This window comes from Rosa chinensis, chromosome 6, assembly GCF_002994745.2.
Source record: "Rosa chinensis cultivar Old Blush chromosome 6, RchiOBHm-V2, whole genome shotgun sequence".
Taxonomy (NCBI): Eukaryota; Viridiplantae; Streptophyta; class Magnoliopsida; order Rosales; family Rosaceae; genus Rosa; species Rosa chinensis.
Window position 1 is genome coordinate 14267657 of NC_037093.1, and position 144179 is coordinate 14411835.

At 38.6% G+C, this 144179-nt stretch overlaps 12 protein-coding genes and 1 long non-coding RNA gene across 13 annotated transcripts; 3 read left to right on the plus strand and 10 right to left on the minus strand.

Moving 5' to 3' along the window:
- Positions 1–7623: 7623 nt before the first annotated feature.
- LOC112173133 (CDPK-related kinase 5) lies at positions 7624–14242 on the minus strand. Its single transcript, XM_024310696.2, has 11 exons — positions 13344–14242; positions 11617–11747; positions 11382–11423; positions 11171–11279; positions 10534–10612; positions 10143–10439; positions 9949–10061; positions 9329–9436; positions 9176–9238; positions 8905–9072; positions 7624–8124 (listed from the first exon to the last, which is right to left on the minus strand). The coding sequence occupies exons 1-11, from the start codon at positions 13887–13889 to the stop codon at positions 7987–7989; spliced, it is 1794 nt and encodes a 597-aa protein (XP_024166464.1). The 5' UTR covers positions 13890–14242; the 3' UTR covers positions 7624–7986.
- Positions 14243–29885: 15643 nt separating this feature from the next.
- Positions 29886–30902, plus strand: LOC112170862. The gene has a single exon (XM_024308148.1). It carries the CDS (start codon positions 29886–29888, stop codon positions 30900–30902), a length of 1017 nt encoding a protein of 338 aa, XP_024163916.1.
- A 1578-nt stretch (positions 30903–32480) lies between these two features.
- LOC112169382 lies at positions 32481–33489 on the minus strand. The gene is made up of 2 exons (XM_024306404.2): positions 33162–33489; positions 32481–32926 (listed from the first exon to the last, which is right to left on the minus strand). The coding sequence occupies exons 1-2, from the start codon at positions 33412–33414 to the stop codon at positions 32664–32666; spliced, it is 516 nt and encodes a 171-aa protein (XP_024162172.1). The 5' UTR covers positions 33415–33489; the 3' UTR covers positions 32481–32663.
- An 8657-nt stretch (positions 33490–42146) lies between these two features.
- LOC112170863 lies at positions 42147–42974 on the minus strand. Its single transcript, XM_024308149.1, has 2 exons — positions 42498–42974; positions 42147–42332 (listed from the first exon to the last, which is right to left on the minus strand). The coding sequence occupies exons 1-2, from the start codon at positions 42972–42974 to the stop codon at positions 42147–42149; spliced, it is 663 nt and encodes a 220-aa protein (XP_024163917.1).
- Positions 42975–43253: 279 nt separating this feature from the next.
- On the minus strand, positions 43254–44135 carry LOC112170864. Its single transcript, XM_024308150.1, has one exon. The coding sequence runs from the start codon at positions 44133–44135 to the stop codon at positions 43254–43256; it is 882 nt and encodes a 293-aa protein (XP_024163918.1).
- A 9476-nt stretch (positions 44136–53611) lies between these two features.
- LOC112174029 lies at positions 53612–54637 on the minus strand. The gene is made up of 2 exons (XM_024311723.2): positions 54293–54637; positions 53612–54149 (listed from the first exon to the last, which is right to left on the minus strand). The coding sequence occupies exons 1-2, from the start codon at positions 54543–54545 to the stop codon at positions 53887–53889; spliced, it is 516 nt and encodes a 171-aa protein (XP_024167491.1). The 5' UTR covers positions 54546–54637; the 3' UTR covers positions 53612–53886.
- A 2743-nt stretch (positions 54638–57380) lies between these two features.
- On the minus strand, positions 57381–58411 carry LOC112173739. The gene is made up of 2 exons (XM_024311422.2): positions 58075–58411; positions 57381–57860 (listed from the first exon to the last, which is right to left on the minus strand). The coding sequence occupies exons 1-2, from the start codon at positions 58325–58327 to the stop codon at positions 57598–57600; spliced, it is 516 nt and encodes a 171-aa protein (XP_024167190.1). The 5' UTR covers positions 58328–58411; the 3' UTR covers positions 57381–57597.
- A 15927-nt stretch (positions 58412–74338) lies between these two features.
- Positions 74339–75439, minus strand: LOC112173443. The gene is made up of 2 exons (XM_024311066.2): positions 75099–75439; positions 74339–74890 (listed from the first exon to the last, which is right to left on the minus strand). The coding sequence occupies exons 1-2, from the start codon at positions 75349–75351 to the stop codon at positions 74628–74630; spliced, it is 516 nt and encodes a 171-aa protein (XP_024166834.1). The 5' UTR covers positions 75352–75439; the 3' UTR covers positions 74339–74627.
- A 2241-nt stretch (positions 75440–77680) lies between these two features.
- On the plus strand, positions 77681–81363 carry LOC112170476 (armadillo repeat-containing protein 6). The gene is made up of 8 exons (XM_024307783.2): positions 77681–77984; positions 78229–78522; positions 78623–78906; positions 79081–79209; positions 79803–79925; positions 80234–80338; positions 80584–80762; positions 81084–81363. Exons 1-8 carry the CDS (start codon positions 77831–77833, stop codon positions 81205–81207), a joined length of 1392 nt encoding a protein of 463 aa, XP_024163551.1. The 5' UTR covers positions 77681–77830; the 3' UTR covers positions 81208–81363.
- A 131-nt stretch (positions 81364–81494) lies between these two features.
- Positions 81495–83254, minus strand: LOC112170477 (cysteine protease ATG4). Its single transcript, XM_024307784.2, has one exon. The coding sequence runs from the start codon at positions 82880–82882 to the stop codon at positions 81656–81658; it is 1227 nt and encodes a 408-aa protein (XP_024163552.1). The 5' UTR covers positions 82883–83254; the 3' UTR covers positions 81495–81655.
- A 3344-nt stretch (positions 83255–86598) lies between these two features.
- On the plus strand, positions 86599–87135 carry LOC112170865 (phenylalanine--tRNA ligase alpha subunit, cytoplasmic). The gene has a single exon (XM_024308151.1). It carries the CDS (start codon positions 86599–86601, stop codon positions 87133–87135), a length of 537 nt encoding a protein of 178 aa, XP_024163919.1.
- A 920-nt stretch (positions 87136–88055) lies between these two features.
- LOC112173979 (peptidyl-prolyl cis-trans isomerase CYP40) lies at positions 88056–91671 on the minus strand. The gene is made up of 9 exons (XM_024311666.2): positions 91378–91671; positions 90360–90863; positions 90118–90205; positions 89899–89951; positions 89452–89556; positions 89146–89221; positions 88970–89007; positions 88805–88879; positions 88056–88264 (listed from the first exon to the last, which is right to left on the minus strand). The coding sequence occupies exons 1-8, from the start codon at positions 91549–91551 to the stop codon at positions 88823–88825; spliced, it is 1095 nt and encodes a 364-aa protein (XP_024167434.1). The 5' UTR covers positions 91552–91671; the 3' UTR covers positions 88056–88264; positions 88805–88822.
- Positions 91672–136900: 45229 nt separating this feature from the next.
- Positions 136901–139762, minus strand: LOC112169738. The gene is made up of 3 exons (XR_002924856.2): positions 139169–139762; positions 138086–138159; positions 136901–137149 (listed from the first exon to the last, which is right to left on the minus strand). It is a non-coding gene; the product is annotated as an uncharacterized LOC112169738 (long non-coding RNA).
- Between the last annotated feature and the right edge of the window lie 4417 nt (positions 139763–144179).

Genomic DNA, 144179 nt, shown 5'->3' on the forward strand with positions numbered 1-144179 from the left:
TTAGGAAAAGGTCCCCAGTGAACTTTACTAGCTCATTATTGGCTACTTAGTACTTATTTGTTACTATAAAACAAAATGGATGATGACTTCTATTTTAGTGTAATTATGCCATTAGAAAAAGATCATCAGTAAACTTGACCAGCTCATCATTGGCTACTTAATACTTACTTATTCGTGCAAGACATGTTAGCTCTTTCAGTTTCAGTAGATGATGACTTCTATTTAAGTGTGAATATGTCATTAGGTAAAGGTCTCCAGTGAACTCTACTAGCTCATCATTGGTTATTTAATACTTACTTGTTTGTGCAAGACATGTTAGTTCTTTCAGTTTCAGTAGATGATGACTTCTATTTAAGTGTGAATATGCCATTAGGTAAAGGTCTCCAGTGAACTCTACTGGCTCGTTATTGGCTACTTAGTACTTAGTTGTTACTGTAAGACATGTTAGCTGACTTTAAATTTCAGTGTGGATGATGATTTCTATTTCAGTGTAAATATGCCATTAGGGAAAAGTCCCCAGTAAACTTTACTGGCTCATTATTAGCTACTTATTACTTATTTGTTCGTGTAAGACAAGTTAGCTGACTTTAATGTTAATGTGGACGATGACTTCTATTTTACACCTTCCTTAATTGCACTTTTTCTTTGATTATTGTTGTGTTATACACCTATTGTTCATTGAATTTCTACATAGTATTAATAACATTATGATTGTTTTTTCATGTAAAAATAAACGAACAGTTGTATTAATGAAGCGTCACTTGACCTTTAAGGAACACTTCCTAATGTTGCGTTTGGATGAGAGAATATTAAATTATCGAGAAATTTTGAAATGATGGAATCTAGAATTTTATAAATTCAATTTATTAATGATATTTTCTTATCTCTTCAATTACCAGATTTCATAGATTTAATTACGATTTCAATACATTTTCTTTTCATTTTTGTGGATCCAATTTAATTTTTGCCTTTTCTAATTAACTTGTTAGTGTAAGGTAAACTAATCTTCCATTAATTTTATTAAATTCATTTATTAAAAGAGTTGAATATTACTTCAATTTACCAAATTTGATGGGTTATAATTAAGATATTAATATATTTTCTTTCCATTTTTGTGGAATCAATTTTAAATTTGACTTTTTTTTTAATCAAATTTTTTTTTTAAATTTTTGTGGGTTAGAATTATGACATTAATATATATATATATATACACACCATATTAATTCTACATCGAATATACATATATAAATTTTTGTACGAATTATATATATACATATATAATATAATTATATATATATATATGTTTGTGAATATATATATATATATATATTTATACACACAAACACATTTGTATATAATTTATTTTTGACGAATTATATATATATATTCACAAACAAATATATATATATATATAATTATATATATAACGAAAAAAAGAAAAAAGAAAATACTAAAATAATATATTTTATTTTTAGATGAAAACCAAAATAATTTAGAGCCATTAGATTTTGGAAGGATAAGATAGTCTTTTTACTCTAGAATTACATGGCATGATTTGGCAAATAGGTGATGTGTAGAGGTGACATGGCATGACACCTAAGATTGAGGCCACAAATCTTAGGCCTCAATGAGGCCACAAATCATTTTCCTTTTAAAATAAATTGTACATGTAATTATGGTACTTAAGTTGAACTGACAGACCTATGAATTGATGAAGTCAACCCTATGATGAGACTTCGAACACCTTACAGACCTATCAGTTCTTTCGTAAGCTTAAGTTGAACGGCAAAGATCAAAAGAAGGTAGATGACTATGGTACATATAGCTACTAGCCTAAATCAAAAAATTTTGAGAAAAAACACTAGTATTCTTCTCTACAAGGATTATGAAAAGGCACTATCATGCCAAACATGTCCCAAATTATGGAAAGTTGCTTTCAATATATTTATCTCACTTCACTATCAATAGGAAGTTAAACAGACAAAGCATTGATAGTAAAAACATCTATGACAAAAATAAGCCTTTCATAGCACCATACATCAAAATTACCATAAAAAGTACGTAAATATAAAATAATAATTAATAAACTCATCAAAAAAATAAAAAAAATAACCAAACTAAAAATATATCAAAACTACTTTTTTTAGACTCGAAATATATTTCAACTACTTGAACAGCTTCTCTCTTGATCAACAGCTTATCACCATTTCATGTTCAAATTAAGTGGGCTAAAAGAATCACTGTGCCTACTTTTTGGAGGTGGACGCTTCGGGGCTGGTGGGCACGTAACTTGCTCTAGTGGAGTCAGTTTGGATTCTTTGTCTTTTGGGGTTGTTGAACATGTCCACTTGTTGGCATCCGTGGCTCCATGCACATGTGAATTATTTGAAGAACTCATCTTTTGAGAACAAATATTGACTAAAATTCTAAACTGAAACTTGTTGAGAATAAATTGATGTGAATAACAGGACTAAGGGCCTCTATATATAGGGCTTGTTTTAGCCTTTCCAAAATACGAGAGGAATTTTAATAGGATTAGGAGTAATATTTTCAAAACATAATAGGAAAAATTAAGTTACTTAAATGAATAGCATTTGCAGGTAATTAAGAGGCAAAACATCCTCCCATGCCAGCAGCCTTCAAGAAAAGAGTGACCCGCACTTACAGCATCGGCCACATAGATAGCCTCATGAAGAACATGCTGAGATTGAATATGCAAAAACTGAGACGCCAACCTAGTAATATCCAATACGTACAATGAGCTTGATTCTCTATGGAATAGGAATCTTCCCCAAGTTGCAGTATTTTAGAATCTTGAAATATCTCCCTCCACTTGAAGATAGAGAAAGTCCGTTACTCAATACCCGGCCCGTTGACAACCATACTCTTCGAGTAAGACCTTCAGCTACAAGAACAAAACGCATACGTATCCCAAATAATATATTTATTTGTGTTAACATTTTTTTTTTTGAGAGTAATAGGTCAGCCCTTTCATTAAATTCAGCAAGCAGTACAAAAACGAAACACCCCTATGGGGTCGACAGAAATAATCGTTTCTTAGAACCTCATGAAAACCCTATTCTAGAAGAATAAAATCTCAAGAAATCCCTAATACACCCACCTTTTAAGAAGTCCACGCACCATTATTCTAACAAAAACTAAGAAACCTCGAAGCAGACATAAAATGGTTTCAACTAAGGCTCTGGTTTTTACGACCTAAACAAAAATTAAATAGTATTATGGGTCATAAAGACCCAATCCATCCAATCCCATAGCAAAAGAGTAATCTAGCCCACTTGAACCCCTAGCCCAGTGAGCTCGAAGCTGAAGCCCATAGACCAGTAAGAGGCCCAGCCATTCCAAATGCAGACCCAAATAGTAGGGTAAATCAAAGCCCTAGCCGAGTGAGCCCACCAGTGATTTTCCAACCAAAGACCGCCAGATGCGCCTAGGGCTGGGCACGGTCCCAGACCGGCACTGGATTTGCTGGGACCGGGACCGGCTATCTTTTTTCGTGCCGGGCTTGCAGTTCTAGAGAATGGGAACCGGGCTAAACCCGGACCGGGACAAGCGGGCCGGTTTTTTCGGGCTTTCGGGCCCAACCCGTCTTTGAAAAAAAAAAAAAAAGATTGATAAGAAAAGAAAGCCAGAAAGGTTTTTGGCTTTGAAAAATCGAAGGGAGAAGAGATTTGGATTGCTGGGAAAAGAGAAGAAAGGTCGTGGGTTCTTTTAGTTCCTGATGTCGTGCACGACTTGCGGCGACTGTGGCGACGACAGCGAAGGAGGACGAAGAGAACGAGCACGATGACGGCGCCAGAGTTGAACTTGAAGAGGGAGGGGTAGAGGGAATAAGGAATAATGGACTGGCTGATCTCTAGTTTTTGGAGGAGGAGCAAAGTTGGGGGCTTGGGGTTGACTGGCTGAGGAAGAAGAAGAAGAAGAACTGAAGAAGAGAGAAGAAGAAAGAAGCAGAGGAGAGGAGGGGAATCGTGAAAGAAAGAAGAAGAAGGAGAGAGAAGAATGATAAAAGAAATATAAAAAAAGAAGAAGAAGGAGACAGAAGAAAGAAGACGCAGAGGAGAGAGAATAAAGAAGAATAAAAGAAATATAAAAAAAGAAGAAGAAGGAGAAAGAAGAAAGAAGACGCAGAGGAGAGAGAATAAAGAAGAATGATAGTGATAGGTAGTCTTGAGAAGAGTGAAAAGTAGAAGGATATGTCAAAAGAGGGAGAGAATAAGTACAAAAAAATAAAAAATATATTACTTGTGTAGTGAAGTTCGGGTTTTTCGGTCCAAAAGGTCAGCAGAAGTCAGGGACCGGGACCGGACCAGCAAGAATGAGTTTGGGACGGAACCGGCCCGAAAGCAACTATTTTCAATCTAAAACCCGACCCGAACCGGCCGGTCCGGATCGGTTCCTCCGGGTTTTTCGGTCTTTCAGTCATTTATGCCCACCCCTAGATGCGCCACCATCGGTACTCGCCGTCAGTACTCACCACCAGATCAGACCCTCCGTGTCCAGGGAACCCAGCACAGTCCCGCCAGAAAGGATCGCCGCTGCAAGCAGAAAGATGTAAACCAAGCTTCCCACCGCTGTAGCGCTCCCGCCAACCACCAACCCAGAGCTTAGATGCGAGACCCAGATCGGGAACAGGGTCACCATAACTTGCCGCTGTGAACCAGCCATGATCCAGGAAGGCCCCGCCTTTGAGATAGAGAACACCATCAAATCCGACTGTGATACTCTCGCCACGGTCACCCACACCACGACCTCGGTCCAAGATCCAGACGCGCCGATCTGCCGCAGACCACCACGGCTTCAAACCATCGGATTTCAGCCTCAGATCAGCCATGAAAACACAACGACCGTCTTTGACAGGAACCACAGGGCTCCTTTGTCCAAGGTGGTACGCCAAGCGCCAAATCGAACACAGCAAAAAGAAGAAGACAATTAGCCACAAGGCTACCAATGGCCATGACCATTGAAGTTTGAAAGTTTGGGAATTTGTTCGAAGGAGGAGGCCGACGATAAACCCTAGCAGTCATACAGATGATATTTATTTGTGTTAACATGAAAGTGCATATCATATTCGAGGATAAATAAGTAACTGAAAATTAATGAATTTGACTATTTGAGCTTACAAAACTATACGGCCGTGAGGCATATCATATCATAAACAATATCGCTGTATTGAAGTTGCAAACTGGACAGTTGTTCAAAAGAAAAGAGCTTACTTAAAATGTCGCCAACTTGGAAGTCTTCTGTTGAAGTCAAATTGTTGTAATCCATAACTAGTCCAGAAATCCAGCCATTAGAGTCATCAACTCTGTAGACATCATACGAACAAACTCTTATTTTTCTCAACGCAGATATATACATTAAAAAGTGTTATAATTCTCATGCCATTACCAAAAGGGGAACGTACGTACAGACACCACATAAAAAGAGAAAGCACGGAATGAGTGATGGAGTGGCCAAAATTGGTGTGAAAGAAGAATGAAGATCGAGGCAGGTGAGAGAAGTTTTGTGTGATTCTGTGAAGTGTGAAGCATATATAGTATGCCGGCTAGCATATGAATGGTCTGTTATAGGCTTTTATGATTGACATGGTTTCCATCTGAGCGAGAAATCAGATCGAAATGCATGAGCAAGCCCCCCATTTAGGTGAACTATGGGTTATGGATTTCTCCACTGCCTCATGGTTCATTGGATATCAAGGGAATTTCCATCGCATCTCAGTATCTCAAGTTGGTGAAAATGAAAATTATTGCAGTTATCAAGGCCAAACAAATAAAAATAAATAACCAAGCAAAGTATGCAAGTTTCATCACTTTAATACACCTTAAATAACAAGTAATCGGCAATGGAATATCAGGTTACATATTTGAAAAGACAAATGTTAATACAGCCACGTAAGTCACGAACAACAATATTTAACAGAGCATACATCCTTCATATCTTCTTTTGGTCTCAAATATATCCTTCAAATCTTATCCGATGCAAATTTCAAATCCACCACGACCTTGGCATCTCAGGATATGCTCAAAAGAAAAATAATACAACGTGCATGTGCCCCTTTCTGAAATCACTGGCAAGTGAAGATGGTACTAAACAGAAACATCATGCTCATCTTAATTTTCTTTCGTCGCCAACTGCTCCATCTGTCCGCAAGGTTTCATAGCCTAATACTTTTTAAATCTGTCGTATGCTTAAGTAGAAAATAAACGAACGGAAAAGAAGGTAGATCGCTATTCTACATATAGCTAGCTAGCCTAAATCAAAACAGAAAAAAAACACTAGTATTCTTCCCTACAAGGATTATGAAAAATGTACTATCGATCATGCCGAACAACATGTCTCAAATTATGGAAGGTTGCTTTCAACATTTATCTCACGTCGCTACCAATAGGAAGTTATAAAGACAAAGCATTGATATTAAAAACATCTACGAGAACGATAAGTCTTTTATAGCACCGTACATCAAGATTATCATAGAAAGTATGTAAATATAAGATAATAGATGAACAAACTAAAAATACACCAAAACTACTTTTCTTAGACTCCTAGTATATTTTAACTACTTGAACATGCAACTTCTCTCTCGATCAACAGTTTATCTCCATATGGGGTTCAAATTAAGTGGGCTAAAAGAATCGCTATATGCCCACTTTTTGGAGGTGGACGCATTGGGGCTGGCGGGCACGTAACTTGCTCTATTGGAGGCAGTTTGGATCTTTTGTCTTTTGGGGTTGTTGATGATGTTCCCTTGTTGGCATCTGTGGCTCCATACACTAGTGAATTATTTGAGGAACTCATCTTAATTTTAAGAACAAATATTGACTAAAATTCTAAATCAAAAGTAGTTGAGAATAAATTGATGAGAATAACAGGACCAAGGGCCTCTATATATAGGGCTTGTTTTAGCCTTTCCAAAATACGAGAGGAATTTTAATAGGATTAGGGTCTCGTATTTCATAATCCTAATGAGTAATCTTTTCAAAACATAATAGGAAATATTTCTTAATCGAAAAAGGAAAAGGAAAAAGTGTAACAAATTTACTTACCTAATGGATAGTTTTTTAGGGATCCTTAAGAGTTGTAATCCATATCATAACAGGAAAGTTCAAACTAAAATAGTAAAATAAAATGTATTATTAAATCTTGGTTAATTTTATCAATATTATTACTCCTTATTATACAAATTTTTATTTTTAACCGAGATCATTTGGAATATCCCCAACTTCGACGTCCTGAGTTGAAGTCCAACTGTGTTATTAGTCCACAATCCCTCGAGAAACCAAAAAATAGAGTCATCAACTTTGCAAAACTCATTTGACAAATCTCAAAGAGAAACATCCTCTAATGGAATTTCCTTAGTTCAGATAAAAGGAAAACGTGTACAAAGGCATTAGCTAAAGAAAAAGGAAATATGTGATCGAGTGGCCAAATTTTGCGTGAAAGATGAAAGTAGTGGTGAGTGAAGTCTTCTGTGAAAGATGGAACTGGTTGAACCTGAAGAGTCTAAAAAATAAAAATAAAAGACTGATTGACAATGTGATGAGCACATCCATGCCCTTTGTAAGTTGAAGCCACGTGACTTTGTTTTGGGCCAGTTAAAGAACGTTTAGAAGAACTAGAAAGATATTGCAGACAGAATAATTTAACGTATACAAAGCAGCATCGTCAAACAAGTTGAAGAATAAATATGTAATCGCCCATTTAGGCAAACTAACTACAGCTTTACACTCTCAAGATCAAGGCAGTATTCAAACCAGTAACCAAGCTTGCACCGGCAGTGTCGGGGAACTTATAATCTTGATGAATTGCTCATTCCAATTCACCAGGTGTTGCGAAACCGGATTCTAAAGGACCATCTTGCCAGACCTCCAAATCTCGAAAATCAATCATTAGGTGCACCAAGTTTATGCAACACATGCTCATTCCGATTGGCTAAAATGCATATATAAATACCACTGCATATCTTCACTAAGGCTTCACAAACGTCCGGCTGGACACACCGTGCAACAATTTTACAAATCCAAGGAAGCTTAGTTTCCCATCAGTGTGCCTAATCCAGTCATGGAGAACCACATGTAATGGAATGGAGGGACCAAGCCCAAGTTCCTGAATAACATATGGAGAAAGTACAGTCGTCAGTCTACCGTGCCTTATATATCTTTCATCTCTAAGCCAGTAAAATAAGAAAAGGAAGAAGACAAAGAAATGAACATATCAAGATCCTGTTCTCTAAGCATGTCGATCATACAGGATCAAGTCAACATATTATTCAAACTTTTGGTTTGTCATTCAAGTTTGGAACTTTTAATCCACATATCAAGAACCCTTAATTACTCATTGCTTTCATTACGATCTTTCCACTTTTTAAGAGAAGCATTGTGGTGCTTTTATCCACCATATTCATGATTTTGTCATCACTGAGCTCAAATGCAGAATTACTACATACAAATGCAGACACTAACAAAGTAATTATTTTAGTGAGATGAATGGACCACACTTGCTTCAATTAAAAAAAGTTAAAAAATCAATTGAAACAAGTGAAAATATAAGGCCCGAAGTTTTTTTCTTTGGACCAAAAGTATAGTTTAGCCAAAACTCCAGAATAGAGATTAGTGTAAACTATGTGCATCACTGACAATTTTCTTTTTGAGACAATGGTGCACTTCTGATTGTTTCGCCAATCATGTGTAACAGGTTACAGTGCAGCGAGTAAAAAATGAAATATTTGACATCTAAGTTAATCCAATTCATAAGTAACATATCAGAATTTTCACCGATGTGTGTTTGTCTTCTTCTTTTTTTTTCTCTTGAAATCAACCTACATTTCTACACTCTTAATATATACTTATATAGTCGGACTGCAAAATATAACAATAAACAACTTACTGAAGCAAGTTCTTCAATGACAATAGCCCTGTTTCCATCCTTCTCGAAAAGTTCATATGCACATCGAGCATGTTGTTCCCAACGATCAAGTGCCTCAAGCTGATGTACACTTAGTGCAGCTGCACAGAACTCCTCAAAATCCATTCTTCTGTATTGAAGTGCATTTAGCTGTCATGGAAGAATATTAACCAGTCAGAACTTATTTAACATATACGTATAACCATTGAAATCATCTGCAATATCAAAGAAAAATTAGATACAATGTTAGTACCGATGCAATAAGATCAGGAATGCGAGACTCCTTCATTGCGTCTGTAGCATTTTTCATCAGGGCCTGTTGAAGACAAAAAGAAAAGAACACTTGGTAAGAGATTGATTAGAGAGAGAGAGAGAGAGAGAGAGAAAGAGAGAGAGAGAGACGGACCATTCTAATATTGTCAAGAGTGATAGTGCCATTCTTGTTTGGTACTAATAGTGCAAACTGCTCCTTCAGATAATAGAGTTCTTCCACAGTCAATGTCTTAGACAGTGCCTGACACATTTACATAAATGAATGCTAAGAGATTGATTGAATATATGTTAAAAAAGCTCTTGAAAATATAAATATGCTAAAAATAAAAGAATGAAACAAAAATGCAACAATGCAGACATTTAAAAAGGAAGTTGGATGAAGCGATCACCAATTGATATTTTTGTTATCGCTTTTGCCTTTATAATGATTAAGAACAAAAGTTGAAGAATTTTGAATTTCAGAGAGGGAGGTGATGGGCCTTCAAAATTTGTGTGCTATATCCAAAGTAAATATGACCTTATATACAAAAGTGTAAGAACACAAAAATTACCACTGACAGTTATATCCAGTGATGATTTGAATTATGGAATGCTAGTTAATTTTAATTTGTTTTAGGCCAGAGAAATAAGAATACCATTCATCAAGAAAACAACCCAATCAAATGACTGGATATACAAAGTTCTTTAGGACCACGAAACAGAATCAGAGGAAAATAAAGTTCTCTTCTTTCATCAGTGAAAACATATACACACCCTTAAAGCAGCCTTTCGAAGGGATGACGATCGCATATACATCTTCATGAGTCTAAATATTAAAATATCAAGAGGCACTTTTACATCATTATAATTCCTCATCCAAGGATGACCTGCCAACAAAAGATTATGGCCAGTGACTAAAGAGCAATATAGCAGAAACTGAAAACAGAAAAGAGATATGGAATACTCACTTAATGCTTGAGCAGCTGTCATTCGCTTCCGAGGGTCCTTATTTAATAAGCGTTTGACAAAGTCCTTCGCTTCAACAGATAACGAAGGCCAAGGTGCTTCATCAAAACTGGGATCAGCTTTCAAGACCGCCCGAAAAATTCCAGACTCTGTCCGAGCCCAAAATGGCCGACTACCACATAAAAGAATATATGCTATTACACCTATACTCCATACATCAGCCTCTGTACTATAAGATCGATGTAGAACCTCAGGAGCCACGTAGTATGCACTTCCGACAATATCATTAAGCCTCTCATCTGTAAGCCAGAATGAGTGTCAAAATCCCATCCATAATCCAACGGCGAAGAGATTGATAATAAAAGGAGCTGTGTAGTTGAAGAAAGAACAAACCTGGTTTGGCAAAATCTGATAGGCCAAAGTCAATGGCTTTCAATGGCGAACTCTCATCCTTAGCAGTATACAAAAAGTTCTGATAATAAAGGAAGAAAAAAGTTAGTCTTATATAAAGAGAACTGCAAACAGAAAGCACTATCACCATGATAAACACAGCTAGGAACATAGTCAAGAAGGACCGTTGGGTGTAAAAAAGTCTTTCTCAGCATGAAACAATGACACGTAGCCTTTATTCTGTTCCCCAACTCTCATTTTTTTTTCCTAGTTTGTAAAATGGAAATCTAAGGTGAAACTACCATTTGAACGTTTTAGTTTAAGTTCACCCAAAAGGTCAAGGAAATTACTAAATTTTCCAGACAGCAGAGATATCAGCAACCTGTGCACTTAAGGTACACGCACATTACTTTGAGACCAACTCAAAATCTACTGAGTCAACTCTGATGATTGCAGGTGTTTAAACGCACTAAATCTACTAGAAGAATAATAGTCCTGCTACAAATGATGTTTAATTTCAGTCCAGACAACAGAAGACATCGATCATGTACAAGTACAAATAATTTGAAACAGTTAGGTAACTGTAATAAAGGCATCTTATCTGCTAATTATATGCTACAAGGGTAAATAAATGTTCCACCTCTGGCTTAAGATCACGGTGCACCACACCCTGAAGATGACAAAATGCAACAACATTCAGTATTTGAACCATGACAGTCTTTGCATCATCCTCCGAGTATTTTCCACCCCTTCAGAAGTAAAAGAACATCCAGTTATTAGTAAATATTAACAGCATCTGGAAGTTCCAATAAAGATTTTTAAGATCTACATAGCTAACATCTAAAACATACCTTGAAAGTATTCTATCCAAAAGCTCCCCACCTTCACACAACCTGCAATGTCAAAAGTTGCATACCATGATTTCAGAGATAAGTTATATGAATGTAAATAAAAATACAACCAAAATTATACCACACCAAATGATACTTAATACTTTAATAGAGGCAAGCTTATTGACGTATTCTAGAATTTGTGCAAAATACATAATGGAATATGGTTAAATAGAAATTCAACTCATAAGCTTACTCCATTACTATGTAGACATTATCACTGTCTTCAAATGCATCATAGAACTGAACTAGATTTGTATGTCCGGTCAAGGCACGTAATATTTTGACCTCCCTCCTCACATCCTCAATTGCAATAGCAGTTGTCATCTGACAATAAAAAATACATTGTCACGAGAAATTTATAAAACAACAATCAAAATGCTAAAATACATACAATTTCCGCACACTAAGAATCAAAGCCTCCAACATATCAACCATATCTTACAGCATTATGTTGTCATGACCTTTTACTTCATACATATAATAAGACCATATCTTTATACTTCTTCAGGTGCCTCATAAATCATATTTACCATCCACAACTTGCCTAAAGAGAACAAGATTTAAGAGTTAATAAATGTCAACATTCAATTGTACCATCCATGACGTTTTCTCTTGCTCTGACTTTACATTGGTCAAAAGCTTTTTCTTCTTCCCTATTTCTTTTACAATGGCAACTAGGGAAGGAAAGCAACATGTGTGACTGGAAGCCTTCATCTTCTATATGTTGGGTAGACTGAGTCATCTTGGCCTTTAAAATCCGGTTTTAATCCCCTTACTCCTTTACTATTGGTTAGACACTTAGATCTTGGTTCAAAGTGATGTATTAGGAATTGTACGAACTCCCATGATTGGTCAACCATCTCATCTTGCATGATCATCAGAAGAAAAAAAAAACATACATTATTAAGTACAGTGTTTCTTTCCTCTTGGAATATGCAACAGATTACTAAATGAGGCTTCTGGTAGCTAACCATGCATCTAGTCTAGACAGAGAAACAGGTCCCACCAAAAGTTTTGGACAGTTTGAGATGGCTGTATGCTTGGAAAGTTGCTAGCCATTATCCGAATGGCCATGCATATGATCAATCTGAATTGTATGGCCCTGTCAAGGCCAAGACCACAATTTGAACCATGACTTTTGCCAATGCTTACGTCTACTCACAACCATTGGACTGCATCCATTGTTTATCCTTTAGAAAGAAAACTGTAATATGAATTAGTCATCAAAGAAGTGGTTGTTCCTATTCCCATTACATGGAATTCAACCAATCACTAAACATACAAACTGTTAAGGGAAAACTGCCTTTCATTCCACAATGTGTTTTGAGCACAAAACATCCAAACTTTAGGTGGACCAATCACTAAACATACAAACTGTTAAGGGAAAACTGCCTTTCATTCCACAATGTGTTTTGAGCACAAAACATCCAAACTTTAGGTGGACAAATAGTGATGTTAACCATTCAGGTGGATCAAGTAAGCCAAGAGATCAATAGCTATCATTGACTGAAATAAAACGCAATAAACAAACAAGTTGGTCACTTTATGCCTCTATCACTCAATGTGGAGTTGAATTATATCTTGAACTAATGCCTAATATTCGCCATCTAGGAAGACTCCGCGAGAGTCATTCATCTGAACACATGACCATACCTTCCAAAGATATTCGGCCTAATGAGCTCGAAATTAACACAAAGCACATACTAAACTCGCCAAGTTTCTAATTAACAACCCGCCATTATCTGGCTCCCACCCACAACACAACAACAATAGTAACAAAAAGCAAAGTCTAATAAAGGCCTAAAGTCTCAACTTCCATGTCGAAGAATGAAAAAAAGAATAAAACTTTATCCCAAAAATGAAGCAAATGGAAGCAGTGAAATCCAACTCTAGGGAGATAAAGGTAAAGAAAGCACCAACCTTTGCTTTAGGGATGACTTTAACAGCTACCTGCTGGCCCTTAAACTCACCCTTTTTGAACACAGCAGAGCAAGTATACCCAAAATGCCCTCGGCCCACTTCATCCCCAACCTCCAATCTACTAGTTAACTCCTTGGAGAACCCAAACCTCTTGTCCAGATCAACCCCATCCTCATCTTCACCGTCCTCCGGTATCGCCACCGAAGCCGTCGCCTTTTTCCCCAGCCGCCGCGCCAGCACGGCCTTAATGTGCTTCGCCGGCGACGGCGGCGGGAAGGGTCGCCGGAAAAACCGGCTGGGCGTGGAGGCAGCGCTCTTGCTCCGGGTCGTCGCCGGGGACTTCTTGAGGTAATGGGCCGGGCTGGGGCTGTAGAAGGGGAAGAACGGCGACTGGGACTGGGACTGTCTGGCGCCGGAAACGGCGTCGTCTTTGGAATTGTGGTGGGGGGTTATGGATTTGGGGGTTTGGGAAGGGTGAGATGGGTCATTTGGGTCTCTGGAGGCGTAGGGGTTTGGCTTTGGTGGTTTTGAGGTGCAGGTTCCCATGGTGATGGATTAAAGTTTGGGACTTTGGGAGCAGGTCTGGGCTTGAAAAAAAAAAGTTGAGAGGAGAGGAATCAATGGCTATAGAGGTGGTGACATTGGTGAAATGGTGAGCTCTAGGGTTTGGTATTGCAAGTGGGTAGGGTGTTGTTGTTTGTTGCTGTTGGTCTTGTTCAATGAGAGAGACAGAAGGAGACAGAGAGAGAGAGAGAGAGAGCAGAAGAGAAGAGGGAGTGGTGGAGCTGGTGGAGTAAATATAGAAGGTTGGGATAGGTGTAAATATCAGAGAGAGAGAGAGAGAGAGAGGGAATGTGGATTTGTTGGGGGAGAAGAGAGTGAGAGGAGAGAGTGAGGACTGAGAGTGTCATCTGTAGATTCATCATTCATGTAAAGATTGTAAGAAGTGGGGATGGTATGATGATCTCACGGTCCACGTGTCAGCACATGATGAGTGTCCTGCAAATTTCCATTCCTTTTTTGACTGTTTGTGTAAAAATTGGATGTTGAGGTTGTGTGGGGAGGTTGGGAGGAAAATGGATGGGGGGGTCATTATGTCATTTAACATGCCTATGGGTTAAGGGAGGGTAACTACTTTTACCATGTATGATATCCATGGTGCTTTATCATATCATAATCCAAATTTGGTTCAATTCTATATTTTCTAAAACACTTGACAAAAATGCATGAAAAGATAGTGTGACCTTCCACCTAAAAGGATTTCCCTCAAAAGCAAGTACTATATTCCCGATTATCCAAATGGGAGAATCATAGAAGTCCTTATATTTAAGCGAAAAAAATAGTGGATATATGATTTAGATATAACTTTAATCCGATTTGAATTTTATATCTAAATTTAAAATAAGCGATTTAAATTTTAAATTCACACTCGATCCAAATTCTATTCTAGATCAGACTTGGGTCTAACTCTAAACCCCAAGCAGAGCACAAAAGCATATCGAATCCCACTAACATAGAGAAACTGGCCAGCCAACAAGGTCCAACTGTAATCCTTCAAGGTACCAACATAATCCCGATATCCAACTGACGCCAACAAAATCGACACCCCCTATATAAAATAGAAAATAATAATAAAATCCTTGCCATAAGTCACCACATAATATCAATCAATGTCCAAAATACAAGTTCTGAGACAAACATTCATGCCATTAGTCGATCATCAGGCCGAACATACCACCCCAAACCGCCAAGTTTGATAATGTCACTCTTGAGAACAGAAACCTAACCTAAATCCCACAAACAATGTTGATTGTCGGTAAGATTCAATTCAATCGACATAAATCAAGCAAGTATGGACCACCACGATATAATCCAATTAACCTCTTGAAAACCTTATAAAAGTCATAAAACTATGCTTCTAAAGGAAAATCTAAAAAAACAGTGCATCGAGTTCCATTAATCCACACCGTGGCGTAACAGACCTTAGTCGCACACCGAATAGTCCAATAGGCGAAACCACATAATTAAAATAAATTTAAACTTTTTCTTTTTTGGCCAAGAAGCTCATGTAAATTAAAACCGTAGAAGAATATTAACTAAAACTATTGAGAAGGGATCCCATGCGTACGATTAGTTAACTGGGGACCAATATTGTCAAGAACTCAATATGATTCTACGGAGATCTAGTGACGTTGAAGTAACGGATTGATTACTCCATGCTACATTTTAATACACAATAATTAATTAAAATTAGAACCCAGATCTTCATCTGCAAATTAAAATGCAAATCTTTTATATAATTGTTTATCACCATGCACTAATGCACGTGTGAAAATCAAGATGGTCTTGATCCACAAGCATCATATCTTCTATAAATCCTTTTTTATCTTGATTAAGTTAGAAGATTGAAATCGAACCATTAATCAACTCTGTTTTTTTATCGAGATCATACGGTATTTTTAAAGGTTTTTTAAGTCCATAAACTAATCTGTGCCGAGGGAATGTTATGTCAGAATGCTTTCTCTTCTTCCGGTAACTAAGAATAGATTGAGATTTAACTCTAATCAGCGTCGGTAGAATTCAAACCAAAGTGTGGGAGTACCAAACCTAGAAGCTCTTACCAAATAGACCACCTATGGTGGCTACCACTTTAACTCAATTCCTCATCGTTTTACACTTTTACGCCTTTTAGACTAACCTCAAGAAAGCAATATAGAGCCTTCGAACAACCTAGTCCATATACTTAAGGTACAATAAAGCAATTCATTTGAACAATAATGTGTTAACAATTGTTATTATCCAGGAAAGTTCAAAGCCATTGTCATTTTCCAGAGAAAGATCAAAAGGTACCCAATTAGTGGTTGGTACCAAACTATTAACATATTATTGTACGTAAAAATCCAGTCAAAACAGTTGTAATCCACGACTCCAAATCCCCATTGCACTTTTGGATACTATATATATATATATCTGACACAATATATATTTTTAGCATTATTTGCAAATTAAAGCAATTACTTTGTTTAATGCAAATTGGCAAGAACTTTTTGCTTCAAAATCAAATGGTTAATTAGTAACGTAAATCTTAATTAAAAAGTAATTATGTGCTTAATTAAAAAATGGAAGCGCAATTATTGAGAAATTAATACGGGAAACAGGGAAGCATAGAGTGATAGAGAGTAGTACAAATGAGAAATGATCAAAAAGGATCCTATCCCCATTTTTTATTTGACCAACTTCTCGTAGTTCTATGTGGTTTTTTTTTTTTTTGAAAGGGAGTTCTATGTGGTTTTAGATTTTAATTGTTTGTTTTTTAGGTTAGAAGATTACAACTGAGGTTTTAGAAGAGTCAAAGTCAGAAACAAAAGACACAAACCTAACCAAACCAACCTGCTAATGTTGAAAGCAAAGCAGACAAAGTGAGCAATTTTTTCACCCAAGGAAGACAAATAATGTAGTGAAGAAAACTGAGGACACTTACACATAAGTTAAGTGACAGGGAACAATGCAAATGCAATAGCTATTTTTTTTTTTTAAATTGGCAACGAAATAAAAATGTTAAATGGATCTAAATTTAAGATTCTTCGTGAAATTTTGAGATTTTTTTATGACTATCTGTTGATCTCTATTTGTCTTGGAAATAATCACTTCTTGAACATGAAGAGGAAGATGGTGAAAGCTTAAAGATTTAACTCTAATCCTTAATCTTGCGCTGGCCAATGAGCTACCCCATTCTCTTTTAGGGTTCGTTTGTGCTTGATTGTTAATCAAGGTTCTTTAATTGTTAGTAATAAAAAAAAGGTTGCTTAATTGTTTGGCAATAACTTTCCTCCTCATTGAATGCCCTTATCATGCCCGCTTCATGGTTGTCATCTTCCACACTTTCCTTTTGTGCGCGTTTGGAGGGAAGCCGGTTGAGTGAATATATCTTCGAGGATTCTAATTTTTTGTCCTTGCTTCTCTTGCAACCTTTTTTTGGCCGCTTCCTTTTTTGTGTTTGGCTTCCCGGAGATCGACCATGGTTGTCACTCCTTTTTTAGGGTGTTTCTATTTGTACCTATCAAATTTCTATATAGACCAAACAATTTTTTATTTACCAATATTACCATTGTTCAAAAAGAAAAAAACTGCACATTAATCTTCATTCGTCTTCCTCAGACTTGCCACCGTACAATTCACTCGTTCTCCTTAGATCACCGGTCCTCATCAACTAAATCTTCTTCTCCAAAACGGTAGAGAAGCACTTGAACTCTAGTCCATTCTCTTAAGTAATGGAAACATCTAATAAGATATCATCATCCATGAATGATTATGGAATGTGGACAGATCATATGGTAAATTGCATAATTTGTTTTTTTTTTAAATATATATATATTATATGATATAAATCAACAGATGGAAGGGAAGGTGAAGGTAGATTTAGATTACTCAAGGTGCTTCATCTAGGAGATATATAATTCAAAATCTTGGAATTTTTTTTTTTTATATGGGTAGCCTCCAAAGGAAGACCAAAAGAAAGAGACAAAGCCAAGATATGGAAGACAAAGCAACAATTATCAATGGCAGAGTGAAGAAGCCCATAAAACCATCGTGAGAAAGAAAGAATTTTTTTTTTCTTTTGTGTTTTAATTTAGGGTTAAAACAAGGGTAATATTGGAAAGTTGTAAGCAAAATTTGTTTTGCTGAGTCTATTTAGATATTTGCTGGGTACAAATAGTTAAACCCTTTTTTCATTGTGGCCTAAGTTGGAATCTGCCACTGTTTACCTTTGGATCGAGTTGTGAGTGGTTAATTTGGTGTTGTCTAGCTTCTCTTTTGGTGGCGGTGGACTTGTTCAATCATAATACGACTAAACCTCGATCAAGGGAGTTTTTACTCTAAAAATAATAAGCCTGATTTTTCAGTGATTAGCCCAGCTAACTAAACCCTAGACGATCCATACTAATAGTACTCAATAAATTTGTGTTTGCACATATCAGTTGTTAGTGCAAAGGGATTATCTACCCCTCTCCAAATGTAAACCCTAGTTCCCTACAACATACATGTTTAGAACTTATACATACATGTGCCAAGAAGGCAAGAACATACCGCATTTTTGTTGTTGTTGAACTTTTGATACGTTATTATTCTCATCTTTCATTTCGTGATTGAACTTTCCATTCAAAAAGTGGAAAAGCTAAAGCAGTCCAAAGAATGATGGCTGTGACTGTGATTCTATTTGGGTGGTTTGTGGTATTTCTTTCTCTTTGACACTGTCAAAGAGGTTCCAAAGCCTCATAAAAATTCCCACTTTCCTTTATTCTTCAAATTCTACTACTTTGTTGTTTCTTAAAGGGTCCTCAAAATTATTCGTTCCCCAAGTCCAAATGACTTTGAAATTCCTTCCCCTCCATTATCCTCATATTATGGTACTTCAATGAGTGGGTTCCCCACTATATGTCATTGTAAGGGAATAAATAAGCTTTCTTTCTTATCAACATGTTTTTGACACACAACATTTCACCTCTCTAAACCTAACAATGTTTGCCCTAATCAATGCTCGAGTGAAGAAGGTATAGATGGGAAATGCTATATGATTCATGAAGCACTTCGTTCAATTGAACTTCATAATTACTAGTGTTTGTTCAAAGCAAACAAAAATGTTTATTACGGACTAGATGCTTATTAAATATCAACTTATTCTAAAACCGGATATGGAATACAATTGATGTTATATGTATTAGGAAGTGTGTCTTGAGAAAGAATTTATTAAAACGTATCGTGGAAGCACTTTTTATACGCTAACGAGAGTTCCTATAAATAGCTCTTTTAATTACTATTGCTAATACAATACATTCAATGGACTTTTTATATCGAAACCCTAATGAAACCCTAAAAGCGTGTTCCTACCGTAATTATATACATAATGTGTGTGTGTGTGTGTATATATATATATATTTTATTTTATTTTTGTAAAAGAACAAATTTTGAAATTTTAATCCCCCTCTCCCTAAAGATAAAAATTGATGGGACGTGATCACCTCACTTTTCCGTGATGAAGTAAATAAGTAAGAGATTTTCTCAACCCAAAGAATCCAAAACCTGCAACTAACTAGTAGTTTTTACTTTCGAATTCTGAAACAAAGCGCATCCCCGGTGGCCATTGATGTTGATATGAGACTAGCTTTGCAGTTCTGAGTTTCTGACCTCTCCACAGCCTTACCCCATAAAAATAAAAGACCACCCAACTGATAGTGATCGACGATCATTGAAGTTAAAGAGAGAGATAGGGAATCATATGCTCTGATAGTCTGATACTCAATCCCGGCCCTTTGTGAAAGTGAAAGCAACCACTACCAACAAATACCATTATAACTTAAACTTCACTGCCAACCCTTCCTTCTCCTTCTGATGTCATATTTAACCCCTAGCCTTCTGAAAACAACCACCAGCATTAATATTTACCCTTGAAGTTTCAATTTCCATGGAAATTTGGACAATAAGGAGCTAATGACATCTTGGATTTTACATGTTACCAATATTGGTAATAAAGAGTTGATGACATCAATAATGAAATTTGCTTCTCTAAACATATCGCGGAAGAATCTTCTTCTTCAAAAGGTTTAGCTAGTTGTCTAATATTTCATTATTGTTTTAATTTAGTCTCAAAATAAAGGTTCTATGCAGTCGTACATTAATTGTACGATTCTTTCATCAAAGGCACAAGGTTATAATTTGGGTTTTTGTCCATTTACTCTATTTATAGAGATTTTTTTCCCATTTACCCCATTAAGTTTTTTTTTGGTTTATTGTTTATTTTTGAGACTATTTTACCCTCACCCTTTTGTTACATAGAGAGAGAGAGAGAGAGAGAGAGAGTGGAAGAGACAGAAACCATAGAAGACTTTACCGGAGTTCGGTCACCAGCCATCGGATTTCAGCCAACATTTGCCGGATTCCGGTCACCGGCCGCCACTACCGGACTTCTCTAAAAGTCTCACCGGATGTCTCCAAAGAGGTCATCGGAGATTTCATAGGTCACCGAAAAGGTTTATTGTCCCCCAATATACATCTATTGCCATCCAATAGACCTATATTGCGCCAATAAAGGGGCAATAAACATCTATTGCCCCCAGTAGAACTTTCAGTCTCTGAAATGGGAATTAATCTCCCTAAATTTAGACAAACGAACTTTGATTAAAGAAAAAAAAAACGAGGAGATTACATCAATTCAAAACGTCTATTGCCCTCCAATAGAACTTTCAGTCGCCGGAATGGGAACTAACCTCCCTAAATTTAGACAAATAAAACTTTAATTAAAAAAAAAAAAAACGAGGAGATTACATCAATTCAAAACTTCTATTGTCTCCCAATAGACCTCTAACGGACCTCTATTGCCCCAACAAAACTTTTTATTTTTATTTTTATTTTATTTCTTTTTTCCATGCTTCTGGGCCTTTTGCCCCCATTTTACCCAAAAAAGACAAAAAAAAATAACCAAAGAGAGAAATTGATTAGGCACCCAAAGAATTGATTTATGTTGCCATAGCCCTGGATGCACTTGCTCAAGTACCCGGCGGCGATCATCCTCTCGGCAATGTTGCGGAGGTTGATCATACATTGGAGGGATGAGATTGAGCTCCCGGATGTTATTGGTGGACCTGTAGTTCGAGGTGTTCGACGAATCGCTGTCGCGGAGGAGGACTTGGGAGTGGAACTGCCGTCATCATCGACGAAAAAGTTGTCGACTTCTAATTCGGCGCTGCGATCGTTGCTGTGGTCAACAAAGAAGTGGTGGTTGGAGGAGGAGTAGTGGGGATCGGCAAGGGAATCTGGTTCGATGGGGGAGGTGTCGTCTTTCCGACTCATAGACAGAGAGACAGAGAGGAGGGAGAGATGGGGAGTGAGGGAGGGAGAGAGAGAGAGAGAGAGAGAGAGAGTTTGACTCCGGTAGCTCCAACCGGAGCTTCAGGCTTAGACGTCATCGCCGCATGTCGTCCAAGGTCGTGATGCTGGAGAGAGAGAGAGAGAGAGAGAGAGAGAGAGAGAGAGTCTGAGTGGCATAAAATTTAGTTTGCTAATTATGTCAAGGGCAAAACTGTCATTTTGCTTGAAATAGGGTAAGTGAGAAGAGAAATTTATTGCTGGGGTAAATGAGATAATTTTGGTCAATTTTGATGCTTTGGGTCAAAGGAAAAACTGTCATTTTGCTTGAAATAGGGTAAGTGAGAATAAAAATTTGTTGCTGGGGTAAATGAGATAATTTTGATCAATTTTGATGCTTTGGGTCAAGGGCAAAACTAGGGCTGTCAATGGGTCATGTCAGGTTGGGTTCGTGTCGGGTTAATGTATTTGTCGTGTCGCAAGATACAAACCCAAACCCAACCCATTTAATAATCATGTCAAAAATTTAAACCCAAACCCAACCTATTTATTAAACGGGTTACCCGTTTCCAACCCGTTTAACCCATTTAACAAATAGGTCATGTCGTGTTAGACAAAATGATCCATTTAAGGGTCAATAATGTGACCCATTTAACTAAAAAAAATGCATAAATTGATTAAAGTCACTAAAAACTCCACAAGACAAAAAATATAAATAATTTTATATATTCATAAATAAGTAAATCCAATAATTATAAAGCAAATTATTTCAAATTATCTAATCCTATGATCAAATACTCCCAACGTCCAAAATTTCAAGAATAAATATAGCATAATCGGGTTATACGGGTTCACTTCGTGTTGGCGGGTTGACCCGTGGCCGACCCAATTATTAAATGGGTCATGGCGGGTTGACCCACTGCCGACCCGTTTTTTAATCATGCGGGTTCAACCCGCTTTATTTCGTGCGGGTTTCGAGTCATGTTATCGGGTCGTGTCAGAATTGACAGCCCTAGGCAAAACTACCATTTTGCCTGAAATAAGGTAAGTGAGAATAAAATTTTGTTGCTGAGGTAAATGAAACAATTTTGGCCAACTTTGGTACTTTGGGTCAACAACCCTTATAATTTCAAGCAAAATAATGTTTTATTTTCAATAACATAAAAAATTCTAAATGAAGGACAAGTCTATGTAGTGACCCTACCACTACGATTTAGAACTATGCAGAACCCTTTGGACCTAAAGAAAGAAAAAAGACTACGTACAATTCCCGGTCACGCATTATATGATTCTTTCATAAAATGTTATTGGTTATAATCTCAATTGGAAAAAAAAAAAAAAAAAATCTTATCTACACTATTTATGAGGGGTATTTCGTGACAATAATGGAGGATTTATTGCTGGATTTTTACATGCCCAGGATAATGTTTCAATTGCCAAGCATGCTGAATTACTTGCCTGTTATCATGGGATCCAATTAGCTAGAGCTAAAGGGTTGATTCCATTGTAAGTAGAAACAGATTGCTTAGAGTTGGTTCAAGCTACATCTGCTAGTTGATTGGACTACTAAGATATGGGGTTCTCAGTTGAGGACGTAGTACAGTTTAGCATAAGCTTCTTCTAGCTGTTCAAGCCATGTTTGAAGATCGGCAAATAAGGTCGCACATCTGTTGGCACATTTAGCTAGTAATTTGAAAACAGTCAGTCTTTATATTTATTGTAAGTTCCTCCGTATGTGGAGGAAGATATATAACTTAATTGCAGCAAAATTGAATCTATGAATTTAAGTCATTCCCTTTAAAGAAAAGATAAGAGGACATATTTTCAATAATTGAAAGATAGCAAAGGCTTTGTAGTGACTCTATCATTAGGGATTTAGGACCTAGGATGTATATCCCACGGGACCAAAAAAAAAGGAATGAAAAATAGACTATACACTAGGTCGAGTACACATTTGATCCTAGTCTAGTCAACTAAGATGATCGAGTTTTACTACATGCACTTGTTAGTTGAAGCATCTCTTTCTTTTGGAACCAGTTTGTTCCAAGCTAAATCAAACAATCAAATCGGTTTCCAAATAATAGAACCCCAACAAACCAAACAAGGACAGATCTGATATACACTACATCTCACTAATCACCATTGTGCTTTTAGGATTCTGGATACATGTAAAAACTCATCAGACCATGTAGGAAACTTACAGTTCGGGACTTGTATCGTTTGTCCATTTCTGATGACAAACTTACCGTCTGTACCATCTCTGTACCATCTGTCCAAATATGCCAAGACCCGAAATGATGATTACCAAACCATTTGAGGGCAAGGCGGTCATGGTTGTCTCTGTGCCTCCCTCAATCCTCATTTTGATCTATTCCCATTGTCATGTCTTGCATTGTTTTCTTCCTCAACATCACATCTTCTTTTATATAACTTAAAACCACTAATTAAGAGATATTTAAGATATTATTTACTTGAGGTTTCTTTTTGGGCCTGATTTACTCGAGGTTATGGCAAAAGGAAACTTACATTTGGAATCTGTATAAACATAACATCTACCTTTAAGTTTTCATTTCACATAGGCCAAATATGCTAAGACTTATTACCCCTACTGAAAATGACAGCTTCAAAGGAAAACTATCTAAAAGGCAAATCTGCTTCAAGCAGTATTCTGAAAATCATTAGGCTGTAGGCTGGCAGTTGAGAGGGACTTAGCCCCTATACGCTTAGGCTGGGTTCAGGCGGGCACCTAGGCGAATGTTTCTTTTATTTGAATGTTATTATACAACATATAAATATATGCAAATAAAACAAAAAACTATACTTAGTAGTATAATTGATTGAAAACATAAGAAAAAAGTTAACTATATATCGAGTTACAAATAAAAAGACATTTTTGAGTATTTGGCCACAAAAATAAATATTTTGAATTTTTTTAAAAACCCGACCCACCTAAGTGCCGCCCAAACTAATCGAAATTGTTGGCCACCACCTAGTGCTTAGGTAGAGACTAGGCGTCCACCTAAGGAATTTTCAGAACACTTGCTTCAAGGTTGAAAGACCAAAAAAAAAACATGAGAAAATCAAATCCATCGAGGCCCCTAAGCCCTAAGTAGGCCAATAATCAACTATAGCCCATGAACCACCTAACATTACGAGTCAATAAGGCTGGCTTCAGTCCTGTTTGGTTAGTTTGTAGAGCCAAATAGTTGACCGAATCATTTAGACTTTTATAGTACGTACAATTCGGTTTTGGCAAAAAATAGAAAGAAAAAAAAAATCAAACCAAACCCTAAACTAAATGCAATAGGTTTGGCTCATTTTGGTTTAGTGGTTTGGGCCTAGCCATTTTTTTTTCTTGATTTTCTCTTTGAATTTTCAAGAACAAAAACCTTAAGGTAAATCAAAAGAAGAAGAAAAGGAATACTAAAGTCTCAGTGCCATCTCATTATATCTTTGAACTTTGAACACTATACTCATTCTTAAAGTACGTCATCAGTTTTTTTTTTAGACTCACAGTAAAATCTCATAATCAACAACATGAGAGACAACATCCTCTTCTACACTATGTCTCAAAATTACCAAGACCACTTGGAAGGATCTCATGTCAACATATTGAACACAAGAGTAAACCAAACATAAATGTAATAGTCCCTGAGGATGACGCCATAATCATGGCTCTGCAACATGACCCAACCCCAACTCAAAAGAGTGGGGTGTTGGATCATAATTCATATACATATTTGTGCCCTAAAATATGGAACTTATTTGTTCTAAAGTCCAATTTAATGTTAACTAATTCAATTCCATGTTTTGTAGAAAATCTTGACAAGAGGAGAAAAAAGTGAAATTCAGGTAAATTTTCCGTGCACCACCACTTTTGATGGCACAAGTGGCGACGCACCACCACTCACGGTGGTACCATGTATTTTCTGGCCATATTCATGGAGGATTAAGGAGGATGGGTACCATAACATCTATTACCCAAAAATCCATCATCATCATTCTATCTTAACTAAATTCCAAACATTTTGGTTCCAATTCAACCAAACACTCTTTATTACCCAAAAATCCATCATCATCAACACTCCAATATCTATCATGTTTTAGGCTTAATCACCATCCCTCACTCATCATTTCCTACTCCAACCTACACCATCACTCCTATGCCATTTTCCCTTGATTTTGGGATATATTACCACCCTTATACTCCACCTCCATGCTTCTTACAAGGCTTGAGCTTCTCCCTTTTGCTTCTCAGCACCATTTCACATCTCTCTCTCCATCTATTTAAGCACTCATTCTCTCAAGGAAGGAGGCATCACCCATACTTAGCCATTACATATTTTTCTCTCTCTATTCTCTACATAATCCACCACCATCTCCTCCACAAAACCTCAATCTTCATCAGTTCATTTTCCAACTACATCCCTACTCATAACATCTTACAAATACCAAGCTTCATCATCATCTCAAGTCTTGAAGAAGGAGTTCAAGGAAGAAGTTAGAGCACAAGAGAGCCACCACATCATCTCCATGACAACGTTTTCATGATCAACCACTTCATCATCCTTCACTTGTGATCATCCTTAGTCATTTATGAACTCCATTCTTTGATAGCTTAATGTTTTCCATTATGTTGATGCTAGTTTATGTAGATACGTGTGAGTAATCTATTGTTGGGGCTAGAGTTGAAAGCCCTAGCCAAACTTGTAATGAATTGATGTTTGAATCTTATTTGATGCAATTTCCATAATCATCTTCGCATGCTAAATCAAGACGTGAATGTTTGTATTTGAATCTAGCTAATGTGAATATTTTGCATTTGTCATTACATGAACAATGTTTAGAGAGTAGCTAGCTTTAAACATTGAAAGCATGATAGCACACTAGGTGTGTATGTGAAGGTAGTGAGTTAAGATCACCTAGATCTAGAATTGGTTTGCTTGCTTGATTATCTAAACTCAAATCTTTATGCATCTAGGAGAAAGGAATTGATATTTATCTGGTAATATGATTTGTTCTTGGATAGTTAGTTTCGCACTTATCTGGTGGAAATTGATAAAATCAAAGGAGTTTAGGCCATAGTATTTAGTAGTCTTATCCGTATGCTAAGAGGGTAATTGGATACTTGGGATTACATTAGTTATAGTTTGAACATCAATGCATGCAAGGGAGGCTATGGTGAACAACCTAAAGCTCTAACTTTCATCCATTCTATCACATCTAGTTTAGCATAGCCTAGTTTACATTTCAAGTTTTTATTGTATGCTTATTTGAGTTGAAACTATTTCCAAAACCAAAATCAAACCACTACACCATCTTGCTTATATTCACCATGAACTTTGATCCACTTGTGAGCCCTTGTTTGTAATTTGTACATTTGCATATTCATCTTGCAGCCTTTAGGTTTTCCCTAGCTAGAGTGGGTTTTCCAATCCCTTGGGTATGATATCCCCTACTCATAATCCCTACACTATCACTTGGCCCTTATACTTGAGGGTGGCTATTTGGTTAACATAGGGACTTATTAACCCTAACAAATATTAAAACCCTAATAAAAAATAAGAACCAGTTGCTGTCCCCCTCCCTTCCTTTCCCAAAAGCTCCGACGCTAGCCTAAGAGCATTCACCAAAGAACCAAGAACTACCCAACTGACCTCCTCCTCTCCAAACACAAAAATTGTGGCCACCACCCCTCCACTCACCCAACCATCAAACATTTGCCATATGGCCTTACCATCACCAATAAGCCATTGTTCCTATCCATCATGAATCAACCATCAACCCGGATATTCAACACCAACCCACCAACCATAGCCACCTTGCATCAAGATCATAGAAGCCCAGTCGTTGCATCCTTGCCTCCTCCACCACCATCTAGCTAGACAACTCAATATATACCGCCACCAGAAAAGACTGATTGATGCAGGTCGTGCTCCTCAAACCGTAGCCGTCACCAATCGGAAACAAAGGAGATCACATACGACTCCACGCCGAAGGCACCTACATCCCTGCCCGACTGCAGCCACCATACTCCAACTAGGCAAAGAGCCGTCATCAGTATTGGGGTGCCATCGAACGAGAGTAGCCAACGCAAGGAGGAGCCCCAAAGTTTTACTCCGAGTTTTAGCTCCACCAAACCCTTACGTTATGTGAAGAGGTTGCTAGTTTAAAAGACGTCATCATTTTATATAACATACATTACAAAACAAAAGCTTCTAATCTACAAAACATGATGCAACTTAAATGAATAAATAAAAAATATGTGAAACGTAAAACTACTTTTTGAAAGAGTATAAATAAATAAACATGTATAACAAGAAACTAAATTAGACATAATATATCTGGTTAAGTTCTCTCCAGTTTTGAGTACCAAACCAAACTCATAGGTCGGTTTGGTACTGCATATATATCTGATTTCATCCATAAAATCTAAGTTTTTGGTAAAACATTTTTTTTTTTTTTGAGGTTTTACGGTTTGGTTTGATTCAGGCTTAGTTTGGCATTGCTTTTGGAACCTGCTTTTAGTCCAAAAGCGCTTCTGGTCAGACTGGAGGGTGTTTGGTAAACTCCAAAATTTCTACTTTTGGGCAGAAGCGCTGCTGCCAACAGCAGGAAATCAAAAGCCACTATGAGCAGCTTCTCATTTCCGCTTTTGCGGAAACCAAATTGAAGACGCGGAAGATTAAATGAAACTTTACTCAAGTCCGAAACTATCCTTCATGTACTCTAAAATTTACATCAAATGTCCCATCCTCTAAAACTATTGGATTCTTCTCTGAACAGAGCTTGGTGTTGCTGCTGTAACAAGACAGCTCTTTGCTCTAATCAACCAAGATGACCCAATAGTTATTCTCTTCCAGGTTCATAAAATCTGGAATTTAACCACAACGTATATTAATAGACATGCATTAAGATAGGAAATGGACCAGAGGAAATCAATACCCAACTCCTCAAAATTGTAACAGAAACCAAAATTCAAAGTATATATTCTTCAACAAGAAGATCATTTTTCATACCTATTCATCATCATCGGTGACTGGGGTTACAGAAAAAATAAAGAAAACCACCGGAATCTCGAAGCTTTCCGGCTTCGAACCGTTGGCATAGTTCAATGTTTAACTCAAGGAAGTCCGAGTCCTGCTTCGCGCTGTCAAGACGAGCATTATGCCTCTAATCCGATGTCGAGAGGTTATCGGAAGGCGGAGTTACAGTCGGGTCGTTCATGATGATAAACGGGTTGGAGATCGGGCGAAGGTGATGGAAGCTTCTGGGTTGGACGACATATGTACCAAGTTATTTATACCCCAAGTTAAAAGATAAAGTTGACGGGTAAGATCGAGTGGTGCAAGATCCAATGGTCTAAAGTGATTCACTGAAATGGTTGAAAAAAAAAATGAAAAAAAAAAAATTATTGATTTTACATGTTTTAACATTTATGACCCTTTTCGTAATTACACCAAGTCACAATATTATTTGTTTACAACTTACCAAACATTTAAATTTACTTTTTATTCTTACAGCACTTTTGAAAATGGTTTACCAAACACTCAACTACTTTCCCTCACAGCAAAATCAGAAGTGCTTCCTCTCACAGCAAAATCAAAAGTGCTTCCCCTCACAGCACAACAATCCCAAACTAAGCCTCAATGTGGTTAGGTTTTTTCCCACCCCTATTTGTCAAAAAGAAGAAAACCCACCGGCCAACGTCAACAATGAACACGATCCCAATAAGTGCCGTCAGCACCAGTGCAACGAGAACAACATCATTTGTCTCCAAATCCATTCTCATCCACACCGTCATCCCCTTATGGCTTCTTCTATCGATCTCTCGGTCTTAAACAATTTTCTTATTTTTACTTTCCAAATATTAGACCAATATTATTCAAAAGTGACACAAGAGTTAATACGTAGAAATAAAAAAAATTAGGGTGCAATTCATCAAAACTTACATGTTAATGTATAAAATGACAATTATTAGAAACGTGAGCGAGTATAAGACAATGAATTTTTTTTATTGGAAAAAGACAGTGCAATTGAGTGGATAGGATTTTTATATTTTTGTATTTTTTATTGTATTTGTGTTTGTATTTTCCATTGGGTGTTGTCACGGAATAATTGCCTTGATTAGTTTGACCACTTATTTGAAGCACAATCTAGTCTCGTGACTTGACTTATAAGTGAAATCTTTGTACCAAGGTTGCTGGTGGTTCTTGATTCTCTTTTGTGGTTATTTTCATGACTTGACCTTTGTCTATTTAGAAAACAACGAGGCTAGGTATCTCGGAGAAAGTAAAAAAATCACAAATAATAAAAGATACAAAAGACACATTTGGATTTTGGAGGGATTAATAGCTCATTCTCACTAGACGCCGTATATGAACCCTTTGAAGAATCAACTCTCTGACCCTTGGAGTGAATTGTGGATAGGAAGGGACGAGAAGCCGGACTATCTATTCGATTACTTACCTTAATTGTTAAAACCCTTTGAAGATTACTTTGGAAGGCGAATGAAATATACTTCGTATATAAGATTACTTTGGAAGGAGAATGAAATATACTTCGTATATAAGACACAAGGCTTTCCTTCAACTGGGGAGTAAAAAGCTCTACACTCAACCCAAGAATCCTCTACAAAGTTAAAGCAAACCAAAACCTGAAGTTCTACCTTGCTCGATCATGGAAATCCCAGATGATCACTTTCCCTATGTTAATATTAGTGCACCCACCAGTCCTGGTATATGCAGCCCTCACAATAACCTCTACTTCTACAGTGTTCCGAGTAGTCCTACCAGAGAAACCTCAACTGGTACTAGTCCATTAATTGGTTACCAAACTGATCTAAATGAGTGCCCTACACCAATGTCATACCACGACGCCAATGCCTATCTCGATGACTTTGAGTTTGAAACCGGTCTAAATTTTAGTCTTGATGTTGGTGATCAAAGTCTGGTCCAATCGGGCCCGTTTGGTCATGATAGAAAGCCAAGGCAGCGCGGGGATTCACTTCCGATCAGCATGGCATTTGCAGATGAGCTTTTCTGTGATGGGAAAGTCATGCCGCTTGCCCCTCCACTCAAGCTTCCACCGCGGCTTCAGAGGAACAGAAATGAAAAGCTGGCAAGCCAAGCAGAAACTGGTGCGTCTGTCCCGGGGTCTCCGAGTAATTTCGTGCTTAAATTGCCATTTGGATATAAGAGGTTGTGGAATGATGATTTTGATCCATTCATGGCGGCATTGAAAAATGTCAAGGAGGAAAAGAAGAAGAAAGCTTCAGCTGCTACGCCCTCATATGCTACAAACAATCAGACTACGAATGAGCCTGGGGACGAAGACGCAACAACTTCTGCGCCTGCGCCTGAACCGATATCGAGAGAAATGGGTGGACAAATTGTTCCAAAGAGGCAACTGACTCAGCCGAAAGGAGTCGAGTTTGCAAGGCAAGTCAGACTTATTCAAATGGGCCAGATGAGTAAGTTGGACAAGTTAGGGAAGCAAAGTGAAAGAGATGAGAAAGCAGAATCAATGAGGAAGAAGCCAACATTTCTAAGGAGACTAAGCTTTAAGTCTGGCAGAGCAGCTCATTGTGAGGAGAAAAGGGTATCTCATTCCCGTCCTCATTCTCAACTAAGCAAGATGGCATTGATGAACTACAAGCCCAGAGGGTTACTTTGCTTGGGTTATAAGACAAGCTAGCCCACGCCATGTACCATAATGAACCATGGCAGCTACAAACAAGGGTGTCCTAAGTAATTTTTCATCAGGGTGTCAAACCGAGCTGAGGTGGTTTGACACGAGCAATGAAAACTCTCTCTTAGTGCACAAGGGTTTAAGAAACAAAAATTGTTAAATTTTTCATTTTTTTAGTGTGCATATTGTTGATACTGCTTTTACCGTAGGTGCTGTAATTTATCAATTATGAACTCAGTTGTAATTTATTTTAGACATTGAATTATTCAGTTGTTGTAACAGAGTGCACCAAAAACAGTAACAAATTGCTGTCACTTTTTGAAGTTATTTTTGAGGACATTTCGGTTTATTATTTCTGAGCATTGGCAGCAAATATTAAGATCAAAGAGGAATTAACGAATACTTTACTAGGGAATTAGGAGAATGAAATTGGGTAGGGAATGAGACTTTTGAATGCGATGGTGGACTCTCAGATGTCGGTATTTATAGGATGATGGGTTTTTATCTTTTATGCAGGCAGTAAATACCCAAACTGAGGCATCTTCTAAATTGGTGGGTTGAGCAATCGTAATGCTCCAAATAAAGTTTGATTTCTCCCCAGATCAAGATGAGGTTTGGCAAAATTTCAACATAACTAATGTCATAGAATAAATCAAACATAATCGAGTGGGAGGTCTTAAGTTCACTTCTGGTAGTCATCAACCATTTTGGCATTTGATCTTGTTCTATTTATTTGGCTCCTAAACCAGTCTGGGTAGCAAACTGTCTCTTTTGAGTGTGTGAGAGTGCCAACACCGTGCGGTGTAGTCCTCGAGGCGTCCCCAGACCTGACTTCTTCTCAAGCATTGTGGATAAGGAGAGCACCAACCTCATCACAAGACTCTTTTCTATGTCTTTCAGAAAAAGACTTTTGCCTTACAAATAAGGACTTGTAGTGTGATCTCTTGCGTCACCAACTTGACACTCAACGTTGTAGGTTAAGCAGAGCAATCACTGCGAAGTAGGAGAAAGTACAGGTTTGCTAAAGCGTGACTTTAGTTTCGCTGGGTTGAGAGGGCGGTACACTTGCTTCGCTGTTTTCAACTAGGTTGAAGGTAGGTTTGCTCCGGAGATGCTTTGATAATCTGTGCAATTAGTTGAAGAGTTGTGTCTTTATTGTCCCCTAAAACAATGAAACCTGGTATTTATACCTAGGGTTTCAGCTGTTCCTTGCCATAGAAAGATTATTGATTGAAGATTCCTAATCTATCTCTGCTACTTGAATCCTATAAGGGATCGTTTTCCTTATGGACTTCAGAATGAGCAAAGCTGTAACCCAAAACCAGGTAGACTTATTTTTGGACCGCATGTATTGACCCGCTATGCTCAATCCTCTTAAAGGATATTGCCAAAATTACTTTTGGACTCAAACACTATTGAATATAATTTAGATGCGATTATGCATCTCGTTTTGGTTCTTCAGTTTTATTTTTCATGCATTTTAACATCACCCTCTGTACTGCTTAATATTATTTTAATACAACTTGTCATCATTTATATAAAAAAAACTAATTTTGGAAATGAGTATATATTCCAAGTGTCGAGTATGATCACTGGTGAAGTACTTGTATGATCAACTAAGTACAATATGTCAAGTCTTTATGCCAAGTCTTGTTATTTGCTCAAAGGTAATTTATTAGTCAATTATGAAAAAGAAATCAATCACCATTGAATCCCAGATCAACAAGGGAATCCCGTACTTTCTGAGAGTGCTTCGATCTCAAACTCTCAGTAGTGCCAGCCGCGGAGCTTGGGGAAGACAAAGAACCTCATCATTCCGTCCTTACAATGAGCACCATCGTGCTCACCACAAGCGAAGTAGTAAGGCTGCCAGCTCTTGAGCACGAACTGAAACCCGTCTCCGCCTCCTTGTGTTGGACTTCCCACAATCCTGGCCTGGCTAAAGTCGCAGTTTATGAAGCTCCAAAGGTTTGGTAGCAAGTACACGCTATGAGGACGTGTGGTGTCGTTTGGTGGATCATACTTGAAAACTGCAAGCACCATCATCAAGTATATATAAATATTAAATAAGCCAGGTACATATTTCTATTAATTAGGAAGAAGATGATGCTGTGATTTGTTTGGTCGAAGTGATAAGGAAAAGCATATGCAAAAATTATGGTGTTAAACCACTATATAAAAAAAAAAAAAAAACGTACTGGCAAAGAAGTCGAAAATTGTCAGATCATCAATATAGTTTATTGAACAAAGAAATGTAAAACTCACCTAGAGTGTCCTGGACGTAAAATGAGTTATTTTTCAAAGACCAATCTGCGTAGTTAAAACCATAATGCCAGTCCGAACCACCCACAACGATCTTATTGTTGGGTCCGTTTGTCGTGTTAAGGTGATATGGACCATGGTTAGAACCCCAACCGGTGTAGTTCCCGTGCTTCCAATCCTTGTTGGCAGTGCAAAATGCCACCATTGAAGCAATTAGCAGCATTGCAGAAAGTGCTTGTGCAAAACTGGAACCCATATTATTCGTCTATCAAATGCAACACTTGAAAGAATAAGAGTGATCGATCGAGATTAATACGTTAGGGGATAAAAGGCTGACAGTTAGAATGAGATGGTGAATTCAGATGTTGGCATGCAGGGTTCTTATAGATGTAGGCAGCTGATACAGTTTAGTGCAAAACTGCCAAATTGACAACCCTTTTCTAAATTGGTGGCTGGCAAGAAACGTGAAAACATATTGCAAGTATTGTAATGCTCATAAGTTCGAGTTTTTCCAATTATATCGGTGTAGTCCTCCAACTAAGTCTCTTTCTTCTTCCCTCTCTACTTCCGTTACATATAATTTACATGCGTAACATGACTATCATTAGGTCAAATATGTTTTTGTTAATGGTTTTTGTGTGTGTGTTTACATGAGAATCACAAATTAGATCTAATTACATAGTCAAGGAAGCTTCTCCATCAACCGAAAAGATCGAGGGTCAACCAGTAGTCTATTTTAGTTTGGAATTAAGTCAAGCAAGCATTGCGATTTTAACCTAACGAAAAGTTGGGGAAAAAGAGTACGAATTAACGCACCACTAAGGATAATGTTTTTTTTTTTTTTTTTTTTTTTTTTTTTAATAAAAAAAACCCCTTAGTCCACCCCACCCTTACATATGTCAATAAGAATCGAACCCATGACCTTTACAATGTGTTTTCCATACGATTGTATGACATGATGATGATGACATTTGACCGGGTCATAATATAATTTGGTTCCATATATTGATCAATTTAATGTCAATAATCAAGATTAGTTTAATGCAAATTAATTTATGACTAGCTCGCATTGGATTTTCTAGCTGCTAACCTTATCGATCATTAGCTATGAGTTCATTCATGAAGGATTCGATCAGCTTCACAGACATGAGGGTAATTTTCTGGCATTCAATCAAAAATCAATTAGCAATCAGGACAGAAACTTGATCAAGTTGCTCAAGGCTAGGCTTCACATTCCCTTTTGTTTTGCGTATGTGAGATCGATGTTTATATATAGGGTTTTACTTTTCATAGAGGTACTATCAATCCTAATGATTTTCTTATATATGGAAGATCATTGCATGGCAACTATGATCGTATGTAACAAAATATATCAGTCAGTTTTTTTTTTTTTTTGAAATAGATCAGTCAGTTTCTTAGCATGGAATTGTTTTACATGTAGATTGAGAAAGGTAGGGATGACAAAAATCTTCATCTGATTGAGTCACATAAGATATTCGACCCTATAACAACGATTGTGATCCCTAAAGCAAAGAAAATTATCCCTTTCCAAGTTCCGGTATGGGGGGATGATATTGTAATTTAAATTAATCCCAATAACCGCTGGATAAGAAAATTTCTCAAACAACGTATAAACAAACCAATGCATGGAAATTAAGTAAAGAGACAATAAGGTCGAGGCAGGGCAAGAAATTTACCCCAGGGATGAAATTTTGCTTTGATCCCCATTAAAGCATATAGCAACTGACTGAAGTGGGCTAATTTCTATTTTGTTTGTTTTTTCTTTTGTCAAAATCAAGCTTAATATTTGTACTAGTTTCATTGCTTATAGCCAAATATATTAATATACAACGAATTCGATCTCTTATGGGGATTGGGCTACAACCCATGGCTACTCCATTGGTCCCAAGTGCACCGGTCGTTTTCTTTTGGTTTCTTTTAATTTCATTTTAGGTTATCTTGACATACCTAGCCTCTTGTCACAGCACATGGTTGGGGGAGTAAGTTGACTGAATCGAAGAGGTTTCCATCGAGTTGGTTAACATACAGGCATAAGAACGAGCCTTGATTCCTCCTTGTGGCAGCGGCGAGCTCCACATATTATCTATGAGTGTAATTTGTGTAGGATAGGTTATCGGTCAAATTAATTGTGAACATGAAAATCCTGCAACGTATGAAAGAATGACACGTGTACAAAAGAATATATTTTTGGGAAAATGTCTATTTACCCAAATTTGAGCAGTACTAACCCTACTTACCCAAACATCTTATGAGATTGTCCACTTACCCAATAATTTACATATCTTTTGGCCTAATACCCAATTAAGTTTTTTTTTTTTTTTTTTTTTCCATTTATTTTTAGGACAATTTTGCCATCTCCCTCTTTGTCACTTAGAGAGAGAGAGTCATCGGAGACTTCACTGGACTCCCATGATCGGTCGCCGAACTCTGGTGGCCAGATTCTGACAACCAATCACCGGAATCAGGCCACCGGACCGGTGACAGTAATCCGGCGTCCTATTTTATTGCCCCCCCAATAATCTTATTATTGCCCCCCAATAAAATGTCAACAAGACGATTACAACAATTAAACATTACTATAGTCAGTCACCAATCTACAAAATCTACCAAACAGATGCTATTCTAGTACATAACTGGAATTAAAACATCATTTCTACATATTTTCTCATACTTTTCAATAAAATCAACCAAAAAAAAAGTGAAAGACTTAGCTCTAGCAACATAATAAAATGGGCGCTTGGACATTTGTGTTGTAGTACTATCACCCAGAAAAACTATTCAACTGACATAAATTAAAACAAAAGAAGATGGAATAAATATTTAACGTAATACTATCAAGTCCACGCCTCATTCATCGCCGTCTAGTTCTGGTTCGGCGGAGTTAAAATCAGTCCCAACCCACAGTCGGTGCACGTCATGCACCCCACACCACGCCTTACCTCCTCTCTTCTCTTCTCTCTTCACTATCTTAACAACCATGACACCACCATTCTCTTCTTCTTCCTCCTCCTCCTCCTCTTCTCTTCTCTCTTCACCATCCAATCCGTCATAATCTGTCACAAAATTAAAAGCTAAAGAAAGCTAAATGCTATCTTTACGAAACCAGAAGTCAATCATATACAAATCAACAAAATCTGCAAAATGATGCCGTAACAAACAGAGACGAACGATCGAATAAAAAGGAGGAGAAATCTAAAGGCAAAAGATGTAGAAAAGGTTTAGATTTGAAGGAAATGGGGGAGAAAAGGGAGAGATCGAACCTTGTAGAGCCTGTTTTTTATGACAATGTAACCGTTCTCTCAGATGGTACCAGCTTATTGAGGATAGGTCTTGGAGGCTCGGCCTTAGACTCGAAGTGGTGATCAAAGGAGGATAGACGAGAAGCATCAGAGAAGAGGAATGATGGGATAAAAGGATTGCATTGGTCTGATTCTCCGATGGCTTGAGTTGCCTATCTGATTGATATCATTCTGCAATTGACTGTGTTGAGAGACTGGCGATCTGATTCGCCGGAGGCCTAGGTCGAGCACCGCAGAGTTCAGTGAGAGAGAGAGAGAAGCTGACTGGGTCTAAGAAGAGAGATTGGATTGTGTTTTGTCTAAAATAGTCTTTTTACTTTTAAATTGGGTAAGTGAGCACACTAATCTCTTATTGGAGTGAGTGAGGAATTGTTAGGCCCAGATTAGGACTGGCGCGCTGTCACCGGGTTTCAACGAGGTTGAAGGTTTGCTCCGGGGAGGCTTTGTAATCGCTGGGATTGATTGATTTGAGAGAGGTTCTTCTTCTGTCCTTGAACCCTAGTATTTATACCTAGGGCTTTGACTGTTCCTTGCTATAGAAGGATTATTGATTGAAGTTTCCTATTCAATTTCTGCTACTTGACTCTCATAAGGCTTCGTTTTCCTTATGGATTACGGAATGGGCGAAGCTGTAACCTAAACCCAAGCAGGCTTATTTTTGGGCTGCAGGTATCGGCCCACTGAGCTAAATCCACTAAAGGATCTTGCCAAAATTACTTTTGGGCTCAAACATTGCCCCCCAGGTCCCGAAAGCAGGCCCGCGAAGATGTAACTGCTTGAAGGGGACTAAAACGACGCGCCGATCACTTGAAACGATGTCATTAATGAAGTTTGAGTCCTTTCGCTTGCAAAACGCCTTTCTGTTGTATCATTTCCCTCACAAAATTTCTTATTTAAACTCGCAGCCACTTCCAACCTGTCACATCAGAAACCCTTTTAGTTTCCTAAAACCCAGAAACCCTCTTACAGCCAAAACTTCTTCATCGAAACCCAGAAATGGCTCCTCCGAAGAAGATAGTTATCGACCAAGAAGAGGAACTGAACGAACAAGCAGCCCGCGCCTGGGGAACCAACATCGGTGCCCGCATTCATCTTCACACCAATATTCAAAGACCCCTACTCCTCCGACTCCCGAATCATCACGCCGGACTGGGCCCCCGCCACGAGACTTTATTCCGGCAGATGCAATCGCCTTCTATGGCCTGCCTGTTCGTCGACCCATCCCAGTCCTCCGAAGGACTCTTGGAGATTTCACAAGTTGGGGTGCCCAGAATCATCTAGCAAAGATAGGGCACTGGCCATCCTCCATCAGTGCGGCGGAGCTCTCCTGGTATCGCAAAACGCGCACACGGGATCTAGCTCGCTGGAACGCAGCAGGTATCCCGCATACTATCGATCTCTGTTTTAATCTTTCGCGCGGCGGCAACCGTTCGCCACTCGCTGCCTTTCTTTGTTTCTGGAATACCGCCACAAACACTTTTGACTTTCGATTCGGTCAAATGAGTATCACCCTGCTGGATATTCTCTCCATCACCGGCCTACCCATCGATGGCGAGCCTTATTTACATGGTCAATTTGACTCTATCACCTTCACCTCGACCATGGCCCAACATGGTCGCAGCGCTCACAGTGGCTCCTACCCACGATGGTTGTCATATTATAGTCGGGAGCACAATGCGACCGGCGGAATCGCTTTCTTGGAGTATTGGCTCTGTAAATTTATCTTCTGCACTTCCTCTTGCAAGCCCACTGGTGCTTGGACTTTGCTGGCAACGGCCCTCTACAACGGCTGTAATGTCGGGCTCGGGCAACCGGTGTTAGGAGCCCTTTATCGCACTTTGTAGCAGGCCACTATGCATCCCTTTGAGACTAGCATATTTGGCCCCTTTTGGATCTTGGACTTCTGGATCCAAACCTATTTTCCATTCTTCCGTCGCGATGACATTCTGCTGCTTCCACCGGCAGACCAACTCTTGGGTCAATGGTTCAGCCGCGAGGAAAGGTACTCATCCCCTTCCTACTCCGAATGCTTTATCTATCTGTATCTCCTGGATGAGATGCCATACTGCGACATAATATTGGGTAGAAGATTCCCACCTCCACTTGAAAACGGATTCCTTCCCGGCGCTCCTCGCTACAGCGATCGCGCGCGCTTGCCCTTTCGCCGCGCAATCTCTTGTTCAGATATCAGAATCGCTGCCGAGGAACTCAGTAACGAGCTTTACGCCCCTAACCACTTCGCTCGCCAGTTCGGCCTCTCCCAACTAGTGCCGTTCCCGCTGTATGACGCCTGGAACTTTAACACCTCCTGGCGTAGATTTGGGCCCCCTTCTGGGCCTGCACAAGCACAAAGCATGCTCGCATTGGTTGACCTTCCCTATTGGGCTAAAGACATCGACGCTGTGGATGGGACTGAGGAGGAATATGAGGAATGGTGGGCAGAAGTTTCTGTCAATTGCTGGAGCCAGCGAGATGATGAACTCTTCGCGACCATCTTTGGGGAACTGAGATGTCCCTACACTACTGATATCGAGCTACTTGATCGCTTCCTTGAAAACGCTGCACAACCTCCACCTCCTCATGAGCCAGCTCCGCAATCGGCGCGAGCCCTGCGGCAGGCCTGGACTGGTATTGTAATCTGCGAGCCCCCTCAAGATGTAAGTACCTTAGTTTACATTTTATTCCTTCTTTCACTCTTCCTTTTAACTCAAACTTTGTTGTTCCAGGGAAATGTGCCACCTTCTGGCAGCCGTGCAGTTAATGCTTCTCCAGCCACCGGCCAGTCTGGAAAGCAGAAAGTAGTGATCGCGAAACCTGAGGTTGAAGATTCCTCTTCTGATGACGATAATTCGCAAACGATAAGAACCCTTCACTCTTAGGACCGTGCTTTCTCCCCACGCTAAGTCTAATCCTTTAATTTTGGTAGGTTGCCGCTGCCTTGGCTCGCAAGCGCAATCGCTCGGACCCTCGCACTGATCCATGGGAAGAGGATGAACCAATCACTGATCGACTGGTACAAAGCAGGAAACCCTTATTAGAATTTACTTCCCATTTCGCTCATTCCTATAACTGTCCTCGCTTGCAGGTTCGTCGCCGGTCCACCAGCCAAGCTGGAGAAGGCTCTTCGACCGCCGGTGAAGGCACATCTGCCTCACAAGCCCAAGCGCCCATGGGTTCCGATAATCCTCCACCTCCCGCTAGCATCCTGAGTGACGTGCAACTGGCCTTAATCCTGGTACAGGTTATAGATGACAGCTCGCCTGAAACTGAAGAAAGAACAACTCCTTTGGACGCACCACCTGAAGAACCAATCGCTGCACATCCCATAGCATAGATAGCGCCTGGCCCAATTTCGGGTGAAGCGGCTCAAGAGCTTGCACCGACAACAATTCTTCTCGAGTCTCCGGCTGTAGAGGTACATTCTCTTGACAAGCATAATGCCTTGATCCTTATTTTATTCTTTGTGCACCCTAATGATTCTTCCTTAACCACAAAATCCTGGTCCTACTGAGGAAGCGGCCGCTGCTGCGGAAGTACTTGGCGCTAATCCTGCTGGCCCAGCTGGCGAAGGCATGGCGATCCAGGAGCCTGCCCCTCATGCTCCTGAAGCGGGAGAAGAGTTGAATGCTGAACCGAAACCGGAAGCGGCCTCTGTTATAGAGCCTCATGAAGCTCATGTCGCTGCTGCTGCACCAGATCCACCGCCTGAGCCTCCTTCCAGACTGGAAAGGCTTGCTCGAGTACTTGAAGTGGCCCCTCCTGAAGTTATAGATGAGGCTAGGGATGGACTCCAACGTCTTCTGAGCCCCGACATCCTACTGCCTAGCGCATCCGCCAGAGCTCTGGAATACTTGAGGGTTCTCTATCGCGAGCGAGCCATTACTGAAAACGAGTTCACTGAGATAGAAGAGCTGCTACAGAATCTTCCCCCACGAATTAATGAAAGAGCGGCCGCGACTACGCAAGTCAGGCAAGCCCAGGCCTACTATCAGGGTCTCACTCAACAAGCTGACACCTCTCGCGACTTCTTAAGGGACAGGGTTATCCTTGTTAGAGACTTGCGAATCACGCAAAATCACCTTCGGTCCCAAATTCAAGATCTTCAAGTCCAATTGACCGCTGTGACGGCACGCCTTGAACATGAGGAACCCTTACTGGAGCAACCCCTAGCGGCCTTTGAAGCATTGTCTCAGAATCTCGCCCAAGCTTGCGAAGCAACCCGACAGGCGGAGCGAGCTGCTGCAGACGCCAGTTTTTGCTTGGACGAACATCTACTGCGTCTGACCCATGCGGGCCGAAAACTCTAGGCCTCTATTATTAGGCCCAGTTTGTATGAACAATATTATTATTTATCTAATATATTTAGCCCACTTTGCTTGGCCCAAATATACGTGCTCAAACTTTTAAGCAGTTCCATGTATTAATTTACCTTTACTCCTATTGAAGTTGGTTTGAAAAGATAATCTCGAAATGGAGCGGTTATCTCCTTGAAGACTGCCCCGCCTCCCACGCGCTTTCAAGTGCCTTCATTTCCGAGATCTTTGCATTCAATTCCATTGATACTCTTATTGATGGCGTTGAAAGAATTTCAACTGCCCATCGTACGGTTAAGGCCACTGAGATTGGCCCTATAAATACCTGTACTTTGGAGAAGTGATAAACACAAGCAAATATGGCTTTTCTAGAGATAGTTTCGCGATCCTTACTTCTCTTTCTTCAGTTTCTGAAATCTTCTCCTCATGATTTCACCCTCAATCATAAACTCATAGGCTTCATGGCTTAATCTCAAGACCTTGGTAGACCTCATGGCCTAATCTCAGGTCCAGTGGCATGTCTTTGGCCTATGGAAATCCGGATGAAACTCGCCGATTTCAGTTAGTCCGAAGAACACGTCACGCTCCTAACGCGGCAGAACCAGATTCTGAGGGGTCCCTCTTCTCAGACTGCTTGCGTGGAGCAGGAGGGAGAAGGGCGGAAGGCCACTTTAAGGCAGACCGTTCTTCTTCCGCAGCCTACCTCCGGGGTCTGATTACGAGGCTTCTATTTTTTCCCTGGAGGTAGATGTGGTTGTGAGCCGCGCTCTCTCTGAAGACCATCTCCATCCTGGAGGATAATCAACTAGAAGGGTTGGGATGGAGTATTTCCTTCCCTCTTCCTCCGGTACAAATGAGAGCAGTTGTGACTCAAATCAGAGGAGGATGTGGGTGAAGAGAGGAAGAGTGCCAGCAGTACTACCCACATCTTGCTTGCCGCAACCAAATCAGGTCACTCATAGCAGATCTGCAATCCTTATGATTTTTCAAGCCACTTTTGGCTTTGTAATTGTAAATGTAACTGTTTCAATTTGTACTGCTTTTGGCCACAAAGTCACTCTATGAATGAATGTTTTTGGTAAGAAGTATTGTTATAAAATAAGGCCTCATGTACAGGCCACCATGTATATTCTTAACACGTATTGTCTAAGGAAAAATTACAACAAAACTTGGAAATTCTTCAAAAAATAAGGCCTCGAAAAGAAGGCCTCATGTTACAGAGTGTATGGAGTGTTGCCCACCTATTGTTCGTAGGCGAAGCAAACATATGAGACTAAGGCCACAAAATAAGGCCTGAACGTAGAGATGATGCGAGCCGGGGAAAACTATGACTGCCCCCCAGTCTAGGACGAAGGTTAATCCGGTGGATCTTCGAACTCCCAAACACTAGGGTAATATTTCTTCAGGAATCGCCCGTTGATGGGATTGCGATGGATTTCACCATCCAAATCCTTGAGGTGAAAAGAACCACGTTCCAAAATGCGGTGAACAACAAAAGGGCCTTCCCATCGCGGAGTCCATTTACCGCGACCGGTCAATTTCTCGCCAAAGGGCAAAACAGCTTTTCAAACAAGGTCTCCCTCTTTGTAACTGCGACCACGTGTCCGCTTATCGTAGGCGCGGGCGATACGCTGCTTTTCCATTACTAAATTATCCAAAGCCGCTAAGCGCTGCTCGCTTAAGTCTTCGTGTTCTTGCCACATCGCCTGGACATAATCTTCACCGATCAAGTGGTGCTGATCTTGCACACGTAAGGAATGAACGTTGATTTCCAAAGGTAAAACTGCGTCATGACCAAACATTAGTGCATAGGGTGTGGTAGCAATGGGATTCCTCTTGGAGGTGCGGTAAGCCCAGAGTGTCTCATACAAAGTGTCGTGCCACTGTCGAGGGTTTTCTACCAGCATCTTCTTTAACAGGGTAATAATAATCTTGGTGCTAGCTTCCGCTTGTCCGTTGGACTGAGCATAATATGGAGTGCTGTGGATGAACTGGATGCCGAAATCGTTGACAAGTTGCTCGACAGGACCTCCCATGAATGCTGGCCCCCGGTTTGAAACGAGCGCCTCGGGGATACCAAACCTGCAAATAATATTATGAAAGATGAACTGGCGGATGGTGGCACCAGAGGCCTCCTTCAAAGGTTCAGCTTCAACCCACTTGGTAAAGAAGTCAGTAGCCATGATGATGAACTTATGTTGGAGAGAAGAATGGGGGTGTATCATCCCAATCAAGTCCAATGCCCAGCCTCGTGCAGGCCAAGGTTTAATGATAGGTTGCATGGGAATATTGGGAATGTGCTGGACCGGACCGTGTGCCTGACAGTCTTGGCATCCTTTAGCAAAAGCGATACAGTCCTTCAAGATGCTAGGCCAGTAATACCCATGTCTTCTGATGAGCCATCGCATCTTGGGTCCCGCTTGATGGGCGCCACAAACCCCTGTATGCGCTTCGCGCATTAGTCATTTTGCTTCGTGGCCATACACACATCGAAAATCTATGCCATCCTCCCCACGCCGACGCAGCTTGTCTTCCTTGAGGAAGTAATTTAAGGCAAGAAAACGAGTCCTCCTGTCAGCTGTCTGGTCTGGCTGCTTGAGGTAATTGATCAATGGAATGCGCCAATCAACGGCAATAGGCTCGAGGACAGCGACGACTAGATCATCAGGAGGGTCAGGCCGTGCGAGCCATGAAGGTAGTGTGCGGCGCTCGACTTTCAGAATGCGTTCGCGAACCCCATATTTCAGTGTAATGCCTGTAGCCAACTGAGCGAGTTCATTGGCCGCGAAGTTGCGCTCACGATGGATGTACTCCAAACCCACGTCATCAAATTGATCCAACAACTCAATGGCGCGATTCAAATATGGGACGAGCAAACAGCTTGCACATCTGTATTTTTCTTGAAGCTGATTTATCACAAGTAAGGAATCGCCGCGGATCTGAACATCTCTTACCCCCAGTTCCAGTAAGACTTCTAGGCCAATAATAAGGGCCTCGTACTCAGCTTGGTTGTTTGTACACTTAAACTCCAGTTGGAAAGAGTAAGTGAAACGATCGCCCGCTGGGTTTTCCAGAACAATCCCTGCCCCTGCTAATGTTTCAGTTCTTGAACCATCAAAAAACAACACCCAGGGCTGCAAGGAGACTGTGGTTGATACCATATGGTGTACTTTGGAATGCGCGCCAAATCTGGTCGGGTGGTGGTTATGGGCGCTATCTCTAACTCTCTCACCGTCGGGATATCCAAGGTAGGGTGATGTGCCAGAAAGTCTGCGATGGCCTGTCCTTTTACTGCTTTCTGGGGAACGTATTGTAGCGAGAACTCGGACAGGGCCAATACCCATTTGCCAATGCGGCCTCTCAAGATAGGTCGCGATAGCATGTATTTGACCAAGTCGGTATGAGCGATGATGCGAGTAGTAAAAGATAACATGTAGTGCCGCAACTTGCATATGGAGAAGTACAATGTAAGGCACAGCTTTTCCATTGGAGTATACCTGGTTTCGCAGTCTGTAAGTGTCCTGCTGAGGTAGAAAATAGCGTGCTCAACACCTTCCTCATCATCCTAGGCGAGCAGGCTACCAATGGAAGCCTCCACTGCCGATATATATAACTTCAATGGGAATCCAGTCCTCGGAGGAACAAGTACTGGCGAACTCGCGAGGTAGGCCTTGATCCTGTCAAAAGCCTCTTGATGTTTAGACTCCCATACAAACTCAGCCTGACCTTGCAGTCTCAGCAACGGAGAGAAGGGCTGGATTTTGCCTGCAGAATTAGAGATGAAGCGTCGCAGAAAGTTAATCTTACCCAACAAACGCTGTAAGTCCTTTTTCGTTCGCGGAGCGGTTGCATTGATGACTGTGCTGACCTTATCTTCAGGGACTTCGATGCCCCTCTAATGGACAATGAATCCCAGAAAATCTCCTGCTTGAACTCCAAAAACACATTTGGCTGGATTCATCCTGAGCTTGTGTTGCCGCATGCGCTCAAATACCTTTCTGAGATCAGTGATGTGGTCACCCTTCTTCTGAGACTTCACCACTATGTCATCGATGTAGACCTCTAAAATCTTCCCCAGTATGTCGTGGAAGATCAGGTTCATGGCTCTCTGATACGTTGCTCCGGCATTTTTCAGTCCAAAAGGCATAACCACATATTCAAAAACACCCGCGAAGCTAGGACAACGGAATGCGGTTTTATGTCTGTCTTCTTCTGCAACTGGAATCTAGTGATATCCTGCGGTGCCGTCCATGAAGGATAATAATTCATGTCCTGCTACGGCGTCTACTAACATATCCGCGACCGGCATGGGGTAGACCTTTTTAGGTGTTGCGACATTAAGGTCTCTGTAATCTACGCAGACCCACATCTTGCCATTCTTCTTGCGAATAGGCACTATATTAGACAACCACTGATTGTATTTGGCTACCCTGATAATGCCTGACTTATGCATTTTTTCGACTTCCTCCTTGACGAGGACTTGGGTTGCTGAGTTCATTCTTTGCGGCTCTTATTTCACAGGCCTCTTGTCCGGGAGTGTTGGCAGTTGATGGCAAACCAAGTCCGGTGACAGGCCAGGCATGTCCTCATACTTCTCCTCGAAACAGTCTTTGAATTCATGTAATAGAGCAATGAGCCTCTGTTTCTCGCTAGGCTCTAAGTATGAGCTGATGACCACTTCAATAGGCTCATCTGCTGTTTCGAGATTGACTTTCTCGGTATAGTTCGTCAAACATTATAGGGGGTTGAAACTCTACTTCAGTGAAGCACTTTTGGCGAATATAAGAAACAAGTATGGCCAGACCGGATGATAGCTTGATTTAGTCTCTGCATATGCTGGTCTTGACTATTCATGGTTGATGGCCTTAGCATTGCATGATTAAAATATATGTTTCCTAACACTGGGGGGGCATAGCTGGTAGCCTCCATGCTGTATGAGATTGTGATTCATCCACATGACATGAAAGTGGTCTACAATATTCACGCAAGCATTTATTATTTTCTTCAGAGCCTTGAGAATGAACTAAGGGAAGCTCCTATACGTAACTCGTCTCATGCGACTATTAGGCCTACACAAATGCTCGATGTGATCATGTCCTTCTAGACTAATATTGTGGTCAGAACATAGGCATAAAAGATAAGTAGCTATCCAACAAGGCCAGTATCTGTGGCCTCTATTTTTCGACATAACATATTTCGCGAAAGGTGAAAATTCATCAGAGATAGTTAATATCATCTGTGATCGAAGTGCCAGGTATTCATGTTCATCACATGATTATCAATCAGTTAATGTGCCGCTTTGATTATGAGCTATCTCGCTGCACGTCAAGATGACTTAATGTCATTAAAGTTTCACGACCTAGCAATTGAGGTCTGTTGAATTATCAATTTTCATTTAAGCCAATGCAAGTGGCTTTAAAACGACGTTGTTACACGATTAGTACTGACTCAAGACCTCTTCAGTCAAGACAAGGAACTTTGACTTCAAGGTCTGGGGGGAAATGTTTGAACCCAAAATAACATTTTTTTCCCGACAAGGGGAACTCGAAGAAATCCGGGCCAATATCCGTGGCCCAAACTATTTATTTTCGATAAGTTCGGAAAATATTGTTTAGAGGCTAAATAAGGCCTACTTGGAGATCAAGCAATCCTGAAGCAAATCTGGATATTCATCGATTTATTATTAATTAATGGTAATTTGTTTGCTTGATTGTCAAGACTCTGCGAGGATGCGAACAAGTTTGGGAAGGAATCAACCACCTTAATCGCAAATATCAAGAGAGAGATATATATAATATAATTGTCTATGCAATGTCTTGTAGTGGAGCAATTAAGGAGGGGCATAATATATGCAATTAAGGTGGGCTACCAGCCAATGCTTTCCCATGCAAGGTTATGTGGAGCAAGGCGCAGAGATATATGCAAGGAATCAAGGTAGCAGCCATTAACTATATATATTGAACGTGAGCCATGCAAATAGTCAGTATATGGAAGGATGCAATTATCCTTAATTGCAACAAACAAGGGATACATAATTGCATGCCACGAGCTACGTAGTGCTCGCGAAGCCAATATTCAGGAATCAGTCCTTGAGGCAATTATGTTGCTAAGAGGAAGATTACATCCAGGACTCTAAGAGGCAATTAATCTTTGCCTATATTCTAGCGGCGACAGAGGATAATTATTAATTATCGCCTACGATAATATCAAAACTATTACGAGTTTTGATCTGATTTAAGGCCAATAACTGTGGCCTAAAATATAGTATTTCATTCCTATTTGGAAGGAGAATCTACGAGCAGCCTATATATAGAGGCTAAAGACGACACAACAAAGGACCTCTCTCTCAAATCAATCAATCCCAGCGATTACAAAGCCTCCCCGGAGCAAACCTTCAACCTCGTTGAAACCCCGTGACCGCGCGTCAGTCCTAATCTCTCCAAGAGCCGACTGTCAGCATCACCAGATCAACCGGCGAGCCGACTGCCAGTACCTCCGCCACCGATACAACCAGGAAGCAAGGGTAACGCCCTCGCAACCCAGCGAAGCTAAAGTCACGCTTTAGCAAAACCCGTGGTTTCTCCAAACTTCCCAGTGATTGCTCTACTCAGCCTTCAACGTTGAGTATCGATTCGGTGACGCGAAGAGATCACATCCAAAGTCCTTATCCGTAAGGCAAGAATTCCTTTCTCGGAAGGCTAGAGAAGAACCTTGTGGCGAGGTTGGTGCTCTCCTCGTCCACAACGCTTGACGAAGAAGTCAGGTCAAGGGACTTCCCCGACGACTGCACCCCACAGTGCTGGCACGCCTGCGCACACGCTCAAAAGAGACAGTTTGCAAGCCAACTGGTTTTGGAGCCAAACAGAAGCTTATACAAAAGCCTAAGTTACATTTTATTTTTTCTCATGAATGTTACCAAAATGAATGAAGCTTATACAAAAATTTATTGCTGCCTCCTGGAACTATCTTACTATGTCAGTTTTTGCTCCATAAGTTCAACCGCATTGGTATTCTTCTTTGCTTCATTCATTCATTGATAGCTATGTTCTTCTTTGTGTCTATCTTATTCTCCACCACTCTTCTTCTCTCCATAGCAAATAGGTCCTACACTGTAAAAATTCAGTTCTTGTAAACAAAAGCAGTAGATTTAAGACAAGTATTTGAAAATGTGAAACTTGTGATTCAACAAAATCTGCATAGAGAGACTTGAACCAGATTTTATGCCACCACATATAAGGAGAGACTTGAACACATTGACAATATTGCAGATAAAAAACATATAAAACTGCTTCATCTTAGGCAGAAGTGTCATACTAAGACAAAAGGCATATAAAGTAACCAAAATGAAATAGCACTAGAGTTTAAGCTATAATTTGAACTCCTAAATTCATATCATGAGAGAAATTGAAGTAGCATTATCACTTAGACTTTTCAGGGTACAAAACTGAGCATAAGTTATGACGTATCCATGCTTCATAGAGCATAACTGAGCAATATCATTGACTAACCATTAACCAAAGCTGAGGATAAGTCATTAACTCATAATAGGGCATACCAAAACAGATGCAATTTCATACTCGTGTATTGGTTGCCAAGACCATTTGTATTCAGTAACCAAGGCAGTTAGTATTCAGTAACCAATTAGTATGCATTTACATACCATATGTCCATATCAGATATAATTAGTTTCCAGTATGCTATTGTCCACAATTGTATATCAGATACAATTTCAATTCCCACACAATTTCATATTATCCAAAGCAGGAAATGACAATGTAAACTATTATCCAGAGCAGGTAATGGGTAACTATTTTACAAATTTTGACACAATGCGGAATTTTGGATGCGAACAAACAGAAACCAAGCATTTTAAAGCACCTGAATCTGAATAAACAACCTAACTGAAGAAACATGTATGCCTTCAAATTTAAAGTAAAAGTTGATATCAAATCGATAGTAAAAAAAAGCATATGAAAGGGAATAAACCTGGATGGCATTGGGAACATTATTAGGATCTCTTGAGAGATGAATGCTTGCACCAAGATATAAATCTGGCACCTCACTGATCTCGTCCTTATTGACTGGGTTTTCGGATGGACTGTCAACCTGATTTTAAGTTTCGTCAACAGCCCTTATGTTAGACAACCCCCACGACGCATCTTGTGCATGACTCTCATCATGAGCTACACGAAGTAAATCAGTTTCAAACTCTTTAGAGTCATAGGAACAAGTTTGAAGTTTTGAACACATACAGGAATAAATTTGATAAACACATATTTACCTTCAAGTGGATATCTCCAGGTTAGCTTTGATATACATACAGGAATAAATTTGATAATCACACCAAAGTAATCAACAAGCCAAACACTTGTAATGAACAAAAATAATTGCCAAACACTTCAAAGTGGATCCCTCCATGTTAGTTTTCTTTGCATCTGCAGCAGTATTATAGTAATCAATTTTCTAAATACTACGAGAAAGAGGTCTGTTTCTAAATAATAGGAAAAAGACACTAGTTTGGTTCATATGCCTATGCATCTTTTACAAAAGAATGAGCTTGAAAGATGCAATACAAGAATACTTGTCAACATCTTTCACAAAACACAATACAAAGGCAATTTCCACCACCTATATATACCATGCTTCACATATATCGTGGGTTGAAAACAATCTGTTTCCAATTCTATTTTCTCCCCAACCAAACATTCTCCAGAAATTAATAAAAACTAATAAAAGAAGAAAATTGAAATCCATATTTATTGATCTTCACACCAAACCTGTACACTTTCATCATGCTCATAGAATCATAGACTCAAGATCCAAACCAAAAAATTCATTTTTCTTTCGCTTAGATTCTCTGAGCCACAAATGAAATAGAGTACAAAGCCTATAGATGAAGAAAAGGCAATTATCTATGAAACAAGAATACCTTCTGTTCTGGAACCAAACTTTGATTTGGCTAGGCTCAATGTTAGAGAGAATTGGGTACTCCTTAATGAGCTGTTGGCGACGAATCGAACTAGGTTTGGAGCATTCATGATAAAGGCTCTCAAGGGCTTCAACAACCTGCTTAGGTTTGTACCTCACATACTTGCCATTATCCATTACTCCTTTACCATCCGTGCAGGACATAGCCATTTTTCAATTATCATACCAATAACCAATGGAGAAAAACTGGACTAACAATGAATCAGCAGCAGAAAAGTTAATTAAAATCATAATCCAATACCTTGGAAGTACGGTAAAACTTGTAGCTTTTTGAAAGAAATGTCAACGAATTATGAACACCATTAAACAACAATCAAGTGATAAGAAGTGGACTCTACAGCCATATATATAAAGATTAAATTGAAATCATAACAATAGTTTAAATATATTCCCGGAAATATACCTTCAATTGGGTGTATAAGTCTGAATTCATTAACTCATAGATGAAACGACTGAGTAATCAAAAAGTGGAACCTTGCTTCCAAGTAACCTCATAATTAAAAATAGTTTCAAAACTTAATAGCATGCATGTAAAGAAAGAAAATCAGATTTCGATAGCAAAGCTGCACATGATATAAACATCTATAATATATATGTAGCTTCGTTGCAGCAACCAAAATTTTGGAAGGAGAGCAAGACTACCAATATGGTTTCTCATGCGCACCTTAAAATTTCCAGCAATCAAAAATCAAGAGCTAGTTTTGTAACAATGTAACAGACCAAGGAAAGTACATAATCAATTAGCAATAGCTTCTACTAGTTTGTAGGAATTACTTATCATTCAAGATTACTTATTGAAAAGCAAGAAGTAATGGTCGAGGATAGCAAACACTGGTCACTTTGGAAAAGCTGCAAACCTTGAGTATATAAAAGATCAAGAAGGGAATGAAGCTCCAACAAGAAGCATATGTAAAATGATTCTTCAGTCCTTGGGCCTGTAGCCACCAAGAAACAAAATATAACAACAAAGCTACGTAAACACAGCACAATAAAATCCACAAACTAAATTAGCCCACTTGAAGACTACAATTATACCACACACCCATCAAAATTAAAAATGACAGCATGATACTATAAACACTTGACAGCATAATCAGGTCTCCAACAATGCAAAAAGTTGTTTCAGATTTCCCACCAACAATAACAATCAATATGCTTTAGAAATTTTATTACTTCAACAGGCTGAAAATTTTAGAACCATAAAGAGCAGTAGAGCTAGGTTAGTAAGATTTGTTCCATCCAAGTACATAGAAAACTAGGTTGAGCAAGTAGTATGAGCTAAACTTGGATTGACCATGGTACATAAATCAAAGAGAAAAACGAATGGAATACATATGGCAAGAGAACCCATTTGAATGTGAGATATGAAATGAAAGACGAACCAATTTCTGAGCTTGATCTCCGGCCGACGGCCGACCCTCGTTTTGACGAGCAAGGAAGACGGTTTGGTTTGGTCTATAAGAAGTAAGAGCAGAAACAGCCGCCCATATCATCGTTCCTCCACAGTTCTTGATTTATTCTCCCCTACAGAACCAGCAAGATCGAAATCATAGAACCACCAAATCAAAAAAACAAAAATCATACCAAACCCAGAAAGCTCCTCTACCTATACCACAACTCCAACCACAAAACGACTGGGTCACACTCAAACGGGCATTGAATCGGGTTTGACAAGAGAGGGAACTGAATTGAGATACCCAAAAAGAATAATTCCCAAATCCAAGTCAACCTAGTGGCCACCAAGTTCATCGAAGCTCAATTTGGTGGGTGACATCGAGATCAGAGAGAAAGAGAAAGAGGGGTTGTGGGGGAAAAGGGTTGAGGGAAATAGGGCTTTTCAATTAGAAAACAGATCTAGTAGAAGAATGGGGTAGCATAGTTGCTTGTTCGTGCGACGGCATGTCGAGGCAATGGCAAACTTTCATTATTTTGCGACGGCTATCCTTCGCTGAAGTAGAATCATAGTGTTTGGCTACCCCCATTGCAACAGCGTATCAACTCGGTTGCAAATCTTGCGACGGCATAACTTTGCCGAAGGGAATTGCCGGTTTTTAGCGACAGCAAAACCACGTCGTTGCAATCAAGCGAAGCCATTGGAATTCTTTTTTGTAGTGTTTTGTTGTTGTTTATCATAAACAATTTTTTTTCTAATTAAACAACAATAACTTTTAATTATTGATCTTTCCATTTTAAAGAATAAAAATAAATATAAGAATACATGCTAAAAATAGTTTGATGATATGGCACCTGCCACATCAGTTGGTATTCATATTTGGTATAATTATTTGGGGTCTCAAGCATTTTATTGCTAAACGTGTCCTTGGTTCAGTAGCAGCTTCATTTGCAGTAGCAGTAGCAGGAGCAGTAGTAGTAGCAGTAACAGTAGCAATTAGATCAATTCAATTTGAACAGTAGCACATCATATCATTTAACCAAATAGCATATCACATCACTGGACAGTAGCAGAGCATATCATTGACATAAACTATAAACTATATAGTAGCATATCAATAATAGCTCTCATCATGGTTAGAAAGACTAAAACTTTCTACCATTTGCATGCAATAGAGCAAAAGTGAGATGTTAAACAGCAAGTATGAAGTTCATGCTAATTATGGACATCCTGTGCAGTTTGGTATTCCCCTGCTAATGGTAGCGCTATTTATGCATACGGTGGACAAATCTCGGAATAAATCAATCATATCCCCGCCCTCCTGGATGTGCCCCTCACTAAACCTACTCTTTGACCTCTCACTTGCTAATTAACCGTGAAGTGCTAATGTATAGATGGCACAGTACAAGTACAGTTTTGTAGGTTATCTGCATTGTTTCCTCTATAATCTACTCTAGATTGGTTTTCTTATTGAAAGTTTCAATTTGAAAAAGAAAAACAAAAAACATTCATTATATTACTTTGATGTACAGCAGAATATTTTAACTCTTTTAACATTTTTGGCCGTTGTACTACTGACATGGAAATTGCAGATGCATGTCTTTCTGTATAAGCACTATTATGTTAATGGCAAGGATGAGTATCAGTTTTATTTAAATTTCCGATTTTGAAGCGGGGAAAATCAAATAAAGATCATCTGTAACCCTACAAAATTGTTGAGATACAGTATCTTCAAAAATTTCTTTAGCAGCTCCTCCTTTGTCATGAGCAACTCTTGTCAATTACACCACTTGGTTAGGGTTGCTGGACGAAAGCTAAGGAAATGGGGGAAATGGAGGAGTGATAAAGCAGAAGCGGTGAGAGGTACGTTCGTTGAAAAAGGTAAGAGCTAGTTGTTTTGTATTAACTTATTGATTAAAGAAAATAGAGAAGAGCTTAGAGCTAATGAGAGTCAGTACTCACATATTGAGAAATTGGTTAGAGGTCTAGGAAATTGAAGTGGGTGGAGAAAAAAAAAACTAGAAGTAATAAAGTTGTGTTTTTGGGTATTGGATATTGGGTCAGTGGCAATGTCCGTAAATTGTGATGAAACTCGAGCATTTTGGTCATTTTCCATTAAAATTGGGAGTCAGGTTTGTATCATTTGACTTTTTGGCCTGGACTCATGTCCTTATTTGTATTTTTTTTTTAAAGTGGGATGTTTACATCTTTAGTCATGTTTTACTATGTAATTTTCTATAAAAAAAAAAAAGTATAGGAAATAATAATAATAATGTCGCAAATAATGCTCCTATGAGTAGGTTGTGGCCTTGTGGCTTGAGATATGAAATTTCAAGATTTATATATATTAAAAGGTTGTGGACTTGTGGCTTGAGATACTAAATTTCAAGATTTATATATATTTAATATATATTCTGTTCCAGCCTGCATTGACTTCGATTCAATATGAATGCAATCATAGTTCTTCTATAAAATACGGTGACTAGTAATAATTCTTTACAAGAAATATTCACATACAATATGTCTTGGCATAAAGTCTTGTTTGCTCTTAAAGGTACTTAACTAATCAAATAGAAAAAATATATGTAAAATACAATATGTCAAAAAACTCTATGCCAAGTCTTGTTATTAAGCTCCATCGCACCCCAGATCAGTCTGCACTACTATCCGGCCAGTTATTTCTCTATTCTTGAGAGTGCGTACATCTCAAACTCTCAGTAATGCCAGCCGCGAAGCTTTGGGAACACGAAGAACCTCATCATTCCGTCTTTACAATGCGTACCATTGTGCTCGCCACAAGCGAAGTAGTAAGGCTGCCAGCTCTTGAGCACAAACTGAACGCCGTTTCCGCCTCCTTGTGTTGGACTTCCCACCATCCTGGCCTGGCTTAAGTCGCAGTTTATGAAGCTCCAAAGGTTTGGTAGCATGTACACGCTGTGAGGAGGTGTGGTGTTGTTTGGTGGATTATACTTGAAAACTGCAAGCACCCAATCAAACACCATTATTAATTATATGTTAATAGCTAGCCAGCTAGGTATTTCTATATATTGATAAGGAAGAAAATGTTGCTGATAAGGAGAATCAATTTTTAAACAGTTAAACTACTAGTGTAAAACACACCTAGAGTATCCTGAACGTAAAATGGGCCATTTTTCAGAGACCAATCTGCATAGTTAAAACCATAATGCCAGTTTTCGGAGCCGCCGACAACAATCTTGCTGGGTCCGTTTGTCTTGTTCAGGTGGAATGGACCATGGTTAAAACCCCAGCCAGTATAGTTCCCATGCTGCCAATCCTTGTTGGCTGTGCTAATTGCCACCATTGAAGCAATTAGCAACACTGCAGAAAGTGCTTGTGCAAAATGGGATCCCATATTAATCCCCTCTATCAAATGCAACACTGCTAGGAAGAAGAGAATGAAATTTAATTAGAAGGTAAAAAGCTGATATGAACACCAAGCATGAGATGGTGAAGTCAGATGTTGGAATGCATGGTTCTTATAGATGTAGGCAACTGATGCAGTTAGTGCAAAACTACCAAATTGACAACCCGTTTCTAAATTGGTGGCTGGTAAGAACTAAGACTAATGAAAAACATGATATGAATATTATAGGAGCTATCCCTCAGTTTTTCCTAATTAAGTCGGTAAGTGCTCCACTTAAGTCTCTTTCTTCTTTCCTCTCCCTCCATTAGATTTGTATACGTAGCATGACTGTCATTAGGTCAAATATGTATTTATTAATGGTTTGTATTCATGGTATACGTAGCACCTAGCTCTAGCAAAATCAAAGAACCACAATGGGTTGGTAACAGACTGAAGCTTCTCCATCAGCTGAAAGAGATCAACCAAATGAGATTGAAAGTCTAAGCTTTAAGATTTTAACAGAACTAAAATTTGGGGAAAACGAGTAATAATTACCGCACCGAGATTGAAGGAAAATTGTATTTGTTCAATACGATTGTATGACATGGTGATGACATTGGCTAATGAAGACCAGGTCATAATATAATTTGGTTGGTTGCATTAATAGAAAATTAGAACCTAAAAGGAGCTATGACGGAGACCATGAAGGCTTGAAGGATATCAGCTTCATGTACATATACGTAAGATACTACTCTGGTCAATTTGTACAGAAACTCAATTTGCTAAAGGTTTAACAAATTGTTTTGTGTATGAAATGTTTATGGGGTTTTACTCTTCGTACGTATAACATCTCCAACATGATCTAAACATTATTTTTACTTAAAATATAAGTTTTTTTGTTTTTTTTTGTTTTTTGTTTTTTTTTTAAGTTTTCAACTCCAACAGTTTCCTTGTCCCCTCTCCTATGTTAGGGTTTCGATAAAATTCATGTTTTCATCACCTAATCCTATGCCAAATGAGAAAAATATAGGTAACTTTAATAGCCAGGTAAAATTGTGAAATGTAAACAGTTGTTTCCTTTTTAGATGTAAAAGTGACTTAATACATTTAATAGTTTATTTTTCATAAACCAATCATAAATAGTAAATTAGATTTAACTAAACTTTAAGTAATATCATTGCCGAAGTGAGTTATGAAATAATTAACCAATCAACGTTGCTCTAAGAGCATCGGTTAGACTCTAGCTACTAATGTTACGCCTAGACCGACATAGGTATGGATGGCACAAATCTATCGGGTCAAATCACCATCGCATATTCGACTCTAATAGGAGCAAAATTCGGAGAAAATTAGGTGACAACGACGGAGATAGATCCTCAATCAATCAATGGATGCATTACACTGTATATGTGTAATTTTTTTTTTTTTTTATTTGTCAATCACACGGTGTCCTCAAAGGCTTCTTAGGCCCAGAGACTAATCCGTGCTCGGGGGATCTTGTCAGAACGCTTCCTCCCCCCTGGCCACCAAGAATATTTTGGGATTTAACTCCAATAAGCGTCGGCGGGATTCGAATCCAAAATTAATTTGCCGATGGAAACCAACTTAAAGACTCCGGATGTAAATCATGTAATCACCCGCGAACTAATATATCTACTACCTGAAAATTTATAGATATATATATCTACTGCTCATGAGGAGGCGAAGAAGCCCCATCAATATGGTAGCCAGCACCTGGCAAAGAATGAAGGGAAAAATAAAACTACCCAAAAATGAATGTCGTCAAAAGGAAGCACAATTGGGTCGATAAAAGACTTTAGAGTCAACTAAATGCATATATTGGTAGTCTCCTTTTGTAGTTAGGAAGTCAATGACAAATGAATAATATGAAGCATTGCCATTTAAACCGAACTAGTAAACAGAAATTGGGGAAAAGGAGAAGAAAGAGCTAATTAATTAATAAGTAATATGTATGTGTGGTATACGATTATGTGACATGGTGATGACATTAGCTAATTAAACGAAAGTCATAGTATAGTTGCGTTCCATTCGAGCAGTACTGCCAAAGACTTTTTGGTAAGAAAAAAGTATATTGCAACCTTGTTGGGTTTTTTAGGTGCTAGCTTTGTTCCATCATCCTTTCCTTCATCCATAGGTTTTCAATGTCTTTTTCATTTATTTATTTTTGGTTTTATGTATCTTCAGTATTTTGTAGCTAAACTTTTTATTAGGGTTATGATGAATCCTAAGCATGATTGTTCTATGTTTTTTGTTGAATTAATGTTTATTAATTTATGTATTTGATTTGAACTTTTAATCACCATAAACTGTTGTTTCTTTCCAAATTATATTGATTGATCGCCATTAGGTCTTCATTATAAGTTATTTGATGCAACAGTAGTAGAAGGCCAGATGCCATGCTGAGTCTTGAAGTCATAAGGTCGACACCATGTTTCTATGACTTATGTGGTTCTTATGTTCTCATTGTGCTTAACGGGTTCCCTAAGCAGACGTTATGTTTTAGGAGTACATTAAATCTTATCTTCTATCATAAGATAGTTTTCATACCTACAATAATGTACTAGCCCACTTTTAAGACAGAACTTTTTACATTAATTTTTTAATTTATAATCAGAAAACTAAAATCTAAAGTAAAATTGCGATGGCGAACACTCGGTTTCTGATTTCACCATCACAATCCTATAACTCAAGATTTTAGTGGGATCAATACTAAAATCTGGATTCGTCAGCTTGCAATCAAGAAAGAGGAACACACTACGCAAAACATACAAAGTTATGGATACACGTACGCAGAGTAAATATTGAATAACTAAATATGTCACTAAAGAAGAACTAATACATGAAATGTAGTATATACCAAGTTTCAAGGGATGAAAACCGGTGAACTTATGATCAGCTACATAACAACAATATTTATGTCAAAACTTTATGCGAAGTCTTGTTATTTGCTGAAAAAATAACTAATCGATTACGAAAAATAATTGAACTACGCTCCAGCTCCAGAAACAAGTATCGAGTTTTCGTATTCATGTCCAAACTCTCAATAATGCCAGCCGCGAAGCTTTGGGAAGACGAAGAACCTCATCATTCCATCTTTACAATGAGCACCACCATGCTCGCCACAAGCGAAGTAGTAAGGCTGCCAGCTCTTAAGCACAAACTCAAAGCCGTTTCCGCTTCCTTGTGTCGGACTTCCCACCATCTTGGCCTGGCTTAAGTCGCAGTTTATGAAGCTCCAGAGGTTTGGTAGCAAGTACACGCTGTGAGGACGTGTGCTGTTGGTTGGTGGATCATACTTGAAAACTACAAGCACCCAAAGCACCGTCATGAATTATATATGCCCAAATAATTAAGTAGCTAGCTAGCTATGTATTTCTTTTAATATATAAGAATAAAATGTTTCTCATAAGGATGCAATTTAGTTTTGCAGTGAAACCCTATATAGTATATACTATAAAAATGCTTTGCAGAGAAGTCGGAAATCTTCAAAGCATAGTAATAAAGTCCTTAAACTCACCTAGAGTGTCGTGGACGTAAAATGAGGCATTTTTAAGAGACCAATCTGCATAGTTAAAACCATAATGCCAATTTTCTGAGCCACCAACAATGATCTTGTTGGGTCCTTCTGTCTTGTTGAGGTGATATGGACCACGGTTGAAACCCCAGCCAGTGTAGTTCCTCTGCTGCCAATCCTTGTTGGCTGTGCTAACTGCTAACATTGAAGCAATTAGAAGTATTGCAAAAAGTGCTTCTGCAAACTTGGAACCCATATTTTCTCTATCAAATAATGCAACACTAGGAAGAAGAGAGAATGAGTTAGAAGGTAAAAGGCTGATATGGCACTAAGAATGAAATGGTGAATTCAGATGTTGGCATGCATGCTTCTTATAGATTTAGGCAGCTGCTAGAGTGTAGTGCAAGACTACCAGATTGACAACCCTTTTCTAAATTGGTGGCTGGCAAGAAAAAAGAAAATCATATTGGAATTATTGTAATGCTCCCAAGTAAGCCCGAGTTTTTCCTTATTATGTCGGTGTATTGCTCCACGCGAGCTTCTTCCCTCTCTACCTTAAACTATTACCGTACGTCATTAGAGAAGGAAGCACACAATGGGTTTGTAACAGAATCGAAACTTCTCCATCAGCCGGAAAGAGGTTCAACCAAATGCATATATATATATATATATATATATATGTGTGTGTGTGTGTGTGTGTGTGGGTTAGTCTTTTTAGTTTGGAAGTCAAAAGAATTGCAAACTAGAAATTGGGGAAAACGAGTATAACGAGTAAGACCTCACTCGAAGGAAAATGTATGACATGGTGATGAAATTAGACCAGGTCATAATATAGTTTGTTTCCATTGAAATTAATCCAATATCAAGAATCAATATTTACCATTAAAAACCAAAAGGTGCTATGAGACCATGAATGCAGCCATGCAGGGTACGTATCAGCTTCACAAATATGTGTTTATTTCTCTGGTATTTAATCAAGAATTTATTAGCGATGAGTACAGAAACTCAAATTGCTAGATCGAGGCTTCACATTTACTTTTGTTTTGTGACCCTATAAACATCAATCATATTTTGTAGGATTTTTTTTTTTTTTTTTTTTTTGAATAAGAGCAGAATACAAGAGAGGGAGGGGGAGGGAGACCCCAAATTACAATATGCAGCAAGAGAACAATTCCTAAAATAATAACAAAATTCTCAACTAAAACAATGTTTCTATTAAGTACCAACTAGCGAAGAGTATTCTACTGGCTACTCTATTTGCTTTACAATTGTGGTGACATTCTTGAAAGTAAATACTTACTCGAAGCCATAATAATATAATAAGATAAGCTTTACCATGCCACTATGTTGCCACCAGAATAAAAATCATGTGACACTTAGTTTCACCCTGCCATTAGAAGGATGCGACCATTTGATCAAACAAGGAACTCACCGCTTACCTAGAACAGACACATTTACTGCCACTAAGAGCTTGCGACCATTTTTCAATGCAAGGAACTCGCCATCTATCTAAAGAAGACAAGGCACATAATGTGCATAAACTAGGACCATGCCTACCTCGTCCTACCTAAAAATGGTAGCAACTTATTAACCCAACCACTAACAAGTAGACATAACTAAAATTAGAAAAAACAAACCATCTTAGACCTAGAGTGATACCCAAGCTGAAGACACAACAGGCCTAGAATAGGCCATATAACTGGACTAAGGCCAAGAGGGCCAAAATAGTGATCCTAGCCCAAGACGAAGTTGCACAGACAACCCAACCACCACAATCGCACTTTCAAGATCATCGCACCACCACTACTTCTGGACCCTGACAACTGTAAAACACCGTTGCGGGTAGAGAACCAACAGATAACAACACTGTGACACCCTTCGTTACCTTCTGCTGCAGGATCCGAAACCAAGCCATAACCAATCTTCAATGAATTTGTGGCAAGATCTGAACGAATCCAACCACAGACCCACGAACTAGATCGTATGCAAACTCCAACTACACAATCGGTCACCCTCGTCTGCCGTAAAGGCATTTTCTATTCTGACATTATCTTCAACTATAAGCAAGGCAAAAAGAATCATCTCATCCCCAATCTCCAATCACTAGGAAGTTCACCTACACCAACATCTCATTTGACTGCACTTGACGCACACCGGCGGGGCCAGAAGTTTGGGCCTATGCCGCAGCACAACTGGACGAGAACAGAAGTGAATATCGACAAAGGTTTGGTTTAGGGATAGTGCGTACCTATCCTCTCAAAATCTTGTATCTAATTTTTAGGGTTTTACTTTTTGTAGAGGGGTGCTTTCAACACACATGTTCTTATGAAATATCATTTCAACCCAAATATGATAGTACCTAACAAAATATATCATGTGATGTCCTAGCTAAGGGCATAGGTTAGACTATATTTGTGTTACGGCTCGATTAATAGAGGTAGGGATGAGAAAATTCTTCTATCGGGTTGGGTCATCATTGGGTATTCAACCTTAATGGAATAAAAGTTTGGAGAAAAGCATCCCCTTAAATCAACAACCTTACTTCAACCTCATGATGCATTCCATGCCTTCAATGTTTAATGAGGATGAAGCCACAAATATAGATGATCTCTACGAAGAGCAACTTAAAGTGGAGACTTGTGATTACACACACACACATTACAATATACAATCGAGCTTGAAGCGTATAGAGATAGTGAAATGAATAAGTCCTTTGTAGATGAGGAATTCCATCAAAACGAAAGTAACAATGAGCTTAACAAAATGAGTTCCAAGTGCCTAATCATGATACATTTTTTAAGAATCCAGAATGTTATAAGCGTGATATATGGAATTGCTTAGAAGGGGAATCCTTAAAAGATCAAATAGCCATATGCCTTTATTATTATCACTTAGAAGACCACCTAATTCTTCCATACTATTGTCCAGCTATACATGTTCCTCCATCTAAGAAACACTTGAGCTTGCTAGTAGACCATGAGAATCTCCATGGTACCAAGATCATGCGGAGATGGTGATAAGTAAACATCTCAAATCTGATATGGAGATTTTAATATTGGACCAAGAGAAAAGGAGGCAATGAAGGAGGAAAAGGAAGTGAAACTTCGTGCATTATCTTTCTATTACTACCAAGAAACCCAAATTGCTACCAAGCAACCCAAAATGCTAATAAGGACCATGATCAAAGCATGCATCTTTAAAGATAGTCAAGAATCTCATGAAACTAGGACTAAACCTCCTGATGATTACTCTTAAAGAGCTGATATGTCAGGCTGAAAGGGTAAACCAAGTGTTACTTGGGAGGCAACCCAATGAATATAGGAGTCGGATGCAGTGTTGAGCGCTTGAAAAATGCAAATTTGATCTCTCTATCCCTTCCTTCTATATGATGTGCTAATATTTTTCTATATTTCTATGCATCTTAATCTTGATATTTATGATTCATATATGCTAATTTAGTGCTTTTTTGTAGTTTGTTCCATAGAAAGAAGAAAAAAAGCTGAAATGAGCTAACTAGGATTGAAAGAAAATATGCAATCCCAAGTCCCAGATGTTGCATGTGTAGAACATCCAATTTCGCCGAATTACTGGGAAATTACCATATCGAATCAGATAATGAGCCTTATAGTCAAGGAAAGCTACATATGTCTACTTTTTGTAGAATTTCATGGATCTCGATTTCGTTACTTCTAGAGAAAGTTATGATTGTTGAGGTCAGAACAGAAAAATCTGCTCCAGATTTTACAAACATTTGTAGACAACTCAAGTTCTGTGGCACAAGATCATCAATGTAATATTTCAAGAAAGTTAATTTAGATGAGGATTCAAGCACTATGCCAAAAAAGCCTTCAGACGACACACTTCAGACGACATAAGTTTTGTTTTATGTCGTCTGGGTTTTTCAGACAACATAATTTTTTTTTCTGTTGTCTGACTATACACTAGAACCATACTGGTTTAATTTGGAAAAATGGTGAGCATTCAGACGACACATTTGTGTAGTTGTAGAAGGTGGTGATTTCCTATCTCAAATTTGGATAAATGGTGAGCATTCAGACAACACATTTGTGTAGTTGTAGAAGGTGGTGATTTCCTATCTCAAATTTGGAGGGAATATCCAAAAGTTGATTGAGTCTTTTCCCTCTCAAATAGCCACACCCCAGTTGATTGGAAAATGTTGTGACATTCAGACAACATTTAAATGTTGTCTGGGGTTGTTTTAAAATTTCCCAAGTTATTTTGACTTGTACTATTTGACATATCTAGGTCCCTCGCAATTAGGTCATTTTTTGTCATTCTTCACTCAATCAATTAGCTCTCTCATCTTGACCTAAAACCCGCGAAAACTCAAACACCAGCCTCGCTCTCTCCTTTTCACTTAGCTCTCTTAGCTCTCTCAGATCTCGGTTCTCTCTCAGCTGATTTCGATTATGTTCTTTTCTATTTGGGGATGGGGTGCCTTTTATCCTCGTCAAAATAACGAACACCGTTCGGGGTTCTGGTTACTGAAAACCCAGACCTCTCTCTCTCTCTCTCTCTCAGCCTCCTTGATAGTCAACGACGGTGAAACGGCAGCATTCAATGGCTTTGCTTGGTGTCTCCTTGAATTTGAAGTCAATCACTCAGTGAGTTGTCGTCGTCTCTCTCTCAATCTCTCCTGGACTGTCGCCGGCACTAGCCCTCTCCCTTTGTCCTCGAAGCTCGACTGCACCGTCCCTCTCTCCTCAAATTAGATCATGTGCTAGTTCGATTTGGTCGTTTAAGCTTTGTTTTTGAGAAAGGTGTTGGCTTTAGTGAATTTTTCTGGGATTTATATGATCTAGGTTTCGTTCAATTTGGTTTTTATTGGGTTTTTAATGCATGTGTTGTAACGTCCCGAACCTAAATTTACCAGTTTACGAGTCTTTCGATGGGTAAACGACAATTACATTTAATTTTTGGCTCCGTTTTGACATTTTAGGGGGCCCTAAAAGTTGAATTTTTGTTCGGATAAAAATTTGAGAAAATGTTCTTCATGAAAGTTGTAGAGGACGTTAAACCGAGCACGTGCATATATGGTACGTAAAAATCGGAGTTCGTATGCGAAAGTTATGGCCTAAAATGTGAAACTACTGTTCATGGTAACTTTCTGCATATATCAGAAGTTACTGTGGTAGGTTTCAGAAACCTACCCCCCCCGACTCTCTCTCCTCTCCCTCTTCCCCTGCGTCGCCCTCCCTTGTTCTTTTTCTGATTTCTTCGCCGTCCGGCGTCCGATCGACGTGATTCCAATTGGTCGGGGACCGTCTCTTCCACCTCCACACGGTAGTACCAGTGGGTATCGGCGATTTGGCCGGAAAACCTCGAATCTTAACAATCATTGTTACTATAGCAGTTTGGTTCTCCGGAAAAATTCTCCGTTTTCCAGCCATTTCCGGAGGTGAAATTGGTCTTATTAGGAGCACCTCGAGCCACTGATCTTTTTCTATGAAGGCTTCTAGCTGGAATTTCCACGTTTGGTAGGAGAATTTAAAGGATTTCCAAATTGGTGGGTTTGGAAATTTCTGGATTTGTGTTCATCGGGAAAATTGGAGCAGTTCAAGGTATTTTCTCACTTGGTCACAGTTATGAAAATTGCTTAGAATGTTGAGATGATTCTGTGGTTGAAATTTGGTGGCCGGAGGAAGAGTTGGCCGCTGCATGAACAGTATCGTACGTGAACAGTGCGGTGCGTGAACAGTTATGGCCTTTAAACAGTAATTTAAATTCTATTTTTTTAGCTAGTTAAATCCTATAATTTTTGTAGAGGTTGAATATGTGAATTTGGTTGGAATTGGAGAAGTTTTTAATTGATTATGAATTTCTGGGAATTTAGGATTTCGATTATCGATTTACGAGAATCCGATCATCGGATATTTCTTGGTTCTGACTTGGAACCTTTAAGATAATGAATTGGTATTAGATGTAAAATTTGGGTTGAATCAGAGAAGAAGTGGAGAGATGATTTATGAGAATTTGATTTTGAGAATCGTATTTGATTGTTGAATAGTTATTCACGGAAAATAATTGTGTACAGGGCGACGTCCAAGCTATTGCTCGACTAAGGAACTCGTATGCATGGTCGCCTAAACAGTACAGTGAGTGGACATTTATTTTAAATTAAATGTGCATGCAGTATATTATTTTCCGATTGAGGTTTAATTTATTATTTGAATTATTGAGTATTATGATTTTATGAGCTTGATTTCTTGGGATTTATTATGCTCTATGAGTTACGGGATTTTTAGTGGATTTCCTTCCCGAGGGCTTTCAATAGATTTTTCAAGCTATTTATTTATGAGTTATTGAGTTGGGAAATGATTTTTGGGAAGTGACTGATTCAGAAAATATTATGAGAATGATGGATTTCGAATATCAGTAGTACAAAGGATTTAGCAAATATTTGAGCTCCGCACTTATCATCCTTGAGTCAGATTGAGATTTCCTTTCCGAAAGCATTTATTGATTTATAGAGTTTTTGATTTATGCTTTCAAGGATTTATTGAGATATTGAGATTTGAGTTAACGAGATCATCCTGAGTTATGCTTTCGGTAAATTTTTAATGTTTTATTGAAGTAACAGCGAGTTTCTTTCCGAAAGAAAATAATTGAAAGAGGTTGTTTCCAGTTTATTGAGGAGGTTATTCAGTTTATTGAGGAGGCTATCTTCGGCGCATGCATATATTACTTAGTTGGCAGTCCCTTCTAGGTAATAGTTTGGTTGGCAGTCCCTTCCAGACTACATCCCGGTTGGCAGTCCCTTCCGATGCGTCACCTGGTTGGCAGTCCCTTCCGATGCGTCACCTGGTTGGCAGTCCCTTCCAGATGACATGAGGTAGTTAGTTGGCAGTCCATTCTAACTACCTGTGGCTAGTTGGCAGTCCCTTCTACCCACCGCCTCCTATTCCGGTTGGCAGTCCCTTCCAATGCGTCACCTGGTTGGTTGTCCCTTCCAGATGACATGAGGTAGTTAGTTGGCAGTCCCTTCTAACTACCTGTGGCTAGTTGGCAGTCCCTTCTATCCACCGCCTCCTATTCCGGTTGGCAATCCCTTCCGATGCGTCATCTGGGTGGCAGTCCCTCCCTGATGGCATGAGATGACTAGACAGCAGTCCTTTCTAGTTATTGAACGAGCCTGTTGAAAAGGATGTTTTTATAAGGATTGAGGATGAGATTTTAAGAGATTGCAAGATGTTCTATTTTTTTTACGTGATTAAGATTGCAGTAAAGATGATGATTAAAAGTATTTCCATATTGTTACTGCATGCGAGGTTTTAGAGAATAACTTGGGAAGACATTAAGTTTTACTTATTCATTCGAAATTACTTATTCTTCATCCACTCATTCTAACGGTTTTTAAATGTTTTCCCCTGGGCCCTTCGGTTTTAAATGCCCAGTTTGCAGGCCAGTTTAGCTTGAGGTCGAGCGTACATGGGGTTGAGGCATAGTTGTCATAGCCTACACATTATAAAAGTATCGGTCTTTTATCTTGTATTCTATTCTTTTGTACGCCTGTACATTAGATTGCTTTGATAACCCAGGATATTGATATTCTTAAGTTCAGAATTGTTTGTGAAATGGGAGACGTTGTGATACGGGGAGCAGGGTGGCTCCAGAAGAATTTTGGTGGATTATTTTAGAAGTGTAAATGTCTTTCTACAGGTTTTTTTTGGGTAGTCCACTTTTAGAGGGAGTTCCGGCAAATTTTTGGTAGAATTTCTTCTAAGGTGGGCCCCGCAGGGCCACTTTGGATTTCAAGGTGAAATCCGGGGCGGGTCCTGTCATGTGTTTTGTTTCTGAATGGATGAAATTGGTAAGTTTAATTGAAACACGGTACTTTTGCAGATCTATACTTCAGATTCTTCACCCAGAAGACACTGTGTTGGTGGGTTTCGGGAGAGTGAGGATTGCAGGTATGCAACTTTTCTCTTGCTATGGTTTTTGTTAGTTGTCATTTCGTTGATTGGGTGTTTTACAGTTTCCGCGTGACTCTCTGTTTCCTTTCATATATGTTTAGAGGTTTTATATATATTTCATAGAAGTGATGGATTAGCTGCTTCATGATATTATCAAATTCAATGATCTGGTCTGCAACATTTTGGGTAGTACAAAAAGATCATGCTTCTTTCAATAGATATAAGTTGATTCCTTTTTTTTTTCTTTCTATTATTGGTAGCTAAAAATTTTATTTCTGTAGTCCAAAATGTACTAAAGTTCCATTCTTTACAATCAGCAGCAAGACAGAACCTATGTATATTACATTTGAGAAAACTTAGGTAAGAGAGTTGTGAATTACATAAGCATTAATAACCTAAAGTACATTACATTTAGGTTTCAGATCATTGCTGGAAAGCTCTCATTTGAGCTTTTGAGTTATTCATGAATTTGCTTTTTGTTACAGGAAGGATGAGACTTGGGTGAGCCAGACAGAATTGTCAGGAAACTGTTGCAGCCTAGGGTCTATCTCAAATTGATTAATCTGGGTCTTGGGGGTAACCAATCACTTTACCCTATTCTAGAATTGTGTACAATGAAAGTTGTTTACTTTAATTTTGATACTTCTTCATAGTTTCTGCTAAACCGAATGATTAGTAACATTCTAAGGATTATGGCACCAAATGCATGAAGATTGCTGATGGTAAATGATACTTAAACCTACTATATATGCAGTGGCCTTCATCTCTGTTCGACTGAAGCCCCTCAGTTCGATTCAAAGTTTTCATGCAGATCGAGAAGAAAGAGATCCAAGATTTCAGAACCAACCCATCTTTTCGAACGAAGATTACGAAAGAGGTGAAATACTACTTCTTTGAGTCTTTCATTTGTATCATTGTAAATAGGAAAACTCTTCTGCTTCTTCATCTGGTCAGTATAATAGGAAATATTTTTCGCTTATCATCTTTTAGTAGCACATAATGAATTCTATTGTTCTTTTGGATGATTTCTCTGTATGTTTCTTACAATAGTTTGGAACTTGATTATCACCTTTACTGCAGCTGACTAAAGGCAATTGGACAAAGACAAAAGATGTATGGCAGTTGAGATTTCAGTTTCTTTCATCTCAACATTATAACTATTCAAGGTTCTGATCCTCACAGTGATACTGAAAGCTACTATTGCAGGCATAAGGTATTGACAATTCAAACCATTCATAATAAGCTTCAATTTTTCGGATTAGTTTGTCTTTACCGACATGCTGATTTCGATTACAGCTTTATCCATCTTTTCTAGCAATTTACAATTTTGCCATGTACCCTCAATATATAATCCAAAGAACCAAGTCTCTACCTCTTTCGGAAAGCATCGGTCAAAGTCGACTTCAACTGCTGCACTGTTGCAGAAATCTAGCATCAACATCAATCGAGAGAGAGAGAGACTGGGTAAACTTTCGCTTTCTATTATCCAATTTGAAACTGAAATATATTTGAAAACAGAAACCTATTTATTTGTTTCCATAAAAAATGTTTCTGGGTTTTGTTAATTTCAGAAAATAAAACTAAATAGCCGGTAGGAGTATTATGATTAGGTTCGGTGTGTAAAGATAGGAACTTTCATATTCTTTGAAGCATTATGGAGTGTTTATAGAATTGAGTAGTTTCATTTTCATTTTGCATCCCTATACGCATAATTTTTTTCTTTCTCTTTTACTAATGTTGGTATATAGAGTTTGGTAGTCTCAGGTGTTTTGAGTTTTCTGCGTTTTGATTTTTCAGTTGGGAGAACTACTCATTTCCACTTTTGACTGAATAGTGACAATTGTATACATTCTGCAAGTGATCTATGTTGGTGTGTCTTCATCTGAGATGTAATCCTAAAAATATAATAGTTTTTGCTCTTTAGTTTCCAACAATGTAACCTTTATCATATATTGGTTTTGAGATTTATGCTTGACAATTGGTTTTAAACAGGGTGGATGCCTGGGCATATCGATCGACTTCGAGAGCAAAGAAAATGCAAGACCAGATGTTTCAATCATTGAATATAATGGTTTTAAAATAGGTGAGCCTTCTTATTTACAATTACATTACCTTTTCTAATGTGGTATTGCATTGCATATCTGATAGTCACAAGATTAGGGGGCCCTTTAGATTAAAAGGTTTGATCAAAATGAGATGTGTAGCTTGAAATTGAGAGTTTTGCTGCAATTGCTTTAATGTATATTGTGCTTTTGGTTGCATTGGTTGTGTCACTCCTTAGTCCTTAGTCCTCAGTAGCTCATTGTTTTGTTTTTGAATGATAGTAATAAGCTTTTGGTGTTCCTATTCTGTTTTTGTTGAATAGGTCTAGCATAATAGTAGGTTCTACAATCTTCGAGGTCCTTAATCAAACATATTTGGTTTACTGATTTTATTGGCTATATAAAATCACAGACTAGAATCAAGTATCAAGCTTTGTGATTGAAAGTTTGAGACTTTAAGTTTGGACATTCTCTGTAACATAGTAGAAAAGGTTAGACTTGAATTTTATTCAAACTCTTTTTGCAGGCTTTCATTTTTGATTTTCAACCTTAAGATCCTAAAAAAATATTTTAGTTTGCTAGATGATAATGAGTATTCCCTTTCAAAAATTTGGAGTAGAGACATACAGTGTTGAAAAGGGATTCACTCTCGGATTAAACTTTTGCTCTGATCCCTGTGTATAAAACCGACATCTCCAGCTGCTTTCCAATTCGAGAAGCCTCCATCAAAGTCACCATCTGCTTTCCAATTCGAGAAGTCTCCAGCAAAGCCTCCCTGGGTAAAATTTCCCTTTCATACAATCAATTGATTTCTATTATGAAATTATCTACCTTCGTCTTTCTACGTAGATTAATCAATTGATGTCGAAAACTTTGTTCCCTGTGATAATAGATTTTTCTATTCATTCATTTGTTCTTTGTTATTAGATGGGTTGACTTCTCATATAATTGCTAAAAGGGTCTTTGCTATTTGTTTTTACTGAGATTAGTCTAGAAAGGTATTGTATATGATGATACTAATATTTTTTTTTGCTTTTAATTAGTAAACTTTCAGTTCCTAATGAAGAATAGTAGTGATATGAAACGTGATTTGATTTGTATAAGTGATAGTACTTAATTTGAATCCTTTCTTTAGAAGAGTTTACGCCATATCTATCTAGCTATGTCAGCTAATAGTTTTAAGCTAGAATGTCATGCCTTATTGTAATAAAATGCAATCACTGTGTTTTGGTGTACTGGAAAGAAGCATATGAGGGATCTCTGGTTGTTGCAACTTGGGTTCAAATAGAGGCATGAATATGACATCTCACTACAAATAAGACTGACTTAAAGTTAGAGTAGGTAAACTGAAATTAATCCAGTGAGTTTTATACTTTCATTTCTTTATTTAAGACTCAAAGCTACAAAAAAAAAAAAAAACAGTTAGCTAGAGGTTAAACTTAATTGGGTTATTTCTTTTCTGAATCTGAACGGACTAGAGAGAGCAGAGTATCTTGAAATTCTACTCAGGTTCAACCTTTAAATTTTCCTATATTTTCGTGAAAATTTTTACAATATTCTCTATATATGCTCCTAAGTAAGTACACATACATTTCTCTGGTTCTTAATTCACATACATATTCTGATATTCATGCAGGAGGATTCGAAGTAGAACTAAGATAAGTGAAAGATGAAAGTGGCTTTGATTGGTTTTGGTATTAGTGGTTTGGTCTCAGCTTATTTTCTTGCAAAAGAAAGCGTTGAAGTGGTTCTATATGAGAAAAAAGACTATCCGGGTGATCATGCCAGGACTGTCACATATGATGGTGTTGATTTGGACCTTGGTTTCATGGTCTTCAATCATGTAAGTAGCACTCTGGTTGTTCTCTGAGTCCCTTCCTTAATTCTGCAAATATATTTTTATTATCCGATTGTTTTGGTACTTTTTTACTTGAACTTGAACATAATGTTAATGTATGCAGAGAGTTAGTTCTATATGCTAGATCAGTTGTGCAACTTCTATAAACACAATCCTTAAACTTGCACTAGACAGTTTATACTAAACTCTAAACAATACAAAAGAAGCTTCAATGATCCAGTCTTCTTGATTAGTTGGTCAATGTTAATTCTCATCATCCTCACAAAAAACCTATCAATTACTACAAAATAAAATACATATGAATAACGTTGATGTTGGTTTGTGGACTCGTGGAGTGTAGGTAATGTATCCAAATATGATGGAGTTCTTTGAGAGCCTTGGAGTTGGTATGGAGACATGCAACATGTCCTTCTCAGTGAGTTTAGATAAAGGATGGGGCTGTGAATGGGGTAGTCGAAATAGTCTCTCAAGCTTGTTTGCAAAAAAGAAGAACTTGTTCAACCCATACTTCTGGAAAATGCTTCAAGAAATCACCAAGTTTGAACATGATTTGATCAAGTAAGTAACTTGAATGGTTTCTGAAATGCATGCCATGTCTCAAAATGTCCTGTTGCAGTGAGATGTCATATTGATGCCTCTATTTGATTCATAGGGATCTCTGGAAAGAAGCATACTTGGGTTCATAGTGGCTGAGAGTATAGCAGAAAAATAAACATGAATTTGGAATATACTAGATAGTAATGTTTGTTTATTTATTTAGGTTGGCTACCTATGATCTATCTGAGCTGCAAATTGAGGGTGATGAAAATTGCCAGGTTTAATACTAGATGACATATATGTCACCTCAATTTATTTGTTTGCTTGGATTAAGTCAAACATATTGCACCTAGATTTGTAATATACTTAGTCAACATGCTGCAATTTCGAGCAATAGCTGATCAGTTTTTCGCAATCCAGATTACCATAAGCATGTTAGAAAGCAGGTATGACTGATCAAAGGCATCTACTTCATTCCTCATGTTAGCTCTTTCCCCTGATAGGCATTTCTTTACCTTGCTTTAGTTACAATTAGGCAAAACTAATACCAGAATTTCCAAAACAAAATAAATAGTTTTTGTGAGCTTAAGAGTTTTACACTATGATGGAATGCAAACATTTATAAGATATTTGAGTGTTTTTTTCACTTATCTCAATGCTTACTTCACCGCTAACAGATCACTTTTAACTTGCTTTCAGACACTGCAATTTCTGAGTTGCTTTAATTTCATATTTACCACATGTGATTTAACATATATCCATTATTTAAGAAATTAGTGATCAAGACAAGGAGCATCGAGTTCATGTCATTCTATCTTTCTCTTGCAACCTTCTTGATGAGTCTCTCTTTCCCTGCATACTGACTTTCGCGCGCGCAAGTGCGCGCCCTCATACACGCACACGTGCAAATTTCAGCATTTAAATTATCACCTTAAGCAGCAAACACATCTCACTTTATTTTATTTCTTGGCAACAGTTTACATTTCAATTGGCAAAATAAATATACATTTACAATTGGTCATACCTCTTTTGATAACATATCTGATTCACATTTTCTACAAGTCTGCTTTTCTAATTGATTATCCAGGCAGCTTGAGAGCATATTGTGATCCATTTCAACTTCCACTATCACACAATGGAGAATGTTGATGTTGTCCGGGCAAAGTGGGCAAAGTATGTTCTTAAGTTCAAAGATAACTAGTGTGTAGGTTAACTAGTAGTTGGAGATATGTAGCATCAACTTTTGGACATGCATAGTTGATATATATATTAGGCCAGATTTTGATTGTAGTACTACTAGCTATTTTGCTATGTTGTTCAGTTGGTTGCCCAGATTGTGTAGTGCTTCTGATTTATTAGCAAGCAGTACTACATGCATATATTTTGCTAGCTGCCCAGATTAGTAGATATGGGCCATTTAGAATTGATGCTGATGATTAGGTTTGTGTACATGAGACAATGGTGGATTAATGGAAATTGCAATGAATGATTTTGGATGTGGATTTTATGGTTTCAGGAATAGCCAATTTTAATTTCCAGAATGCATGCATACCAATTGTAACACGGGACTACTAAAATGTGTCGTCTCAAATTGCAAGCTGCAACAAAAGCACACTAAAACGTGTGGTTGCAGCTGCACAGACACAACACAAAAACCAATTAGAAATCTATTGTCTTTTGGGCATTGGGACAACAGAAAATTGTAGTCTAAAAGGCAAAACAACAACATAAGTTAGATGAAACTATTGACTAAAGTGTATAACAACAACAAATAAGTGTGATTGAATGTGATTACAGACAATATAAAACACATACTATTAGTGGTCCGTTTTATATTCAGACCACAAATATTTGTCGTCTAAATAATCTCAAACGACAGTAAATTGTCGTTGTAATAAGATTGACATAACAGAAAGAATATGATATCTATTGTCTAAACCATTTCCCAACATCACATATGTATAATTTCAAAACCTTTCACAAAACATTTAAATGTCATACAAACCTACCCTAGAACAACACTTAATTGTCCTCTGATGCTCTTTACGACCACATATAATTGTCGTTTAAAGTAAATTAGCACAACATTTAATTGTTGTTGTATGAGAGAAGACACTACATATGAGTCTTCATATTTCTTACTTAAGGGCATTCAGACCACACAAATAAGTCTTGCAAATATGCTTCACACAATAGCATTTAAAAAATAATGTGTTTGTTTTGTTTATCAGACAATACAAAACTGTTGTTTGAATACTTTTAAAGATACAGATCACAATGTTCCCAAAATACAGAACTCATTAGACAACACAAGACTTTTATTTTTTTATGTCGTCTGATTTCTGAAAAATCAGATGACAGAAAACTTCTGTCGTCTGATGCCCCCAAGAGATGACACCGTACTAGACGACACATTTTTGTTCATTCAGACGACAGAACAGTTCTGTCGTCTGAAGGCCTTTTTGGCATAGTGAAGGATGAACTTATTCCTACTTTTACTAAAGATATTTCAAGGTTTTCTCATTCCCAATGAAGAAAAGAATCTAAACCCAAGTCTTACAAGGAAACTTGAAGCCAAAGATGAGTATGAATCTTCCCTATAAAGGGAGCAAGAATTTCTCATGAGGAAGACGGCTCGGGAGCATATTGAAGACGCCTAAGGAGCAGAGACAACTCATTCTTTTTATGTTTTTCCAATGTTGTATTTAGATATATTTTGCTAAACCTTTTTCTAGGGTTAGGATGATACCGTAGTATGATTGTTGATGTACTTTGATTTTTATTGATGGATTTATAGTTTCTTTATGATGAATTTTTAGTCACTGTTTAAATTGATGTTTTATGTTTAAGTTCTTTGATTGATCACCTTAGGGCTTTGCATCTAGTAATTAGAAGATGAATTTGAGGCGTACCTGCAATATAATTAAATTAGCTTCTTGTGAGTTGTGAATTACATTATTGTCGTACCTTAAATAATAGTTTGCATGATTCCCTTATTTTCTAGAACGTAATGTGTCCTATGTGTTAAATTTATGTCATACTTGTATAGACTGCATGCTAGGATATACAACATTTGCCGTACCTGTAGAGAATCATACACATTAGAAAAACTATGGTCTAAGCGCCGTACCTAGACTTAGATACGAGAATTGTCATCAAAAGAAATAAAAGATTATGTTAATTGCATCGAAACATAAATAGGATTGTTAGTGGTTGATTCTAATACCCTAGGTTCTATCATCTTTGCTTTTCAACTTATATTTTGTTTGTTTCTTTCTTTCTTTAAATTTCACATGCATTATTTATTTATTCGAAAACCTCAAAACCATACTATCTTTATCTTGATTGTTTATATGATTTTGTGTTCTTAGTTTGGATTAATTGAGTCAGGACTTATATTGATTATAAATCCTCAGTTGAAACGACCTTAAAATCTCACAACACTAGACTTTCACTTCTTCACTGCTTCTTTGCTCCTTATTGTTTGTTTGTTTCTTTTGTATTATGTTTTACTTGCTCTATGCCTAATTCCAACCATTAGTTATACACTGAGGACCATGTTTGATTTAAGTATAAGTGTGAGTGTTTAGGCTCTTTAGCGTAGTTCTTACTTCTTAGTTTGCCCTTATAATTGAAAAAAAATTAAATTGAAAAGGTCGCAAAAGCGACCTTCCTTTGGAGACTAGTCGATAGAATGCAATAGCTAGGCGGAAGCTAGACAACCGATTGTACAAATTTCGTCACTTGTCGCCTAGGAAGTTCTACCAACAAACCATTTGTCGGGAAATCCCCAAGTGCATGACGAATAGGGTTTAGGGACTTCTACGTACCAATAAGTTATATGGACTCGAGGTTTTGAGTAATTACTTTCAATTTCATTAATTATTCTTTTATCAAATCAAACTCTTCGAAAAATTGCAGACTTGCTGAAACACAAACTAAATTCTGGATACACACATATAACTAAATATGTCACTGAAAAGAAATACAGGAAATGTAGTATACCAAGTGTCAATTAAGCTAGCGATGATCACTGGTGATGAACTTATGATCAGCTAATAACCACAATACGTCAAAACTTTACGCCAAGTCTTGTTATTTGCTCAAAGGTAAAAAATTAATCGAATACTAAAAATCCATCTCCAGAAACGAAGTATCAAGGTTTTGTATTCACATCTCAAACTCTCAATAATGCCAGCCGCGAAGCTTTGGGAACACGAAGAACCTCATCATTCCGTCTTTACAATGTGTACCATTGTGCTCGCCACAAGCAAAGTAGTAAGGCCGCGAGCTCTTGAGCACAAACTCAAAGCCGTTTCCACCTCCTTGTGTTGGACTTCCCACCATCTTGGCCTTGCTTAAGTCGCAGTGTATGAAGCTCCAAAGGTTTGGTAGCATGTACACGCTGTGAGGAGGTGTGGTGTTGTTTGGCGGATCATACTTGAAAACTGCAAGCACCCAATTAAACACCACCATTAATTATATATATGACCATGTAAATTAAAAGCTAGGTATTTCTCTTAATAAGAAGTAAAATGTTGCTGATAAGGAAGCAATTTAGTGTTATGCAGTTAAACCACTGTACTATAAATAAAAACTTCGCAGAGAAGTCAGAAATCTTCAAAGCATAGTTAGCAATAAAGTCGTTGAACTCACCCAGAGTGTCGTGGACGTAAAATGAGGCATTTTTCAGAGACCAATCTGCATAGTTAAAACCATAATGCCAATTTTCGGAGCCACCAACAATGATCTTGTTGGGTCCTTCTGTCTTGTTGAGGTGATATGGACCACGGTTGAAACCCCAGCCAGTGTAGTTCCCCTGCTGCCAATCCTTGTTGGCTGTGCTAACTGCTACCATTGAAGCAATTAGCAGCATTGCAAAAAGGGCTTGTGCAAACGTGGAAGCCATATTTCTTTATGAAATGCAACACTCGGAAGAAGAGAATAGAATGAAACAAGCAATGTAAAAGGCTAACAGTACTTGGAATGAGATGTTGAACTCAGATGTTGGCAATGCATGGTTTTTATAGATGTAGGTAGCTAATAGTGTAGTGCAGAAGTACCAGATTGAAAAACCCTTTTTCAAAATTGGTGGCTGGTAAGAAAAAGAAAATCATAATGTTATAAACTAACAACCCAAATACATGCTCCTAATTAAGTCTGACTTTTTTCTTAATCACTCCTCCACTTATGTGTCTCATCTTCCCTCATTTACTCCACTACGCGCGTAACATAACGGCCATTAAGTCAAAACAAGAATTGCACATTTTTAATGGCTTGGATATGTAACCACCTTTTTGTTTTTTGGTTTTTTTTTTCTGTCCAAAGTTTTCGTAAACAAATTATCTTTCATTTTAACATAAATTCCAGATGTAATTACTTGCAGAACACACATATCAAGTAGAACAATCCTTACGTTTTTTCGTCTACCAAAGGTTCAGGGTTTAGACGTAATTAAATTTTCTTAAATTTGTTGCTTATCTAATTTTGTTTGTTTAACAAGTAATTAGCAAGTTTATGCTTACCAGTTATTAGCTTTCCAAAGGAACCAAAATGGATTGGGAACAGATTAAGGTTTACATTTTTGTTTTGCACGTACGTTTTGGCTGAAAGATTAAGGTTTATATTGTGACGATAGCTTCTCCATCGGCTGAAAAGAGGGTCAACCAAATGCATGGGTAGTCTTATAGTATTTGGAAGTCAAATGCTACTAGATATTAAGCATTGTGATTTTAACCCAACTTGATGCAGCGCCGTCGAACTAGGAAAGCGTGTATGGGCTATACGATCGTATGACATGGTGATGACATTGGCTAATAAGAAACCTTGGCCAAATTGGTGGGTTTTTCTACCCCCTATTTATTATATATGTTATATTTCTTAATAAAAATTAATGTCGTAAATCTCATCGTCTCTGACAGATAAAAGAGGAAAATAATTAAATAACTAGTATTTACAGACAATATGAGTCGATCTAACCCAAATTCTGACCACAATACATTCATTTTTGGCTTTCTAAAAGTTTGGAGAGATAAATGTTATCCTACACCTCCGAGCTAGGGTAAACTTACAATTTCAATCCTGAAGGACTGACGTGGGACACATATATACCTATCACCACAACCCGCATGTATGGATTTTCACAGGAGATTTACACATCGCGAGACCCAACACAGGACTGCTAGTAGCAGAGATCGAAATTAGATTGTCGCTCCACCACAAGCACGCCCATACAAACTCAACCAACTCACGTTGGTACAATATATCCGTTTTAACAAGCTATTAATTGATAACTAATCCGGAGGTTCACAATAATATCAAGACAAACTAGGTTTTCATCCGCACTGTATCCCAAAAGTACTAGATCACTTGCAAAGGGCGCACAGTGATAACAAGGCGCAACCAAGATCAACGTTATATCCATGGTATAACAATAACACCACGACCAACAGCGAGATTAAGACCCCAATCCCACTGCAAAATCATCTAAACAACAAACTTCAAACTCCTAGCTCAACAGAATAAGAACTTATTTGAACTAACTATTAACAAACATTAAAACCTTAACAGAACTATAAGAAACAATAAAGAATATCGACATTATTCAAAATTTCAAATACAAGATGTTTAACATTCCATGTTGTTTTGTGTGTGTGAGGTAATATTTTTCATTACGTAGATGATAATATATTCTTTAAATACAAGATGTTTAACATTCCTTCTTGTTTTGTGTAATGTCATTAATGAAAATCATTTATATGATAATATATATATTCTTTAAAGATCTGAGTATGCAACAAATCGATGTAACTGTACATGATGTAGTCCTCCAACTATTCAGGCAAGCACTCAAATTTGATTGCTGTGTAACTGTACTAATCGGAAATTTATTATAAAAATCTCTTATATTTGAGAGAAAGCTAGATTGACGTAATTGGTTATGAGGAACGTTTCATGACAGATAGGTTCCATCTCCAAGAGTCCAACGTTAGTTCTCTAACAAGCTGTTATTTTTAAGTCCTTTAAAGACTACACCGACATAGAAGGATATAGAACACCTTCATGAACCAAAGAAGAAAATTAAAGAGGAGCAGACCAGAGACATAGCCGGACAAGATGCAAGGAAGAAAAAAAAAAACCAAGGAATTTTTGTTATGTTTACTTTTATTTTTATTATTATCAATATTTTTTAATAAGGTGGACTGACGTAATTGGTTGTGAGGAAAGTTTGATGACAGACAGGTCACCAAACCCACATCCCTCAAATCTCACCACCTCTGGCTCATTTTCAAATCGCCCCGCTTTGCCTTCCTTTGCCGCACTCCACACTCTCCACTCTCCACACCTTCCTAAAACTTCCGTACGATCGGACGGTGCGCGAATCAGAGATGGCCCCACCACCGAAGACCGGCGGCCGAACGATTTCGCAGGAGGCCTTCGACGAGGTCGTGAAGGAGAACATCGACGATCTCGGCATGGACCCCACGGAGGCCCTCCAGGACGCCATCGAAACCCTAACTCTTCAGGGCGTCGATCTCTCTGGTCTGCTCCTCTATCCCTAAATCCCCAATCCCCAATTCAATTTGATCTTTGTTTCCCGCTAAAAATTGTAGAAACGTTTGTGCTGCCGTTTTTAGAAACGTTTCGTTTTGAACACTTCCGAGGGGCAATGATATTGCTTAGAACTGATCTGGAAGTAATACCAACGGCTCTGGCATAGTAATTTGGTAAATGTACCGATTCGTTTCATTTCGTTAGGTAAATTGTTGGTTCGTGTGTTGTACAGGGATTGTAACCTGTGTGCCAGGAGAGGGTGGTGTGCAGGACAACCCTGTGATTCAGTGTCTGGATAGATTGAAGCAGTTGAATTCTGGCGAAAACAGTCAAGTAGGCGATGAGGAGATAGTTAAGTTACTTGATGAACTTACAGAACTGTGTAATTCTGAAGGTTCTGGAAACTCTGCAATAGCCTCTAGAAACGGTGCGGTTGAGTTGATTTGTTCTATATGTTCTAAGGTTTCGACTAGGTGCCAGGGTGCACTTGTTTCAGCTTTGAAGACAATGGCTTCGTTACTTCATGGTATGATGAGTAATGCAGCTTGATTGTGTAGTTTCTTGTGAAGTTTTCTTTAGGTATTGTATATGTTGGTTGTAACTTCTGGGGTTTTGTTGATTTGTAGATTTGCAAAGTAGAGAGGCATTTAGAGCAAGTGGTGGACCAAAGCTTGTGGTGGGCATTCTAACTGATGGATTTGAGAATATAGAAATATTGAGCAGTGGCTTTGCTGTCATTGCTGCTGCTGCAACGGGTAATGAGGTTACAAAAGAGTCTTTCATGGAGTTGAAGACTGATGAGCTTATTCTGCGAGCACTTAGTATAAAAAGTGAAGGCAGCATTGATAGTTTATATGATGCCATACGGATTCTCTTAACACCTGATGATACTCGTGTTTTGGCTTCCCAAGTAAGTCAATGATTATTGCAAAATGCCACAATCTTTTGTCTCAGATAAGAATTTAAAATGAATTTATTATTAATTCAAACATGAATACCTAACAAATTTTTTGGTAACTCATTACTTTACATTCCATATGCTTATTTGCTACAAAATAATCATGCTATGAAATCAAAATTTCAGGTTTATGGTTATGTGCGGAAATTTGCCAAAATTGGAATTCCAGGAGCTCTGGTTGACTCCATACGTGCGGGGCTAAGCTCACCTAGTCTTGTTTCAGCAAGCATCGCTTTGAAAGCTGTTGCTGCCAATGTAAGAATATTTCTGTACTGACCTCTGTTTTAAGCATTATTGATGTTGATCCTACCTTTTCAAATCCTAATAACATGTAGAAGCGTCTAACATGACTTTTGTATTATGAGAAAGTTCCACATCTTTCATTGGTAATGTCATCATGAAGTCAGTACTGTATTATGCAGATACGCATAAGTTGGGAAACTCGCTTCTATTGAGCAAGATTTACTTGACACTCTGTTACTCCTTCCGGAAGAGTATCTGCTCTAGGTCCTTCTGCCCCTAACTTAAATTAGAGTTGGCCATCCTGTGGGTCCCACCTGTCATAACCAATGCATCTCGCTAACAATTTTTCTAAATTTTGTTGATCCGATAACTTGGTCAGAATTCCACAGAATTATGTCAATTATAAGTCATGCAAATAGAAATGTCCTTTTATAAGTCAAAGTAATAACAATTTAGATGTACTGTATGATCTGACTTTTATTGAAGACTTTCATACAGTGGTTCTAAAGATGTGTTCAATCCTACTAATTGCAAATGTGATTATATTATACACCAAGTATTATCTTTTTTGGATTTGTTTACAGTTGGGATTTGTTTTTCCACAGGATGAAATATGTACAACCATTTCTGAACATGGTGGTATTGATGCAGTTCTCATATGCATTGATGACAGTAGTGAACAAGGCAATAAAACTGTTGCTCAAGCTTGTTGTTCTTTGCTCTCCAGGGTAAAGTCATTTTATTCTTATACCGTTACAGATTTTTTTCCTATAAGAGACACCATGAAAATGCTGTGCAGATTTCTAGATTCTCAAACTATATTGTTTATGTATATTAATATGAAAAAATCAATTGAAAACACAGCTCTTACATTCATTCTTTATTTATTCATTTATTTCTTTGACTCTTACTTAACTGATTATTCCAACAACATGAGGGATTTTAAAAAAATTTAAGGTCTAGGATTTTTGGGCCGTAGGATTTGCTATTGTTTGGTGAAGAACTTTAGCACCTCTTATGTATTATCATCATTTAGTTGGCAGGAAATGACACAAATAAGAATGCCATTGTTGAGAAGGGAATGGATAGGCTAATGAAACTCTCTGGTAGATTTTCTGATGACCCTTCAGTCCTTCAAGAGGTAAAGTGCAATTCTGTATAGTGAATGTGCATAATAGTGGTTTTTTTAAATGTTCTAAGTTCTAACTATGCCAATGCAACATGCTTATTACCAGAAAAGTGCTATTGGTATTTCCCGTTTATGTAATTTGGATTAGAAATATAATTTGCATCAATATTTTTAGGGATCAGATTCTTGCGGATTTTGTGTAATAGTTTTCTGAAACTGTTCTTTTCAAATAACTTAATTTTTCCATCATGGTACAGATTATGTCTCTTATTTCAGTACTCGCCTTAAGATCCCCTGAAAATGCGGCCCGTGCAATTGAAGCTGGGGCTGGAGAACTTGCAATCCAGGCTATGCAGAACTTCCCTGCGGCACAGCTACTGCAAAGGAATTGTTGTCTCATGATCCGGAATCTTGTTGTAAGAAACTCAGAAAACAGGCAAGTCTTTTTATTACAAAAACTCATCCCCCTCCCTCCCCTTTATCTTAAAAACACAGATAACTATGCGAATCTTACTCGCATGGCTTCCAAAGGGATAAGCCTCCTCAACACTGTGTGGTATCAGCATCACGTATGCACATCAATCATTTTTGCCTTGGTTTTTCTGTGCTATCCATTAGATGAAGCATTTTTTGCCTGGCTTTCTTTGCGATTCCCATTATGTTCGGCACTTTCTCACTTGATTCCCCTTTTTTTCAAGAATGCCCTAGACTATAGTGAGAACTAACTATTGTGAAATCAACTTTTTTCACTGGACAGAACAATTATGCTCAATAGTGGTGTTGAAAAATGCATAAGGAAGGCCAAGCAAACTCATGCAATCTGTAAGGAGGCTGCTACAGACGCCCTGAGAGATTTGGGATTAGATGATTACTACGTGTAATTATCAAAGAGTGATACTCAAACTTCATGTTGAACCACAGTGTTACATACCCTAGTTAATTTTCCCTGTTTGTTTTGGCTTTTGCCCGAGGCTCATGATGTAGTGATTGATTTTGATGTTTCAACGGTTGGGGGTATCTTAATATTTTCTAAAAAAGCTTTTGTTTAGCATCATATAGAAATAGACAACTGCATTTTGAAGTACTTGGTGCCTGTTTGCTGCTTTCAGTGCTGCAAATAGTAATTTCAGATGTAACGAATAAGAGCACACCCCTAAAATTGCACCTGTTCACCAAAATAAAAGATTGTACATTCAAATAACTAAGGGGATTCATTGCAATGGGCAAGAAATAGACAGTTCAGAAGATTATAGAAGACCTTCCTAATGCTCCCTGAATAAACACTCGCTAACTAATATACAAGGTTGCTGAACCCCATATCATTTGAACTCAGAGGAGTTGCCAATCATCTTCTTCATGTGCGCTTCCATCTCCATCTGCATCTTCATTGTTTTGATCGCCACCATTATCACCCAAATCATCATCACTCTGGCTAGGTGGCTTGGACAAATTATGTGTTTCAGCACTCACAGTAAACAGTGGAGCACCATTTGATTCATCTGCCAGCTTCGAAGCTCGTAGACAAAAATCATCAAAATCATCTTTGTCACGGCAATAGAATCCAATTGCCAGGGATGGATCAATTGTATCTAAAGGAATGTGGCGTATAACATTGCAGTGGTAAGAAGAAGTAGCATCACTATCTAAATCATTACTACTCAAATTGACTACAGGCTGAACTAGATGTGGATCAAGGTAGATTGCATTTTCATCTTGCACTCCAATAATGTAAGTTGATACACCAGGTCTGCCACCCATGATGCCAACACTTTGAGGAAAGGTAAACGTAGCTCGCAAGGATGGAATGTACCTGGGATTAAGTTCTTCAAGTCCAAGAACCAGAGGAACCAGCAAAAGAATCGGCGTCCAATCAACTCGACCTCCCGAAGACTCTGAACAATGTCTAAATGCATCTTCAACACACACAACCGGAGCACCGCCTCTCTCCCCATTTTCGTCTCCAGAAACAATATAAACAGCCATCGGCAGTGGCTGGTCATCAAGCTCCTGAGCTGCCGCGGCCTCGGCCTCCCTCTGCTTGCACACAAGAGTCTCCCAGGAGCGGCACATAGCATAAGGGCCAACCCAGGAACCGGCAGCAAGGTTATAAGCCTTGCCAGCCTCAATCAGATTGTGGATGGAGAAAGGCGCAGCTTCGGAATCACCAAATTGACGCAAGATCTCAACACACTCTTGATCCAAGCTGCAAGACTTGTCCAGAGGTCTCCTCCAAGATCTTCCCAACCTGTGGAAAAGCAATGCCTGAGCCACGAGCATCTGACTGCTCCGAATCATACACCCCCAATTCACATCGCTGCTAAAACACTTGGAATCCCCACCCTCAATCGAATCGAATCCTCTTCGATACGTCATCAAGATTCTCGACGAAAAATCGTGTTCGAATGCAAGTGGAGAGGACTCGGACTCATCGAACTTATAGCACACGCCGAGAAGCCACACATGACTGGTGGAGGAGATAGCAGCAGTACGGCTGGATCCAACTACGCGCTCGTGAATTCGCCGCATCACAGCTGCAGTCCACGATCCATCCATCATGAATCGGCTTCGATCGGCTCGGCTGAGTTTAAGTTTGACCCGAGCGAAGGCCTTGGCTAGATCCAGAATCGGAACAAAACAGAAGATCGAGCTCGAGCTCTAACCGGAGATCGGATCTGTTGGAAGTATTGGAACAACAGATTGGGAACGACAAGAGCTCTGGAACTGGACCATGTGAGAAGCCCCAAATTGTGAAACCCTAGAAAGAGAGAGAGAGAGAGAAGAGAGAGAAAGAGAAGGCAAAGCGTGTCGTGGACTCAACCGAATCTAACTGGTAACCATAGAAAATCTCCGCCCCCGAGTTGAGATAACTCCAAATATTCAGAAGCAAACTTGAACCGGGTTATACGCCTCTCTATCAAAACAATTCGTTATTCTTTTTTTTTTTTTGTCAAGTAACAATTCGTTATTCTTTTACAACGAAAAAGAAAATCGTTAGTTTATTTTATTTTTATTAAATTCCTCTAACCTGGTGCCACCTGCCTCCGGTGACGCTACAACTTTTACAGTTTTACTGTGGAGACAATTTGGTGACATCTCAGGGAATAATTGAATGACGTACTATTAAATACGATTAGGAAAAATGATTATTTACTCAATTTTTGAGTTAATTAATTATACTTACCCAAACATTCTGAGAGATTGATAACTTACCTAAACACTCTAACAGATCATTTTCTTAATACTCAATTAAGTATTTTTTTAATTCTTTTTTATTTATTTTTGGGATAATTTTGACATCTCCTTCTTTGTCACTTAGAGAGAGAAGTCATCGGAGACATTGTCGGACTCCGGTTACCAGTGGCCAGCCGCGGACTCCCTCAGGAAATCAGTGACCGGAATCCGGCGACCGATCACCTGAATTCTGAATCCGGCTACCTGACTGGTAACCGGATTCCAGCTACCGAACTGGTAACCTGATTCCGGCGTCTGATTTCATTGGCCCCTAATAATACCTATTAACCATATTATTGCCCCCCAATAATTATGTTATTTCCTCCCAATAATCATATCATTGCCTCACAATACCGATAGTATTGCCTCCTAATAATCATATTATTGCCCCCAATAATCATATTATTGCCTCTTAATAATCATATTATTGCCCTCAAGTGAATTGCATAAACTCCTAAAACCAAAATGAATACACTACAGACACAATTGATCAACTTTTATGTTCAATTGTACACGTTCACTTTTTTTTCTTCTTTTTTTTTCCCTTCCCCATTCTCGAAGCTCACAGTATACCCACCGAAGTGTGAGACCTGCAATTCGGGTCTCTTCTGATCGAGGCTTTGGGTTCTCTGAGGCGAAGGCTTGGAAGTTGACGAGGACTTTGAGGTGAAAATGGGGTTGGGCTTCGACTGGGGAGGCTTCGAGGCCCGGCCGACTCCTCATCCTTTGCTGCCGTCCAGTCCCCAACGCCCAACTCCACTACCAACTCTGGCTATGAGATCACCATCCCCAATCGCCGTCTGGAGATGGTATTGACTCGAGATCTGCCATGATCGGAATCCCTTGGCTGGGGTCCAAAACCTTGATCAACTCCAAGGATTTGAGGATGGCTTCGTTCACCGAAGCCTCGTCCCAGATTTGGGACTTGATTGTTCGGAGACGGGATCAGAGACAGGAGGGGGGGATGACGATGAGAGAGAAAGAGAGAGTGACAATTATGGCGGCCTAGGGATCGACGATGGAGTAGGCAGTGGTGATGGCTGAGAAATGCTCATTGGTAGCCGGCGGTGATAAAAGTTGTGAGGCCTAGGGCTCGACGACAGTGAGAGTGAGATATATATATATATATATATATATATATATATATATATGAGTGTAATTTATTAATTAAAATAAGGTTAAAACTGTCAATATATGTTAAATTGGGTAAATTAGACTAAAAATCTCTCAGTGGAGTAAGTGGACAATTTTTAGGCTAAAATTGGGTAAATGGTCACGGCCCCAAAATTATCATTGCTAACTTTTACAATTTTTGTCTAAAAATTTGAAAAATGCGATCGAAATTCTCTTAGCAGTTAGCATCAGTGGTCACCTCGTGTTTGATATGGTTCAGCTGACATTATCCTACTTGTACAACCGAGACGAAATTTAATAGATGACATCAATGAGTTATGTAAGTCTTTTTAGATTATCAAATTGATTCATGTAAATATGCAAGTAAATTCTGTTGCTCATAGATTGGCTAGCCTAAGTTAAGAATCTTCTACAAACTGAGTGGTTCACTTCAGCTCCGACTATAATTTCAAGTGCCCTATTATAAGATCTCAATCATATTTGATGAATAAAACTCATTGTTTTCGTCAGAATTTATATATATATATATATATATATATATATATATATTTCTTTTTACGATTCATTTGGGTGCGGCTAATATTACTATGGATTAAATTCTGCTTACTACCTTATACTTTGAAGGGTTCATCAGTTCAGTCCCTGCATTTTTAATTTAATCAGAAAAGTCCTTGCACTCTCCAATTTCATCAAATCGATCCAATCTGTCACTATTTCGTTAATTTTCGCTGTTAAAATGCTGACGTGGGTCCTTCTCACAGGGAAAATTTCCAAACTGCCCACCGCTAGGCAGCCCGCCAACGCGTCAGTGTTGTGAATGCAGATGGGTAGTTTGGAAATTTTTCTCGAAAATTGACGGAGTGGTGACAGATTGGATCGATTTGATGAAATTGGAAAGTGCAAAGACTTTTCTGATTAAATTAGAAATACAGGGACTGAACTGATGAACCCTTGAAAGTACAAGGTAATAAGCAGAAATTTGTCCTATTACTATTTTTTTTGTTCACCCTAAATTTGATTTTTAACACCAAAATTTCCAAAATTATCCTTGAATAAAAAAAAATTAAAAAAAGGAAGAACTAAAAATAATTACAAGTAAATAAACAAGACAATATAAACCTAGTACACATCGTATACCAATCCATATTTGCAACATTGCACAAATATCATGGTCTCTTTCTTTCCATCTCTTCCTTTCTCTCCCTCTCTTTCCACTTTTTCTTCTAATATTATTAGTCGGTTCATCATAGAGCACATGCACTTTGTTGACTTGGGTTGGAGTTAATCAAGATGCACAAAAGGCCTGATGAAAAACAAAATCGAAGTGAACTGAGATTGAAAGACAAAGAGAGAAAATTCGTGGGTGGAAAGCAATTCCATCTAATCAAGAGCTCATTGAACATGGGATCGATGAAGTCATGGAGCCAAGGGAAAAAAAAAATACAAGTAGAGTGCGATGGCAGGTGAGTTGTACGCTAAAGGCAGAGGCAGCTAGTAATCTAGGCTGCACAACGGGAGGTACACTGCAAACGCTACAAACGCTCTTGAGTTTTATTTTTGGTTTTTATTTTATAAAATTTCTTAATCACAAGGTTAGTATTGAAATATTTTTTATGAAGGGTGAAGAGAGTAGATGGTAAAGTTGACAATAGCCGCACCCATATCATATTCTTAGAAAAAATATGACCGTTTTAAGTAGTGGTCAAAATGAATCATCATAAATGTCAAGAACCAATCAGAAAATTTTAAGAATTCTTTGTCTAAAAGGAAACCTAATCTTATTTGGATTCAAGTTCCCTTTTTCTTCAAGGATTTGATGTGCATGATGCTCCTATATAAGGAGGCTTTGCTGTAAACTAGTGCCGCACTAAAGCAAATAGCAAAACAAAGGAGCCAAGGCAATGGCAATGGCGGAGGATGTCGTCCTCGAATACCTACAGAACCACCACGAAATCGCAGACTCTCAACTCTTCGCAGCCCAAGCCAATATCAACCACGACGACATCGCTAATGCTATTAACAGTCTCACTGATCATGGATACGTTGACTCTCAGGAGATTATAGAGGAGACATGGTTGCTCACCGAGGCAGGAAAGACATATGCTGTTCATGGATCACCTGAAGTGCGTCTCTTCCTGGCCATACCACAAGAGGGTATCACAAAAGATGAATTGCAGAAAAAGTTCGATGCATCAGAATTCAAAATAGCTTGCGCCAAGGCTGCACAGAATAGATGGGTGGACTTCGGAAGGCAACTAGTGACCAGGAAGATCCAACTTGTGGATAATGACAAGGTCCAAACTTTGCTTCTACAGATACAAAACGCAGAGGAAAACATCAGCCAAGATGACATCAAGGCTCTCACCAAAAGAAAGCTTATTGTTCTACAAGTGAAGCAAGGCTTCTCAGTGAGAAGAGGTCCCAATTATGCTCTCCAACAGTGAAATATAAGCTAAATCTCAAGTTAAATTAATTTGAACATTAGAAAACTTTTAGTTAAATTTAATTTTTGTTTAAGTATTCTTTATCCTCAAATTAGTTAAATTTTAAATTTATTTTAAAACAAGTAGAGAAGAAAGTTGCTACAGATTTGATTCAATATAATTTTATTTTAAGTTTTCATGTTTGGAGGTTTTGTAGTTTCATTTTATTTTATTTTTAAATTTTATTTTATCTTCTTGATCCTTTAACAATGCTTGATTGGAAGGCTACTCAGCTTGTTTTAGCCTGTGCCTCTCCTTTCGTGTTAGCTAACAATGGACCAGCAGAAAAGGCTGATTCGTCAATCGGACTCAATACTCTTCCCTCCGTCGTGCGTATTCTGATCTTTGATTCTACAATGAGAGTCTGAGGAAGCTTTCTTTCCTGCTGTTTTGAAGTAGTTAATACTTTTTCTTGCTGCTTTCCTTTTCTATCTTTCTTTTGTTATGTTTCAATATTATATATATATATATATATATAACAGTCCATCTCAGGTGCGGACGGTACGGATTTCCCGTTTTTGACCACATTTTCACATCTTCACCGTTCACCTTTTAGGTCCTAATGTATAGATCACCTCTGCAAAATGTCAGCCAATTTGATGATCGTTAAGGCATTCAAAACTGCAATTTACCATTATAAATACAAACAGTTCCGGTTTGACAGATTCGGTCCGTGTAAATTGCAGTTTTAGATGTCTTAACGATCACCAAATTGGTTGAAATTTTGTAGAGGTGATCTATACACTAGGACCTAAAAACTAAACGGTTCAGATGTAAAAATGTGGCCGGAAAGTGGTCGAAAACAGGAAATCCGTACCGAAATTTCAGTACGGACGTCCGCACCTGAGAAAATTCCTATATATATATATATATAGAAAAACTTGGTTCAACATGCCATGAAATCAAAAAATGATTCCGAATGTTACAGGACAAAATTGTTTGGTCTAATGTCACATAAAGTTACAAATCATTGGCTTCTGCCAAATTATAAAGGAGGGAGAAGAGTCAATGAGAAGAGTTTCAGGCTTAACTCTCTACAATTACATTTTTCTTGCACGGATAAGACTACTCTCCTACGAACTGGAACAACCTGTAAATTTGAAAGTGAATAGATTAAAGAATGATCTGTCAATGAATGAGCAGAACATGTCAACCAAATGCATAGAGGATAATCCTTGAGATCTCCTGAATTGCAAATCTGCAATCATATGGTCCATGAACTCCAAACACCATCTAAAACTAAAAACATAACCCCTAGGATAAACTCTAACATACGTGTTTCCCAACCAAAAGAAAAAGGAACTACTTCAGCAAAAGCGAAAACAAACAGAACATGATATATAACATGATAACATATTTAATCAGCTGAAACTATTCATAAATATATAGCTGTCAATCTGTCATACAACTTACAAGAACATCTCCAAGACCCTATATAATCAACTTGGCAAAGAAATATCTTAAATCCAGAAGATAATAGTTTCGGAAAATCAGGGCTTTGTCAAAAAATGTCTGAAACAATTGAACTTGATACTAAACTACAATAGACAGCCTGTATTGCAAAATAGTGATTCTTGATATCAATGTTGAGTAATACCAGTTGGTTCTTAAGCATTTGTTCAACACATACCAGTTGACAGCAGAAGTGCTATTTCTGAAACATCTTGCTGTAGGCCTTCTTCTCCTGATCACGCCTACTAGAAATCTGTAAAAAACATAAAATGTTCAAAACCCAGTTTTCTTTTAAATAGGATGTAAACATTTATTGTCAATAGGTTGCATGCTATAGACAGACCTTCTTCTTAGCAGCAGCAAGCTCCTTTTTTATTCCAGCTGAAAGATCAAAGGCAAATCATAAGCAAAACTCAGAAAACCAATAACCCACAATTGTATAACAATTTGCCAAAACAACAACAACAAAAAACAGACAGTTCTAACTAGGCCTTAAAATTATGAAAAATGTCTCCATACCATCAGTGGGCTCCAAATCCAATGCCTTTTTGAAGCTCTCAACTGCAGCATCAATATCATTAAGTGCTATGTATGCCTGACAGCCAGGAGAAAAATAATCATTGGGATTTAAGGTTGCAATGCAATTAACTTCTCTTTACCAAGGAAGTGAAGAGTGATGCAATGTTAAGATGATTTAGGACTATCCTGTCACACTCTCATCATCAAATTTATGGAATACTGAACTAAAAGTATGTGTAGGAGGAGCACACATAGGCTGAGAGCACCAAAATACTAAAGAGACATATTGTGAATGAAGATACCAACCTGACCTTGTCGAAACAAAGCCTTAACATTATTTTCTCCATCCCTCATTGCAAAGTCAGTGTCTAACAGTGCTCCTTTAAGGTCCCCCAATTTCAATTTACAAGCCTAGAACAACATACCACCATGGTTATTAGTTAGAGAAAAAGCACAGGGAAGAGAATGAACAACAAAAACACAATGAAAAATTGGTCAATATGAAAAGAAACTATATTGTGAATTAATGTACAATAAGGTCCAAGTTGAAGCAAATAATTATGTTTTGCCAACACACTGATACCCTCAGAAATTTTCAATAATCAAAATGCAAAAACTTTGTTATTCCATGTCAGTGTGTGTATTTTATTTTTTCATTTTTTTATAAGACTTACCATGAGACCATGTCATTATCAAGAGCGCAAACTACCTTAGTACAAAATGCAATCAAACTGTAAGGCTAACATAACTTACAGAGCTGTTAGTGAAAATCTGTGACTTGGTTTTTCTCAAACTTGAACTCTTCTCTGCAGTCACACAGGAAAAAGAGTAAAACATGAGAAGGAATCGTGAGATTGTCAATGTCATAGCAAAATTTGCAAAATGGCAATTAAAGTAGCATGGAACTTGTTATCCATTCAAATGCGGAAATGTGTGCAGAAAAAAACATTATAATGAGCCAAGCAAGTTCACCTTCATCAATTCCATCTTTCTCCCAACAAATATCGAGATAGCGCAAAGATTTCCGATACTTTCTGAGAGCCATCTTGTAGTCTTGTTTCTGCAAACAGTAAATATCACCCTTTCAATATAATAAACATTTTTTTATCTTTTTGTGTGGGAGGAGGCCAAAATTACCAATACAATTCAGTACATCAAACTACAATATACGAGACTGAAACTAAAATAACACTCATTAGTCATTAGTTCATTACCTTGAAATATTCATTACCAAAAGCCTTGATTGAATCTACAGAAGTCATCCACCAAGAAAGCTCATCAGGACTGTTATCTAGGTCAGCTGGCCAATCAGGATAAGTGTCACCATCTTTGAATAAATTAGATATTCCATCATCAGCCCCCTCAGGAATTTCTCCACAATCCGCAATAACAACATCAACAGTCGGAGAATCACCGCCCTCACCAGTAGAAATGTGCTCTATTGAACGAACCACTCCCATGCCTTTCACTACCTTCCCAAACACCACATGTTTCCCATCTAAATGAGCAGTGCGAGTTGTTGTGATAAAAAACTGAGACCCATTGGTGTTCGGACCAGCATTGGCCATGGATAACATGCCTTTCCTTTCATGTTTCAATTCAAAATTTTCATCTTCAAATTTCAGCCCATAGATAGACTCTCCCCCCGTGCCATCTCCAGCAGAAATATCACCCCCTTGTATCATAAAGCCTTTGATAACACGATGAAAACGGTTTCCCTGATATGACACAGAAATAATAATAATAAAAATAAAAACAAGGTTTACTTATCTCAAATGCAGCTACAATCCATGCTATATAGACATCAAAAGCACATGGGGTACAAGTACAAAATAAATCAAGCTTAAAAGATTATAAAAAATTTCATTTGCTAGCTCATTAGATTGGTCCAGCCTTCTTAAAGCAGTGTCCGACAGTGAAAATGTTCATGTATACCACCATGGCACATAATTAACATTTCTTTATGGAAATTCTCAATTCCTTACTGTGCTTAATGTCAAAGATAAAAACAAAATCTTCCTACAATCAGAGATGAAAAAAGAAGAATAAAGGTTACAGTTTTGAGATTGTATGCTTAAACAAGGATTACTGAAACAGAAAACCAATACTCAGATTAGAAAAAGGACCAATCTTGTACATCAATCATGACAATTTGAGTCTTGTTCATCACAAACCAACCCAGAACAGAAAGCAAAAGTAGAGAAAGAAAGAAAGGAACAAAAAAGAGTGGACCTTGTAGTGGAGGGGGACACCAGTATTGGGACCAATGCCTTTCTCACCAGTACAGAGAGCTCTGAAATTCTCTGCCGTTTTGGGCACCACATGGTCGTAAAGCTCGATCACTATCCGTCCTTCAAGCTCTCCTCCTATGCTAATGTCCAGAAAGCACCGTGGTCTCTCCCCCATCTCTCTCTTTCCAAGTCTTCTTCCGCCTTCTAGAATTCTAGAACTGTGTCTTCTCAGCTCTCTCTCTCTCTCTCTCTCTCTCTCTCTCTCAAATATAAAGTTAAAAAACAAATATAGAGTGGGAAGCAGAACAGAGTAAAACCCTATTTATTTCCGTCTCTCCGGAGTCCTGCACTCGTACCAACTTTCAAACGCCCTCCAAGTTTCAGACAACCAATCACAAACAAGTCCACGTCATATAGACCAATCATATTAACTCAGATTACTACATGTAGTCCGAGACTATATTATATTTTTAAATTTTTATTTCCTAAGAGAGCAATTTTATGAAACAAAACTACATGTTTTTTGTTTTTTTTTTTTTAAAGGACAAAACTACATGTTTTAGTCTTTAAGGTTGGGATCTAAAGGACACAGTAAACATTCAAATGTTTGTGCTATCACCTAGCTCTCTGTTAAAAGGGAGTGATACTCACACTCTATGTTCTCTTTTTTAGTGCGGCTATTGTCACCCTATCATATGCTCAGTTCACTCTACGTCTAACTTTTGCCACCCAAACTTTCAATGTCATCCTTAGTTACAAAAAATAAAAATTGAAGGAAAAAAAAGAAGAAGAAGAAGATGATGAAGATGCTAACGTTGTAGAGAATGAATCACCACTGCACCACCCTTTTATTGGCAATCTCATTAAATATGCGAAGATTAATTGCCTGTGTATGAGGAGTAAAGTTATGGATGTACTTATGGGTATTTATGTATTGTTCTCAATTCTCACGGGTTGTAAGGGTTCCCTCATATTAAGAGAACAACGACTAATCAAAGAGTTGTGAGTTGATGGCGGTTGAGCAAAGATCGTCAACCAGGGAGCTGCAAATCATTGTTTCTTCTTCGTTTACTTTATTTTATTTTATTTTCATTTTGATTAAGGGTGATACTAGAATATTTGATTTAATTTTTTTTTATGTAGGGCAATAGCCACATCCTTAAGATATTGTTAGACTTTGCTTCAAGATGCCACGCATGTCGTTGACTTTTTATATAAATGATTGTGCTCTTTTTTTTTTTCTTTTTTTTCTTTTTTTTTTTGAGGGAAATGATTGTGCTCTTAGTTATGGTAGTTTTTATTTTTTATACCTATTATTTAAAAATTTTAAATAATGAGTGATTGTTTAGAGGCTGTCAAGGCTGTGACAGAAGAGGACCAAGATTTATCTCCTTTGGGAACTATTGTTGAAGAAATTAAAGGTTTACTAGCTGAATTGCAGTCTATAGGTGTTCATCATACTTAGAGCATCTTTAGCAGACTCTCTATTGTGGCTCCTTAGCTATTTTGGAGAGCATGTTTAGCTTTTTATCTATTTTAGCAGCTGCACCAGACTCCTAAGTGGCTCTCTATTATAACTTTTAGCTATCTCGCTCCTAAATATAGAGAGCGGGATGAGACTCTCTATAATTTAAAACATTCCTTTTAAGTTATTTCATGTAATTTATAAATACATTTAAACTATTTAATATTCATTTAAAAAATCATATAAATTCAAAACTAGCTAAAATAGAGAGCATTGATGCAGACGTAATTCTAAAGTGGCTAGCTAAAATAACTTTTTAGCTACTTTAGCTAAAATTTGACTAAAAAATGGCTAGCATTGCTAAAGATGCTCTTATAGAACTGCTAACCATGTTGCTCATAGATTAGCAGGTATTGGTTTTGATTCTAACATTCATACGGAATGGTTCTTTCAAGCTCCAGAGTCTATTTTGGATGCCCTATAGTACGATTACATTCGTATGAATCATTAATACAATTTCATCTTTACTTCAAAAAAAAAAATTAATTAAAGTAAACTAAAACTCGTAAACTAACTCATGTATCGCTACCATAAATTTTTGATATAATGACGCAATACTAAGTCAGGGCCACAAAAGAATGGATTGTACTTTAAAAAAAAAAAAATTCTTTATCCCACCTCCTACCCTTACATATATGTCAGTGAGAATCGAACCCAGCCTTTACAATGTTAGGATTATGATTTACTAACAGGTAATAGTTCACGGGCAAGAATGGATTGTACTTAAAATAAAATATCTTTCAAAAACATTTTTTTTTTAATTTTAAAAAGGATTTGGAACCCAGCCTAACTGGGAGTTTCAACCCCACGCCCAAATATTATTAATAATAGGAGAACCAATGTACACCGAGGGGGACATATAACATTCACCTCGGTAGTAGTACAAGAATCCTCATAGAGTGAAACTATTAAATGACTGTAATGACAATCACCTCCTTGTAATGACTCTACTATATTTTTACTTGTTAACAGAAGCTCTAATTCTCCTTGATGGCCCCATTCATTCTTCAAGTACATATTTCTTTAATCGTAGGGTGATTCTAGTTGAACCTCCTAATTTGTTTTTTGGACCTCTCATCCCAATTTTTTTCAACAAACTTCTTATTTTGTCCTTGTTTGTATTTTACTTTTTTTTTTTTTTTTTATACCTCCTACTATGATACATGCAGTTCCTTTGAACATCAATTTTTTATTTTTTTTTATCTTTGTCCGGTAAGGAACTATATATATAGAGAGGAGAGGAAGGATTAATATATTACCACACTACCAACTTTAAAGTCTAAACTCTATACATGGCATGAAGGGCCATCAACAGTTTCGTCAAAAGGGATAAATACAGGCATACAATAGAGTATTTAATTGAGAACTACAAGTGCAATTGTGTTGGAGTACGGAAGAAGGGCCAACCTGCATATCTCAAGTTATGTAATATGCTCTTTACTCGTTCTTCTTTTCCTTTTTAATTTCTCATGGTTATGGAGTAATGAAGTGCATCACAAATTTTGAATTAAAAAAAATAAAAACTCTATGATTCATATTTGTCAATTGGCTAAAAACAATTGCGAAAGAATATAATATTTTTAGAATAATGACTCTTGCGTATCCATGATATTCATTCTATATATTCAATTTAAAAAAAAAAAATATAATAGAGATTAAATTTTGACAAAAATTTAGATAAGCCCAAAGAGCAAATTGAGATATCTGAATAGAACCACTGTCCACCCTTAATCGTATCACTTCTCAGTCTCAAAACATAGAACAATGCTAATTTTTTTACACTACAATTTATTAATGCCATCAACTCATGCGCGGTGCGTTTACGTCCGTTGCAGGCTGCGTCGGGGAGCCCAACGACCGTTCGCATGTTATCATCGAGGAGTCGTCGTCGTCGTCATTACGTCCACTGCTACGGTGGCGGAGCCCACCCAACAACCCGGGCGATAAGAAACAAAACAATAGTCGTTGTCGTCGACTTCTTCTCCTTCCTCTTCTTCTTCTGTACGCAAGAATTACTGCAGATTACATCTGGTTAATTTTGTCCAGCTTTCCACTCGATCTGTGCTGTTTGAGCTACAAATCTGACTTGAAGTTTCGGAAGGAACAAATCGGCTTCCGAAACGTTCGGACAGGAGTCATGGTGTGTTGATAATAATTGTGAAAATATAATAGCCAACATACTGCAGCTTTATTGATCCATCAATGGTGGATTATCTTGATGAGGTACTATGCTCCCCCATCATTTGCTACATGCTCTGCCACTACTGGTATTACTATATACAATTAAGTAGGCTCTATCTAAAAGCAATAGTTTTTGCTACTTTGGAAGATAGTGTTGTCCTCTCTCGTACAATAGGACATTATAATTTGTCAAAAAGAAGGCATGCATGATCGTTTTTCTTTTCTTTTTTCTAGCAAATAACCAATTGATATATGATATATCTACCACAAAGTTAAAAAATATAAAAGCAAATGCTGATACCCAAAATAATCAAACCTTAAAATCGATTGAATAATTTTAGAGAGTGAAATTCACGCTCTTAATTTTATAGTCCACACTATTTTTTTTTTGATGAAATTTTGATAAGGAAACAAATCATATCTTAAAATCGATTGAATAATTTTGGGGAGTGAAATCCACACTCTTTATTTTACAATTTATATTTCATGTTTTTTTTTTTAGTAACTTAAATTTTGTCTTTTAGTGACTTGAATTTTGTCTCCTTTATAAAATTTCAACCAAAAAAAAAAAATAGTGTGGACTGTAAAATTTAGAGTGTGGATTTCACTCCCCATAATTTTAGGTGATGCTCCAACTCATTTTTCATTCTCATTTACTTTGTTAGTCTGGTATCTGTAAGAGTTTCTCCTTGATTTCGACCTGAAGTACCCTCAAAGTGGTTACGATCAAACCTTAGGAAATAGTTGATGATGTTCTCTCTACTTGGGATCTATTTTTTTTGCTTTTGGTGCCTCATGTTCTTGTTTGATCTTAGAGTTGCAAGTGGTTTCAAGGCCTCTTTACTAATATGGTGATATCGCGATAGTTTCAAGTGGTGACAGGTGAGGCTTGCGGTTTTAAAAATGGTAGGCTGTTACTGATCTCTAAATTTGTATATGGGATCCAATTCTAAGATTCAGGTCTAAGATCTAGTTAGGTACCTTAAAAAACAATATATTCTAAAGTTGAGGAAAAAAAAAAAAAGCTACCATGCATGCAAGGCAAAGGCATGGAAAAAGTGATCAAAGATTCGACGGGCAGGGAGAGATCGACTAGGAAACATTACCAGAGCAAACCTATAACATCCCGACCTCTAAGTTATTTGAAAATAATCCCTATTTTTTAGTGGAAGGAAATTGTTTTGCCCCAAAACACCAATTCGTTCAGAACTCAATTAAATTGATAAACAACTATACCAGGACATAGATCTTGACGAGAGGACCAACCTCCTCATCTCATGTACAACCAACAGTCGCTGGAATACCAAAACCTTTCAATCTTCGATACTTCTTCCTCACCCAGCAAACCAAGACTGAAGGTAGAACCGCGGCGAGGAGAGAAATTGAATGAAATCTGTGCGTCACCACGTCGTGGCTGGACGGACGATTTTTGATAGAGACCCATCGCGGGTCGTCAAGTCACCAAAAGGGGTCAGAAGCCTTAAGCTTCTGGAGCTCTCTGTCAAAGGGAGTGTTCCTCCAGGTTCCAGAGAGATCCTGTCTTTCTCTATCTTTTTTTCTATTCTCCCCTTCCTCCTTGATCCTTCTTAATCCATTTTATTTATTCATGTAGTTTACTAATGTCGGCAAACAAATCAATGGCTCATAATTTGCCACATGTATTTCTTTAAGACCATGTTTCGATGGACAATTAACATCCTTACTTGCTAAGGGAATGACGGATAATAAGGAAAAAGAAAAAAAACTTAGATTATTTTAGCCTCAAAATGACTCTCAAAATCCATTAAGATAATGAGAAAATATTAATTACATTTGCTCATGGTCTCATGATCTCTGTTTTGTAAGGAGGATATTCTTTGTTATAATGACGTGTCACCAACAATTTACGATGTCTCGGGTATTACAAAACCCTAGGAAGAAAGTGACTATCTTTTGAGTATAGTGATTCTTGTGCTTCATTAAATTCTCGTGCGAATTTCATACATCCACGTGGTCATATTGGTTTTATGATGAGATTTGCAATCTCTGGGTCATGGTGGTAATGATCTTTGCATTGCTTTGTCTCACAAACCGTGAGCAATGGCTTGTAATTTTTTTTTGCAAAGAAAATTTTTCCATGCACTGGCGATACAAGTGAACTAGTAATTCTAGCAAATCTGAGCTGTTGATATTTATAAATAACCAAAAAATGTACTTGATATTATCCAACCGTCCATTTTTGTTGGTGCGTTGCACATCGGTCTCTTTTATGTAAAACCAACATAGTAAAGCTTACAAATTCAGCTCTCTCTGGTATAGAGATTGGTGAGGTGGTAATAAAATTTTTAAAAATAATATATATAGACACACACATACACACATACAGGCGGGTTCTGGAACGGACATTCGCACTGTCGCTAAAGTGTGGACGTCAATGCTTCTGCAGCAAGCAGGCTGCGACGGCGGAGCGAATCTTGCCGGAAGGAGGCCAGAGGCATCCCAGACCTCTTCTGGGCAGCGATCGAGGTCGAAGGTTCTGGGCAGTGACCTCACTTTCAACTTCAAGGTTCTGGGCAGCCACTACAAACCTGTCGCCGGCGACTCTACCCGACTGCAGACTAGTCCGACATGCCCCCGACCTCAATCTGGTAAGCCCCGCTGCTCCGTCACCTCCTGAACGGAGAGAAATCTCGAAAGTCTGCACTGTCGTCCGCACTCTAGCGATAGTACGAACGTCCTCTTCAGAACGCCTCCGTGTGTGTGTGTGTTAAAAGGGCAATACCCACACACACACACACAAAAACGAATGGTACCCTGCTAAAACGGTTGTTGGTTCTTCTCACTTCTTGGAGAACCAGGCGTATGTGGGATATTGTAAGCTTTGATCAAGTTCCTACCGAGGATCAAGGATTTAGTGTTTAAAGCATGCAGCTGCTCTGTGGGACTGGCATAATGGAGGTTGTTGAATTATACACGTGTCAGGAGACTGCCTCTTTAAAGTGTCAGTGGCAATTCAGTAAAGCTCCCAACATGCAAGGGCAAAAGCGTCACCACACTATTCATAAAGGGGTTGGACTTTAGAGTAGAGAATTAGAGATCATCGGTGGGGTGTTTATTTATGTTATTATTTTCCTTCTTCTTCTTCTTTTTTTTTTTTTGGGGGGGGGGGGGGGGGGGGGGGGGGTGGGTAGGCAAAATATAAAACAAACTAGACATAGAGCAAAGGAGAAAGGAAAACAAACAAAAACACCACCAATAGACCTAGGACGGTAGTACATGTTGATATTGGCTTCAGAAGGACTAACGTTTTTTTTCTTCATTTTTGGGTCCTTAGTACTTTTGATTTTTGATGGACTCTTTTGTTATTGGGAGATGTCTCGTTCTCCCGTGAATCTCATCAAGTATTTCTCATTCTTTTCTTCAATGAACTAAAATACAGCGATGAGCGGTGGGCTTCCAGATGTAGTGGTCATTTTTCCTTTATAAAAATAGTAAGTACATTGCATGAGAATTCCTAAGGAGGAAATGATATCGCCTAATTCTCTATTTTAATTTAAGAAAAAAAAATAAAAAAATTCTAGTTTATCGTATTTTGTTATCTGCTTCGGGTAATTAGTTGTTCCCTCTCCATGTATTTAAAGCACAAGCACATCCAACGTCATAAAAAAGATAAGAACATTTACACAATTTTTCAAATTTTGCATGGTTTATTTTGAGAAGACTTTCTCAGTGAAGGTATATTGACTAGTTTCGTTACAACTTGAGTTATTCTGGAGCTCGAATTGTTTTTAGCTTGCTTGGGGTTAACATAAAAACATAAACAAGTCATGATTACTTTGCAATGTCGATTTTGGAAAACTCATAAATAAACTCTTCATAAGATAATTCCAACTTACTTTGAACTTGTAATTATTTTAGGGGAAAATGGAACATTTTGGCAATTCTAAACTTTCATACCTCAGGTTTTAAAAATATCAGAATGGTATCTGAGGTTCCTTTGATACCTAGAGCCATTAACTCCGCTATGGCGTTAGCCAATTGACATATACTGAAGGATATATGAGAAATTTCAGTCCCTAATGTTATTTGTTTTATTTCATTCTCTAGTACTGTATACGGGTTTGGATATAAAACTGATCTGGGCACCTATGAATTCTCTCTCTCTCACATCCAGAATCAGTCTCATCTTCTTCTTCGTTAAGCTCTGCTCCGACCACCGCTGCATACTTAACCTCTCCACCCTCGACACTAAGCTCTTGGGTCAAGAGCAGTGGGATCAAGAGCAAAAGAGACTGATTCTTGAGGGCATCTCCCACCGTAGGCTATAATCCCATTTATAGCCTAAAACATCCTCCCACGGTAAGCTATTTCCCATGGACCAAGAAAAAAATTTGGCCTTCTCAAATTTGCTAGGCCAAATTTGGGCTCAGATTTGGTAAGCCAAATGGTGGGCCATGCTGACTTTGTTTTTTTTGTTTATTTAAGAACATGAATTTTACATTTAAGAAAAATCATTTTTCCTATATACATGGATTATTTATAATGTTACTAAATATTAAAATTACATCATTGTAAATATCTTGTTGAGATCTTCAATATGAGCCCAATATTTGATATGTTTAGAATTTTTAAAATAAACGTGTAATATTAATTTTATGATATACTTATTGTAATTTAACTAAAACGACTGGTTTTATTGATAGCCTAGTCAAAACCATACTCGAAAATATATTCTGAGCTGGGAATTATAGTCATTTTCAAATTATAGCCATTGGATGTGATGATATTTGATTTTTGGCTTATGGAATTTGGCCTATGGTGGCGGCACTGCTTTTTGTTGGTAGGCCAAAAAAGCATATTAGAGGGAATATTCTATTTTTGGTAGGCTAAAACCATTTGGCTTTTAGCTTATCATGGGAGATGCTCTGAGAGGCTAAGAAGGAAACGATTTGGGATGTTAATTGGTGCTACTAGCGGTGAGGTCAAACTTGGTCAGGGAGGCATTGGTGACCTCATAATGGACCAGCACCTTAGGCAAGCTCTTGGCAATTACGAGAAAGTACAGTAAGAAGTAGATGCCGGTAAAAATGAGGCCAATCACGATACAACAAAACTTCTCGACCATGATTTCTATAGATGCAGAGAGTATTAGAAAGAGAAAAGATACAATGGTATGAGACCAAAAAAAGTTCAGATTCAGATTCAACTTTAATTATGGGTCGGGGCTTCTCTTTTTTTCAACTTGATTGCTCCTCTACCTGGTGACAAAGCTTTTATGTTAGGAAGGGCAACTTTGTTCAAAGAGGTCCGTAAGAGTAAAGTCACACACGTCCTGACTCTCAAATCATTGTCCCACACAAATGCTAACCAACCATTCCCCAATGAGTAATGCTAGGTGAACCACCTTTTGGAGAACCACCTAGAGCCTAACTTAGGTGACAGCTTATGTGGCATAATCACATCATCAAAGCATAATTTCTTATTCTTTTATATTTTTATTTTTTCTTAACTACGAAAATTCCTTTTTCTTTTTTCACTTTCTTGATTTTATCTTTTAAACCCTATTTTTTTTCTTTCTAATCTAATCTACGTGGTCTTCATCTTCATCAAACTAATGTCTGTTCTCTCACCAATTGCTATAAGAAAGTGGCACATTGCAGCAAAGGAACACGTAAAATAGAACAAAAAGCATTCAGTTCCAACCAGTGCACCTGGCACCCCATTACACGACATGTAGAGTTTGGTTATAGTAGAGAATTGAGAAGCCCGCTCTTGGTTTGAAGGCTTGGATTTAAGATTTCCCCACCTTGAAAGATTGATTTTACACTAATTTTAGGTAGCCTTTGGGGAACATATCAAGATCTCTAATGAGCATCTAAAATATTTTCTACTTTTTAGTGATTCTTTGATGTCGAACTTACTGTGTATGTGTCTACAAATTTTCCAAATTTATTGGAGGCCTGTAATCATACTTGGGTTTAACGTGTCCGACGACATTAGAAGGATGCTTCAACTAGGAGATTTTCTTGGACATTTTGATTGCTCAAGAAAAGTAAGTCAACATGTGTCCGACGCTGAGGTATAAACATCGAAACACCCCCCCTCTTTCTAGACTTAATCTGTTGTAATTAACATATGCATGCGCCCACTCACATCTTACATTAGACTAATATGTTTTCCTTTTCTTGATGATGATAGACTCTTATATTTGAAGAAGATATAAGAAAGACACGTTCTCCACCATTACCAAGTCTCAAGCATCTTAAGGTAGAGTTAAGCACTAATACAACAGCAGTAACACATACTCCCTTGATATATTCCTTGGGTTGGATGGCACCCCCATCTATCAAGTGTCTATTAGTAATACAAAATTCAGGGCTTCTCTTTGAATTTAAACAGAGACAATGAGTACAATATTCCTCAATAGCACCCCTTTTTTAGCCACCTCTTTGAAAAGATGTTGGTAGAGCTTTGCAAGAGGAGGAGAGAACAGACGTTGATCTAATGAAGATGAAGACGGGGCAGATTAGATTAGATGGAAAAAGAATAGGGTTTAAAAGAAAAAGGAAATTTCATAGTTAAGAAAAATAAAAATATAAAAGAATTAGAAATTATGCTTTGATGATGTGGCTATGCCACATAAGCTACCACCTAAGGTGGGCTCTAGGTGGTTCCTCAAAAAGTGGTTCACCTAGCATTACTCTTCAGGAATTGAGCTTTTGAGTTCCCAATACGTTATTGTAATGTTGTTTGCTCTTCTTCTCTAGAACCCATATCCATAATAGTGGTTGCTGTTAATCTTACCTGGGATTTTGGGAATGCACAGCGCATTTCAGTTTCTAATGTTGAAGAAGAGTTACAAAGCGAGGAAAAAAAATGCTTGAGAAAAAAAAATTAATTAAAACATGAAGGGACGAAAAGGAAAAGAAGAAAAAATGTAAACAGTATATGACTTTTTGCCCATTAGTAACTTTGGTACCTCAACTTAATCGATCAGTATCTGACCCAGAGCAAATTTTTGGGTGCCTAGATTAGATTTGGACCAAAGAGTGGAGGGAAAAAAATATAATAACATTAGAGACTCAAATAACCCATTTACCTTTTATTATATGTCAGTTGATTAACGCTATAACAGCCAACAGTGTTCTAGGTACTAATGTTGGGTCAGAGTCCGAACTTCAGGTATCAAAGTGATATTTTTTAAAATTGAGGTACCAAAATTACTAATGACCCAAATGTCATATACTGTTTGCATTTTTTTTTGGGATGAAAATACCCTTCAAAATACTAGCAGTCTCTGTAACCGAGCTAATGGCTCCAGGTACGATTATTCGGTTGGGGTTAAAACCTTAGGTACCGTTCTAATATTTTCAAAACTTGAGGTACGAAAGTTTAAAATAGTGAAAAGGTTGGGTACTTACGGGCCATTTTCTCTTATTTTATTGTTCATCCTTATTTATTTATTTAGTATTTCAGTTGATATCATTATTTTTCATTCAATTGTCCAAAATTTGTAGCTTGTTTTAGAAAAACGGGAATTGAGAGAAAATTGCTGTGTATTCTCATTGATAATAGGGGCCTCTTTATATAGAGGATTACAATGCATAGAATCCGAATCATACTAGGAAATATAATCATACATTGAATAGGAATATCTAGATCCTTCTAATTAAACTCTATTACCACTAGGTCAAGTAATCTAGGGTTTGGGCCAGACACACTGTAGACCCCCGTACTTTTTCTTGTTTATTTTAATTTGTCGTATAACGTATGAAACTACATATTTGTAAGGTACACAAGTATTCGTGCTTAGGTTAAAACTTTGAGGCCATTTTAAAGGATTAAGAATTTCGAGAAAAATCCAATTTGGACATAGGAAACTATTTTTAAAGTATCAAGGCTTAGGACAAGCCTGGAAAATTTTCCCAAAAGGATTCGGTGAAGTGTCAAAGAAATAAGGATGTTTGAAGATGTATTTTCGGATTGGGCTTGTTAACGTTAGAATCCGAGGGGACTCTAGTTAGTTATAAATAAAGAGAGAGAGAGAGATTGACACAAGATGTATAGTGGTTCGCCTCCGCATGAGCGGGAGACTACGTCCACTTGAAAGCTATACTAGTGTGTCGAGCCTTGCGGCCTAACAAGATTACAAGAGATGTAATGAATGTGTTGAGTTGTGGGAGGAGGCATTCCTTTTATAGATGAAGGAATGCCTCTCATTTTCTTGTTCTTCGATGTGGGACAAGCAAAGCTACTATTCTAGTCTATTTAACATGTAGAAAGCTATGTTATGGGGGCATCTTGGCAAGGGCGGAAAGGTGGCTTCCCGACGTCGGATTTGCGACTTCCGGATACCGCCGCGTAGCCTGAACATAGGGCTACACGATGCATGTCTCGGTTGGGCCTTGCCATGTCTTGTGGATGTCCCAAAGTAGGTGTTACTTATGCTTGGTGATGTAGTAAATACTCCATATTGTTGGAGGTATGTACAAGTCCCCGAAGTCCCCGAGTAAGAGTAGCTTCTTGGTTGGGGAGTTCAAATCATGAAGTCATCAAGCATAGGTAACCGGGCGGCACGGAGCCCCTACAAGTCCCCGAACTCCGTAAGCAAGAAGGGACTCGTGAACCTGCAAAACAAAGACAAAAAACAGGCATATGTAGGATTCTAGTTGTATTGGGCAACAAATGTGAGTTGCACTTATATGCGTTGGCATATATGAGCGTAATAGTGCGCATATGGTCGTGTGAGCAAATGAATTGCATATGATAAATGCGTGACGCGCGCAAGGAGACGAACGAGGTCGAGTTTGACAGGGTTATGCTCGCGAGATGCAAGTTGCATGAGCGCCGCGGAGGTATGCATTTGTAACTCATGAACGATGATCGCAAGTACGGTTGTGTTTGTTTGGTTGTCTCTCGTATTAATGGAACGCGAAAAGAATTTGATTTGTCGCAATCGGTAAACGACAAATGGTAGAAAAATTCAATGTTCCATTAACGTGTAGTGTGTCGAGTAGACATGAGTGTAAAGCTCGAGGATTGCCGGGAAGGCATGAGCGGTAAGCTCGGGGGTGCCGGGAAGGCATGAGCGGTAAGCTCGGGGGTGCCGGGAAGGCATGAGCGGAAGCTCGGGGGTGCCGGGAAGGCATGAGCGGAAAGCTCGGGGGTGCCGGGAAGGCATGAGCGGGAAGCTCGTGAGCGGAAGCTCGTGGGTGCCGGGAAGGCATGAGCGGAAGCTCAAGGGTTGCCGGGAAGGCATGAGCGGAAGCTCGGGGTGCCGCGAAGGCATGAGCGGAAGCTCGGGGTGCCGGGAAGGCATGAGCGGGAAGCTCGTGAGCGGAAGCTCAAGGGTTGCCGGGAAGGCATGAGCGGAAGCTCGGGGTGCCGCGAAGGCATGAGCGGGAAGCTCGTGAGCGGAAGCTCAAGGGTTGCCGGGAAGGCATGAGCGGAAGCTCGTGGGTGCCGCGAAGGCATGAGCGGAAAGCTCGTGAGCGGAAGCTCAAGGTGCCGGGAAGGCGTGAGCGTGAAGCTCGTGGGTGCCGGGAAGGCATGAGCGGAAGCTCGGGGTGCCGGGAAGGCATGAGCGGGAAGCTCGTGAGCGAAAGCTCAAGGGTTGCCGCGGAGGCGTGAGCGTGAAGCTCGGCGGTGCCGCTGAGGCACGAGCGGGAAGCTCGTGGGTGCCGCGAAGGCATGAGCGGGAAGCTCGTGAGCGGAAGCTCGTGGGTGCCGGGAAGGCATGAGCGGGAAGCTCGTGGGTTGCCGGGAAGGCATGAGCGGGAAGCTCGGGGTGCCGGGAAGGCATTAACGGGTAGCTCGACGGTGATGCCCTGAGGCATGAGCGTTGCCGTTGCTAATTATGCTGGGCTGTATGTATAAGTCCCCGAAGTCCCCAGTCAAGGAGGGTGTTCTTGCGGGTTGATACCAAAGCGTAGCTTTGTGCCGTATATCAGGCATAATTAGTGCGAGTGCGTCGTCCATCTAGAATTGGTTGGAGCGAACGCTTTTGCCCTTTCGGGTGGGCCCCTGCTAGGCCCGCCAGGGAGTCCCCCACTCCTGGCTATAGACCTCCGTATGGTCGGAAAATTGTTTGATGAGGGGAGCTGCGCGGAGCAGAGGGTGTTGGGTAGCGAGCCCAATCTTAGATACCCAAGCGTCGGGGTTAACTGCCGGATCAATGGCTGCCGTGGGCTGTGTTAACTAGTCCCTAGCTGTTTTCTCGAAAGAGAAACTTGACTGCAATGCCGCGTAGCGGTCATTGTCATGATGAGGCGTTGCCTGGCGGTTTGGTTTAAAAAAAATGATAAACACATAGAGCAAGTAATAAAATTTTGTTTGAGTGTCCCATACTTATTTAATTTTGCAATTAAATAGGAGCATGGCATATGTGTATAGCATGTACTTGTAATGTGGATGCTAATATCATTTTTGCACTTTTGTAGATATGCTAAAGGATCATTGAGATCGGTATGTGAAGCATGGCATATCTAGTATGTGAGATCTAGAAAGTGTTGCCAAATCTACGAAATATTGTTGGCATGCTCAAAAGTTTATGGAAGCATGGCAATAGCTCACATTGAAAGAGCGTAAAAGAGAAGATATAGTTACTTATCTTATGCCAAGTTGGAGGCTAGAGGAACACGACGCGCTATTGCTCCGGCGAAACATCTTAGTCAAAGGATGATAATTTCGCTAATTGGAAATGTGATCGGTGATTATATCTCCTTGAAACAAAATAGGTGATTAGCACATGAGTATGTAAAATCAACACTAGTATTTTGTATATGTATTTTGACAAAATTGTAAGCAAAGTGTACAAGCAATGTAGTGGTTGACACCAAATGGCAAATTTGATTGTGTGCCGCTAATGTGAGATTTAATGTTGGGCATGAAATATAGAGAAGAAATTTCGGTGTATTTACCATATATGATTTGTTAGCTAATTGACATAACAAATGTGCATGCATGTCATGGACATGAACTAAGCATTTTAGGTGGATATATATGTACCACGAATGTCAAATACTGGCAGATGGGCTAGTCAAACCATTTAAGCATGGGACCTAAATATTCATGAGGACTTTGACTTATTCTTACTGGAAGAATAAGCAGCATGGATACATGGTATATATGGATCATGAGCCTTAGAAATATATGATCTTGGAAATACATATCAATGTCAAATTTTGCATGCTAGTATGCATGCTGCATTTTGGAAGCTATTATATGTGTAAGAGAGAAGCTGGCACAATTTGATTGCTTGTACATGTACAACCAGTTTATAGAAAGTAAGGACTATCATGCTTATATGAAGTCGTTGCCTCGTTGGGGTCACAAGAACCACAAACATATGGACAAGCCTGCATGGTTTTGAGCTTTTGATGGATGGTTTGAATGACGCATGTAGCATGACTATATCAATATGCAATTAACAAGCATGCAAAGCATGTGGCCGACACAGGCATGTGTGCTGCAGGTGTGCTATTGGACATGTATATAGAACACATAAATCAACGACATGTGAGCTGTAGCAGGCAGACTATGCTACATGGTGTCATTAATTGAAAGCAGATCACGTGTATTGAAGCAGGCATAAGCGGCGTGGGTTCATATAGTCCACATATGATTCCATAAGACAAACCAGAGAGTAAGTTATTGGTGTGAAAAACTTAGCTTATTGGTGACAGTCGCGTCGAGAAGAGTTTTCAGCTCTGAGATTCAAATTTTGGATCTGGCTTCGGATTCGTCGGCGAATTGCAGTGGGTGAGTGTGATGCTTGCAGTGGGTGAGTGTGAGTCCAGATCAATTGAGAGAGGGAGCTGATCGAAGATGCTTGATGCTTTGGCCAGAGGTAGCCTTAGCCGGCAGTGGAGTTGTGACCAGCAGTAGCCTTGGAACGCCTGGGTTGGTCTAGCGGTGATCGCTGCAATTGCATATTGCAGACTGACGGAACTTGGCCAGCGGGTTGGCGGAAGATGGAAGCTAGCGGTGGTCAGCGGAGGTGGAGCGTTGGGCCAAGCATCGGAGGTTCGCAGCTCGGCGGAGGAGATGGTCAGAGGAAGTGGAGCTCAGCGGAGGAGGAGTTCGGCGGTGCCGCTGACTAAGTTCGGCGGAAGTTTTGCCGCTGATAGTGTTGGGCGGAAGATGCCGGCGGTGCACAGTATGGCGGTGCTTGGTTGGCAGAGGCTAAGCAATGAGCCGAGATGTCTACTGGGTGCCTAGAGCATATTTTTGGGGTCAGCGGTGTATAGTCCGGCGGTGCACAGTATGGCGGTGCTTGTGGCTAGCGGTGATCCTGGAACTCAGCGGAGGCCGGCGGAGCTGAGAAAGCTCAGAAGCTCAGCGGAGCGGAGGTATTGGAACTGAATGAAGCAGAGGTGCTCGACGGTGGAGCAGTTTTGGCCGTCGGTTTTGCGGCTGGCGGAGGTTTTGCCGCCGGCGTCTCCTAGCGGTGCTTGTGGCTAGCGACGGACTTGGTATGCAGCGGGGAGTCGGCGGTGACTCCCAACGGAGGAGTTCTGCGGTGAATCTCGTCGGTGAAAACCAGCGGAGGGCTGGCGGAGCGGAGCAGAGGTTGCTGACCGCTGGGCATAGCTAGCGGTGGTGTGCCGCCGGTGTTGATGATCGAAGAATGGCCATGGGTGCCCAGAGAAGTTTTCTGGGTGTGGCGAGTTGTCCAGCGGTGGTGTAGCTGGCGGAGATACTTGGCGGTGGAGGTTTGGGCCAACGGGGCGGAGCCTTGGCAAGCGTAAGAAGATGCCGCTGATGGAGTTGATCGCTGAGCGGCGGAAGCATGGCGGTGCTATGCATGGCGGAAGGCGGCTCTGGAGCCTTGGCCATCGGTGGTTGAGTTTTGGGCCAGCGGGGCGGAGGTAGGGACTGGCGGAGATGGTTCCCAGCGGAGATGGATCCTAGTTCTGGCGGAAGTGGCTGGGTGCCCAGAGCAAATCTCTGGGTGTCCAGAGAAGTTTGCCGCCAAATTTTTTTTTTTTTTTTTTTTTTTTGAATAGTTCAGCGTTGACCTTTTTTGAGTTGGGCGTTGACCAAAAGTTGATCAAGCCTTGATGGGCGTTGACCAAGCATTGACCGGCCCAAATGGGTCAAAGTTCGTGGTAGGTGACGAAGCCTTTGTGTGTCGGCTTCCCACAGACGGCGCCAATGTTAACGTTAGAATCCGAGGGGACTCTAGTTAGTTATAAATAAAGAGAGAGAGAGAGATTGACACAAGATGTATAGTGGTTCGCCTCCACATGAGCGGGAGACTACGTCCACTTGAAAGCTATACTAGTGTGTCGAGCCTTGCGGCCTAACAAGATTACAAGAGATGTAATGAATGTGTTGAGTTGTGGGAGGAGGCATTCCTTTTATAGATGAAGGAATGCCTCTCATTTACTTGTTCTTCGATGTGGGACAAGCAAAGCTACTATTCTAGTCTATTTAACATGTAGAAAGCTATGTTATGGGGGCATCTTGGCAAGGGCGGAAAGGTGGCTTCCCGACGTCGGATTTGCGACTTCCGGATACCGCCGCGTAGCCTGAACATAGGGCTACACGATGCATGTCTCGGTTGGGCCTTGCCATGTCTTGTGGATGTCCCAAAGTAGGTGTTACTTATGCTTGGTGATGTAGTAAATACTCCATATTGTTGGAGGTATGTACAGGGCTTGAGGGAAATTAAGAGAAAATGAAATAGGAGCAGCTCAAGTCCATTGGCCTAAAAGGGGGGGGGCATATTTGACTTTTCGCATTCATTAAAGGGTAGAGGTATTTAAGCAACACATCCCCCTCAAACCCTAGCCTCTACCCTCATTTTCTCACATCTCCCTCTCTCTCTTTAGCTCTCCCTCTCTCTCATCCGGCTCTCTCTCTCTCTCTCCGGACGCCGCCACGCCGCCGCCGCCATCGCCGGAACCCCATTCTTTACCAAAATTTCCAGATTTTCTCCTCTTCCTCCCCTCTTTCCGTTTCTCCAATTAAAATCATGAAATTTAGCCATTTAATCCTCCAAAAACCCTAGAACCCGAAGCTAAAATTGGGGCTTTTCGTGATTTCTTCTTTCCAAGCTCAAATCAAGGTAATCTTCCTCCTAATCTAGCCTCTCTTCATCCGATCTATACCTATTTCTTCCTAAATCCGATTTTTTGACTTTGATTGCATGAACCCAATTTTCCCTAAATGAAGAGGCTAGGCTACGGGTTTGGCAAGGATTTGTGGTAATGATCTATCCATGCAACCTTGTTTTCGAGTTTTTGGTTGTGATATTGATGTTGGACGGATTTGTAGGTGAAGAAGGCCAAGGAGGAGGATTAGGCCGTGAGTTTTGAAGAAGTAAGGGTAAGGAATGGGTTTTGGACAAACCCTATAATTTTTTGAATTTATTTGGTTGATTTTGATTTTGTTGAGCCATTGTTGTTGTTGGAAATATTGTGAAAATTAGATGTTTGAGAAGGGTTTAATTAGTAGGATTTTATTAGCCTAATTTTCAAAGTGTTGGAATTTTGGTGTTGAAGATTTGGTGATTGTTGTTGTGTAATTTTGGCCAAAAGAAAAAGAAAAGAAAGAAGAAAAGAAATGGCTTTGTTTTTGGAAGAAAAAGAAAATAAAGAAAAAGAGTAAAAGTTGGATTAAATGAGTTTTTACTGTGGTAAAGTGGTAAAAAGTGAAGAAGGTGAAAGTAAAGGTAAATTCGGTGAAAAAGTAAAAGTGAAAGTGTGGAGGTGAAATTCATGGTAAAATTGAAAAGGTGAAAAAGGAGTGAATGGGTAAAAGTAAAAGTAGAACTTTATTTATAATTATTTACTTAGTTATTTTTTTAATAAATAAGAAATAATGGTAAATAAAGGAATACTTGGTCAAAAGTCGGAAGTCAAAAGTCTACTCCGAGAGTTGACCAGGGTTGACCGACCTCGAAAAAACGTGAGGATCGACTTGACTTTGGTTGCCCGGATTGGCGAAAGTTTAGCAGAGCGATAATGACGTTTTCCTTTTTTAGAAAGAAATTAGTTTCCCAAATTGGTAAAGGGTGAAAGAAATAATTAATGACCTCATTGAAATAAAAAAGATATAATGTGCGCGATTACTTAAAGTTGATCATGATGTTTACTGGATAATTACTTACAAACTAAGTAATGGTTCAGGAAACACGATCGTTAAGTAAGCTTAAGCGGAAAGTATCAGAGTGTGGAATACCCCGACATTTTTCAGGTAGGGTGAGTTGTCCCTTCCTTGTTAGAGGCTTTTCGATATATGTGGAATGCTCTAGTATAATATTATGTTGCCTACAAGTATGTTTTTGGTTGTTCATTAGTTGAAGCCTCATAATACCTGTGTTTTCATAACTGATAATTGTTGATTGCGAAAACTGAGGCTAGACTTGCATGTTGAGATACTATACCTTTTGTATGTTTGTGCTTGTGACCTGAAAGTGAATGGGACCTAGACGAGTTGATTCCTAGGGATCCCACGATGTCGATAACCGTGAACCTCTGGAGGGGGCTGTGCTCCTATGTTTGTTGAGGAAATGTGAGAACAGATAGTGAACCAGTCATAGGAGACTCAGAGCCAGGAAATTGACACTTTCACTACTTGTAGTCACAAGGACTACAGAGTTGTTGGCTGGTTCTCGAAGGATGACGAACTAGGTTGGTCACCGATTTATTTTAGTTTAGCCGGCAGGTAAGTATCTCGGAGCTCCAAGTTGTGTGAAGCATGCTACATATGATTTCTTGAAACGAAGCAACTGTGATTGTTTTTGTTTGCATTTGTTTTACTCGATTTTAATGCACGCAATCTATATTCTAGTAGCCATGTTTTACCTATTAGTTTTCAAACCTAACTAAGGTTGGGTCGGCTTCTATTGGGCTAGCGAGGACGAAATGCTCACCCCTACATTTCAGGTTACAACGAGGTCATTCCAGACGATTTGGATCAGAAGTGGGTCGTTGGCCGAGTCCGTGTGTTGCTGTTCTTGTTGCTTGAAGTTCTTCCCTGTTGGTACTTTATCGATTTACTCACTTCTCTTTCAATGTTGAACTCTGTGAGGTCCACCTACCTGGGAGTCTGCCTCACCCCTTTGTTTTATTGTTATTGTTGAACTCTTTTCATTTCAGTTATGATGTAAGCCTTAAGGCGTCACAGTGCACTTGCCCACTTTTTTTTTTTAAAGCATTTTCAGACTTGTTAATTTGAGTGTTGGGTTGTTGATTTAAAATCCTTTCTTAAAAGTTTTTCTTAGTCTCCTATTTCCTAAAATTTGCATTATCAAAAGGCCTTGTAGTATTAAGTTGGTAGGTCTACGGTACGTCTACTATGTATCAAGCTCCTATTGGCTTAATATTACGGCACTGTGGTATACCCATTCAGGTCGCCACACACACAAATAGGGATTTACTTGAACACTCCCCCTTGTGTCGCCCAAATGTGGTACTTCTCTCGTTGCCTCACTAAAAACCTTGCCGAATAACAAAAACCCAGTGAGACAAAAATAATCTCGGTCGAAAGGGAAAAAGAGCACAACACACCCTTCACATTTCGAGACCATACATGTAGACATCTCCCCCTGATGTCTGCATCTCCCCCTGATCACTACGGTCATTGGAGTTCGGATAACTTCCTCAAACGATGCTACCAACATGTTTCTCGAAAGTGAAATTTAGACAATCACTTAGTGAGCAAGTCTGCCATATTGTCCTCATATCGAATCTAGTTCACTTTGATCTTGAAAAGAGTCTGTTGTTGTTGTTGATTATACTTGGTGTTGTCGCTTTTGATGTAGCCTTGCTTCATTTGTTCAAAACTAAAAACATTATCCTAAATGCTCGTAGGCTCATCTGTGGTAGACTTCAAACCACAATTGTTCGAACATGCATAATTATAGATCCAATCCATAAACATTCTCGAACTACTTCATGAAGAGCAATAATCTCTACATGGTTCAAAGATATAGCGACTAGAGTCTGTTCTGTAGACCTCTAAGATATCATGGTCTTTACTCATGGTGAACACTTAACCAGTTTGGGAATGACCTTTGTATGTGTCAAAGAGATACCGAACATCAGCAAAACCTTCCAAAACACATGTCGTTTTGGGATGGGGATAGTGGACGCAGGCCAGTGTTGGCGGTGTTCCTGGTGTGTGACGGGTCCGAATCCATTATCTCTCTGTAGGGATAGAACAAGCTCATATCAATCGTACATCTCAAGTACTGAAAAATATCTTTTTCCACCAATCCATTGGTGTCGCATTGGCGTACAGCTATACCTGGCTAACAAGTTCACAACATATGAGATGTTCGGTTTTGTGCATTTGGGTAAGTACAATAATACGCCTATTGTACTCATGTAAGACACTTATGCCTCTAGCACATATTCGTCATCATCCTTCAGACAAAGAGGATCCTTTTCAGGATCAAGAATACGAACGTTCATGGGGTGCTTGAAGGCTTGACCTTGTCAAAATGCCTAAGCATCTATCAACACGATGCTCAAGTTCTAAATTGAGATATAATCGTGTTCTCCCAAAATCCTTCATCTCAAACTCAGATTTCAAGTGTTCAGCGATTTCCCTTAACTCTTTAAGGGCTTCTAATGAAGATCATGAGCAACATGAACCGCGATAGAATCCGAAACTTGTTATAGAAATGCGTGGGGATATCCCTTCCTAATCAAGTAGTCACTTTAGTGAGCGTTTCAATCTTATTGCAAACGCGCTCCGTGGTCTAGAGCCACTTGACTTGGGTAAATGAAGTTCACCATGAACCTTCATGTACATTCCTTATCTAGATCCCTATAGAGATACGTAGTGACCACATTTGTAAGCTGCATGTTCAGTTATTTGGAAACTACCAAACTGACAGGGTAGTGGAGTGCAATGACATCCATTACGAGAGAATATGTCTCATCGTAGTCGATTCCAGGGCATTTTGTGAGAAGCTTTGCGCCATAAGGCGAGATTGCCATCTCTTTTTCTCATCACGCTTTCTAACGAAGATCCATTAGTCAATAGGTTTTATGTTAGGAGGTGTTGGCATAATTGGCTCGAAAACCTTCCTTTTCGTTAGAGAATCCATCTTAAGTTGGATCGCATCTTTCCATTTAGGCCAAATTTCTCTACGTTGGCATTCATTCATCAACGGAGTGTGGTTCGATATTATTGGACTCAACAAACTCATGCGTCATCAATTATGACGGAGTTTCTATCCCACGTCTCATGTATTCTAGTGTAATTTTCATAGAGCTCTATATTCTCAGGAATAGGTTCTGACGTTGAGGCGTCCCCCAACGATAAACATAACTTGGAAGATTCTCATAAGACGGATTTTGAGTCTTGATGATTAAAGGATTGGAATGTGCCAAAGTATCCTTCGAACCCATGGGCCTCCCAAGCATCCTAGCTGGGGCCATGGCCTATAACGCCAGAATACCTCTGTCTTTGGCGTTGGCACCATCCCTACCTCCGTGTAGGGTGGCGCTACGTCCTCTCGTAGGGACGTCCTTCCTTGCAGGCATGTTTGCAGCATATTTGTGTGATCTCGTCACTTTAACGGAGATCGAGATGAGACATAGTGGAGACAGGCCAAGACAAGTCATGTCGTTCTTGCTGAACATCTGTGTTCTTATCTCCCCCTAGCGACGGGAAGACTGTCTCATTAAAGTGACATTCGTAAATCTAGTGGTAAGGAGATCGCCATGCAAGGGCATTAAGTGGCAGACGATTGTTGGAGTCTCAAATCCAACTGAGTTGCCCATTCGTCTTTAAGGACCCATTATAGAGCATTGTGCCGGCACAATTGGCACATAAATGGTACACTCAAATATGCATAAGTACGATATTTGTACCCAGTCACTAGCTGTAATGCAGAGGTAGATTGAGTGGCAGTGGGTCGTAGACGAATTAGCATAGTTGCATGCGATATTGCATCACCCCAAGCGGATATAAGAAGATTGGCGTGCATTACCAATGTCCGGACTACCATCATAGTCGTTTCCACGAGACCATTTGGGTGTGTTCATGGGAATATAATGTTCAACATTAGTCCCGATGCAATAACCATCGAAAGTCTTCGATGCAACTCTCTAGCATCGTCAAGTCCAATTGACGGAATAGGATGATCCCAGGAGTAAGCCTGTTGTTGTATGATATGTGCTAGGAGTGTAGCATAAACAACATTTACAAATGGACAATGGCACAATACGTGACCAGCGTGTTTGCGTGTCAACCAACATCATGAGATATTTAAACGTCCGCAAGTTGGTTGAACTAGTCCACAGAATCCCTAAGGATTCTATGTAAGAACAGAATGAGTATTTTCATATCCTTTGCATAGGAAGGTCTCAGTCCTAATTTTTCTAAGGAACAGACTTTGTAAAACTAGCAAGAGGCTTTAGATGCAACCAATGAGGATTGTGGTTGAGCCTGAGCATCTGAAATGCTATTTGAAGCAAAGTTGGTGATTGCAGTATCACCTAGAGAGCCATCACCATGATGGGCACCATCCATGGAGTCGTGGATAGGGACTGTGCCAGCTCTAGGCTGGTGGTGGACTGCGACGGCAGTCACACTTAGTCCAGGAATCAACTTTTGATTCATGCTTTGTTTCGCTCAAGAGAAATGATGTCCATGTGAAGTCTTTAGTCGACGGATCATCATATCATGACTAGGATTACCTATCATGTCGTGACGAAGCTAATATGTGTCTAAACCAAGAGATTTTCTCTCATAACTTTATTGGATTTAATAACTCGAATAGTGACATAGAGTCCACTAGAGAGACACATAAACTTCTCTAAGATGCGCCTTTGTTCACAATCGTTAGAGGTATTGCAAAGGAACTCATTTTCGTTCTCTACATGTGATTTCGCATGGAATCCGTTGGCTATTCATAGGTGCGATTTGCCCTAGGAGCGTAGAGAGTTTCTGTGACAGTAATTAAGGTGCCATTTGGCAAGTGTAACTTGGGCTATTCCATGTTCTTGAATTAATACTGATGAGCCAACCATCATAGTCACAAAGTAATATGCTTAGAATCAAAATTGAGTCATAATAAAAAGAACTCGAAATTTTATTCATAAGCCAACGGAATACATCATTGTCTCTTTTACCAAAGAAAATCTAATGCAAAATGCTAGCTAATGCAAAAACAATGGTAGTCGTCTATCTTCTTTCGGTAATTCCAAAATAAATGTGACCAGGTGAGTAGAGAGATGTCGGTGGAGCAATGCTCGCTTAAGTACCACTAATCTTAGAACCTTCCTAGACATCACACTTACTTTGAGTGAGCCTACTTTGAAGAAAGACTAAACCATTGGCATCTACTACAAAGTATATGGCAACTGCCTCTTATATCTCTTGGAAAAATAAAGACTCAAACAGAATTGGCTATCTATTGATCCCAGCCAGATTTGTAGTCTTCAACCCTTCACTCTAGATCATCTTCTTGATCTTCTTATTCCACATAGTAAGCTTCTCTTGCTTCACAATATGCTTTGTAGACGGTGACAATTTCTTCATGAGCTCTACAAATGTGTGCCCAATGATCAGACACTCCACATCGAGAACATACATCTCTTTGCTCAAACTTCATTGATTGAGGCTCTTTGAAAGGGTCATTTAGATGGCTCTTAGTGTTGATGGTTCCACCAACATGACCAGAGGCGTTGCCTCCCTCTTTCTTTCCACGTTGACCTCTTCGGTTCCGTGTTCGCCTATTTTGGCGATTACATTCCCAAGTAGAGCAATTATATAGACCAGAACGTCCAGAAGTATCCCTAAGGTTACGGTTTCACTCTTAGTGCCTTCTCTTAGGGGCATGACTATAATTGGATTCCGGAATATGCTCTAGTTCCACGGATCTCAAATTATAGTGCTTCACAAGGATGTTGTCATGCTTTTCAGCAACATTCATAGCTCCAATGAGCTCATGAAATCTTGTGATCCGTCCTGCAGTAATATCAATTCGATAGTTCTTAGCAACCATCAATGTAGAGACGGGGAAGGTAGAGAGAGTCTTTTCAATCAACATCGCATTTGTGATCTTTTTACCACAGAATTCTATTAAGGATTTAATGCGAAGTGCTTCCGAGTTGTAGTCAAGAACTGACTTGAAATCACATAAGCGGAGGCTATGCCATCTCACTTCTAGGTCAGGAAGCAGGGAGTCACAGACGTTGCCAAATCTTTCTTCGAGTGAGACCCACAGCCTTCTGGGGTCTTCTTCATTCATATACTCGTACTGGAGCGAATCATCCATATGACGAGTCATTTGGATGATGGTTTTTGCCTTATTTGCCTCTAAGGCTGCTCTATTTGCTTCCAAAGCTTGAGCTTACTCAACAGTTAGCACGTCCTGGCTAGGCTCGAGAATCGTATCCAGGATTCCATCGGCCTTGAGATGCTAGCGGACAACACGAACCCACCTGTGATATCCAGAGCCAGTTGTTCCCAATGGAGCAAAGTCCAATTTGTTCAGGTTACTCATCCTGAAAGAGAACAAGAAATTAGGGTTAGTTTCGGACCATAAAAGGCTACCACGAAAACATATAAAAATTTCTGAGCGTAGTCGCTTCTAAGAAATTAGGAATTTCCGAGCGTAGTCGCTTCAAAGAAATTTGATTCAAAGAGGTATTGGATTAGATCGAAACAATGACATAAGTGGTCAATCATAAATTCTCTACAAACTCTAAGTTTGGAGATCTCAACAAGCTCCAAGCTTAGAGTGAGCAAGAACCCCCACAGTTAGGCTTAATTAGGTCTCCCCTATGATGAAGAAATGGTGGTAGAAGAAGGGAGGTTGCAAGTCCCCGAGAAAAGAAGAGAACAGGAATAAAAACTTCAAAAACGGGAACTTTTAGTAAAACATACCTCTTAGGATTGCAGAACGTATTTGGTCATTGTTGTAGGATTGGAGACAAGCTTCAGTCCTAGTGCAAGCAAGCAGACTTGTAGGATTGCAGCGTGGTCGTGAAGTCGCGGGGGTTGAGGAATCGCCGAGTCGCGGGGTCCCGGGATCGCGGGTTCTTGGATCCGCGAGGCCGCAGTGTAGCGTGGTCTAGTTGTCGCTGGGTCGCGGTCGAGCGAGCGTGAGAGCAGGCAGGCGCTGTAGGGGCAGCGAGGCTAACTTGGTAGGGTTAGCATTGAGTTGCAAAGCGGGGGCTACTGCAAGGCTGCTGCGGGGATGCTGTGGGGCCGCTACGAGGATGTTGCGGGGCCGCTGCGGGGATACTGCGGGTGCTGCAGAGCTACGGGTGGCACCGATAACATGGGCAAGTAGCGTTGAGGCGCGCGCTGGGCTGGTTAGCACAGGGCTGCGCAGGCATGCGCGGGGGCAGCGGGCGAGTGTAGGGCTGCAGGGGATTTGGTGAGAAGAGTTTTAGGATTTTGGTTTTTAGGGCTAGGGTTAGGGCTCGTGCTGATAACGTGTTTTAGAAAAACGGGAATTGAGATAAAATTGCTGCGTATTCTCATTGATAATAGGCCTCTTTATATAAATGATTACAGTGCATAGAATCAATCATACAAGAAAATGTAATCATACATTGAATATGAATATCTAGATCATTCTAATTAAACTCTATTACCACTAGATCAAGTAACCTAAGGTTTGAGCCAGACATACAAATAGAGATTTACTTAAACATAACTTAATTTCATCAAAATTTCAAATTTTTCTTGCTCTAAATGTAAATTAAGAGTCGAGCCAAGTTTAAACTCGATCCCATCACAATTCCTTTCACAAAAAGTGAGTCAAGCTGAACAAAACCAAGTATCACACCTAATCGGACTCGATCTAAATAATTACGAACTTGAACACCCTCAGCTTCGGTTGGACTCATTTACAACATCTCGTTTGGTAAGACCAGATCAACCTAACAGGCCCAAAGATGAGATTACAGTCTGTATTACTTTTCTGTTCAGATATGGATTTAGCTGAAGCCAGGGTTTTGATTCAAATATATACCGATGGACAAGGACGATCACAAAGAGTTGGAAAGCCCCCCAGAAACATGTTGATGATGCGCGCACCAGAGATCATTCAACCTTTAATAGTATATGATGGTGTGTTACTCCATCAGCCTAATAGTGCCTTTCTGGCTGGCTGAGACAAAAGCTGCTCATCACATGGATTTTTAATAAACCAACAGTCGATCCACGGATTCAGCGTCAACCTTACTTAGGCCACATGATCGATAAGGCCTTGCTGAGTGTGTACGTGTATATGTAGATATGCAACACTTCGCTTCAAAATTATTTTGCATACTTCACAAAATAGTTACAAATTCAAAATGTTCGAATGGTAATACAACAGTGTACAATCTTTATCGAACTTCGTAAATGTGTTTGTTGTGAAATTTTAGGTAAGAGTAGTAATGTACTATGCTGGGCGAGAGTGCAAGAACATAGACATGATTAGGGTGGAATATTGACAATAATATATATGCATGTATGTGTTGTTATTATTACAAATGACATTAGTCGATGCGATTATTTAGTTCTGTTTCCACGAGAGGAAATATTGGGGATTGGGCATGAATTATAAGTTATATGGAACCTTTTTTTTTTTTTTTGAAGAGAAACATAATATATACGGAACATGTTTGTAAAGTGGTGTGTAATGTGTTGGTGACTAATGAACACTAAACCTGCGTCTTGCATAGTTCTGCTGTTTATAGAGAGAGCTATAGCAGCTTTAACCCGTCTAGTCGTATAACTTATTATTTGCAATCACTACAGCTACTGAAGAACTCTGTATCATTTGCATTGATATGAGCACCATGTGTACGTAAGATTCTTAAAATCTTTTCTGACAAGAGAAAAAAACAAAAACAAAAACAAAAAAGGATTCCCAAGGTTTTTACCAAAATTTAACAAGAACTAGCTGGAATGTGTACGTAGCAATAGGACTTTAGGTCTGCGATATGACTGTAGGTATATGTACTTCATTTATGAAATACCAATAATTATTTCATGATTGACCAAAAAAAAAAAAACAATTATTTCATGATTTTAGTAAGATTGTGATAAGAGAAGAGCAAATTACGCTTCATATTAGCAGTGTGCAGGCTAGAAAGAGATAAAATATATAAAAAAAAGAATGAGAGAGAGGGAGATAAAAATAACGTACTTGCTGAATGAGAGACTAGTGGGATGACACACTCTTCATACATAGCATGTCAATAACACTATAATAGCGTCCTAAGGATTGGTGGGCTTTCTCTTCCTCCAAGTTCTTAACAAGCTTCGAATCAAGGTGAAAAAGGTTTTATGAGAACCAAATGATCACACCCCACTAAAAACTTCATACATATGGTTGATATTAGAGACAATTAATTGCTCTTTTCTTCCATAGTGGCTCATGCCAAAGGCTTGTGATAAGATGAGCGCAAATAGTTGCTTTGAGTATGAACCATAAATTGGTTTTGAGTTGTTTGTGATTTCATAAAACCTTCTTCACTTTGACTCGATTGATCATTCTTCAATTGTTGGCCCGTTGGATTAACGTAGTGTATTATTTCAGAATTACAAACACGTACTAGTAATCACGCCTAGCTATGACATACGTAATATGGGTTAGGTTCAATGGTCACAAAATATGACACAAGTTTTTACACAAATTTCTGACAATTAGATTTTATGGTAATCATAGTGTAGATTATGGATGACATGGCATATTTCTGGTAATTATTTATTTTCTATTTAATGATTTTATCCTCGTAAATTAGATTAATTTACTCACAGAAAAAGAATTATTTATTTATGTCTCCTCCTTCTCTCCTGCATTCATGGCCGTCTTCTACTCTACTTTTTTTCTTTGTTTGCATTCAAATCAATGGTGACAGTGATTATGTAGAGAGAAAGGCATAGGTCATTATAGGCATTTGCATTATCTTAGGAATGGACTCTTTGTGAAACTGGAATACTAGGTGATAATCAATGGTTTTCTTTGAAATAAATTTATCAAACTGGGTTTGGATTTGAAAGTGTTTTCAGCTTTTTGCTTTTCAACCTCAGCCAATATGAGTTTATGAATTATGGTTGATCACTTGATTCACATTTTGTCTGTGTTTTGTGAAAACACTGAGGGCATATCTTGGTTTGTGAATCTGGTCAAAATTAGAGAAACACATAATCGATCAGGAATATCTTGTTTTTTGGTCATATTCATCAATGTTTGTGTGGATTTGCTAAAAAAAAAAAAATCCTAGACCACGAACCTTAAGATGACTAAATGAAATTAGAGAGTGAGAGATGTAAAATGATTTTATCAAGATAAATGATAACAGCAAGATTAAAAAATTCATTTTTTTATTACAAAATATAGAAATAAAAGATTTATATGATATATCATATATGTCATCATTCATAATCTACACTGTCAAATGTTATAAAATCTAATAGTCAGAAATTTGTATAAAAAATTGTGTCATATTTTGTGGTCATTGAACCTAGCCCATGTAGGATAATATATTCAGAAATTAAGAAGTTGAATTCAGAGGTTAGTAAAAAGCAATAATTCACACTTGTGTTGAATTAGCCGAAACATTCAACAGGACAACCCATTCAACACAGTTTCCAATTCGTACCTTTGCATTATTGCCATCATGATTATATTCATATCACTAATTCATAACATGATTGAAAATTCCACCAACTGTGTCTCTCATCTTGTTCATGATTCATACATCCCGTTTGCATAGCATCCCACGAAAATGAGATACAAAGGAAATGAGGCCCAAGGAGCTTATTGTTAAAAAAATAAAAAATAAAAAAACCTATGTTTTGGCAGCATTCCCATAATTTCATATATGAATTATAACCATCATAACAAAATCTGAAAACTATAACAGAATGAAAAACCCCCCCAATTCCATATTAATTGCCTTATCATGATGTTCATGAGGCATGAATCATGAATCATGGTACACATTCTACTTGGATATCAATGATCTTTGAAATGAATTAGCGAGCAATGAAAGTTAACACAACCAATTTCAAGTACCAAGTTGAAAACCATAACCCAAAAGTGAGCATTAAGCAAGCTCCCTCATCAAGTCTCAGCACTTCTTTCCTGTGAATTCTGTTCTTGTTGTTGTCGCTGCTGCTGCTGTTGCTTCTGCTGCTGCTGCTGCTGCTGTTGTTGTTGTTGATTTTGACGTTGTTTTTGCTGCTGCTGAGGTTGTACTTGTTCTTCTTCCTTCATTTCTTGTGGGTTCTCAACCACCAGCTCGGCCGCCTGAACCTCCTCGACTGAGGCGGTAGCCGGAATATGGGGCGGCGGAGGCGGAGGTTCGATCCTACCGTCAATGCAAGACGAGCATCTCTTCTCGAGCCATGCTTCAAAGTCGTAGTATTGTCCATGACCCATGACCCGACGACCTGAGCAAAGCCGACCTATCATTCCCGCTATGACTCCGAGGATGGTGATCACTGCCAGCACCGCAATCAAGGGCCCTACCGAGCCGTGACCCGAATGGGTCGTGTAGGCTTGTTGGGTCACATAAACGGGTGGTGGTGGTGGTTGCAGCTGGTCCATAGGTGTAGCGGACATGGACTTGAGTAAAAGGGTACTCAGAAATTGAGACAAACCTATGAGAGCTTACTTACTTAAAGTAAGGAATTCCAAAAAATGCTAAACCTTTCTGGGTTTTAAATTAGAAGAGAGGAGCTGAAGTGGGGAGTGAAGTAGTCTGTGTTTGTCTTCACAAACTAGAGAAAGAAGCTATACAGATTTCTCAAGGTACGACAAAGCTATTTTGTTTTTGCCTTTTCTTTTCAGTCTGATCATCAGATTCCCGGAAAAGAAGATGGATGGAAAATGTGAAGAATTTGATGGATGGAAAATGTGAAGGGTAAGGGAGAAAAGATGTGGGAAAGCGACGGAGGGGAAGGGGAATGTTCAGGGGGCAAAACCCAAGAAAAACCCTTTTCAAATTGGAGGGAGAGAGAGAGAGACCTTTTTCTCTGGTTTTGTAAGAAAAATGAGAAACCACTTTTGCTCTTTTTCTTCATGTGCTAATTTGATGGACTGTCTGGCACTTCATAATGTGCAAAGGTCCTGTGCTTTTACAAAACCTACATTTTTTTTTAAACATTTTTCAAATCTTAGAATTTAGATGATGAGGGAGAGCACTTGTGAGTTTCTTCGAGGTGATGTTGTTTGTGCTTTTTGGCCCATGAAGATATTTTTTTTCTTTATTTTTATTATTTTTATCAAAAAATAAATAAATTTAAATAAGAATTAGGCATAATTAATTTCACGAGTAATCACTGTCTAGACTCAAAAATCTTATCTTTAAATTTGAATGAAAGTGAATCTCTGCGAGACTCCTCGTCCATCCCTTTATTTTGATCTTATTAAGAAACAAAATTAAAATACAAAGCGAAAAACTTTCCATAATTTTGTATAGTTTAGTGTTTTCGTTTACTACTTTGGGTTTATTTGCACTTTAAAACTTATCTAAACTCAAGACTTGTTAATGATAAATTGATGACATCACACTAGTTCTAAACTCAAGACCTCTCATTTATAAATGATAAATTCATGACATTACACTAGCAATATCTGCTACTAAGTCAACATGAGGTCAACATCTGATACTACTTTGTGTTTATTAATTTGCACTTTAAAATGGATCCAAACTCGAGACCTCTCATTTACAAATGATATACTCATGTCATTACACTAGTAACTAGGTCAATTTCCAAACCTTCTCCTCATCACATTTACTATGTTACCAAAGTTTGAATCTCTATGAACTTGTTAGTGATCCAACGGTAACGTTTACTTTACTTGAAAATTGTGGAAAAAATGTACACTAGATACATGATACATCCTGCAAAATTGTGCATTGCTCCAATGGGCATGTAGTCTATCATTACCTTCCCTAGAAGAAGACCCCATTGTTGTGTAATCCTTTTCATTCATGAATTTTATTCAAAAAGAAAAACAACGATAGTGGTAGAATTCATGAATTGTTGTTTGGCATGTAATTTAAGATGTAACTATCAAGATTCACATTTACAAAATTACTGTTCAAAATTAAATTTTGTTAAAGAAGAAAGATTAATTCAACAAAAGAAATAACCCTGTCCACTATACGTCATGCAATTGTTGTAAAAATGTCATAACCATTCAATATATAGAATATAGAATGTGTCCCAATAATAATTAAGTTTGGTCACTTTTAATCATATGTATGTTAAAAGGAGCATAAGCTTCAGATAATTAGTGCCTATAATGCCTAGAATTTAGTTAAGGCCAATATGAGCCATATAGGTTTATAACTTCTTACCGATCAAACTGGGTGAGGAGTATGTCAAATTATGAGTTTCCTTGGTCAAACTTCATAACTTCATACTAATCAAACTGGCTACCTTATCAACGATGTTGGCACTTTATATAATTAGGAGTATCTTTGGTCAATATGACCATTTTACTAACCTTATATATAGTGTATCAGAGAAATAGATGTTCAGATCCTTTGATACGACGTTTGTTGCGAGTGATCCTTTAATAGCTCATGTTTGCCACTTATAACTTCTTCCGTGTGAATGCACTTATTTAATCAAAACAATCAAACTAGGTCAGGCTATTCTGCATTGGTTTTGATAGTAAAAAAGGTTTAGCATCGCCTTATTTCCTGGCATGGCAACAAAAATAGTAAGAAACTTTGTCAAAACTTTAAGCCATTGGACATGAGATTTTTATTTTTTTTCCTTGTCTTTTCCACCTCCCTAAAATTATGCTGGTGATGGAATATACTTTTTGGTAAAGCTAGCCATAGAAGTCTTATGCATTTCGCAATTATAAAGGGAAGGATTGGCGTGAGGAAATTATAAAGCTAGTAAGGTGATATCACCTGTAAACAATTGGCATGGGGGACTAAAAACTGTTTGTGATCTTAAATATAGTTTGTTTTCAACAAGTATTCGCACTGCGAAATGTATAAACACTATCACAATCACATGATTACGAGCTTAATTACGACTGCTGCTGAAGATTAGAAGGGTTGACTTACCAAGTCACCATGAAATTCAGTATAATTAAACGGTATTCATATGCTAATACCTTGAAATGATCGAAAGTCATAAAAACTTGGAATCATTCACAATTTCACATTTCATAAGAATTTTGTGTCCTTGAAGCATATTTAAGGAAGGTTATATATAAACTTAAATGAGTTAGTTGTCAAAAAAAAGAAAAAAAGACTAAGAATAAATTATGCACTAAAAGTCTAAAACGTATCCACATACTAGTGCATCATTTCTTATCCACATACTTGACAAAATTATTCATGATAAGCTACCGACGGTTTAGCAATTAAACGTTTTACAATAGAGGGACAAATACAACTACTGTCGGGACATACAGAGAACAAAATATGGTTTTTGATGCTTTCGCGAATATAAGTTGTCACCACTTTATTGCATGTTTCCATACACACACACACACACACACACACACATATATATATATATAAATCCTATCTAGAGCGAGGTTAGAGTTTAGGGTCATTTTTCGGTCTCATATCCACATCTCGACCTTTCAGTTTTTAGGTACTAATGTATAGATCATCTATGCAAAATTTCAGTCAAATTGATGGTCGTTAAAGTATTGACAACGGCCTTAAAGCTAGTACGGTTCAGGTTAGATAGATTTAGTTCGTCCATTGGTTTGAATGAGTTAGATACCTTATAGATAATCAATTTGGCTGAAATTTTGCAGAGATGATCTATACATTAGTACCTAAAAACTGAACGGTCGAGATATGGATATGAGACCGAAAAGTGACCATAAACCCTAACCTCGCTCTGGATAGCATATATATATATATATATATATATATATATCTGTGTGTGTGGGAACATGCAATAAAGTATATATATATATATATATATATATGTGTGTGTGTGTGTGTGTATTGTTTAAAGTTTTCTTGAAGCTAATGTCAATGACTGTTCTCAGTTCACACCTAGATTTAGGACTAGTTTGAGATTGTTGCGACTTTTAAAAAATACTGATGCTATTATGTTGTGAGAATAATCAGCTGTGAATTAAAACAGATTCGTCTTTGGTAAAAAATACTTTTAAAAGTGCTGTTAGTACATAAAACAACTTTAGAGCATGTTTTATTATTATTATTATTTTTTAGAATGAAACTTTCGATAAAAACAAAAAACAAAAGAAATACAAAAGGACTAAAATCTAAAACAAGATGCCAGAGCAGAGGCCTTTAAGGAGGGCAAACCATCATACAACAAAATTTTCGAAAGAGAAGAAGGCGGGTGTGAAAGCCAGTTCACAAGGCACTTCCCTTTGCAAGCAAGAGCAGCAAGGTGATCTGCTGCACAATTTGCTGATCTGCTGGTCCAAAGCCAGCTGATTTGCTGGGTTTGAGCTAAATACCAGACTTGAGTTATAATGTTGGCAGCCTGCCAATTGTAAGACTTGATATGAACATCTAATGAATGCATATCAAGTGTAATAACTATTGTTACCTAAAGAGAAAGTAATCTGAGATAATATGAGAAATCCTATTTCATGATATTCGTATTTATTTGTGAATCTAATATTACGATTGGAAATCTAAATGGCTTGGTAACCAAGCAAGAATATATCGGATATATTTTGTTAGAGACAGTAATAATGATATTAAGTAACCTGTTATGGGCAGGTATTCATTGTTCTGTACAATATAAATACAAGGTCCCTGTGACCTCTCTGATACGATAGCATACAGTTCTAGCCCCATAGATAGTAGCTTCTAAATTGAGAGGATCACAGAAGACCTTGTTGCAATATCGATGGCTTTCTCCACCACTGCTGGTATTATTCATGTTTATAACTGATTCTGTTATTGTATGCTATATATGTATGATCTTCATCTTGTGTTTATTATTTTGTGCAACTTCATGTGTAGTTTTTTTTCCGCTTACAATTGGTATCAGAGCTTTAGTTGCATGATAATAAACCGGATTAGGCTTTTTGCAATATTAGGTTTTGTGTTGCAAAGTTTTCAAAAAAAAAAAAAAAACGGAACAGGCCTAAAACCTTTTATGGCTTACTCCTTTTATTCTTTATTCAAGTCTACTCACAAACCAATATATTTAGGCCTATTTTATTGCCCAAGTGCACAAGTGCACGTACAGTACTCCCCAACAACACCGTTTGTTTGAGAACGGTATCTCCTCTTCCAGTTTTGGGGTTTTAAGTTTTGTGAGAGAAAATTCCAATTTTTGAGAATTCAAGCTTCTGATTGAAAATTCCTTCAAGTTCTCCCATGGGTATGCCCTGGTATGATTATATGAATGTGTATTTGTTTCAATTAACCCTCCTTTGCAGCGCAGGAGCGTCCCGATAAGTTTTCGTTTCAAAAACTTGGAATTTTACATATATACATAATTCTGATGTTGAATGAGAACCTTAGAAGCATTCCCGGCGTGCATCTAGGTTAGTGTAGATGGTGACCGGATGGAATTTAAATTTTGTTTTGCTTGATCATGAATTTTGATTGTATTGTTGAAATTGTATTGTGATTGAGTGATGAGTTTTGTGTTTTTCTTTTCACTACTCTGTATCTTATGAATTATGTATGTATGTTGTTATGAACAAATTGCTTTTGACAAGATTGTCTCCCTTAAGTGTTCAGTATCTTGTTAATTTGTAATTTGATAACAAACTGATCGTAAAGTTTAATCTTTGCAATGCCAAGTTCTAAGTTTTCAGAATAGTTTTATGGTATATGTTGTAACATCAATCTGCCATTTGATTATTTTGAGAACCATTCAGTTATAGACTTGCAACTTGTGTCTTTGATTTTTAGAATATAATTGTATCTTCAACAGAAGGACTAGACTTTTATGTTCTTGAAATTAAAACAGTGTAATATGAAATTTTAGAAACTATATTTGGTGAACTGATCTTTTCTTCTTGCTAATATGTGTTGAAAGTTCAGGGATATTTTAGCTTCTAATTTTTCAGTTTTACAATTAAGAAATACAGTATATTGGATTGTCTTTGTGCCAATAGGTAAAGCCTTCCAATTGAATGTGCATTTTGGGGATCTTTTTGTTTTCTATGTGAAATTTTCACTTGTTTGCTTGTTTGAATTTTTTGTGGATTGCTATGAATTTTGAATTCAATTTTTTTTTTCAAACAAAGCCTTAAAGTCTTGAACAGAAAACTGAAATTTTTCTTTCTTTTCCTTGTTTTTCAGCTATGAACTCTGGCTATTCTCTGCATAACATTGAGCCTCTTAATGGCTCAAATTTTAAAACATGGAAAGAGCATATTGAGCTTTATCTTGGCCTCCAAGGACTTGATGTGTGTTTGAGGGAGCCTCAACCTGTTTTGAATGATACTAGTACTGAGGCAATGATTGTGAAACATAGGGAGTGGCATAGGACCAATAGAATGGCCAAACTAATTATGAAACAAACCATGTCACCTATGGTAAGGGGTAGTGTCGCTGAACCTGATACGGCTTTGGGATTTATGACTGATATTGGCCTGAAGTTTAAGGAGAATGAGAAAGCAGAGATTTCAGCCTTACTAGATCAGCTTTTAGGCATGAAGTTTGACACCTCAGAGAGTGTTAGGGAGCATATAATGAAAATCATTCACATAACCACTAGACTTGGTGAACTGGAGATTGTGTTCTCTGATGCCTTCATTGTTCACTTGGCCTTGATCCATCTTCCTCCTAGTTTTGGCCCACTGAAGACTGCATATTTTTCACAGAAGGAAAAATGGGACTTGAATGAGCTTATAGCAATTTGTGTGCAGGAAGAAGAGCTAATTAAGAGTCATAGGACTGTGTCTGTGAATCTGGTTAACAAGCAAAAATGGAAGGGTAAGGGAAAAGCAGCTGTAGCGTCTAGTGCTGCAAATTCTGGTGAGGGCACAAGCGGGACTAAGCCATATCAACTTGGTCCTAAGAAGGGCGTCAATAAGGGCAAGAAATCTGGGACATTTAAGTGTTTTTTCTGCAAGAAGGAAGGGCACATTAAAAAGAACTGTAAGGGTTTTAAAGATTGGCTGGTGAAAAAGGGTAAGTCTTGGTTTTCAGTGTTTTCTATTGAAGTAAATTTAGTAAATTTTTCCCCTAGTTCCTGGTTTCTTGACACAGGCTCACCTATACATATTGCAAACAATTTGCAGGGCTTCATAACAAGGAGGGCACCAAGGAAAAATGAAGTCAACATCTCTGTGGGAAATGGAATTGGAGTAGCAGTTAAGGCTATAGGAACAGTTAGGCTAGTATTAGGCTCTGGAGCCACTTTTGATTTAGAGAATGTTTTTTATATCCCTTCAATGAAGAGGAATCTTATTTCAGTTTCGTGTTTAGTCAAGAAAAGATGTACTTTTTTCATCGACTTATCAGGAATAAAAGTCTCTTTTGGTTCGAAATCTCTTGCCTTTGCTCCTTTCATTAATGATTATTGGTTGCTTGATTGCTCTCTGCCTAAAGATGTGATGTTGATTAAAATGGTGAATCAGATTTGAGTAAGAAAAGAAAGTTTAGTGAAAATTCTGCATTTTTATGGCATAGAAGGCTTGCTCATATTTCCAAAGAAAGATTGCAGAGAATGGAAAGGGAAAATTTGTTGCCTAAGCTTGACTGGTCAGATTTTGATACTTGTATAGAATGCCTTAAGGGGAAATTTACTAAATCCAAGAATAAAACTTCAATTAGAAACACTGAACCACTTCAGTTGATCCACACTGATATTTGTGGACCATTTGCAAACACCACCATATGTGGAAATAGATACTTCATCACTTTCATAGATGATTTTACCCGTTATTGTCATGTTTTCTTGTTGTCTGAAAAATCTCAAGCTGTAGAGAAATTCATTATCTTTAGAGCTGAAGCAGAAAAAGAATTGGAGAGAGAGATTAAATCAGTTAGATCAGATAGAGGGGGAGAATATTACGGTAGATACACTGAAGCAGGACAACAAAAGGGGCCTTTTGCACTGTATTTAGAAAAACATGGAATCCAAGCTCAATATACTACACCAGGAACACCAGAATCCAATGGAATTTCAGAAAGGAGAAACAGGTCTCTTTTAAACATGGTTAGGAGCATGATGTGTACCTCGGGATTGCCTAGATTTCTTTGGGGTGAAGCATTAAAAACTGCCAATTATTTGATAAATAGAACTCCAAGCAAAGCTGTCACTAAGACCCCTTATGAACTGTGGAAGAATAAAAAGCCTAGTGTGAATCACATTCATGTTTGGGGATGCAGAGCTGAAGCTAGACCTTACAACCCTCATATTGGAAAACTAGATCCCAAAACAGTTTCAGCCTATTTTATTGGCTATCCGGAAAGATCTTTTGGTTACAGATTTTATTGTCCTGATCATAGCACCAGAATTTTTGAGACAAATAGAGCTGTTTTCCTTGATGAAATAAATCATTCCCATGCTTTCGAAGATCTTGAGCTTGAGTTTCAAGAATTGCCTAACGATGAAACTAAGATGTCAAGCACACCACTCGACTTCAATATCCCTGCTGAACCTGTTCTGCAACCTCAACTTGAAGTTCTGCAACAAGTTCAACAACCAGCTCAAAATGTTGAACTGCCAAATCCAATAGAAATTGAAGTAGAACCTCAAGTTGGTGTTGTGGGGGAGGGACAAAATGAAAACGTAGTTGCAGGAGAAGCTCAAAATGAGCTTGCTGCTGATAACCAGATTTTAAGAAGATCAACAAGGGTTAGAAGACCAACAATTAATACTGCAAAATATGAAGTGTACCTGCAGGAGGCAGATTTGGAGTTTTCTGATGATAACGACCCTTTAAGCTATAAGCAGGCCATTGAAAGTGACCAACGTTTAAAATGGGAGGAAGCAATGAAAGCTGAAATGAAATCGATGGAAGATAATCAAGTCTGGGAATTGGTGGAACCTGTGAAGAATCATAAAGCAATTGGCTGCAAGTGGGTTTACAAAACCAAGAGATGTGCAGATGGCTCCATTGAGAGATATAAGGCTAGGCTAGTAGCCAAAGGCTTTACACAACAAGAAGGAATAGATTTTAATGAGACTTTTTCACCTGTTTCCACTAAGGATGCTTTCAGAATTATTATGGCCTTAGTGGCACATTTCGACATGGAATTGCACCAAATGGATGTGAAGACTGCTTTCTTGAATGGAGACTTGGATGAGGAGATCTACATGAGACAACCAGAAGGTTTTATTGAGCTTGGAACTGAACACTTAGTTTGCAGACTTAATAAATCAATTTATGGGTTGAAACAAGCCTCATGACAGTGGTACCTTAAGTTTGATGCAGTTGTGTGCTCTTTTGGTTTCTTAGAAAATTTGGTTGATGAATGTGTGTATATGAAAATCAGTGGCAGGAATTTTATTTTTCTTGTGCTTTATGTGGATGATATTTTATTGGCAAGCACTGATAAGGGGCTGCTGCAGGAAACCAAATATTTTCTTTCAAGTAATTTTGATATGAAAGACTTGGGAGAGGCTTCCTATGTTCTGGGAATAGAAATCACTAGAGATAGAACCAAGCACTTGCTAGGACTATCCCAACAAAATTATATTTCAAAGATATTGAAGAGATTTGAAATGCATAATTGTTCTCCAGGACAAGTGCCTATGTCTAAGGGTGATAAACTAAACAAGAGTCAATGCCCCAAAAATGATATTGAGAAAGAAGACATGAAGAGTAAACCATATTCTAGGCTTGTGGGGAGCTTGATGTATGCTCAAGTCTGTACTAGACCTGATTTGGCTTTTGCAGTAAGTATGTTAGCTAGGTTTCAATCCAATCCAGGACACGAACACTAGATAGCTGGGAAGAAAATCTTAAGGTACTTGCAGAAAACTAAGAGTTATAGTTTGGTTTACCGAAGAGTGAATGAGCTTGAAGTTGAGGGCTTTTCGGATGCAGACTTTGCAGGGCAATATTCTGATTCTGGGAAGTCAACTTCCGGCTATGTATTCATGCTTGCTGGAGGAGCTATAGCATGGAAAAGTGTAAAGCAAACGCAGACTGCAACCTCCACTATGATGACAGAGTACATTGCCATCTATGAAGCAACATGTCAAGGCTTGTGGCTGAAAAATTTCTTGCAGCAGACCAAATTAGTGAGCTCCATTATTTCCAGACCATTGAAAGTACACTGTGACAACTCAGCTGCAGTTTACTTTACCAAGAACAATAAAAGGTCAACCAACTCCAAGCATATTGACTTGAAATATTATAGTGTTAGAGAAAGGGTGAAGCATAAGGAGCTTGATATTGTGAAGATTAGTACACAGAACCAGTTGGCTGATCCATTCACAAAACCCTTATCTGTTGCAGCTTTCCAAACTCATGCACGAAGTATTGGCATTTTGCCTACTTTGGATACTGAAGCTTAGTGGGAGTATTGCCAAATTCAGTGGGAGTTCTGTTTTGTTTGAGTTGATTTTTTAAGTTTTCTGATTAATGTTTCAGTTTTATATTTGGAGTTTTAAGAACTTATCAAGTTGTATTTGACATTTGAATTCTACAAGTCAATAAAATTCAGTTTATCCATGGTTTTAAGTTATATATATTGTTTTGCTGCAGCATTTTGTTTTGATTTCTGTTCTGATCCGTTTTGAATTTTACCATATATGTATACATTCAGCAATTGGTTTTGTGGATCGACATTTTGATAACGTACACATTATGATCAGTTATAAACATTGACTGAGTGTTGAGGTTCTTGCACATTGAACCATTAAGAGGACCATGTACAGATGCATCAAGAGTTAAAATTCACATTCATTGACATTGTACATATTAAGTGATAATTCTAGTGTCTCATGTGATGCATAATCATGGGGTTTTGTAATTGCAGAGGGATCAATTTTTTTTCAACTTTGAATCTTTTCTGTGGTTCTTCAACATGGTTGTACATTGACAGAGATTTGGTTAGATTAAGGTACTCATTTTATCTCTGTGCACACTTTGGTTGATTACTATGTCTATACTGAGCAATATTCTTATTACATGGATTCACTAGATGTTCAAGTGGGAGATTGTAAGACTTGATATGAACATCTAATGAATGCATATCAAGTGTAATAACTATTGTTACCTAAAGAGAAAGTAATCTGAGATAATATGAGAAATCCTATTCCATGATATTCGTATTTATTTGTGAATCTAATATTACGATTGGAAATCTAAATGGCTTGGTAACCAAGCAAGAATATATCGGATATATTTTGTTAGATACAGTAATAATGATATTAAGTAACCTGTTATGGGCAGGTATTCATTGTTCTGTACAATATAAATACAAGGTCCCTGTGACCTCTCTGATATGATAGCATACAGTTCTAGCCCCATAGATAGTAGCTTCTAAATTGAGAGGATCACAGAAGACCTTGTTGCAATATCGATGGCTTTCTCCACCACTGCTGGTATTATTCATGTTTATAACTGATTCTGTTATTGTATGCTATATATGTATGATCTTCATCTTGTGTTTATTATTTTGTGCAACTTCATGTGTAGTTTATTTTCCGCTTACACCAATATGTAGGGGGGGGGGGCACTTGTAGCGAGACTCTTGATGAGAGATTGAGAGTCTGAAGCTAATTCCACATGTCAGTGAGGGAAGGAAAGTGCAAGAACCATGCCTTCATTCATCGCAAAAGTCTCAGCTGCCAACACAGAAGGAGCGGAAAGGGCAATTACATAACCATGATGATTACGTACAATTGCAGCAACACCACATGATAATGAGTCAGAATGCTAGGCTACATCGATCAGTATTGATTTTGAGATCATGTATGGGGGGTGGTTGCCAATGATGAAAGGCACGAGATTAGAAGGTGGAAGATGAAGGAGCGTGAGGAAGTGAGGGACATTTCTTATGCACAGTGAACTCTAAGGCTGCATGATATGCAGAGGAAGCAATCAATGACGGGTTGGGTACAACATGATTAAAAAAACAAAAGCACCTATGCTTCCAAATTCTCCAAAGAAGAAAGGATATCTGAGCGAAGCAGTCCCCGGAAGCATCCATCAAACTGATTTGGTAAAGCCAGCGAACAAAAGAGGTACTTTGTTGGGTTGAATTCTATAGCTTAAAGGATGGCCAAACCAAGTAGCCATTGACCATTTACAAGTGAGGAGCACATGTTCAACAGATTCGGGGAATAAATGGCATAAAGGACAAAGGGTAGAGGTAGAACTATGTCTATGAAAGAGGCTATCTTTGACAGGCAGGATGTTATGACATGCTCACCACAAAAATATTTTTATTTTTCGAAAAGTTTGAGCTTTTGGATCCAGGGCCCAAATGGAATGATGAATTGAATGGGATTAGTGAGGATGAATGGAGGAATGAATGTGTAAACGATTGTGATGAAAGTGGTAGCCCGAACAAATTTTGACATGAGGCCAAATCAATTTCTCCTAGATTTGAGGATCAATGAGAGGGATGGCAGAGATACGGCGAACTGATTCTGCAGACAGGAACGTAGAAATGCGGCTAGTGTCCCACTTTTTAGAGTTCCAGTCAATAAGAGAACTTACTAGAGAAGAGGAGTCGATATGATTAGGACAGATTAGGAAGGGGAGGGCATTGGAACCCAATGGTTAGACCACAAATTGACTGAAGAACCATTTCCAATATTCAAACAGTACCTTGATGCAGAAGATCTCTACCGATTAGGATGCTAGACCAAATCCATGATGGGGTGCCACCTTTCTGAGCTTGGAGCAGAGTAATATTGGGAAAATATCTCTGTTTAAGAACTCTAGCACACAAGAAAGATGGGTCTTGAATTAGCCTCCAAGCTTGCTTTGCAAGTAATGCATCATTAAAAGATTGCAGATTTTGAAATCCAAGACTACCCTGATCTTTAAGCAGACTAAGGAAGTCCCAAGATTTCTAATGAATACCCGAGGAATCAGTATTTTCCCACCAAAAGTTACTCAAGATAGAATTAAGCTTGTTGCAGGTAGAAATTGGGAACTTAAAGCACACCATTGGGTAGGCTGGGATAGTAGAGGCTACAGACTTTATTAGAACCTCTTTCCCAGCTTGACTAAGTGAAGTTTTCTTCCAACCTTTAACTTTTTTCAAAACAACTTCTTTAATGTAAGCTAGAGCACCTCTTTTGGAACTACCTCGAGTGGTAGGAAGTCCTAAGTACTTGCCTGGATCAGTTACAACCTTCATACCCAAAATGGAGCTGAGAAGATGAATTATTTTTGGCCTGGTATTCGGACTGAAATAGAGGGAGGACTTGTCGACATTGATGAGTTGACCAAAAGTAAGGCAGTAAATGTGAAGAATGTCAAAGAGATGTTCACAATCTTGAAGAGTTGCTTTTAAGAAGAATAGAGAGTCATCTGCAAAGAACGAAGTGACTAATTCTAATGCCCGGTTGCCCAAGAGATATTGGATGCAGGAGACTGTGTATTGCAGGCTTTAATCCACATTCTAGAGAGTACATCATTAGCGAATAGGAATAAGAAGGGGGACAAGGGATCTCTTTGGAGAAAGCCACGGGAAGGTTTGAAACTTGCTCCTGGTTTTCCATTAAAAAGAATATAATAATAGACTGAACTTACACAGCTCATAATTAGATCCACCCATTGTGCAGCAAACCCTAATTTTCAGAGAACACCATCTAAGAAAGTCCATTCCACTTTGTCAAAAGCTTTGCTCATATCTAACTTCAACCCAAATTCACCATCATGACCAGAGCATGTTTTAATTGAAAGCAAATTTCAAAGGCAATATTTGTGTTGCTTCTAAAATCTGCTGTAATACCCCGAAAATTCAAATTATTTTTCGAGGACATTTTAGAATGATTTCGTAGTCATGGAAAGGAGTACGAAGCTTTGAGGAGTTGTGGATTTAGCTCGAACAAATTTTATTTCGAAATCGTACGTTATTTAGGGGCGTCTCAAAAAGTGACTTTTTATGCGTACCGAATTTGGGAAAATTTCCTTCACGAAAGTCGTAGAGCGCATCGATACAAGTTCGTGGACATGCGGAACGAGTAAATCGGAGTTCGTATGAGGAAGTTATGGCTATGGAAAGAAGTTTCCATTTTAGTATATATAGGAAAAATCAAAAAAAAAAAATTCATTTTTGTGGTTTCCTCTTCCGGAAACCCTTTTTCTCTCCATTTTCTCTCTCGGTCGATGCCTTCAGTATCGAAGTTTTTTGACTGACCCGACCCGAACCCGGCATTCCGACCCGACTTTTCCGGCGAGCTCCGGCCACCTCCGGCGACGAAACTTTCCAGACAGGATCGCCTCCGCCATCCGGTCGTCCCTCTGGTGTTCTCTATCGCCGATTCTCCTTCACGGCGGCGCTGTAAGTCGACCCAGATTGAGGAAATCGGACCCGGCCGGAAATCCTTACTCCGACGTCGGCAAGGCTTCGAGCCTTCTTGGTTGAGCTCAGAACTGCCTCGCCGATCGATCCTTGGTGGTTGTTTGGATCGATTCACGTGAAACTTCGGTCAACTGAGTTGTGATTACTGTTCACGGCTTGTGAGGTAGTTTTCGATCCCTTAAGCTTGTTTTCTGACTTCGATCCAGTTATGAAAGTTCACAAGCATGCTTAGATGAAGAACTTTCATGTTGGGAGTTTTGTCTAATTTTGACTTTGGATGGGCGGTGGTGCCGCCACTGTGATGGTGGTTTCCGGCGACCTCCGGCCACCCCAAGGACAGTTTCTGTCCATTTATGTGTTCTACGTGTCAATACGATCATTTCGATATATTATACGCATTTTTTGGATGTCGTATGATTTAGTTATGAATTTTTACGGTTTTGATTAATTTCGATTGATCAATTAATGTTTTTTGAAGATCGGACCGTCCGATGGACTTGTAGTTTTGATATGTTGATCGTATGACTGTCCCGGTGACTTTGTGTGGTCACGGGCGAAGATCCGACCGTTGGATCTTCGTATAATTGTGAAATGGTGTTTTGGAAGGCGATTAGTGAGAATCCAACTGTCGGATTTTCATATAAATATGTGGAGACGTTATTAAAGGCGATTCAGGAAGATCTGACTGTTGGATCTTCGTGATAATTTTGGAGGATGATCCTAAGGGCGATCCGTGAGGGTCCGACCGTTGGATCATCTTTATTTTTTAATCCGACTGTTGGATCGTCTTTATTTTAGGATCCGACCGTTGGATCGTCGTATAAATTCGATCTGACCGTTGGAATGTCATATAAATTCAATCTGACCGTTGGATCGTCGTATAAATTCGATCTGACCGTTGGATAGTCATATAAATTCAATCTGACCGTTTGATCGTCGTATAAATCCGATCTGACCGTTGGATCATTGTATAAATTCGATTAGACCGTTAGATCGTCATTTATTTTATTTTATGAGTTGTTGGCTAAATTCAAGTCACTTATGATTAGGTGTTTGACGTTTGATTTGGCGGACGAATTGTGATTCTTATTCGCGTTATAAGAAGACGCAGCGGGATTAGAGGTGAGTAAACCGCACATGGTTCATTTACATTCTAAATATTTATGTTTATTTGTGGGAATTGTTTTGAATTAAATAATTGTTTTTAAAAATATGAACTCGATCAACTACGGTTCATAGGGCTAACGCTCACAGGTAAGAAAATGATTTTTAAGTATAAAAAGATTTTATCTCTTTTTTCTTGAGATCTTTGGTTGATATTAATAGACATTCCTGTGTGAATGTCAATGTACATATTTTATTTATGTGAGAAATATATATGTATTGTTGGATTGCGGTGAGGGAACTATATATATAGCGAGGTGTTGAGTTTTATTGTTTGAGAAACAGTAAATTGTTGAGTTGTTGAGATATATTGATCTGTGGGGATCAATAGGTGTCACGCCCCGAATTTTGAATAACTTTTTTTTTCAAATCCGGAACATGAATAATCAACTAGAACACAATCACTCAAATTACAAACCTCAAATTAATTATTACAACTCACTATACAAAGTAAATTGTAAAGCTCAAATTGAACTTAACTCACCTCAATATTACAATCATTGTAAAACTACAACAACTACTCTAACCCGCACGATCACCGCCCTGATACTCCTAACCTGCAAGACTTCCCGCTACACAATTTGAATAGTGTACCGGGAATTGCAACAACACAAAACCCGGTAAGCTTTTTGCAAAGCTCGTGAGTAAAAAGAAAGAATTGTTGATTTTATAACATGCTTATTTTAACTCAAGTAAAAATCAACAATCTCAACATTTGCAAGGAAACACCAAAACAAAACACAGAAAATCCCAAACAATTACATTTCCACAATTCTCTACCCACAATACTACCACTTTGGTCCATCCCAACTGTTTGGACCCAACACCAATAACACGTTAGAGTTCTAACTACCTTGTTACCTGTCATCTCGGTTATTATTTAATCGGCGGTCTTCGGACACCCTGTCCTCAGAGTACTACATCTCGGTTATTATTTAACCGGCAGTCTTCGGACTCCCAGTCCTCAGAGCACTACATCTCGGTTATTATTTAACCGGCGTTCTTCGGACTCCCAGCCCTCAGAGCACTACATCTCGGTTATCATTTAACCGGCGTTCTTCGGACTCTCAGTCCTCAGAGCACTACGTCCCAACACTCTATACATCCCCCACTATCCATCATAAAAACTACATGACTCAGTGATCACAATCATCGCATATAAATATAGTAATTCACGTATAAAGCCACATCTCAAACCATAATAAATAAATCATCACAATTCCACACTCTTCAATGTCACACCATTCCATATATATATCCACGTAAATATATATATACATAATCATCCGCTCAGGGATAATTACTAATATCAACTATAGTTCACGCAAGAAAACAGGAAATTCATTTTATATAATTTAAAATCATTTTACTTACCTATGGACCGTAGTTGATCAAGTCCATGTGATTAAAAACAAATATTTATTCCATAAATATTTTTCACACAATTACGACAAATAAATTAATTAAAAGTGCAAGGTTCGTAATATGAACCACGTGAGATTTCTCACCTCTAATCCCGCTGCGTCTTCTTATAACTCGAATAAGAATCACAATTCGTCCGCCAAATCAAACCGTCAAACACCTAATCAAATGCGATCACAACTTAGCCAAAAACTCAAAGAAAATTAAATAAACGACGAGCTAATAGTCGGATCGAATTTATACTACCATCCGACGGTCAGATCGAATTTATACCGCATTTATACAGCGATCCAACAGTCAGATCGAATTTATACAGCAATCCAACGGTCAGATAGAATTTATAAAGTGATCCAACGGTCAGATCGAATTTATACCGCATTTATACAGCGATCCAACAGTCAGATCGAATTTATACAGCAATCCAACGGTCAGATCGAATTTATAAAGTGATCCAACGGTCAGATCGAATTTATACCGCATTTATACAGCGATCCAACAGTCAGATCGAATTTATACGATGATCCAACGGTCAGAGCAAATTTATACGATGATCCAACGGTCAGATCAAAATTATATGATGATCCAACGGTCGGATCCTCACGGATCGCCCATAGGATCATCCCCCAAAATTATCACGAAGATCCAACGGTCGGATCTTCCTGAATCATCCCTATCAACCTCTCCACAAAATTTCATGAAAATCCGACGGTCGGATTCTCACAAATCGCCTTTCAAAACCCTAATTCACAATTATACTAAGATCCAATGGTAGGATCTTCGCTCGGGACCTCACAAGGTCACCGGGACAGTCATGCGATCAACATATCAAAACTACAAGTCCATCGGACGGTCCGATCTTCGAAAAACATTAATTAGATTATCGAAATCGATCGAAACCGTCAAAATTCATAACTAAATCATACGACATCCAAAAAATGCGTATAATATATCGAAATGATCGTATTGAAATGTAGAATCTAAAAATGTAAAGAAACCAAAATTTTGACCCCCGGAGGTGGCGGGAAAAGGGCCGCCGGAAAAGAGGCAGAGCCGCCGCCGACTACGGCCAATGGTGTCGGGGCCTGGCTGATCCTCTTCCTCTCATCAAGCTGAACAACTTTCATAACTAGCACGAAGTCTGAAAATGACCGGAAGGGGTCGAAAATTACCTTGAACAGTATGATGGTGGCCGGAAATTTTCCAGAAACGAATTTCCAGAAACCGGCGAGCTCCATTTTCGACGTAAAAACTTCAATTTCAGGCCTCGATTCCTTCTAGAGAGTTGTTAAGAACATCAAGGGAAACCCACTGGAAAAATAATCAATCAAAACGATGCACTACAGCTCGAGATATACCGATCGAAAGATTTTCGTTTCGGATCGAAAACCGACCGAGCTCCGACGAACGTGAAACCGGTCACTCTAGGTGTAATCTTCCTAGTATGATTATCATCAGGTTGAGGGGAGTTCATGGAGCCAAGGATCGGAAGTTTTGGTGGCCGGATCTAGGAGAAAACCGGCGTTGACCAAAATCGAGCTTAAATCGTAACCGGGCCGCCGCCGCCTCTAGGGGCCGCGCCGCCGTTCAAGGTTGCCACAGACGGCTTCGGAGGAGTGAGGCGAAGCTGATGGGAGTGGTTTCTCGTCCAGAGGTGGCCGGAAGAGGAAGAAAATGGCCGGACCTCCTTTGCTCTGTTTCCGTCTTCGGCTCGGACGCGGAGGAGAGAGAAAAGCCGGCTTTCCAAAATGGGAAAGCTGAAATGGTATTTTTGGAAATTTCCAAAAAAGGAAGCCTTATATCAAACTGGAAATATTTTCAAAAAATCATAACTAATTCATACGAACTCCGATTTTTGCGTTCTGCATATGCACGCGATCATATCGACGAGCTTTACAACTTTCATGAAGGAAATTTTCCCAAATTCTGTACGTATAAAAAGTCGATTTTTGAGACGCCCCTAAATACGTACGATTTCGAAATAAAATCGTTTCGAACTAATTTCACACTTCTCCAAGCTTCGTACAATCTCCCATGACCACGAAATCATTCTAAAATGTCCTCGGAAAATAAATTGGATTTTCGGGGTATTACAATAGGTCACAGGGGTGACCATGGCATCTGTTAGTGAACCACGCTCTTGTACCGAGTTGGTGGTTACTAATAGCATTAAATCGTGAACCACGCTCTCGCGCCGAGTTGGTGGTTGGGATCAGTTAGAGCTCTAGTCTGTCTGCCAAATGTTGAGTGACCTTATGAGAGAAATCGAGAGTAACTCATAAGTGTCTATATATATATATATATATATATATATATATATATATATATATATATATATATATATATATATATATATATATATATACAGATCCTATCCAGAGCGGAGCTCCGCTTTGAAATTAATGTGTGAAGTTCGAGTTTTTGGTCACTTTTCGGTCGCATATCTACATCTCGACCGTTCAGTTTTTAGGTACTAGTGTATAGATCATCTCTGAAAATTTTCAGCCAAATTGATGATCGTTAAGGTATCTAACTCGCTTAAACCAATGGACGGACTGAATCTGTCAACCTGAACCGTACTAGCTTTAAGGAAGTTATCAATGCCTTAACGATCATCATTTTGGCTGAAAATTTGCAGAGATGATCTATACACTAGTACCTAAAAACTGAACGGTCGAGATGTGGATATGCGACCGAAAAGTGACCAAAAACTCGAACTTCACACGTTAATTTTCAAAGCGGAGCTCCGCTCTGGATAGGATCTGTATATATATATATATATATATATATATATATATATATATATATATATATATATATATGAGAGTGAGAAAGTGATGTGGTTTTGTGGTGGTCATTGTGATTGTGATATTCTACAATTTCATTTGCTTGAGTTGAAATTGTTATATTAAATTTGTGCAATCCTTTCGTTTACTCATACGGGCTGTCAAGCTCACCGGGTTTGTGTTGTTGCAATCCCGGTACACTATTTATATTGTGTAGCGGGAAATCCTACAGGTCAGGAGAATCGAGAAGGTGATCAGGCTGCTTAGAGTAGTGGCATTTGAGTTACAGCGTTATTGTGAGTTTCGTTATGTTCATTTTGAACTTATCAATTTGGAATTTGTGATAGTGTGCTGTAATAAGAAAATTGAGGAATCGGGTATTTTAATTTTGAGTGGTGTGAGGCGTGTTACTTTGAAAGAAAATAAACTCCCATAAATAGAAAACCCCTAAAATTCCTATAGCTTATGTTCATCATACTGTCTCTCTATCACCCCTAATTTTTCTTTTTTCCTCTTCTCCGAACGTCTTATTCTTCTATATCTTCTTGTTAACCTGAGCTCTAATCTTCTTGGTCTTTCTTTGCAGGGGTGCCTCCATTCTAGATCTGTTCCGAAACAAGTATGTGTTTTTGCCGCCCCTTGATTTTGAAGGCTTGATCATCTTTGACATGATCAATTTTCTACTAATATATATAGTCTTAGGAATTCAATGCTAGTCCCATTACTTTTTTTTGTGTCCAAGATCTTTAGCTTTTAATTCCTTTTGCCTAGTGATGAATACTTATTAGGTTGCTTTATTTTGACTAATTATTCTCAATGCCCTAATCATCTCAAACGCAAAAGATTAACCCAAGATTGATGCAGTTAAACAAAAAGATTTTCTCCTTGTCTTTGTCCGGTGTACTGTCCTGAATTTAAATTAGTTGATAGCTTGTTCTGTTTGTGGGTAGCAATGTCTCTCGGAACACGTATCTTTTTAATATTTATTTTAATTCAAAAAGAATGCTTGAAAATATAAGTTTTATTCCAAATCCTCGGAAATACTATTGTCAAAAATGGTTAGTTTTGACGAATGTTATTGGTCAATAATAGTAAAATGTTTTAGTCAGAAATAATTATTTTGACGAAGTAAGTCGTCATAAATATGTTGTCAGAAATACATGAGTCGTCATTTACATAATGTATTTTCGACGGCATTAAAATATTTTCGATGGAATATTTTTACGGAAAAATTAATCTTTCTGACCACCACCGACGGCAAAATGTGGTCGAAAATTCTTGTTATTCCGACGATTGGTCGGTAATAGAGTATTTATGACGAGAATATTCCCGACCACCACCGACGGAGATTTTTGGTCGGAAACAAGTATTTCTGACCAAAAAATGTCTTTTCTGACTGAATTTAGTAGTCAGAAATGATGTTTCCAGTTGTAGTGTTTTAGTAGCGACAAACAACGAGCTGAGATTGAGTCGAAATTGGGATCACTTGGCTTAGGGAGGAGAAGCATTGGCAACAAAGGTCTAGGGTGAACTGGCTCAAAGCTGAGGACTCTAATTAAAGATTCTTTCACCTCTCTACACTTCATAGAAGACAGAGGAACCATATTCTTAAAATTCAAGATGATGGGGGTAGGTGAATTTCAGGTAAGCGACAGATCAGGGCAAATTTTGAAACTCACTTCAAGGGTCTGTTTCAGAGCACTGGTCAGAGAGTATGGGGAGATGTTTTCTGTAGAGTATCACCTATTATTTCAGAGGAAATGAATTCTGAACTACTTGCTCCTTTCACTCTCGAAGAGGTTAAGGAAGCAGCTATGCAGCTTGGAGCACTCAAGGCCTTGGGACCGAATGGGTTCCCAGGTCTTTTCTACCATAAATACTGGAAGTTGGTGAATGAGGTGGTTTATAACACTTCTAAGGATTTTGGAGGAGGATAGATCAGTTTGAACAGTCTGAACCAAACTCATATTTTCCTCATTCCTAAAGTCCCCAACCTTGAGACAACCTCATAGTTTCGTCCGATTAGCCTCTGCAACAATTCCTACAAGATTCTCGCTAAGGTACGTATTGGTGAACTGTTTAAAAGCATTACTTCCTCTCTTGATTTCCCCCAACCAAAATGCTTTTGTCCCGGAAAGGCTAATACAGGACAAAATCATACTAGCCCATGAGACTTATCATTATCTCTGACCAAAGAGAGGGGGGATTGTCATGAGTTTGGTTTAAAGCTGGATATGAACAAGGCCTATGATAGGGTGGATTGAGATTTTCTAGAGACGGCCCTCCTAAGATTCAATTTCTCACCATAGTGGGTTGGTTTGATTATGAAGTGTGTTTCAACGGTCTCTTTCTCTGTGGTCTTAAATGGTAACCCAGGGCTTTTCTTTAGGCATAATTGCAGTTTGAGGTAGGGTGATCCACTCTCATCCTACCTCTTTCTAATAGTCAGTGAGGTCTTATCATTACGCCTGACATATGCTATCCAGGACAGTTCCTTATTGGGAGTCAAGCTGACACGATCTTGCCCTACCATATCTCACCTTTTCTTTGCCGATGGCTCACTCTTCTTCCTAAAGGCTACTCTTTTGAACTGTTGGCAATTAGTGAGGATCCTAGATGAGTACTGCAAGGTGTTGGGCCAAATGATCAACAAAGAAAAGTCAAGCATTTTCTACTCCCCAAGCACTACGGATCAAATGAGGAGACTCATGTGTACTCTATTGTCTTTCATGGAAGTCAATAATCTGGGAACCTACTTAGGGATGCCTACTATCTGGGGGAGATCCAAAAAAGAAGCACTTTTGTACATCAAAGAGCCCATTAGTAGAAAGCTAAAGGGTTGGAAGGAGAAAACCTTATCTGCAGCTGGAAAGAAGGTCCTAAATCTGTTGCCTTGTCTATCCCTACCTACCCGATGTCTTGCTTCAAGTTCCCAAATGAGTATATGTGAAAAAATCAAGTCCACTATTAGTAACTTTTGGTGGGGAGAATTAGAGTATGGTAGCAAACTCCACTGGAGAAGCTGGAATTATCTTTGTAAACCGAATGAAGCTGGAGGTATTGGTTTCAAGGACATATATCATTTCAACCTAGCCCTTCTAGTGAAACAGTGCTGGCGTATCATAGAGCAACCTGAAACCCTATGGGTCTGTGTCCTAAAGGCCATATATTTTCCAAATTGTGACTTTCTTCAAGCCGAGAAAGTCTATAGAGACTCATGGGGATGGTATAGTCTTCTCCAAGAAAGAGACCATCTCTTCAAAGGTTCAAGCTGGCAAGTCATCAATGGCTATAAGGTAAACATATGGAAGGATAGCTGGTTACACCCTCCCAACACCGACCACTCCATACGATCGGTTCCCCACAGGATAATACTCCAACAATGGTTGATGAACTC

Excerpts from the sequence above, each read along its gene's own strand:
- LOC112173133 (XM_024310696.2), bottom strand. The coding sequence starts at position 13,889 with ATGGGAACCTGCACCTCAAAACCACCAAAGCCAAACCCCTACGCCTCC. Across the intron at positions 10,440-10,533 it reads ATCAGATTTTGCCAAACCAG|ATGAGAGGCTTAATGATATT; the intron begins GTTTGTTCTTTC and ends TCTGGCTTACAG. Across the intron at positions 9,239-9,328 it reads CTCTTGACAATATTAGAATG|GCCCTGATGAAAAATGCTAC; the intron begins GTCCGTCTCTCT and ends TGTCTTCAACAG.
- LOC112170862 (XM_024308148.1), top strand. The coding sequence starts at position 29,886 with ATGGAAATCCCAGATGATCACTTTCCCTATGTTAATATTAGTGCACCC.
- LOC112169382 (XM_024306404.2), bottom strand. The coding sequence starts at position 33,414 with ATGGGTTCCAGTTTTGCACAAGCACTTTCTGCAATGCTGCTAATTGCT. Across the intron at positions 32,927-33,161 it reads TTACGTCCAGGACACTCTAG|TTTTCAAGTATGATCCACCA; the intron begins GTGAGTTTTACA and ends TGGTGCTTGCAG.
- LOC112170863 (XM_024308149.1), bottom strand. The coding sequence starts at position 42,974 with ATGGCTACTGACTTCTTTACCAAGTGGGTTGAAGCTGAACCTTTGAAG. Across the intron at positions 42,333-42,497 it reads TCGGTGAAGATTATGTCCAG|AAATTGACCGGTCGCGGTAA; the intron begins GCGATGTGGCAA and ends CCCTTTGGCGAG.
- LOC112170864 (XM_024308150.1), bottom strand. The coding sequence starts at position 44,135 with ATGGGTATTGGCCCTGTCCGAGTTCTCGCTACAATACGTTCCCCAGAA.
- LOC112174029 (XM_024311723.2), bottom strand. The coding sequence starts at position 54,545 with ATGGGATCCCATTTTGCACAAGCACTTTCTGCAGTGTTGCTAATTGCT. Across the intron at positions 54,150-54,292 it reads TTACGTTCAGGATACTCTAG|TTTTCAAGTATAATCCACCA; the intron begins GTGTGTTTTACA and ends GGGTGCTTGCAG.
- LOC112173739 (XM_024311422.2), bottom strand. The coding sequence starts at position 58,327 with ATGGGTTCCAAGTTTGCAGAAGCACTTTTTGCAATACTTCTAATTGCT. Across the intron at positions 57,861-58,074 it reads TTACGTCCACGACACTCTAG|TTTTCAAGTATGATCCACCA; the intron begins GTGAGTTTAAGG and ends GGGTGCTTGTAG.
- LOC112173443 (XM_024311066.2), bottom strand. The coding sequence starts at position 75,351 with ATGGCTTCCACGTTTGCACAAGCCCTTTTTGCAATGCTGCTAATTGCT. Across the intron at positions 74,891-75,098 it reads TTACGTCCACGACACTCTGG|TTTTCAAGTATGATCCGCCA; the intron begins GTGAGTTCAACG and ends GGGTGCTTGCAG.
- LOC112170476 (XM_024307783.2), top strand. The coding sequence starts at position 77,831 with ATGGCCCCACCACCGAAGACCGGCGGCCGAACGATTTCGCAGGAGGCC. Across the intron at positions 79,926-80,233 it reads GTTGTTCTTTGCTCTCCAGG|TTGGCAGGAAATGACACAAA; the intron begins GTAAAGTCATTT and ends ATCATCATTTAG. Across the intron at positions 80,339-80,583 it reads ACCCTTCAGTCCTTCAAGAG|ATTATGTCTCTTATTTCAGT; the intron begins GTAAAGTGCAAT and ends ATCATGGTACAG.
- LOC112170477 (XM_024307784.2), bottom strand. The coding sequence starts at position 82,882 with ATGATGGATGGATCGTGGACTGCAGCTGTGATGCGGCGAATTCACGAG.
- LOC112170865 (XM_024308151.1), top strand. The coding sequence starts at position 86,599 with ATGGCGGAGGATGTCGTCCTCGAATACCTACAGAACCACCACGAAATC.
- LOC112173979 (XM_024311666.2), bottom strand. The coding sequence starts at position 91,551 with ATGGGGGAGAGACCACGGTGCTTTCTGGACATTAGCATAGGAGGAGAG. Across the intron at positions 90,864-91,377 it reads GTGTCCCCCTCCACTACAAG|GGAAACCGTTTTCATCGTGT; the intron begins GTCCACTCTTTT and ends GTGTCATATCAG. Across the intron at positions 89,222-89,451 it reads CTTTGTTTCGACAAGGTCAG|GCATACATAGCACTTAATGA; the intron begins GTTGGTATCTTC and ends CCTGGCTGTCAG.